Genomic DNA, 144,179 nt, shown 5'->3' with positions numbered 1-144,179 from the left:
AGTTCACACCGACCTCCGAAGAGTATCTTGGGTCAGCAAGGACAAGTTAGAGTGAAGGGTCTGTTCCCATGTGTACATCTCTATGACTAAGAATTTCTTTAAATATATAAGGAAGGATGAGTCCAAAGTGAACACAGGCCCCTTAGCGAATGAGACTGGAGAAATAATAATAAGTAATCAGGAAATGGCAGCAGAATTGAATAAATACATTACAAAATTAATAAATAATCAAGTGACAAAAGATGGGGGGGATATAAAGACAATAACTATAACTATAGAAACTAATGGGATTAGCACCTGTCATTGGTAAATATTAAGTCTGTTTTAAAAGATAAAAGAGAGCATTTAGAAATGCACAATTTAATGATTTGGAGATGCCGGTGTTGGACTGTGGTGTAGAAAGTTAAAAATCATACAACACCAGGTTATAGTCCACCAGGTTTAATTGGAAGCACACTAACTTTCGGAGCGACGCTCCTTCATCAGGTGATTAACAACCACCTGATGAAGGAGCGTCGCTCCGAAAGCTAGTGCTTCCAATTAAGCCTGTTGGACTATAACCTGGTGTTGTGTGATTTTTAACTTAATAATTTAATGAGGCAGAGAGAATATGACTTCATGAAAGTCAAATCATGCCTGACAATTTTAAAATTCTTTAACATGGTAATAAGCAGGATAGATAAAAGTGAAATAGTAGGTGTAATATATTTTGATATACAAAGGTCTTTTGGTGAGATACAACACTTAAAAGTCCACGGTAGTATTTTAGCTTGAGGATTAACTAACTAAAAGAAGATGGAATGGTGGGGGGGGAGGGATGCATTTTCAGGATGGCAAGCTGTAACTAGTGGAGTGCCACAAGGATCAGTGCTGGGGCTACAATTATTTACAATAAATATTAAGAGAAAAGCAAATGTACTGTCGCCAGGTTTTCAGATGACAAAAACATGCAGGAAAGGCAAATGATGAGAAGGACAGAGTGAGTAGGGGGATACAAACCAGTTAAGTGAGTGGGCAAAACCATGACAGAAGCAGTATAAATTGGGGAAATGGGAGATTGAGCACTTTGGCAGGAAGAATAGAGGAGCTGAATAATTGGGGAAAGACTGTGGAAATCTGCAACACAGAGGAATTTGGAGAAGTACATAGATAGATAGATAGATGGATAGATAGATACTTGTGTCTGTGAAATGCAGTAAAATCTGTATAAGACATGACAAGAGCAATGCCATTTAATAACATAAATTTTATATTTTAAGAAAAGACAAGGTTAAGAGAGATGTTGTTTTTTGTTCATTCCACGGCCTCTTGGTTAATTTAAGACAGAGATGAGGAGGAATTTCTTCTCAAAGGATTGTGAATTCATGGAATACTTTACCAGAGAGGACTGTTAAGTTTGGGTCGTTGAGTCATAGAGTCATAGAGACATATAGCACGGAAATAGACTCTTCAGTCCAACTCGTCCATGCCGACCAGATATCCTAAATTAATCTAGTCCTATCTGCCAGCATTTGGCCCATATCCCTCTAAATCCTTCCTATATATGAACCCTATTCAGAAGCCTTTTACATGTTTTAATTGTACCAGCATCCACCACTTCCTCTGACAGCTCATTCCATACACGCTCCACTCTCTGTGTGAAAAAGTTGCCCCTTAGATCCCTTTTAAATCTTTCCCCTCTCACCTTAAACCTATGTCCTCTAGTTCTGGACTCCCCTACTCAAGGAAAAAGACCTTGTCTATTTATACTATCCATGCCCCTAATGATTTTATAAACCTCTCCTCAGCCTCTGATGCTCCAGGGAAGACAGCACGAGCCTATTCAGCCTCTCCCGATAGCTCAAATCCTCCAACCCTGGCAACATCCTTGTAAATCTTTTCTGAACCCTTTCAAGTTTCACGACATCCTTCCTATAGCAGGGAGACCAGAATTACACACAATATTCCAAAAGTGGCCTAACCAATGTCCTGTACAGCCATGACATGACTTCCCAACTCCTATACTCAATGCTCTGTGCAATAAAGGAAGACATTCCAAATACCTTCTTCACTTCCTATCTACAAATTTTGAGCGTGTCTGGCTCTACCACCCCTTCAGGCTTTGAAACTATATCTTGTCTTAAATAGCCTTGTATGTCTCCCTTTTGAAGTTGCTATTTGAAGTTTCCACAGCATTCTACTGGATGTAACATTCCAAGAGTTCATAGACAGAATCTTTCAGCAATCCATGAATTCCAAATAGATCATATCCATTGGCTCTCCTCTATCTAACTTGCTCATTACCTCCTCCAAGAATTCTAACAGATTTGCCAGGTGTGAACTCCCCTTGATATAGTCATGCAGACCCTGCACTATTTCACCATGCACTTCCAAGTATATTGCAAATGCATCCTTAACAATGGACTCTAAAATCTTAACAATGACTAAGTCAGGTAATTGGCCTATAATTTGCTCACTTCTGTCTCCCTCCCTTCTTAAACAGGGGTGTTATATTTGCCATTTTCCAGTCCTCTCCTACCCTCCCTGACTCCAGTGATTCCTGAAAGATCACCATGTACAATCTCCTCAGTAATCTCCTTGAGAATCCTGAGATATGGTCCCTCTGGTCCAAGTCATTTATCCACCTGAATGCTTTTCAGCTTCCCCAGCACCTTCTCCTTAGTGATAGCCACTACACTCACCTCTGCTCCCACTCTCTGAAGTTCTGGTATGCTGCTGGTCTCCTTCACACTGAAAATTGATGCAAAATACCAATTCAGTTCCTTTTTAAAAATTCTTCCATGGGACATGGGCATTCCTGTCTGGCCAGCATTTATTATCTGTCCCCAGTTGCCCTTCAGAAGACGGTGGTGAGCTGCCTTCTTGAACACTGCAGTCCATATGCTGTGGGTTGACCCATATGCCATTAGGAAGAAACTTTCAGGAAATTTATTCAATAACGAAAATTGCCATGTTAAATTACCCACTGTGTTCAGAGATGTGTAAGTTAGATGCATTAACGAGGAGAAATGTAAAGTAATAGGATAGGGGAGTGGGTCTGTGTGGGATACTCTTCGGAGAATCTTTGTGGACTTGTTAGGCCAAATTGCCTGTTTCCACACTGTAGGGATTCTATGATGAATGATGAGCTAGGAAAGAATTGACACCGACTGGGTGTTACAGACTAGCACGTACAAAAGTCCAAGACTATGTGCTGAGGGACGCTCTAAAGCTGCCACTGAGACACAGTGGAGAAAGACCATCGTATAAGGTCATTCTGACAAAGCATAATGGCGGTCCGTCCAGTATTCAAACCCTCCCTGATACCTCAGCTAAATGGCAAGAGTTTAATTGAAATATGAAAAAAGCAGAACCCCAATGTTTGTCTTCTGTAGTCTGTATGTAAAGACAGTCTGGGTCTGGATGGCTTCATTAACTATGTATATACATAAAGATTTCCTTCTATGAATAAATTATATTTTTGCAATAAAATAATTCTGGGAGAAGTCAGCTCAGTCACCACGACTGATCAGTGGAATGAGGAAGAACCCAGTGCCAAGGAATGGTAAGCTCCAAACATTACATGACTGAAGTGTTTCCATCCTACCCCTCACCCCCCTTCTCGAACCAAAAGAAGAGAGAGATTGAGACAAGCTGTTCAGAAGTTTATTGTAGCCTAGAGGGTATTTGATCTGCTTGTAAACATTGCGTTGTAATTTAAGTAACTAGTCTGTGCTGCTAGTTGGTATAATTGCGGGCTTAGGTGAATACTGGGTTTCAGTGAGTAAGGTGAGCAAGGTCAGATTCTTTCATCTTTCAGAGTGTAAAGGGATAGAGATGGTAGCTAGGGCAGTGGTGTGCTCCTCCTGCCAGATGTAGAAGATTGGGGAACAGTCTAGTACCCTTGACAATTATGCCTACAGCAAGTATGGCTGCATTGTTTGATTGGAGAAGCAGTTAGACTCAGAGGGGAATTCAGAGGGGGCAGAGCATGTGATAGACACAAGTTACAGGGAGGTGATCTCACCACAGGTTCAGTAAGGTAGGTGGGTGACCACCGGGAGAAGCAGGCAGGTAGTGCAGGAGTCTGCTATGGCTTATACTCCTCTCTAACAGGCATACTGTTTTTGATACTGTTGGGAGCAGCACCTCTGGGGGAGGTATAACAGCAACAGCCAGGTCTATGCCACCACAACTGGCTCTGCTATTAAGCAGGGTCCAGCAAGATCCAAGTAAGTGATAGTGGTAAAAGTCTCGCTTGTTAGGGACACAGGCAGGTGTTTCTGTAGCCGTGTTCGAGACTCAAGGATTGTGTGATGCCTCCCTGGTGCCAGGGTCAAGGATGCCACTGAGCAATTCACGAAATTCTTAAGGGAGAGGGTGAACAGCCGAAAGTTATGGTGTATATTGGTACCAACGATTTGGTAGAAAGAGGGATGAGCTCCTGCAGAGTGAGCACAGGGAGCTAGGAAAGAGGCTGAAAAAAGCAGGACCTTGGGGGTAATAATCTTACCAGTGTCATGTGATAGTGAGAAAAGGAAAAGAAAGGCAAGGCAGATGACTGTGTGGCTAAGGAGCTGGTGTAGGGGGCAAGGTTTCAGGTTCTTGGATCATAAGAACCTCTTCTGGGGCAGGGGTAACATGTACAAGACAGACAGGTTGCAGCTAAACTGGAGGGGAGCCAATGTCCCCCTTACAAAGGGAACTTGTGGTTGAAGGCAGAGGATGTGGGGAAGATCCTAAATGAGTACTTTGTGACAGTATTCACCCAAGAGCAGGATATGGAAGACTTATCCACTTTAAGGCTCTTCTAGATACCCAACACCACTTCTTTCTTGATCTCAAAATGTCCTAGCATATTAGCATGCTCTACACATTAGCATATTAGCAATCTCACCATCCTCTGTATTCTGCTCTTCACATCCTCTGCCTCCAACCACAAGATTAGATTAGATCACTTACGGTGTGGAAACAGGCCCTTCGGCCCAACAAGTCCACACTGACCCGCATACCACTCAGACCCATATTCCTACATTAACATAATTTGCCCTCCTCCAATGTAATACTTTGCCATAAGGTCCTGACTTATCTCTATTCATAGCTATCTTAAAACTTTAGGGATCACTGTTTCCAAAATGCATTCCCACTGAAAGGTCAGTCATGTGGCCAGGCTCATTAGCCAGTACAAGGTCCCCCTCTCTAGTTGGACTATCCACATACTGTTTCAAGAAACCCTCTTGAATCCACTTGATAAATTCTGCCCTATCTAAGCCTCTTTCTCTAAGGGAGTCCCAGATAATATTGGGGGAAGTTAAAGTCACCCACTATGACAACTCTGTTTTTCTTGCATCTTTCTATAATCTACCTACACATTTGTTCCTCGATGTCTGGTGTGTGTTGGGGGGAGGGGGGGTGGTGTATAGTGTACTCCTATCAGAGTGATTGCACCCATCTTATTTTTGAGTTCCATCCATATTGCTTCAGTGAATGAGCCCTCCAGTATGTCCTCTCTAAGTGCAGATGTGACATTCTCCTTGACTGGTCATGCAACACCTCCACCTCTTTTATCTCTTCTCTATCTCATCTAAAACAATGAAACCCTGGAATATTGAGCAGCCAGTCCTGTATCTCTTTCAACCAAGTCTCTGTAACGGCCACAATATCATAGCCCCATGTTACTGATCCAGGTTCTAAGCTCATCTGCCTTGCTATAATACTCCTTGCATTGAAATAAACACACTTCAGTCCATTAGTGACATTGTGTTCATTTATGTGTCCTATACTAAATGCTTTCTTCACCATCCAAATACTTTCTACCTGCAACCCCACTTTCAAGGAGCTTTAAATCTGCACTCCTAGATCTCTTTGTTCAACAACATTCCCCAGGACTTTACCATTAAGTGTATAAGGCCCAGCCTGATTTACCTTTCCAAAAAGCAGCACCTCACACTTATCTAAATTAAACTCCATCTGCCACTCCTCCTTGGTCCATCTGATCAAGATCCCATTGTATTCTGAGGTAATCTTCTTCTCTGTTCACTATACCTCCAATTTTGGTATCACCTGCAAATTTACTAAGTATACTTCTTATGTTTATATCCAAATCATTTATACAAATGATGAAATGCAATGGACCCAGGGGCACACTGCTGATCACAGGCCTCTAGTCTGAAAAGCAACCCTCCACGACCACCATCAGTGCTCTACCTTCGAGCCAGTTCTGTATCCAAATAGTTACTTCTCCCTCTATTCCATATGACCTAGCCTGGCTAAACAGCCTAGCATGAGGAACCTTGTCGGACGCCTTACTGAAGTTCATACAGATCACATTCACCATTCAGCCTTCATCAGTCTTCTTCATTACTTCTTCAAAAAACTCAATCAAATTTGTGAGACACCATTTCTCATGCACAAAGCCATGTTGACTATCCCTAATCAGTCCTTGCCTTTCAAAATACATGTAAATCCTGTCCTTCAGGATCCCCTACAACTACTTGCCCATCACCGATGTCAAGCTCACCGGTCTACAGTTCTCTGGCTTTTCCTTACCACCTTTCTTAAATAGTAGCACCACATTAGTCAGCCTCCAGTCTTCTGGCACCTCAGTTGTGGCTATCAATGATACAAATATCTCAACAAGGAGCCCAGCAATCACTTCCCTAGATTCCCACAGAGTTCAAAGATAATCCTGATCAGCTCCTGAGGAATTATCCCTCTTAATGCACCTTAAGCCATCCAGCACCTCCTTCTCTGTTAAATGGACTTTGTTTTAAGATGTTGCTACTTATTTCCCCACATTCTCTATCTTCCATATCCTTCTTCACAATAAACACTGATGCAAAATACTTGTGTAGTATCTCCCCCATTTCCTATGGTTCCACACATAGTTGGCCTTGCTGCTCTTTAAGGGGCCCTATTCTCTCCCTAGTTACCCTTTTATCCTTAATGTATTTGTAGAATCCCTTTGGATTCTCCTTAACTCTATTTGCCAACGCTATCTCATTCTCCTTTTTGTCCTCCTGATTTTCCTCTTTAGTATACTCCTGTTGCTTTTATACTCTTCTAGGGGATCACTGCAGTCTACACTGATTTTTGCTTCCTTCTTTTTCTTAACTAAAATCTCAATTTCTCTAATCGTCCCCCATTCCCTAAACCTACAAGCCTTGCCCTTCATTCTGACAGGATTATACTGTCTCTGGACTCTCACTATCTCACTTTTGGAGCCTTCCCCTTTTCCAGCTGTCCCTTTACCTGCAAACACTCTACTTTTGAACGTTCATGTCCGATATGGTCAAAATTGGCCTTTCTCCAAAGTACATTTACCTGTGGATCCAGTCTATCCTTCACAATCACTATTTTAAAACTAATAGAATTACAGTCACTGGTCCCAAAGTGCTCACCATTAACACCTCAGTTAACTGCCCTATCTTATTTCCCAAGAGTAGGTCAGGTTTTGCTCCTCCTCTAGTAGGTACATTGACATACTGATTAAGAAAATTTTCTAGTGCACACTTAACAAATTCTTCTCCATCTAAGCCCTTAACACAATGACAGTTCCAGTCTATGTTTGGAAAGTTAAAATCCCCTACCATAACCACCCTATTATTCTTACAGATAGCTGAGACCTCCTCACAAATTTGTTTCTCAATTTCCATGCTAACTATTTTGGGGTCAATAATACAATCCTAATAACGTGATCATCCCTTTCTTATTTCTCAAATAAGTTCCCTGGATGTATTCCCAGGAATATCCTCCCTAATTACAGCCATAATGTTATCCCAAAACAAAAACACCAACCTCTTCCTCTCTTGCCCTCCTTCCTATAACATCTATACCTTGGGATGGAGAAGAATTTGTTAAGTATACACTAGAAATTTTTCTTAATCAATGTTAATGGGTGAGCACTTTGGGACCAGTGACTGTAATTCTATTAGTTTTAAACAACTATACCAGGCTGTCCATCCTGTCCATCCTTGAGCCAAGTCTATGATACCCCAATCCCATGTTCCCAACTGTGTCCTGAGTTCATCTGCCTTCCCTGTTAGACCTCTTGTATTGAAATAAATGCAGTTTGATTTATCAGTTCTACCTCGTTCTTTGCTTTGTGCCTGACTTTCTGTTTGACTTGCTCCTTTTCCCAACTGTACCAGTCTCAGACTGATCTCTTTCCTCACTATCTCCCTGGATTACTCACCCCTTACTAGTTTAAATCCTCCCCAGCAGTACTAGCAAATCTCCCCTCCAGCATATTTGTCCCCTTTCAATTCAGGTTCAATCTATCCGTCTTATAAGGTCACTTCCACCCCAGAAAAGATTCCAATTATCCAAAAATGTGAATCCTTCTCCCTTGCACCAGCTCCTCAGCCATGCAGTCATCAACAGTATCCCTATTCCAACCGTCCTTGGCTCATGGCACTGGGATTAATCCAAATACTGCTACCTTGAAAGACCTACTTTTTAAATTCCTGCCTAAGTTCCTACGCTCTCTACTCATAGGAAAAGAAATCTTGTCCTTTTCTCTTTCTTTGTCATTAGTTCCAATGTATACAACAACTTCCTGCTGGTTCCTGTCCCCTTTGAGAATATTCTGTATCCTCTCTGAGATACCTTTGAACTGGACATCAGGGAGGTAACACACAATTCTGACGGCTCACTGTCGGCTGTGGATTCATCTGTCTGTGCCTCTGACTAGGCAGTTCCTTATCACAATCAATCGCTTGGAATCTAACATATCCCTCATTACATGTGAGCCAGTCTCAGTACTAGAAACCTGAATCAGTTCATCACCCCCAACATTTTCTGAAACAGCATACTTGTTTGAGGTGGGGATAGCCACAGGAGACTCCTACGCTATCTGCTTCCCTCTTCTATTTTTCCTAGAGGTCACCCATCTATCTGATTGTATGTTCAGTTTATCTTCCTCCCTGCAACTGCCATCCACCACACTCCCTAGCTCCTATAAATTCCTCATTACCTCTAACTGCTGCTCCAACCGATCCATGCAATTCGATGGGATTTGCAACCAAACACACTTCCTGCAGACATAATCATCAGTAACATGGAAACTCTCTATAACCTCTATAACCTCCCACATAAACAGGAAGAGCACATCTACTAAAGGTCATCTTTGCACCTTAACAATCTTCAGACCCAGAAAATAGCACAGTCTTACTGCTCTAACAACAACAGGCTGACTTCACACCTGGGCAGTCAGCACAGCTTCTTCAAGGGAAGGTCATGCCTGACAAATCTGTTAGAATTCTTTGAGGAAGTGACAAGCAAATGAGACAGCCAATGGATATAATCTATTTGAATTTCGAGAAAGTCTTTGACAAGGTGTTGCACAGGAAGCTGCTAAACACGATAAGAAATCATGGTGTGTAGGGAAAGGTTCTGGGATGGATAGAAGTTTGGCTGACTGGTAGAAGGCAGAGGGTATGGATAAAAGTGACTGTTTTAGGATGGCAGCTGGTGACTAGTGGAGTTCTGCAATGGTCTGTGGTGGGACTAAACTATTCATATTATACATTAACAATCTGGACAACGGAACTGAGGGCATTGGTGCTGCGATTGTAGATGACACAAAGATAGATGGAGGAACAGGTAGTGTTGACAAAGAGGGGGGCACTGCAGAGAAAGTTGGCAGGCTAGGAGAATGTACAAAGAAGTGACAGATGGAATGCACTGTGAAAAGTGTGAGGTTATGCATTTTGGTTGGAAGAAAAGGATATGTAGGCTATTTTCTAAATGGGGAAAGGCTTCAGAATCTGAAGCACAAAGAAATTTGGGAGTCCTAGTTCAGGATTCCCTTAGGATTAACTTGCAGGTTCAGTTCATGAATGGAAGGCAAATGTAATGTTAACGTTCACTTCAAGAGGGAAAGAATACAAGAATAGAGATGTACTACTGAGGCTGTGTAAGGCTCTAGTCAGACTGCATTTGGAATATTGTGAGCAGTTTTGGGGTCCGTATCTAAGGAAGGATGAGAATGAGCAGTACGGTGGCTCAGTGGTTAGCACTGCTGCCTCACAGCACCAGGGACTTGGGTTTGATTCCAACTTCAGGTGAGTGTCTGTGTGGAGTTTACATATCTCCCCGTTTCTGCGTGGGTTTCCTTCGGGTGCTCTGGTTTCCTCCCCCAGTCCAAAGATGTGCAGGTTAGGTGAATTGGCCATTGCCTGTCGTGTTCAGGGATGTATGCATTAGGTGCATTAGTCAGAGGTAAATGAAGGGGGATGAGTCTAGGTGGTTACTGTTGGGAGGGTCAGTGTGGGCTTGTTGGGCCAAAGGACCTGTTTTCACACTGTAGGGATTCTATGAACGTAAGAAATAGGAGCAGAGGTAGGCCATCTGGCCCATCGATCCTACTCTGCCATTCAATAAGATCATGGCTGATCTCTTTAGGAACTCAGCTCCACATACCCACCCACTCATCATAACCCTTAATTCCTTTACTGTTCAAAATCTATCTTTGCCCTAAAAACATTCACTGAAGAAGCCTCAACTGCTTCATTGGGCAGGGAATTCCACAGATTCACAACCCTTTGGGTGAAGATGTTCCTCCTTAACTCAGTCCTAAATCTGCTTCCCCTTATTTTGAGGCTCTACCCTTAATTCTGCTTTCATCTGCCAGTGAAAACCACCTCCATGCTTCTACCTTAACTGTTCTAGTCATCATTTTATATGTTTCTATAAGATTCCCCCCCTCATTCTTCTAAATTCCAATGAGTAGAGTCCCAGTCTACACAATCTCTCTGCATAAACTAACCCTCTCAAGTCCAGAATTAACCCGAGTGAACGTCCTCTGCTCCCCTTCCAGTGCCAGTACATCCTTGCTCAACGGATGTGCTGGTATTGGAGGAGATGCAGAGAAGCTTTAAAAGAATAATCCTTGGAATGAAGGGCTTGTCTAATGAGGAGTGGTTGAGAATTGTGGGTCTGTACTCGATGGAGTTCAGATGGATTAGGTGGAATCTTACTGCAAGGAGCTTAAAAATGTTTAAAGTCTGGTTGAAGATTTGTAGCTCGGGTGTCCGTTGTTGTGGTTCTGTTCGACGAGCTGGAAGTTTTTGCTGCAAACGTTTCATTCCCTGGCTTCACAGGAGGCTCCAATAGCACTGATGATGTTCCCTAGCCAGGGAACGAAACGTTTGCAGCAAAAACTTCCAGCTCGGCGAACAGAACCACAACAGCTTAAAAATGTGTTGCTGGAAAAGCGCAGCAGATCAGGCAGCATCAAAGGAGCACGAGAATCGATGTTTCAGGCATGATGCTGCCTGATCTGCTGTGCTTTTCCAGCAACACATTTTTAAGCTCTGATCTCCAGCATCTGCAGTCCTCACTTTCTCATTCTTACTGCAAGGAACAGAATACTCAGAGGCCTGGAGACAGTGGATGTAGGGAAGATGTTTCCACAAGGCAGAGAAGCTAGCACCCAAGGGCACAGTCTCAGAATGAGGGAGCAATCGTTTAAAACTGAGATAAAGAGGAATTTCTTCAGCCAGAGGGTAGGTGAATCTGTAGAATTCATTACCACAGAAAGCTATGGAGGCCAAGTCACAGACTTACACAGCACGGAAACTGACCTTTTGATCCAACTCATCCATGCCAACCAGATATCCTAAATTGATTTAATCCTGTTTGCCTGAATTTGGCATTCTAAACCCCTCCTGCTCATGTACTCATCCAGATGCCTTTTAAATTTTATAATTAGGTTGAAAATTTGCTTGCTCAACTGGTAGATTTGCTTTCAAATGTTTCATCACCATGCTAGGTAACATCATCAGTGAGCCTCCAGTGAAGTGCTGGTGTTCTGTCCTTCTTGCTATTTATCTGTCTCGGTTTGTTGTGGTGGATGATATCATTTCCAATTCTATTTCTGAGAGGTTGGTAAATGGGGTCCAAATCTTTGTATTTGTTAATGGAGTTCCAGTTTAAATGCCAGGCCTCTAGCAATTCCCGTATATGTATTTGTTTAGCCTGTCCCAGGATGGATGTATTGTCTCAGTCGAACTTGTGTCCCTCTTCGCTTGTGTGTATGGATACCAGTGATAGTTGTTCATGTCTTTTGGTGGCTAGTTGGTGCTCATGTATCCTGGGGGCTAGTTTCCTGCCCCATCTGTCCGATGTAATGTTTGTTGCAGTCCTTGCAGAGTATTTTGGATGTGACGTTCACTCTGCTAGCTGTTGGTATGGAGTCCTTTAAATTCATTAGCCGCTGTTTCAGTCTAGTGGTAGGTTTGTGGCCTACCATGATGCCTAGGGGCCAGAGTAGTCTGGTCATCATCTCCGAGATGTCTTTGATGGATGGCAGAGTGGCTAAGAGTCTCTAGGCATGTTGTGTCTTCCTGTTTAGGTCTGTTTTATAGGAATCGATGTCCTGCATTTATCGGATACTCATTGTTCCTGACTACGGTGTATGCGTGTTTTTGCTTAGTTCCTGGGTGCTGCAGTGTGTTGTGGCTCATTTAAATAATATCCTGATGCAGCTCTGTCTGTCAGTGTTGGGATGGTTGCTCCTGTAGTTGAGTATCTGGTCAATGTTCTACAACCTAAACTACAAACCTTCTCCAAAATCTCAAATGTTGTAATTATACCAGCCTTCACCACTCCCTCTGGCAACTTATTCCATATATGCACCACCTTCTGCGTGAAAAAGTTGCCCTTCAGGTCCCTTTTAAATGCTTCCCTTCTCATCTTAAACTTATGCTGTCTCATTTTGGACACTGTATTTAAGACAGAGATTGATAGGTTCGTGATTGGTTGAGGAGAAGACAGGAGAATGGGATTGAGAAATACATCAGTTATGATTGAATGGTGGAACAGAATTGATGTCCTAATTCTGCTCCTATATCTTATGGTCTTAAAACACGAAATCAGTTAAGATTTGCTTCATAATCAAAGCAAAACAGAAATTAGATACATAAGAAAATATTCCAACAATGAGTGATTTCCTGAAATCAGCCTACAGCCTTTAAACTACAGATTCCAGTGAAATTTTATAACCTTAAATTACTGCTTATTTGTTTTACAATTCATCCAAAGTAATCTCTTTGTGTACACCATTAGAGTTTCAGAACATTAAATGTTGTAATTTGAGTTCAGTTACACATGGGGGCAACTGCTGATACATCCTCTCTCTGTGTTGCTGTAAACAGATTAGCAGAAACATGATAACCAGTAATTGAACAAAGTCTAGGCATTTGATATTATTCTAATTCATGAATAAACACCCACATATTCTCCCACCATATAGTAATCTTGGTATTGTCAATTGTTTAATGAATGTTGCTAGAAGTGGAAATGCACTTTCTAGGATATAGCAATGCTCCCTTTCAATTCTTCACTTATTCTGGACGTTGTGGGACATTATAACCAAACTTTTCTACAAATTTCTGAAATTATCCTTTCATTGTACACTAATTTCTGCAACATTGTGATTGTAAATATGATGGGAGAGGATTGTCCCATGAACAGTGCTTGGGTTTTCATATTAATAATTACGCTCCTTCTCTGAGATGCTAATACAGTATTCGCCCCTCTCTGACACATGATCTTTCAGCTAGTTCGAACAGTGCACGGTTTACATGCATTTTATTAAACCCACATGTTGCCCCAGGGTGATCCCTTATCTTACTTGACCACGTCTGTCTGCATGTTGCACCCTTCCTGCTCAGTTCCTAATACTCTCAGGTTTACTACTTCTAGATAGGTGTGGTGATATTGTATATGGCTACTGTCTTGAATCAATCCAAAGTTTCCTACCAGGTTTGCCAGTGTTGAAGAATTGCTTCTCATCCTCTGTGTTGAGGATGAGAAGCAAAAACAGAAGGCGAAAATGATGGTAGCTACGGTTGACAAAGTAGTCAAGAAAAGAATCGAATCAGTGACTAGCAACCAGAGTGTAGGTGGCAGCACATAGAACATAAAGGAAGGGGTAGAAGATGAGGAGGACCTTTCGTAGGGTACAGTCAACAGGGACAAGGACAGAGGTGGAGACCCCAACAAGCAGGGTGTTACATCCAGAAAAAAAAATTCAAAAGATTTTCAGTGGAGTGAGAAACCTCTAGAGTTGTTGTTGCGGGAAGCTCAAAAAGTGCCTGTGCGATATGGTGTGTGTGTGTGTTGTTCCTGCAGCTTCAGATCCGGGACCGTTTTGAATCTGATGTCTATTATGGAAACTTCACATTATTTCTTTTAAGGTTAAGGATTTTACAGTGATTATGAAATAAAATGTTAACTCCTGTTCTTTTTACAGGTCATGACTGCCTTACTATTAGTTTCTAACTAATCTCTTTTATCCTTACATAAAAGTGATTTGAAATCAGCTTAATACGGAGAAAAACAACATGATAACCTTTTTTTGTCTTTCTGACTCATTTGTTTTCACTTAATTTTAAGCCGTAGCTTTATTCAGAAAGCTCCCTCCCTTAGTGACAGTTGAAGTTTCAGTTCAACATTAGATTGTGATAAATCAATCCTATGGTTAAAATCTGTGATCTTGCATTTGGCCATTATTCATGCATTAGAAGTTTTCTTTTAACTTGAATAGACAAATCCTTTGAAGACAGCTCTGGTTATTTCACGACCTATAGCATTGTAATTGAGCAATGACTGGTCAGGACTACTTAAGAAAACTAATTTTGGATTTAAATTAAGGGACTAAAACCGGGTAATAATAGTGGATTTCAAAGTCAGGAACTGTATGCATTTTACATTTTAAATATTAAATACTGAATAAATGAATTTATAATATATAAGTATATATTTACAAGTAAGATTCTAAAATGTATAGTTAGGAACAGGCTTTAAAGTTAGACAAACATAAATTGATAAATTGGTATTTGAAACTATAGGGAGCAAGAAATATTGCAATATTTCTTAAAAAAATCAAGGTCTAAACAAAACATTGGGTGATGAAGAATGGTCATTAGGTGGCCCTAAAGCTGTTCAATTGGTCAAATCAGCTCAGCAATTGATCTGGCAATGTAACATGGGAGCAGGAACCATAAGACCACAAGACATAGGAGTGGAAGTAAGGCCATTCGGCCCATCGAGTCCACTCCGCCATTCAATCATGGCTGATGGGCATTTCAACTCCACTTACCAGCGTTCTCCCCGTAGCCCTTAATTCCTCGAGACAACAAGAATCTATCAATTTTGGCCTTGAAGACACTTAGCGCCCCGGCCTCCACTGCACTCCGTGGCAATGAATTCCACAGGCCTACCACTCTCTGGCTGAAGAAATGTCTCCGCATTTCTTTTCTGAATTGACCCCCTCTAATTCTAAGGCTGTGTTCACGGGTCCTAGTCTCCTCGCCTAACGGAAACAATTTCCTAGTGTCCACCCTTTCCAAGCCATGTATTATCTTGTACGTCTCTATTAAGTCTCCCCTTAATCTTCTAAACTCCAATGAATACAATCCCAGGATCCTCAGCCGTTCCTCATAAGTTTGACCTGCCATTCCAGGGATCATCCGTGTGAATCTCCGCTGGACACGTTCCAGTGCCAGTATGTCCTTCCTGAGGTGTGGGGACCAAAACTGGACACAGTACTCCAAATGGGGCCTAACCAGAGCTTTATAAAGTCTCAGTAGCACATCGCTGCTTTTATATTCCAACCCTCTTGAGATAAGAGACAACATTGCATATTGTCTTTTATATTCCAACCCTCTTGAGACAACATTGCATTTGCTTTCTTAATCACGGACTCAACCTGCATGTTTACCTTTAGAGAATACTCAACTAGCACTCCCAGATCCCTTTGTACTTAGGCTTTACTAATTTTCTCACCATTTAGAAAGTAGTCTATGCTTTTATTCTTTTTGCCAAAGTGCAAGACCTCGCACTTGCTTACGTTAAATTCCATCAGCCATTTCCTGGACCACTCTCCCAACCTGTCTAGATCCTTCTGTAGCCTCCCCACTTCCTCAGTACTACCTGCCTATCCATCTAACTTCGTATCATCGGCAAACTTCGCTAGAATGCCCCCAGTCCCCTCATCTAAATCATTAATATATAATGCGAATAGCTGTGGCCCCAACACTGAACCCTGCGTGACACTGCTCGTCACCGGCTGCCATTCTGAAAAAGAACCTTTTATCCTAACTCTCTGCCTTCTGTTAGACAGCCAATCCTCAATCCATCCCAGCAGCTCACCTCGAACACCATGGGCCCTCACCTTGCTCAGCAGCCTCCCGTGTGGCACCTTATCAAAGGCCTTTTGAAAGTCTAGATAGACCACATCCACTGGGTTTCCCTGGTCTAACCTACTTGTTAGCTCTTCAAAAAATTCCAACAGGTTTGTCAGGCATGACCTCCCCTTACTAAATCCATGTTGACTTGTTCTAATCAGACTCTGCTCTTCCAAGAATTTGAAACCTCATCCTTAATGATCGATTCTAGAATTTTACCAACAACCGTTGTCAAGCTGATTGGCCTATAATTTTCCATCTTTTGTCTTGATCCTTTCTTGAACAAGGGGGTTACAACAGCCATCTTCCAATCATCCGGGACCTTTCCTGACTCCAGTGACTCTTGAAAGATCTCAACCAATGCCTCTGCTATTTCCTCAGCCACCTCTCTCAGAACTCTAGGGTGTATCCCATCGGGGCCAGGAGATTTATCAATTTTAAGACTTTTTACTTTTATAGCACTATCTCTTTCCTAACGGCAACCATACTCAACTCAGCCTCGTGACTCCCTTTAATTTTTGGGATATTACTCATGTCTTCCACTGTGAAAACTGACGCAAAGTACTTGTTAAGTTCTCCTGCTATTTCCTTATCTCCCATCACTAGGCTTCCAGCATCAGTTTGAAGTGGCCCAATGTCTACTTTTGCCTGTCGTTTGTTTCTTATGTATTGAAAGAAACTTTTACTATCATTTCTAATATTTCTGACTAGCCTACCTTCATATTTGATCCTCTCCTTTCTTATTACACTCTTTGTTATCCTCTGTTTGTTTTTGTATCCTTCCCAATCTTCTGATTTCCCACTGTTCTTAGCCACTTTATAGGATCTCTCTTTTTCTTTAATACATTTCCTGACTTCCTTTGTCAGCCATGGTTGTCTAATCCCTCCCCGGATAATCTTTCTTTTCTTGGGGATGAACCTCTATACTGTGTCCTCAATTATACCCACAAACTCCTGCCATTTTTGCTCTACTGTCTTCCCGGTTAGCCTCTACTTCCAGTCTATTTTTGTCAGTTCCTCTCTCATGCCCTCATAATTACCTTTATTTAACTGTAACACCATTACATCCGATTTTGCCTTCTCTCTTTCAAACTCCAGACTGAACTCTACCATATTATGATCGCTACTTCCTAAGGGTTCCCTTACTTTAAGATCTTTTATAGAGTCTGGTTCATTGCAAAGCACTAGGTCCAGAATAGCCTGCTCCCTTTTGGGCTCCATGACAAGCTGTTCCAAAAAGCCATCCTGTAAGCATTCCATGAATTCCCTTTCTTTGGATCCACTAGCAACTTTATTTACCCAGTCCACCTGCATATTGAAGTCTCCCATGATCAATGTGACCTTGCCTTTCTGACATGCCTTCTCTATTTTCCGGTACATGTTGCGTCCCTGGTCCTGACCACTGTTAGGAGGTCTATACACAACTCCAATTATGTTTTCTTTGCCTTTGTGGTTCCTCAATTCTACCCACACAGACTCCACATCATCCGACGCTATGTCATTCAATACCATTGATTTAATTTTGTTCTTAACTAACAAGGCAACCCCACCCCCTCTGCCCACCTCTCTGTCTTTTCGATAAGTTGAAAAACCATGGAGGTTTAACTGCCAGTCCTGACCCCCCCTGTAACCAAGTCTCTGTGATGCCTACCACATCATAATCATTCACTATTATCTGTGCCATTAGTTCATCGGCTTTTTTATGAATGCTACGAGCATTCAGGTAAAGTGCCTTAATGCTAACTTTCTTATCATTAGAGATGTTGGAAGTCATATGATGTCCTAAGTTATCCTTGCTTTTTTCTGCATTCTCAGTCTGCCTCAATTTTAAATCCGCCTGGACACATACTATCCTGCTGTTTATCTTTCCATTTAACGCCATACTCCCTGTTGCTTTCACTTTCCCTTCCCCCCAACTCAGAAGTTTAAAGTCCTATTGACCACCCTATTTATCCTCTTCACTAGAACATTGGTACCTGATCGGTTCAGGTGGAGACCGTCCCAACGGTACAGATCCCCCCTGTTCCAAAACTGATGCCAGTGCCCCATGAAGTGGAATCCCTCTTTCCCACACCAATCCCTTAGCCACGTGTTTACTTGCCTAATTTTCTTAAGAGTTAATTGGACTATGGCGACAGTTTTGTGATGAGATGCACGCAGAATCAGTTTTGCACTCATGGCAAGATACTGCCACCAAATTGGGGATTGAATTAACTGCAAATGGTGCGATGGAATCTGTTGAGGTTTTAAAAATGGATGTGCTCGAGCAAAACAATTACAGAAACAGAACGAGAAGTCACAAGTGATATGGTTAATGTAATTTCTGCAGTTTCATGCATTCACACACACACACACACACACACACACACACCTCACACATAACCCACACACATACACACACCTACACACACACTCACTCACACACATACATACACACACCTACACACACACCTACACACACAACTCACACATAACCCACACACATACACACACCTACACACACACTCACTCACACACATACATACACACACCTACACACACACCTACACACACACACATACACATACACTCACTCACACACACACACACATACACGCACACACACACACACACTCTCACACACATACATACACACACACTCACTCACACACCTACACACACACTCACTGTACTAAAACTGAGGTTTAATGAATAAAAGCTAAATTATGAAACTAATGATCGACTAGGCCATAAAGAAGCATGAACTGTAAGTCACCTCTGTTATGCCAGGAACATGGTAACCTTGGGCAAGAAACCAAGGAATGCTTCAGTTAGACACAGAGGGCAAAACACAATGAAAGCTCTTTTCATGACATCAATAAATGTTATAACTAGTAGCAGAAATTGTAAAATAATATAACATTTTAATTAAAGAAATTGGCAGAGAAAAGCGTGAAATGCTTTAACCAATGGAATTGTCATTAATGATTTTTAATGTAAGAAAAATCCATAGCGTGAGATGTTTAAACCAATGAAATTATCACCAATGTATTTGAATGGAAAAATAATGTATAAGTATTAGTGCTGTAAAATCTCCCGTTGCGACTTCCGAAGTCCTTTTTGGAACTCGCCCAATCTTCGAAGATTGAATAAACATCTGTTGCTCCGTTTGTGTGTGTCTCGCAGTATTTTGATTTGCCACGGGAGAAGTGATAGCCGGTGGGGATAAGGGCTGATACCAGTCAACTTGGAGTTCGCCTTTTTGAACTTAACCTTGCGGACAGTCTCCCTTGATACAAGGGTTAAAGGACAGTCCGTGGTTGGCAGAGTTCGGAGGCAGGACCCGGTTGTTCTGAATCAGATCCCTAGAGTTAGAATAGTTAGCCAAGTGTCAGGAACTATTCTCCGGAGATTCAGAAAGCCTAGACAGAAATCATTTATAACACAAGTGACTGGTAAACAAACAGAACTGCGCAATTACAGTTTCTAAAATGTTTTGGTCACAAATTGCATTTCCACCCTGAATTACAAATAATGATTATTTTATTTATATAATATATAATTAATAATTAATATTTATAATAAATCAATTGTATTAGCCTGACTCAATATTAATTGGCAGGATTCCTTCACACTCTCTCAGTGACCTGTCATATTGATTCATCCCCTCCAGCCAGGAGATTGGGTCCTAATTAAGTCATGGACAGAAACTAAATTGCAACTGGATTGGGAGGGACTACAGAAACGGTGATACACACGGCAGGGAAAGGCTGGACTCACTACACCAGGATTAAAGGACCGGTGGAATCCCCAGTTAAGAAAGAATTCTGGACAGCCGAATCGACGGGAGAACCACTAAAACTCAGACTCAAAAGTAACTGATTTTTATGCGGACGCGGGATAGTTTCTTTTTGATATCTATATATTGTATTGCATGTTAAATCTCTCGGATGTTCAATACTATTGTAGGATGCTGGGGATGCTTAGGGTTACCATATTAGCTTTCCTAATATTGGGATTTTGTCAAACGATGCTGTCATCTCTATTTTGTTATTAACGGTCCCTGAACCTGAATATCTGCAAGGTTGATGCTTGCAGCCTAGAAAAATGCGCAGGTGTAAAGTATCAGAGGGAGTATATATCCTCCGAAATCCTTCTTAAGACCCTACCGGACACAAGGTATGGTTCGCAAAACTCAGACTTGGCATCACTATCCATAGAGCCCCCTTTCTCCCAGCCCTAGACTGTCCTGACAGAAAGTGCTACCCGATATATCTCACCATCAAAAATACCTCCTCTGAAGACTCCTTTCCCAGTAAAAATGGGTCTCGACTCCTTAGTAATGATTTAAAAATAGTAATGGAAGCCACCGGAAAGTGTTTTTTGGGCTGCTGTTTCCGAATAGTCGTAGGAAACGGAAAACGAGCCAAACAATTTGATAGTAAGAAACAACATTTTACCCTCCCAACGACCCAAACGTGGTAAAAATTATAGAGGTGAAGGACTTGAAGCAGACCATTGAAATAGAAACTGGATATGGGGACACAAATGCCTGAGTTGAATGGGTCTAGTACACTGTTAAAATTCTGAATAAAAGTAATTGCCATGCGTGTGCCTCCGGTAGGCCAGTTGCCCACGTAGTCCCCACACCGCTCGGGTGGAACCAAGACAGGAAGGGCATGGAATATATGATAGCCCTGTATCAGGATAAGACTGCATGGAATGATAGGAATTGTATATCCCAACTCTAATGTTCCCTCCCTTGGAGAAGACAGATTTGAAAGCTCCCCCCCCATTTTTGACCACGGTCGGGAATCACACATCGTGTCTAAGCCGACAGGGTAAAAATCAGTCTAGAGACTTCGGGGAGCTGAGGTTATGTACAGAAACTCAAAATGACACCGAAACAGACAAAAGAGGGAACTACTCAGCACTCAGGATTCCCCAGGTGGATCTCTGGTGTTACTGTGGAGGCAGAATATTGCGACCTACCCTACCTCCTGACTGGAGAGGGATATGTGCAATTGTACAATTGGCAATCCCATTCACCTTGGTATTTGAGAAGGAGAAGGTGGTAGTAACAAAGAATGAGAGGAGTAAAAGGTCGTTATTAGATACTTCCTTTGATGATAGGATTTATCTCGACTCTACAGGAGTTCCTAGAGGGGTCCCCGATGAGTTCAAGGCCCGCAACCAGATTGCAGCAGGTTTTGAATCGGCCCTATTTTGGTGGGTAATGGTCAACAAGAATGTGGATTGGATAAACTATATTTTTTACAACCAGCAAATATTAATCAATTACACTAGATATGCAGTGAAGGGTATTTCCGAGTAACTTGATGCAACCAGCAGAATGGCCTGGGAAAACAGACTGGCTCTGGATATGATACTAGCCGAAAAAGGGGTTGTATGTGTGATGTTAGGAGGTAGCTGTTGTACCTTTATTCCAAATAATACAGCACCTGATGGGTCAATCTCTCATGCCTGAAAATGTGTTGCTGGTTAAAGCGCAGCAGGTCAGGCAGCATCCAAGGAACAGGAAATTCGACGTATAAGCCCTTCATCAGGAATCATGCCTTGCAAGGATTGACCACCTTGGCAGAAGAATTGGCTGAGAATTCAGGAGTGGACACATCACTCACGGGATGGCTGGAATCATGGTTTGGGAACAGGAAAGGTGAGTTAGTCTCCATCCTCACCTCCCTGATAGTGGTAGCAAGGGTACTGACAGCAATTGGCTGTTGTATCATACCTTGTGTATGGGCGTTAACCCAGCGGCTAATTGAGACAGCCTTGGCAAAACAACTGCCTCTAAAAGGTAATCAGGCAGAGGGACACAACCTCTTGAACAATGAGGGGATGGGTGACCTTAGGGAATTAGTCACTATAAATGAAGTCTCAGGGATGATGCTAGCGAACTGGAAGGTAACATATGAGACAAATGCAGAAGACAACACTTAGTAGCCAAGAAGAAAAGGGGGGATTGTAATGTATAGGGTTAAAAACATACAGAATAAGGGAACAGGTATTGCTTCTGCAAAAGCTTACATTATAAAATTAGGCTGCACATGCCAATATAAACAGTGAGAAGCAAAAACAGATAGAATTATCTATGAGTAATAGGGCAGAGTGACCGTGTAGCGGGATGAACCAGTAACAGGAGAATAGTGTGCCAGTCGCAGGAGGGATGTGGCCAACGGATGGAATTTAGTTTGGCAGGATGATCGCACGAAGACAGCAAACAATGCCAGGATAGTCACATATAAGGAATGAAATAAATAAGAGTAAGGGGCGACAGGCTTAGAGTAACGGGAGAAGTAAACAGAGGCGGAGAGAAGCTAGACAAAATTGGATGAAGCTATAGCTTGTGATAGGCTACGCGCTTCAGCAAAAGTAACCAATGGGGTGAAAGGGGAGGACTGAGAGATGCAACTGAACAGCATAAATCAGAATGTCACCCTCAGATTGATGTGCTTACTCGTTAGGCACCCGTTCTTGCAAGTACATATCAATAAAATTCACTGCTTCAGAATTTGACTCAGACTGAAATTTATTAATATGTGAGTTTTGTTTCTCATTATTATATCAAATCTTCACCATTGGAATCAGTATAAAACATTTTTTTGGGTCTCTCTATCTTTGTTAGACAATCTGGTTCACTTATCCAAAGAACAACTGAATTGGTGTTAAAGTTCTTTAAGACACACATGGTCACCACTGTAACATGACCCAAGGGCTCCTTGTTCACAACTACAATCACCATCAGGGACACAGGAGACAAGTTTGGTCCAGTCAGAACCTCATTACCTAGATTTTGTTAATGGATGGCGGGATGTACACTTTGTCTCAGCTTCTTGCTCATTCTGGTGGGACATAATTCCCCAAGAAATGTATGATCAGAGTTTTGTCAGGATATAAGTGGCGTGGTCTGTGGTGAGATCTGTGGCAGAATCAGACAAGAAATCCAGCAAGGTCCATTTTGACGACAGAAGCATCTCACTTTTGACAAGTAGTGATTCCTTGCTCGTCAGCAGAGTTATTACCTTATATATACACTTCAGCAATTGTCAAATTTTTTAGACTACTTTTTAAAGTTAAATTTATGGGGTTGCTGATTACATGGATACCAATTTATGAGTGACTGAAATTCGTGCCCATCAAAATTCATATCATTGCATTAGGAGAAGCCCAACTGATCTCTAAGCGAATAAAGAGAAAAGAAACGAATGATAGTCATTCCGAAAACCTGAAGCGGAATAAAACAGCTACTGAACTGGAAGACCGGGAGCGAGCGGAACAACTGGCAGATTGGAAAGCTGGAGCGGGAGGTGAAGGCCGGCACACTGACTCATGAACATTGATCTGTTATCTGTGAAGAGCTAGGGTCAACTTTTACATGAGATAAATGAAAAATTCCAGGTTATATGGCCAAACATATGGGGTCAACGTTGACTTGAGATCGACTATTACTGGAGTATATACGGTAGTGCAGGGATTATTGCTTGTTAAATGCATTGCTAATGTCCAACTACCTCATTAACATTCAGCTTAATTTACTGCTAAGCAACGTCGACATCGAGAAATGGGAGAAAGTGAGGACTGCAGATGCTGGACATCAGAGTCGAGATTGTGGTGCTGGAAAAGCGCAGCAAAGTCAAGCAGCATTCCTGATGAAGGGCTTATGTCCAGAACATCCAATCTCCTGCTGTTCAGATGCTGCCTCACCTGCTGTGCTTTTCCAGCACCACAATCTCGACCAACATTGAGAAATCTCTACATGGAAATCAAACTGGGTATCTGGCAATTTCAGCTCCAAAGGACCTCCATGTGGCTCAGGATCAAATAATCCACAGGCAACTTGTCCATGGACATTAGCATCTGGCATTTGCCAAGCCCCTTTGACTATCAAGGCACCTCTCTGATCCACTTGCAGGGCACTTAGGAGACACTGACTTGCATTGCAGGGTGCACTGGCAACTAGTGTTGAAAGGCTGCTGTAGGGACACTTTGCACACATAGGGCCGGGCACGAAGACTGCATCAGGCTGTTCACTTGCCGTCTTAGCACTTGCTACTGAGCATCTAACTGCATACTCTCAACATCGCTGCCTTTCCTTGCCCACTGTGCTGGTTAGCCTTTGGCAGTACTGCCACATTCATGAGCTTTTCTTTGCATATGTTTGTTTTCTTTGTTATGCTTGTCAAGAGGAATCTCTCTGACATAGAGTCATACAGCACAGGAACAGACCCTTCTGTCCAATCAGTCCATGCCAAACATAATCCCAAACTAAAGTAGTCCTACCTGCCTGCTCCTTGCCCATAGCCCTCCAAACCTTTCCTATTCTTGTACTTATCTAGATGTCTTTTAAACGTTGCCATTGCACCGCATTCACCGCTTCCTCCGGAAGTTTATTTCATACATGAACCATCCCGTGAGTAAAATATTTGCCCCTCATGTCTTTTTTAAACCTCTCTCTCACCTTAAAAATGTGCCCCCTAGTTTTGAAATCCCCCATCCTAGGGAAAAGACAGCTACCATTAACTCCATCTTTGCCCCTCATTATTTTATAAACTTCTATCAGGTCACCTCTCAACCTCCTGTACTCCAGGGAAAAAAGTCCCAACCTATCCAGCCTTTCTTTATAACTCAGACCTTCCATACCCAGCAACATCCTGGTAAATCTCTTCTGTAAGTACCCTCTCCAGCTTAATAATATCCTTCTGATAACTGTGTGACCAAAACTGGACACAGTATTCCAGAAGAGCCTTACTGATGTGGATGGCACGGTGACGCAATGGTTAGCACTGCTGCCTCACAGCGCCAGAGACCCGGGTTCAATTCCTGACTCAGGCGACTGACTGTGTGGAGTTTGCATATTCTCCCTGTGTTTGCTTGGGTTTCCTCCGGGTGCTCTGACAGTCCAAAAATGTGCAGGTTAGGTGAATTGCTAGGGTTGTGGGTTGATGTGGTCTTGTTGGGCTGAAGGGCCTTTTTCCACACTGTAAGTAATCTAAATGTCCTGTACAACCTCAACATAACTTCCCAACTTATACTCTGACTAGATTCAAAATAGCCTGACCCCTTATTAGATCCAGAACATGTTGTTCCAAGAAACTGCCAATATATTACTATAAAACTATCCCAAATATGTTAGATTTAGCCATGTGGCTACCTTTTAGATTAGATTACTTACAGTGTGGAAACAGGCCCTTCGGCCCAACAAGTCCACACTGACCCGCCGAAGCGCAACCCACCCATACCCCTATATATACCCCTTACCTAACACTACGGGCAATTTAGCATAGCCAATTCACCTGACCCGCACATCTTTGGACTGTGGGAGGAAACCGGAGCACCCGGAGGAAACCCACGCAGACACGGGGAGAACGTGCAAACTCCACACAGTCAGTCGCCTGAGGCGGGAATTGAACCCAGGTCCCTGGCGCTGTGAGGCAGCAATGCTAACCATTGCGTCACCGTGCCATCCACATCAGTAAGGCTCTTCTGGAATACTGTGTCTAATACCTCTATTAGTTTCATTTCCCCCCAATCTACATGAAAATTAAATTCATCCATAATTCATTGCCTGACTTTTTAAAAAAATATCGCATGCCTGGGGGGGATTCAAGATGCTTTTGCTCAGCTCTGCCTCAGAACCCAGACTGGAGCACTCCCTTCACTGTTTAATTTGTTAAAAACAATTTTTTTCCTGACTCTTAGACCTATTTTGCACCAGTTTCTGAACAGTTTGGTGTAGTTTAGAAATGTCGAAGGGGAAAGGACCATGGAGCTCACATCAGGCAGGGACACCCTCTTGCAGCAACGGACGCATCCATGGCCACCCCGGAGATCTCAACTGCAGAGCAGAGCTTGATCCCAGAGTATGTAAAGCTCTGAGAGAAGATCGAGGTGTTGGCAGAGGAGACCTGGGCCAGGTGGGAATCTATGTCGGTCATGCTGCAGAAGCTTAACCTGGAGACCCAGCGCCTGGGCAGCATGTTGGGTGGGGAGAGGAGGGGAGCGGAGCAATGGGACACAGCTTCCGAGACCGCCACCGAATCCTCAGCGGGCCGGGTACAGGCCCTGGAACATCAAGTGCCGGCTTGAGAGGAGCAGATCGATGACCTCGAAAATTGAGGTTGTCAGAAGACCACCCGGTTGCTGGGACTTCCCGAACGGGAGGAAGAAGGCCAGCTCTTCACCTTTCTGGAGCAATGCTCCCACAGTTTCTGAGGCTGGAAATCGAAGTAGACTGGCTGTGGGTGGAGCGTGCCCACCAGGTCATAGTGTGCAAGCCCAGATCGGACCAGCGGCCCTGCCCATTCCTAGTGCAACTCCAGCACCATAGAGACAAGCTGGAAGTTTTTGTTGCAAACGTTTCGTCCCCTGGCTAGGAGACATCATCAGTGCTCTGATAGTATTCCACTATAAATTATTTCCACTATAAATACCAGAAGAAACATCAAAGAAGCGCTTCGCAGGAGGCTCCAGAGCACTGATGATGTTTCCTAGCCAGGGAACGAAACGTTTGCAACAAAAACTTCCAGCTCGGCGAACAGAACCACTACAACAAGCACCCGAGCTACAAATCTTCGCACAAACCTTGAACCATAGAGACAACTCCTGCCAGGAGTGCATAGGGGTACAGTATGGAAGGGATGGTTTGGGTACCCACTTTTTACTCTCTTGTCATAAGATGTTGGTGTTTGTTTTTCTAACTTTGTGGTGTCTGGGATGGGGACATGACTCCAGCTAGTAGGAAGCACTTCCTCCTTGGGGCGGGGAGGGGGGGGGATCTTGGACTATTTGTTTGGAAGCCTCTGGAGCACTGGGGAAGGATCTCGAATTATGCTTTTTCAGGACTTCTCCCTGGTCATGATTCGCAAGAGGATGGTCTTTGATGAGGGAAAAAGCGACTGAGGGACCTGAATGTTCAGTATTCCGTGAGATATCTGGCAATACTGGGTTACAGCTGGAGGGTCCAAGTTCAACTTTGATTCACTGGAAAAGGCAAAGGACTGCCTAACTGTCAAAATAGACTGATTGGCCTGAATTATATGGATAATTCTGCCCCTTTCCCCCTTTTTTCTGTCTGTAATTTGCCTGGTTTACCTGGTTGTTGGGAGGGGGTGATCTTGGTTTCCCTTTTAAGATAGGTCAGGATTACAATTTTACATTTTTTTTATGTTGTTGTCCTGCCAGGAGTGCATAGGGGTACAGTATGGAAGGGATGGTTTGGGTACCCACTTTTTACTCTCTTGTCATAAGATGTTGGTGTTTGTTTTTCTTACTTTGTGGTGTCTGGGATGGGGACATGAGTCCAGCTAGAAGGAGGCATGGTGGGATTTATGGGTGGTGTGAGCGCCCCCTGTGGACAAGTGGGAAAGTCTCCTTTCAGTTATGTTTTATGTTGTTATGTTGTAGAAATAGTTGTTAGTAGTTTTGATTTAGTAGTCGTAGAAGTTGCATTTTTAAACCTCTGTGAACTATTTATGGTTCTCACTTGGCGCACTTTGAGTAGGGTTCGTCCTTCCGGGGGGTGGTCTCAGACTATTTTGGATGATCATGGCTAGCCATTCGTTTAAATGGTGTACCTGGAATGTTAAGGGGAGTCACTCACCAATCAAGCGAAAAAAGATACTGTCAAGCCTTAGGAAAGAGAGGGTCGATGTAGCCTAATGACAAGAGACATACTTAATTGATAAGGAGTATTTGAAGTTGTCACAAGGAGGATTCAGCCAGGTGTTTTTCTCATCTTTTAACTCGAAAAGTAGAGGAGTGGCTATTTTCATCCGGAAGAACCTCCCATTTCAAATGCTAGACCAAGTAAAGGATGAGTCCAAGCGGTTCATAATACTTAAAGCTTTAATACATGGAGAGGAGGATGAAATTCTGAATGTATCCTGCCCCCGGCACATCCCTTTAAATTCGTAACAGACGTGCTCTCTCTAAATTGATGGCCCTTGGGGTGCACCATACAATTATAGGGGAAGACTTTAACAACATTATTGACCCCGGGGTGGATAGGATACCTAGGGGTCTTGCAGGAAGGTCTCTGCAATCTAGGCAGTTGTTGGACTTGAATAGGGAGTTGGGGTTGGTGGATGTGTGGAGATGTCTTCACCTCAAAGGTAGCAATTTTACCTTCCATTCTACTCCACATAAGTGCCATACCAGAATTGGCATTTTTTTTGTCCCATCGGCCTTTTTGAACTCAGTGCTGGAGGTTAAGGCCAGAGGTGGTGAGATAGATTCCTGTCACTGGCATATGGACCATTTCCTCTTGAAAGATAGTAAATTTATAGAATATCTTTTGCAGCAGTTTAAAATTTTTTGGGATATCAATTCAGGTACAGCCAGCAACCCAAGGCCTACGCGTGGGGTCTGATTATTTCTTACTCTGTGACCCGGAAACGACAGAGGGGAAGACAGCAACGTCTGCTCGAGGCTCCCCTGAAGGCCAGTTTGATAGGCCATCCACAACTAAATTACAGCGGATTACAGCTCTCAGGGCTACTTTGAATGCTGCACTTACCCAAGCAGCAAAAAGGGCAACCTCTTTTGCGAAGTAGAGATTATTCGAGTACGGTGATAATCTGGGTGGATATTTAGCATACTTGGCCAGAAAGAAGAATGCTCCCCACCCTGTTACATCCATTAGAAAGAGTGCTGGTACTCTGACTTGCAATGCCAAAAAGATCAATGCAGCATTGAGAAAGTTTTATCTTGAGCTGTGTCATTCAGAGGGCTGTGAGGATAGAATGAGGAGGATGGAGGCCTTTTTTAAGAGCTGAAAATGTGTTGCTGGAAAAACGCAGAAGGTCAGGCAGCATCCAAAGAGCAGGAGAATCAATGTTTCGGGCATGAGCCCTTCTTCAGAAATCCTTTCAAAACCCTGGACTTTTCAGGTGTAACCTCAGAGCAGTTGTCCTTTTTGACAATTCAGGAAGTTCAGGAGACAGTGAGGCTGCTCCAAAGGGGTAAATCACCAGGGCCAGATGGATTTCAAAGTGAGTTTCACAAGGAGCTTATAGACAAGCTGGCTGAGCCACTCTTGGATATGTACAATTACTCATTCACTCCCTCTGCGACTCCCTCATCAGGTCCACACCCACCACCAACTCAACCTTCACTCCTGGCACCTTCCCCTGCAACTGCAAGAAATACTAAACTTGCGCCTACACCTCCCCCCTCACTTCCCTCCAAGGCCTCAATGGATCCTTCCATATCCGTCGCAAATTCACTTGCACCTCCACACACATCATTTACTGTATCTGTTGCACCCGATGTGGTCTCCTCTACATTGGGGAGACAGGCCACCTAATTGCGGAATGTTTCAGGGAACACCTCTGGGACACCCGCACCAACCAACCCAAACACCCCATGGCTCAACACTTTAACTCCCTCTCCCACTCCGTCGAGGACATGCAGATCCTTGGCCTCCTACATCACCTGACCCTGACCACACGCCGCCTGGAGGAAGAGCGCCTCATCTTCCGCCTGGGAACCCTCCAATCACACAGGATGAGTATAGATTTCTCCAGCTTCCTCATTTCCCTTCCCCCCACCTTATTTCAGTCCCAACCCCCGGATTCAGCACCGCCCCCTTGACCTGCAATCTTCTTCCCGACCTCTCCGCCCCCATCCCCTCTCCGGCCTATCACCCTCACCCTCACCTCCTTCCACCTATCGCATTCCCAGTGCCCCTCCCCCAAATTCCTTCCTCCCTACCCTTTATCTCAGCCCGCCTGGCACACCAGCCTCATTCCTGAAGAGGGGCTTATGCTTGAAACTCCTGCTCCTCGGATGCTGCCTGGCCTGCTGTGTTTTTCCAGCACCACACTCTTCAACTCTGGTCTCCAGCATCTGCAGTCCTCACTTTCTCCTAATTACTCATTCAGTCAGGGCTGCCTCCCATCTTCTCTGAGAGAAGCAAATATCTCTCTTAACCTTAAGAAAGGAAAAGCCCCAGAAGATTGCACTTCGTACCGGCCTATATCGTTACTGAACGTGGATTTTAAAATCCTGTTGAAAATGATGACGTTAAGGCTGGAGAGGGTATTGCAAAGGAGGACCAGACAGGTTATATTAAGCGTTGTAGATCTACCAACAATATTAGAAGAGTATTAAATATGGTCCAAATATATCAACAAGGGGCAATACAGCTTTGGTAGTCTCCCCAAACACAGAGCAAGTGTTTGATCAGGTGGAGTGGCTGTACCTCTTTTACGTCAGGGAACAGTTTGGTCTTGGAGAGGTTTCTACCAAATGGGTGGTAGTGCTTTATAGTGACCTGAAAGCAGCGGTGCTCACTAATGGTATAAGGTCAGATAGTTTTAGTGTCAGCAGAGGCTGCCATCAAGCCCTCTTTCGCCACAACTCATTTACATTGGCGATCGAGCTGCTGGTGGAAGCCATTCGGATGGATCCCAATGGTCACAGGAAGGTTTTCTGTATTTAGGCTTTTTTATTACCCTGGTTTTCGATCAATTATATAGAGACAATTACGTGCAGCTGCTAGAGAAAATTAGGCAGGACCTTCGGAACAGGGAAGATCTTTCAATAACTTGTTTGGGCAGAATAGCTTTGGTTAAGGTGAATGTTCTTCCTCGCCTATTATATCCCATGAGAATGCTCCCCTTGATGTTGCCATGGCAAACACTACACAGGCTTTATAGCTGGCTTGGATCTTTTATTTGGCATCATCGAGAGCCTCTTATTAAGCTGAATAAATTGCAGCTTTCACAAGAAAGGGGGAGGTCTAGATTTTCCAGACTTAGGAAGTACCAGCTGAGTTCCTTGTTATCTTATGTGGCTGAATGGGACTTTCGGGATCTGCAATCAATTTAGTTAGGCATTGAGGCCTCCCAGACAAAATTCCCCCTCATTAATTTGTTGTTTATGGACAAGATGGATCATTGTAAAAACCCAATTGACCTGAACACAGTTAAAACTTGGAGGATGATGCGGCAGAGCGAGGGCAATTTTCAAAAAAACCTCCCCCTGCACTCCTATAGTGAGAATGTTGGGATTTCAGCTGGGTTTGATGGAGTCTGGCTTTAAGCTTTGGGAGTGCAGAGCTATCTCCTGTTTGATGGGGAGGGCATGATGTCCTTCGAACAGCTGAGTCGGAAGCTCAAGCTACTAGGAAGGAACTCTTTTGTTACTTCCAAGTTAGAGACTTCAAACAAAAAAGATCACGTTAATGGTCAAATCGGACATGGAGAGGAGAGTGCTCTGGTCAGCGGGCTCCCCCTCGGTTAGCACTCACTATCACACACTAGGTAGCAATGTGTCAAAGGACATGAAGTGACTACATAAAACATGGACACAAGAATTAGGGGTGAAAATCTCTTTAGAGATGGGGGAGAACATCTGGGAAAATGTTAGGAAGATTTCAATTTGTAACAGGACTCAGGCTATTCAACTAAAGGTGCTTCATAGGGCCCACTTGACACCAGAATGGCTTGTGAAGTTCAAGACTGGAGTGTGCCCCAAGTGCAAAATGGAGGTTGGTACTCTTACTTATTGCTTGTGGTCTTGCCAAAGGATTCACAGGTATTAGGATGACATAGCGAGTGCTTGGCAAAGGTTTTGGGAACTGAGATTGGGTTGGATCCATTATCCCTCCTTCTGGGTCTTCCAAATCTTCCCTTCCTGTATGCACATGGGGAGAAATTGTTTAATATTCTTTCATTCTGTACAAGGAAGAATATTGTAATGAGTTGGGTATTGGAAAGTCCCCCAGGACTCTCAAGTTGGCATAGGATAGTTATGGAACAAATCCCCCTGGACTTCCTTACATATATGGTGCACCTGAAAACAGAATTGTTTCATAGAACATGGTGGGCCTTTTTGAATTATATCGATGTGGACATATTTGGCTATATTATCCAGGGCCTTTGTCCAGCCATGAGGACTGTGCCCTGTCAGTTTGGGGGCCCCTGAGTGGAAGAATCCTGTACAAATACAGGTCCACTCACTACTACTCCCACTGGGACTGCCATAGTGTTAAGGGTTTAGATGAGGAAGAATTTGTTAAGTGTATGCAAGAAAAAATTCTGATTCAGTATGTGGAGCTACCTACTCAAGAAACTGCAAAAAGTGACCTACTCTTGGGAAATAAGGCTGGGCAGGTGACTGAGGTGTCAGTGGGGGAGCCCTTTGGGGCTAGTGACCATAATTCCATTAGTTTTAAAATAGTGATGGAAAAGGATAATCCAGGTCTAAAAGTTGAAGTTCTAAATTGGAGGAAGGGCTACTTTGACGGTATTAGGCAAGAACTTTCAGAAGTTGATTGGGCGCAGATGTTCACAGGTAAAGGGACAGCTGGAAGTTGGGAAGCCTTCGGAAATGAGAAAACGAGAGTCCAGAGACAGTATATTCCTGCTGGAGTGAAAGGCAAAGCTGGTAGGTGCAGGGAATGCTGGATGACTAAAGAAATCGAGGGTTTGGTTAAGAAAAAGGAGGCATACATCAGGTATAGACAGGAGAGATCGAGTGAATCCTTAGAAAAGTACAAAAGCAGTCGGAGTATACTTAAGAGGGAAATCAGGAGGACAAAAAGGGGACATGGGATAGCCTTGGCAAATAGGACTAAGGAGAATCCATGAGGATTTTGTAAATACATTCAAGACAAAAGGGTAACTAGAGAGAGAATATGGCCCCTCAAAGATCAGTAAAGCAGCCTATGTGTGGAACCACAGGAAATGGGGGAGATACTAAATGAATATTTTGCACCAGTGTTTATTGTGGAGAAGGACATGGAAGATTTAGAATGTGGGGAAATAGATGGTGACATCTTGAAAAATGTCCATATTATAAAGGAGGTAGTGCTGGATTTCTTAAAATGCATTAAAGTAGATAAATCCCCAGGACCTGATCAGGTGTATCCTAAAACTCTGTGGGAAATGATTGCTGGGCCCCTTGCTGAGATATTTGTATCATTGATAGTCACAGGTGAGGTGCCAGAAGACTGGAGGTTGGCTAACGTGGTGCCACTATTTAAGAAAGGGGGTCAGGAAAAGCCAGGGAACTAGAGACTGGTCAAACTGACCTCAGTGGTGGGCAAATTGTTCGAAGAATCCGGAGGGACATGATTTACACGTAGTTGTAAAGGCAAGGACTAATTAGGAATAGTCAACATGGCTTTGCACATGGGAAATCATATCTCACAAGCTCGATTGAGTTTTTTGAAGAAGTAGCGAAGAGGATTGATGAGGGCAGAGTGGTGGACATGAGCTATATGGACTTCAAGGCATTCGACATGGTTCGTCATGGTAGATTGGTTAGCAAGGTTAGATCTCATGGAATCTTCATTTGCAGCAGCAATAGGAGCGATGAGAGCGAGGATCTGAGTGAGAGCAGTCGAATTGCACTCTGGGAAGGTGAGTGAACTGATATATTTGGGCAGCAGCTGAACCTGAGACACGTGTAGTATCTCCCACCCGTCCTCCTCATCTAACCAAAAACAAAACTCTATGGTGTGTTGATAAGGTTTTTCAATTTTATTTAATTGCGTGATTGGTAAAACTTTTCCTTTCTTTCCTTTTTTATTTATCTAAGTTAAGATTAAGTTAAGCTTAAGATTAAAAATGGCAGGAGATCTCAGACCTGTGTTATGCTCCTCTTGCTCACTGTGAGAGCTTAGGGACACGGCTGATGTCCCTGACTCCTTCATGTGCAGGAAGTGTGTCCAGCCGCAGCTCTTGTTAGACCGCACGACGCCTCTGGAGTGGAAGGGTTACAGTCAGAGGGGATTCAATTGTAGGGCGAGTAGATAGATCTGTGGTTGAAAACAAGACTCTTGAATGGTATGTTGCCTCCCAGGTCAGTTGCAGAACATTCTAAAGGGGGAGGGTGAACAGCCAGTTGTCGTTCTGCATAAAGGCACCAATGATATCGGTACAAAACGGGATGAGATCCTACAGGCATAAATTAGGGAGTTAGGAACCAAGTTAAAACATAGGACCCCAGAGGTAGTAATCACAAGATTGCTACCAGTGCCAAATGCCATTCAGAGTATAAATGAAAAAATAGGCAGGATGAATGTGGGGCTTGAGAGATGGTGCAGGAGGGAGGGGTTCAAGTTTTTGGACATTGGGACTGGTTTTGGGGGAGGTGGGACTATTATAAATTGGACAGTGTACACCTGCACTGGACTGCATTCAATGTCCTTGGGGGTGCTTTTGTTAACACTGCTGGGGAGGGTTTAAACTAATGTGGCAGGGGGATGGGAACCAAACGAGGAGGTTAGTGGACGATAGGGAAGTCGTAGCTAAAGCCTGTAAGAAACTAGATAATGAAGTCAGCATGAGGAAGGGTAAGAGTAGACAGGGAGCAGACCATGAATGCAAAGGGACTTGGTTGAGAGAAGGGCAAGATTGGCAACTAGATATCCCAGGATATAGATACTTCAGGCTGGATAGAGAGGGAGGTAAAAGGAGTGGAGGGGTTGCATTACTGGTCAGAGAGGATATCACAGCTGTGCTGAAGGAGGGTACTACAGAGGGCTCAAACAGTGAGGCAACATGGGCAGAGCTCAGAAATGGGAAGGGTGCAGTAACAATGTTACTACAGGCCTCCCAACAGCAAGTCTGAGATAGAGGTACAAATATGTAAACAGATTATGGAAAGATGTAGGAAAAACAGGGTGGTGGCGATAGGAGATTTTAATTTTCCCAACATTGACTGGGATTCGCTTACTGTTAGAGGTTGAGATGGAGCAGAATTTGTAAGGAGCATCCAGGAGGGTTTTATAGAGCAGTATGTAAATTGTCCAACCTGGGAAGGGGCCATATTGGACCTGGTGTTGGGGAATCAGCCAGGGCAGGTGGTTGAAGTTTCAGTAGGGGATTACTTTGAGAATAGTGATCATAGTTCCATATGGTTTAGAATACTCATGGACAAAGATGAGAGTGCTAAACTGGGGAAAGGCCAACTATACCAAAATTGGGCAGGAGCTGGGGAATGTAGATTAGGAGCAGCTGTTTGAAGGTAAATCCACATTTGATGTGTGGGTGGCTTTTAAAGAGAGGTTGATTAGAGTGCAGGACAGACATGTTCCTGCGAAATGGATAGAAATGGCAAGATTAGGGAACCATGGATGACAGGTAAAATTTTGAGACTAGCTAAGAGGAAAAAGGAAGCATATATAAGTTCTTGGAAACTGAAGACAGATGAAGCTTTGGAAGAATATCGGGAATGTGGGAACAATCTGAAACAAGGAATTAAGAGGGCTAAAAGGGGTCATGAATAACTTTAGAAAACAGGATTAAGGAAAATCCCAAAGCCTTTTATTATAAAAAAAGGAACAAGAGGGTAACTGGAGAAAGTGTTGGCCTACTCAAGGACAAAGGAAGAAAGTTATGCGTGGAGTCAGAGAAAATGGGTGACATTCTTAATGAGTACTTTGCATTGGTTTGTACTGAGGAGAGGGACACGATGGATGTTAAGGTAAGGGAGAGATGTTGATTACTCCTAATGTTGACATTAGGAGGGAGGAAGCATTAGGTATTCTAAAAGGCACTAAGGTGGACAAAAGGCACTAAGGAGGTCTGGATGGTTCCTATCCCAGGTTACTGAGGGAAGTGAGAGAGGAAATAACCAGGGCCTTAACAGATATCTTTGCAGCATCCTTGAACATGGGGAATGTCTCAGAGGACTGAAGAATTGCTAATGTAGTCCCCTTGTTTAAGAATGATAGCAGGGATAATCCAGGTAATTGTAGACCAGTGAGCCTGACATCAGTGATAGGGAAGCTGCTGGAGAAGAAACTGAGGAATAGAAGGTATTCTCATTTGGAAGAAAATGGGCTTATCAGTGATAAGCAACATGGTTTTGTGCAGGGAAGGTCATGGCTTACCAACTTATTAGAATTCTTTGAAGAGGTGACAAAGTTAATTGATGAGGGAACGGGCTGTAGATGTCATATACATGGACTTCATGGACTTTAGTAAGGCTTTTGATAAGGTTCCCCATGGTAGACTGATGGAAAAAGTGAAGTTGTATGGGGTCCAGGGTGTACTAACTAGATGGATAGAAAACTGGTTGGACAACAGGAGACAGAGAGTAGTAGTGGAAGGGAGTTTCTCAAAATAGAGAACTATGACCAATGGTATTCCACAGGGATCTGTGCTGGGACCACTGTTGTTTGTAATATACATAAATTATCTGGAGGAAGGTATAATTAGCAAGTTTACAGATGACATTAAGATTGGTGGTGTGCAGATAGTGAAGGGAACTGTCAGAGAATATAGCAGAATATAGATAGATTGGAGAGTTGGACAGAGAAAGGACAGATGGAGTTTAATCTGGCCAAAAGCGAGGTGATGCATTTTGGAAGATCCAATTCAAGAGCGAACTATACAGGAAATGGAAAGGTCCTGGGCAAAATTGACGTACAGAGAGATCCGGGTATTCGGGTCCACAGTATCTTGAAGGTGGCAACGCAGCCCGAGACATATAAACTGATGAGGGTTAGATAGGTTGGATAGCGACAGCCTTTTTCCTCAGATGGTGATGGCTAGCATGAGGGGACACAGCTTTAAATTGAGAGGCGATAGAAATAGGACAGATGTCAGAGGTCATTTCTTTACTCAGAGAGTAGGGGAGTGGAATGCACTGCCTGCAACAGTAGTAGACATTCCAACTTTAAGGGCATTTAAATGGTCATTGGATAGGCATATGGGCGAGAATGGAATAGTGTAGGTTACATGGGATTCAGATTGGTTTCACAGGTCAGTGCAGCATTGAGGGCCAAAGGGTCTGTACAGCACTGAAATGTTCTATGTTCTATGTACTTTGATACAGTGGTCAAGAAGGCATAAGGCATGTTTTCCTTCATCGGACAGGGTATTGAGTACAAGTACAAGGCAGGTCATGTTACAGTTCAGCTGCATTCGGAACACTGCGTACAGTTCTGATTGCCACATTACCAAAAGAACATGGATGCTTTGGAGAGGGTGCTGAGGAGGTTGACCAGGAGTTGTCTGGTATGGAGGGCGCTAGCTATGAAGCGATGTTGAGTAGATTAGGTCTATTTTCATGAGAAATACAGAGGTTGAGGTGAGACCTGATTGATGTCTACAAAATCACAAGAGGTGTAGACAGGGTGGATAGCAAGAAGCTTTTTCCCAGAGTCGGCGTCTCAATTATTAGGGGTCACGATTTCAAAGTGAGAGGGGAAATGTTTAAGGGAGATATGCATGGAAAGCTCTTTATGCAGAGGGTGGTGAGTGCCTGGAACGCATTGCCAGCGGAGGTAGTAGAGGTGGGCACGATAGCATCATTTAAGGTATATCTGGACAGATACATGAATGGGCAGGGAGCAGTGGGATACAGATCCTTAGAAAATAAGTGACAGGTTTAGACAGAGGTTCTGAATTGGTGCAGGCGTGGAGGGCCAAAGGGCCTGTTCCTGTGCTGTAATTTTCTTTGTTCTTTGAATATAGGGTGAACTCGCTATTTGGACACAGAACTGGTTTGAAGGTAGAAGACAGGGGTGGTGGTGGGGGGGGTTGCTTTTCAGACTGGAGGCTTGTGACCAGTGGTGTGCCACAAGGATCAGTGCTGGTCAACTGTTTTTTGCATTTATATAAATGATTTGGATATGAATAAATGTGGTATAGTTCGTATGTTTGCAGATGACACCAAAATTGGAGGTGACAGCAAATAAGGTTACCTCAGCGTCCAATGAGATCTTGATTAGATGAGCCAATGGGCTGTGGAATGGCAGATAGACTTCAATTAAAATAAATGTGAAATGCTGCATCTTGGAAAAGCAAATCAAAGCAAGACTTAATGGTAAGGTCCTGGAACGTTGCTGAATGAAGAGACCTTGGAATGCAGGTTCATATTTCCTTGAAATTAGAGCCACAGCTAGATAGGATAGTGAAGAAGGAGCTTGATATGCTTTCCTTTAGAGCATTGAGTGTAGGAGGTGGGAAGTCATATTGTGGCTGTTCTGGACATTGGTTAGGCCATTTTTGGAATACTGTGTGCAGTTTTGGTCTCCGTCCTATCGGAAGGATTTTGTGAAACTTGAAAGGGTTCAGAAAATATTTACAAGGATTTACAGGGTTGGAGGATTTGAGCTATAGAGAGGGGCTGAATTGGCTGGGGCTGTTTTCCCTGGAGCGCGGAGGCTAAGGGGTGACCTAATAGAGGTTTATGCATTTTTGAGATTTATAGCTTAGGTTGAGGTTCGGGTTGTAAGTTTGTTCACTGAGCTAGCAGGTTTCTTTTTAGACATCTCGTCACCATGCTAGGTAACATCTTCAGTGAAGCGCTGGTGTTCTGTCCTGCTTTCTGCTTACGTGTCTTTGTCTGCTAAGGTGGGTGATATCATTTCTGGTTTTTTTTCTCTGAGGTTGGTAAATGGGGTCCAAGTCGATTTATTTGTTTATTGTTGGAGTTCTGGTTTGAATGCCAGGCCCTTAGGAATTCCTATGCGTGTTTCTGTTTAGCCTAAGATTGATGTGTTGTCCCAGTCGAACTGGTGTCCTTCATTTGTATGTAAGGATACTAGTGAGAGGTGGTCATGTCTTTTGTGGCTGGCTGGTGTTTGTGTATCCTGCCTGTCTGTCTGATATAGCATTTGTTGCAGTCCTTGCAGGGTATTTTGTAAATGACATTTGTCTTGCTGGTTGTTAGTTGTTGGAGTGGGTTCCTTTTAGGTTCATAAGGAACTGTTTCAATGTGTTGATAGGTTTGTAGGTTACCATGATGCCAAGGGGCCGGAGTAGTCTGTAGTCATCTCTGAGACGCATAGTAGTGTGGCTCGAGTTTCTGGGCATGTTGTGTTGACTTGTTTGGATTTGTTGCTTAAGAATTTGTGGAATGTGTTTATCAGGTAACTGTTCTTGAATATGCTGCAAAGGTTTTTTTCCTGCTGCTCATAGTTCCTAGGTGCTGCAGTATGTTGTGGCACGTTTAAATAATGTCCTGATACAGCTACATTTGTGGGCGTTGAGATGATTACTCCTGTAGTTGAGTATCCAGTCTGTGTGTGTTGTCTCTCATGTAGATGCTGGTCTGCTGTTCTCCAATAATTGTTCATTCAATTGTGACATCTAGGAAGGGGAGTCTGTTGTTGTTCTTCTTCTCTTTTGTGAAACTTATGGCAGTAAGGATGTTGGTGATGATGTTGTAGGTTTCCTCTAATTTGTTCCATTTGGTGATGACAAAGGTGTCAGCCACGTGGTGGACCCAAATTTTGGGTTGGATCTTGGGAAAGGTTGATCGTTCGAGTCTCTGAATTACCGCTTCTGCTAAGAAGCCTGATATTGGTGATCCCATGAGTATTCCATTGATTTGTTTGTAGGTCTTGTCAGTGAAGGTGAAGTGGGTAGTGAGGCAAGGTCTTTTCCCTGGCTTGTGAACTCGAAGGCATAGGTTTAGGGTAAAAGGGGAAAATTTAAAAGGGACCTAAGGAGCAACCTTTTCAGGCAGAGTGTAGTGCGTGTATGGAATGAGCTGCCAAAGCAATTGGTGGAAGCTGGTACAATTACAACATTGAAATGGCATCTTGATGGGTATATGAATAGGAAGCGTTTGGAGGTATATGGGCCAAGTGCTGGCAAATGGGACTAGATTAGGTTTGAATATCTGATCAGCATGGACAAGTTGGACTGACAGGTCTATTTCTGTGTTGTACACCTCTATGACTCTATGACTCTATTCCATCCCATACCCACTCCTTCCTGCCTGCCCTTTTGAAATGGCCAATACTCCTGAATATTTAGTTCTTGGCTTTGATCTCCATGACGATCATTAGTACGTATGCAGTAACTTGTATGCATCCTTATGAATGGCACACCGTATCAGTTTAATACCTACAGCGTGTGCCAGTTGCCTGTACAGCAAACACACACGTGTCAATGAAATGGCCATGTCAGAAAGTGCTTTCCTTTTTATTCATTTGTGAGATGTGGGCATTGCTGCCTGGGCCAGCATTTATTGCCAATCCCAAGTTGCCCTTCAGAGGGCGGTGGTGAGCTGCCCTATCAACCGCTGCAGTCCACTTGCTGCAGGTTGACCCACAATGCCCTTAGGGAGAGAATTCCAGGATTTTCACCCAGTGAAGAAATGGCAATATTTCCAAATCAGGATGGTGAGTAACTTGTGGGGGGAATCTTGGAGGAGGTGGTGTTCCGATGTATCTGTTGCTCTTGTCCTTCCTTGTTTGTGAGTTTGGAAGGTGCTGTCTGAGGAGCTTTGGTGAATTTCTTCAGTGCGTCTTGTAAATAGTACACAGTGCTGCTACTGAACATCGGTGGTGGAGGGAGTGGACACTCCTGGATGTGGTGTCAATCAAGTGGGCCACCTGGATAGTGTTGTTGAAGCTGACAAGGAGACTCTGCACGGGTACCTGATGATCAGGCAGGGCATGTGCTAATGGTGCATACTGCGAGCTGCCTTCCCTGCCACCGCTCATTGTGTTCTAGATGTGAAGGGCTATTAGAAAATGCCTGGGAAAATGCCCAGTGTGGGCGGAGTCAGTGTCAGTTTGACTGGTGAAAGCTCGGGTTCTATGTCTGCTGGACATTGGAGGGGCAAATACGTGATCAGCCATTCACAAACCTGAACTACATTTAATTTGTAATCTTTCATTTGCTTAGATCAAATGTTGGATAAAGGTGATTTACACCACTGCTCATTGCAAACTGAATATTGGCATTGCAATGACGCTGAACTTAGCAACAATGAGTTAAAAAGTGGCCAATGCCGGCCAAAGGTGAGCCATAATGTATATCACCTGCAAGAGAGCTGTGGGAGGTAGAGAAAATTGCTTCATAGAATCCCTATGTGACTTGAGATCCACAACGATGTTGTTGACTCTCAACTGCTCCTGGGGCAAGTCATATAATTGAGCAACACAGCATGGAAACAGACCCTTCTGCACAACTCATCCATGCTGATCAGATATCTCAAATTAACCAAGTCCCATTCACCAGCATTTGGCCCATGTCCCTCCTAATCTTTCCTATTCAAATACTAATCCAGATGCCTTTTGATTTTGTCATCGTACCTGTCTCCACCACTTGGTAGCTCATTCCATACACGCACCACCATCTGCATGAAACAGTTGCCCCTTTGTCCCCTTTTAAATCTTTCTCCTTTCACCTTAAATCTATGACATCTAGGTTTGGACTCCCCTACCACGGGGAAAAGACCTTGTCTATTCACCCTATCCATATCTCTCATGATTTTATAAACCTCTATTAGGTCACCCCTCAGCCTCCAATGCTCCAGGGAAAACAGCCCCAGCTCATTCCGCTTCTCCCCATAGCTCAGACCCTCCAATCCTGACAGCATCCTTGTGAATCTTCTCTGGACCCGTTTAAGTTTCACAGCATCCTTCCTGTAACAGGGACACCAGAACTGAATGCAGTATTTCAAAAATGGCCTAGCCAATGTTTTGTACAGCCTCAACATGACCTTCCAACTTCTACACTCAATACACTGACCAATAAAGGCAAGCAAGCCTCCTTCACTATCCTGTCAACCTGTGACTCCATGTTCAGGGAACTATGAAGCTGCACTCCAAAGTCTGTCTTCAGCCACATTCCATTAAGTGTATGAGTCCTGCCCTTATTTGACTTTCCAAACTGCAGGACCTCACATCTATCCAAATTAATCTCCATCTGCCACTCCTCAGCCCATTGGCCCATCTGATCAAGAACCCTTTGTACACTGAAGTAATCTTCTTCCCTGTCTACCACACCAATTTCGGTGTCATCTATAGGCTCTCTAACCATGCCTCCTATGTTCACATCCACATCATTCATATAATTGACAAAAGCAGTGGATCCAGCGCCAAGTCTTGCTGCATACTGCTGGTCACAGTCCTCCAGCCTGAAAAGCAACCTTCCACCACCACTCTGTCTCCTACCTTTGAGCAGGTTCTGTATCCAAATGGCTAGTTCTGTCTATATTCCATGTGATCAAATCTTATTAACCAGTCTCCAATCAGGAGCCTTGTCAAATGTCTTACTGAAGTCTAGATAGATCACATCCACTGATCTGCCTTCAATCCTCTTTGTCATTTCTTCAAAAATACTCAGTCAAGTTAGTGAGACATGATTTCCCACATTCATTATCCCTAATCAGTCCTTGCCTTTCCAAATACATGTAAATCCTGCTCCTTAGGATTCCCTCCAATACCTTGCCCATCACTGATGTCAGGCTCACTGGTCTGTAGTTCCCTGGCTTTTCCTTACCAACTTTCTTAAATAGTGGCAACCTTCCGACATGTCTCCCTTGGCTATCGACGATACACATATCTCAGCAAGGGGCCCAGCAATCACTTCCCTAGCTTCCCACAAAGTTCTAGCGTACACCTGATCAGAACTCGGGGATTTATTCACCTTTATACCTTTTAAACCATCCAACACTGCCTCTGATAGATGGAAATTTTTCAAAGTTTTTAAAAATTAATTTCACAACATTCTCTTATTTTCCTTTTATTTCTCCACAGTAAGCACTGATGCAAAACATTTGTTTAATATCTCCCCCATCTCCTGGGGTTCCATACACAGGTGGCCTTGTTGATCATATTCTCTCTCTTGTACTCTTTTGTTCTTCATGTATTTGTAGAATCCATTTGGATTCTCCTATACCCTGGTAAAAACAATGACTGCATATGCTGGAAACCAGATTCTGGATTAGTGGTGCTGGAAGAGCACAGCAGTTCAGGCAGCATCCAAAGTGCAGCGAAATCGACGTTTCGGGCAAAAGCCCTTCAGAAAACAAGCCTAACTCTATATGTATATAACAACAAAAGAGAGAAAAGAAACAAAACACAATACCAATGTGCAAAATTGGCAAATCAGTAAAGGTAATTAATAAATGAATAAATAAAACAGCTCAACACAACAAAACAAAACATTAGCTCCTAACGTCTGAGAGCACTAAGTATTACAAACAAATTTATCTGTGATTCTTCCTTCCAGGACATCAAGTATACTCGATCGGAGGGTCATGGCTACACAAAAGCCCTAGTTAAAATGGCAGAATCTACATCTACATCCAAATAGTCCAGAGAGGGCTGCCATGTTGTATAAAAATTTTCAGTTTTCCAGTGTACCATATTCGTAACAAAGTCCAGAGGGATATGTTCTGTGATAAGCCTATGCCAGCCTAACAGACCCAGGATAGTTTCAGAAACCCAATATTGTTTATTAGAGTATGTTTCCTTCCACAAAAAGTGAGAATATTAGAAGTGTTTTCCCCATGAGCATCCAGAGAAAGTAGGCCCAGGAGAAGAGAAATAGGGTCCATCTTAATCTCAGCCCCCAAGACTCTTTCTATAACCCTGGCCACAGAATTCCAGTACATACAGACCCTGTAGCAGGACCATAAACAATGAGTGAGAGTACCGATGCCTATTTTACAGTTAGGACATGAGGAAGATACTCCCATCTTAAATTCTGAGAGACGGTCTGGGGCCAGATGGACCCTATACAAAATCTTTAGCTGCATGGCATGAATCCTATTACGAATCGAGATCTTCCTCGCGTTATCGCAAAGTCCCCCCCATGTCTCCATAGAGATCTCAACCCCTAATTCCTTCTCCCAGACCCTGCAAAGCTGCTCAGCATCTTCTGAAAGATCATCCTCTAACATACAATAAAGCGTACTCACAGAAAGAGTACTTCTAGCTCTTCTCTGTCACAGATCTGCTGGGGTCAGTCAAAAGTGTGGTCCCTTTCTGAATAAAGTCCCTGACTGAAAAAAGTGAAAAAGGTCTTTGCTAACTAGATCATATTTATGGATTATTTGATCAAGGACATTATTATTTCATCTTTGAACAAATCGCCCAAACAGGAGATTTCCCCTAGCTGCCCAGAACTTAAATCCAGGGTCTGTTGTCCCCAGCTGAAAATCTGGCATATTTACTATGGGTGTAAGAAAGGACGTTTTGGACATATTACCCTCCCTCTGTTGCATTACCCTCCATGTCTTAACAGTATTAATAATTATCGGATTCCAGCAATATTCCATGACTGTCTTCATTTTATCTAGGAATAGTAGACTAATGAGGGGACATTTTGTCTGGGAGGTCTCAATATCTAACCACATTGATGCTGGGTCCAAACACTAACAAATGACAGAAGGGAACTTCATTGGTATCTTTTAATATTTGGGAAATCCACTCCCCCAAACTGTAATTTAGACAACGTGGTAAGAAGCGACCTGCGGCGCCAAATAAAGAAATGTTGCCTTGGGAAAATCAAAGGGAGCATCTGTATATGATAGAGCAAACAGAGGAGAACATTCATTTTGACAAGAGACACCCAGGATTTTGGAAGAGCCTCCCATCGCTAAAGATCTTGCTTGATCCTGTCGAGCAAATGGGCAAAATTTGCTTTAAACAACTGATCAAAGACAGGAGTGACAAAGATGCCTCAATAAAGAAAACCCTCCTGTGGCAATTTGAAGGGAAACCGTAACTCACTCTCCACTTCAGATATTCTCCTAGGATCCCACCCCCCTCCCCCCCCCATAGGCATTGCCTCTGATTTTAAGAAATTAATCTTAAAACCTGAAAATGAGCCAAATGAGTTAATGTATTGTATAAGATAGAGTACAGAGACCTGTGGATTCGAGAAACCAGAACATAATGAGATCTTATGTTATTTAGATCCTACTTTCAGGACGGCTATATTAGGATCCCTGCAGATCACCTCTGCCAGCTGCTCAATCACCAACATGAAAAGAAATGGTGAAAGGGGACAGCCTTGCCGACTACCCCCATAAATATCAAAATTACTAGACCTCACACCATCATAAAGGACGTTACAACACGGGGTAAACCCTCTCCCCACCCCTGCTGATTTAAACCAGTAACACTGAAAAGATTTACACCCTGCGGTAATATGTGAAAATTCGAGAGCCGAGAACTATCCTAACAGGTCACTATTTAAAGTAAAAATTAACAACTTTATTTCTTATAGTATGGCTAATAATAATTACCTAATCAACTATTTACAAGTCCTTGCTCTAAACTATCTTTTACTTTCCCTTCTACAACACCTGGCCAACAAAACTTCCAATTAAGATTCACAGAAAAATGCACATTTCAAAACCAGCCAGCGGTCAAATCTTCTCTTTGTAGCTTCCTCTGTCTTCTTTTATTCCTCTGAGGGATTTCTGTTTCGCAGGTCGCTGATCGATAAAATTACCTTTAAGAGAGCTATTCTCTGGGCAGTCTGTATATGTAGGTGGCTTGGCAATTCTCCCCCAAGTGTTCAATTTTTCCAGGTCTTACACTCCAAAGCATCAGATCATTTCGTTGATTTTAATATTGTCAAAATACTCGATTCAAACCTGATTCTAGATTAGTATCTTGAGGCATGATTTAAACTGATTGGCCGAATCCGAATTTGAATTTGTTTTTGTCTCATAGCAACTCAGGTACTGCTAGCTGGTGGGCTAAATGTTACATTGTTAATTCCCCAGTACTCTGTGTGCTTGCTAAGACCTATGGCCTTTTTTAAAACCAGTCTGATCATCCCCAATAATGGAAGGCAGCACAATCTTAACGTGAGAGCATTGGAGAGAACTTTGAAATCAGAGTTCAGAACTGATATGGGCCTATAAGAGGCACATTCCTCTGGAGTCTTCCCCTTCTTAAGAATGAAAGAAGTGTTAGCCCCTCTCAGGGATGGTGAGAGATGATCATGGCTGAACAAGTCATTATACATGTCCAACAACGGTCCTGACAATGTACTTACAAATTCCTTATAGAACTCACTGGAGAGACCGTCAGGGCCAGGCACTTTCCACTGTGCATCTGTCTCACAGCCTCCTGTACCGTTAAAGGGGTGTTAGGAAATGTTAGGAGAAAGTGAGGCCTGCACATGCTGGAGATCAGAGTCGAGAGTGTGTTGCTGATGAAGGACTCCAGCCTGAAACATCGATTCTCCTGCTCTTTGGATGCTGCCTGACCTGCTGTGCTTTTCCTGCAACGCATCTCGATGTTAATAAAAGATACTTGTTCAGGAGTGACTCTTGGAAGATCCAAGTTCTTAAAGAAAGACTCCATCTTAGCCCAAGCATCCTCACAATGCTCAGACCGGTACAGCTCAAAACAGAATTTCTAAAATGCTGCAGTGATATTAGAGTCATAGGTGACTATCCCATTCCCATTTCTGATTGAGGTATGGGATTGAGGTGCATTCCTGCTCCTAGGAAGATATGTTAGATACCTGCCCAGCTTCTCACCTTGTTCAAACAGTCACTGTTTAGCAAAGGAGAGTTCATTCCTTGCTGTCTGTGTAAGCACAGAGTTCGAGGTGGACCGAAGAGCCATAACCCACTACAGCTTAACCAATGATGGCTTATCAAAATACACCTTCTCAACAGTCTTTATCTGCACCTCAATCAGGCGTTGTTGGTCTCACCTCTGTCCTTTCTGACTAGCAGAGTAAGAAATGATTATCCCCCTGGCATAGGCCTTAGCGTCTCCCAAAGAATGGACGGGTTACTAGCCATGTCCAAATTAATGAATAAAAATACCTTGAATTCGTTAACAAAATATTCAGTGAACTTACTATCCATAAGAATAAAGGGATCCATTCGCCAACGTTGACATCTTACCACACTGCCCTTAACCTCAGTCTCTAAATAGACTGCCACATGATCCAAAATAGTGAAATTTCCAATTACACAGGATGTTCCCAAATCCAAGGATCCAAGGGTTAGAAAAAGATCAATCCTGGTATGACATTTATGTGGATTAGAAAAGAACGTAAAGTCCCTACCCGTGGGGTGGAGATGCCTCCAAACATCCATCAATCTGAATTCCGCACATTAACTCCATCACCTGTTTAGACTGTGGAGAACGTGTAGAGGGGCCTCTAGGCATTCTTTCCACCGTGGGGTCCATAAGGCAATTAAAGTCTCCCCCTATAATAAACTGCCGCAGTGTAAGAGCCATCATGTTAGAGAATGTGTCTAACAGAAATCTAACAGGGTGCGACAGGGGGGGGACAATACACATTCAAGATGCCATACTCTTCTCCATGTATTGAGATCTTAAGAATGACAAATCACCCATACTCATCTTTAATCTGTTCTAGCAACTTAGATGGAAGATTCTTCCTGAGGAGTATGGCCACTCTCCTGCTCCTAGTATTAAAGGAAGAAAAATATCCCCAATCAAACCCATTCTGCTGCAATTTCAAATGTTCATTATTGAGATGAGTCTCCTGCAGAAAGGCAATGTCCACCTTCTCCTTTCGGAGACTGAAAAACACCTTTCTCCTTTTAATTGGTAAAGGAATCCCTCTAACATTCCAGATACACCATTTAAAGGTCAGAATTAGCCATGGCCCCTTGTAACAAAATTCAATCTCCAAAAAGGAAGAATTCAGCTTATCAACTGCTGAGCATAGACAAAAAAAATTCGCAAAATCTAAAAAATACATAAACTAAAACTACTACATCTAACATTCTGGAGTAGAGTGGTGCTGGAAAAGCACAGCAGTTCAGGCAGCATCAGAGGAGCCGTAAAATCGACATTTCGGGCAAAAGCCCTTCAACATTCTAATAGTTACATTTAGAAAAAACTAAAAATTTAAACCAAATACAAAACACCCAACAACAGGCTCTACCCCCTGCCCACAGGGATACTTCCAGATCTCAAAAACACCTTTGTACTTCCTTCCAGCTTGAGCTGCATCCCAGACTCAGGCCAGGAAAAAGGAGAGAGAGATAATTATCTTAACAAGGAAATTAAAACTAAACACTCTACCCATCCCCGTATATACATTATCACTCATTAATATCAGAAAAAAAAGTTCAGCGACATCTTCGTAAACAAACTAGGGAGAGAGAAAATTCTTAAAGAAACACTATTGGCCGCACCCTTTCACTTACTGGATCTATTTTAAAGTGTTCAAAAAGTTTTTCACTTTTTCCAAAGAGTCAAAAGAATGTGCAGACTCAGCACCATAAAGCAAAGCACTGCCGGGTACCTTAGGGAGTACTGGATGCCAAAGTCCCTCAGCTTCTCTTGGTTTCATCAGAGGTTTTCCTTTTATGAATTACAGCTGCTGAACAGTCCTGAAAGAACATAATCTTAGAACCTTGGTAAGTTGAGGCCAGTTGGTCTTTTACCTTTAATCTAGAGGCTTCTGTTACTTTAACTTTATCCCTATAGTTGTGGAGATACACTAGACCATGTGGGGGCGCTGGACTGAGTCGAGCCTACACACGGCAACACAATGGGTCCTTTCAACTTTTACCTGGTCAGACACTGCCTTCAGGCCCAGAAGTCGGGGCAGCCAACTTTTGAAGAAGCTCACTGGTTGGTCACCTTCTTCCCCCTCTGGCAGCCCCACAACGCGGGTGTTCTTCCTCCTGTCTCTGTTGTTGAGGTCATCATCCTGCTCCTTTAAGGTAAGAACCTGTTTCTCCAGTGTTCAAATTCTTTCTTTTGAAGAATTGATCTTGGTCTCCGAAGCCGTGGTCCTCCTTTCAACTTCCTTTGTTCTGCATCCTTGGACTTCCAGGTGCTCGTCGTGTTTCAGAAGCATGGTCATGATCGGGTCCAGTCTGGTGCGGAACTCCTCTTTGATCGACATCCCGATCATCTCTCGCAACTTTGCAAACTCCTCAGCCGGGGCCTGGTGAGTGAACAACTCCAATAGATTAGTGAAGGGAACTGCAGCTGCAGCTGCGGCCATGAAGGTGTCCAACTTCTCAGGTGAGTGTCCCGTGTGTTGGGACTTGCTGAAGCTTTTGCCTTTGGTCATGTTTCTTTGATAAAGCAGACTTTGTTGAAGAATTTATATCAGGTCGTTAAGTTCAAAAACTCTTTAAAGACCAAATTGTTATAGAAATTATTTAAGTGGGGAGGTGAAAGTGCCATTTGGATGCAGAACTCAGCAATGCAGACCTCTCAGATCACCACCATTTTGGATCCCCCTTTATTATTCTTGACCAAGTCATCAATTTCTATAGTCAGCCAGTCATCAAGCATTCGCTAAACCTATCAACCTTCCCCTTCACCCTAACAGGAACACACTGTCTCTGGACTCTCATTGCTTCATTTTTGAAAGCCCCCCACTCTCCAGCCGTCCCTTTATCTGAGAATATCAGCTCTCTTATCAACTCTTGAAAGTTCTTACCTAATGTCATCAAAATTGGTCTTCCTCCAATTTGGAACTCTGACTTTTAGATTCAGCCTATCTTTCTCTCTAACGATTTTAAAACTGGAATTATGCTCGCTGACCCCAAAATGCTTCCCCACTGGCACCTCAGTCACTTGCCCTGCCTTAGTTCCCAAGAATAGGTCAGGTTTTGCCTCTTCTCTAGCAGGTCATTCTACACACAGAATCAGAAAATTTTCTTGTACACACTTAACAAATTCCTTTCCAACCAAGCCCTTAGCATTATGGCAGTCCCAGTCTATGTTTGGAAAGTTAAAATCCCCTACCATTACCACCTTATTTTTCTTACATAAAACTGAGATCTCCTCACAAATTTGTTTCTCAATTTCCTACTAACCACTAGGGAGTTTACAATACAATCCTACTAAGGTGATCATCACTTTCTTATTTCTCAGTTCCACCCAAGTAACTTCCCTGGATGTATTCCAGGAATATCCTCCCTAAGTACAGCTAGGGAGAATAATGTAATGTAATTTTACTTTATAGGATTGTAATTTAATTTAATACTATTTCATTTAATTTGAATTTATTTTAATTTGGGTTAAGTTAAGTAAATATGAGGTGATTGTATCTTGAAGAGTAGCAGGCAGTTTATTGTTAACATTACTGTAATATAATAATGTGATATTATTTCCAATTTTCTGTACTTCTGTAGAGTCATAGAGTCATAGATATGTACAGCATGGAAACAGACTCTTTGGTCCAACCCATCCAGCTGACTAGATATCCCAACCCAATCTAGTCCCACCTGTTCGCACCTGGCCCATATCCCTCCAAACCCTTTCTATTCATATACCCATCCAAATGCCTCTTAAATGTTGCAATTGTACCAGCCGCCACCACATCCTCTGGCAGCTCATTCCATACACGTACCACCCTCTGCGTGAAAAAGTTTCCCCTTAGGTCTCTTTTATACCTTTCCCCTCTCACCCTAAACCTATGCCCTCTAGTTCTGTACTCCCTGACCCCAGGGAAAAGACTTTGCCTATTTACCATGCCCCTCATAATTTTGTAAACCTCTATAAGGTCACCCCTCAGCCTCCAATGCTCCAGGATAAACAGCCCCAGCCTAATTAGCCTCTCCCTGTAACTCAAATCCTCCAACCCTGGCAACATCCTTGTAAATCTTTTCTGAACCCTTTCAAATTTCACAACATCTTTCTGATAGGAAGGAGACCAGAATTGCACGCAATATTCCAATAGTGGCCTAACCAATGTCCTGTATAACCACAACATGACCTCCCAACTCCTGTACTCAATACTCTGACCAATAAAGGAAAGCATACCAAACGCCTTCTTCACTATCCTATCTACCTGCGACTCCACTTTCAAGGAGCTATGAACCTGCACTCCAAGGTCTTTTTGTTACTTCTCTAATTTTTCATTTTTTGTTTGTAGAAGTGTAAATGTTTTTCAGTAAAATGCTGTATATATATTTTAACAAAAGGACCAGAGTGGTAATCAATACAGGATTGCCACTGACCAGAAAAATCAGACCCAATAACGTGTAGCCTGAGTGTTGGAAGGTTCTATACTTGCTGAAAACACATTGCAATACCTGGTACAGCCACTGACTGGCAGCAAGTGCACTGAACTTCCTTTGCCCTTAGGATGGTGCTGTGATGGTATTTTAGGATCATTAAACAGGCAGAATTTGTCCACAACACGGGCAGGAAATCAAAGGAAGCCAATTGGAGAGCGATGGTGGAGCAAGATGATTTTAAAGATTTGTCAGAAAGTACAGGCACTGGAGAATGGAACGCTGCAAAGGAACGAATGCAACAGGGAAGGCAGTGAGTTTGAAGGAGATGGGAAGAACAGGAAAGAGGAGAGGCAAAAGAGTGATCATATTGTAAAGGAAAATGAAATTAAACAGTCTCGCCATATCCATTTATCCTAGGATTCTCTGGGAAGCAAGGGAGGAGATTGCAGAGCCATTGACCTTGATTTTTATGTCCTCGTTGTCTACAGGAATAGTGCCAGAAGACTAGAGGATAGCAAATGTGGTTCCTTTGTTCAAGGAGGGGAGTAGGGATAACCCTAGTAACTATAGGCCGGTGAGTCTCACTTCTGTTGTGGGCAAAGTCTTGGAGAAAGAGAGAGAGAGCCAAGCAGGCTGAGATAAAAGGTAGGGAGGAGGGACTAGGGGGAGGGGCGATGGAGGTGGGATAGGTGGAAGGAGGTCAAGGTGAGGGTGATAGGCCGGAGTGGGGTGGGGGCGGAGAGGTCAGGAAGAGGATTGCAGGTTAGGAGGGCGGTGCTGAGTTGAGGGAACCGACTGAGACAAGGTGGGGGGAGGGGAAATGAGGAAGCTGGAGAAATCTGAATTCATACCTTGTGGTTGGAGGGTTCCCAGGCGGAAGATGAGGCGCTCCTCCTCCAGCCGTCGTGTAGTTGTGTTCTGCCGGTGGAGGAGTCCAAGGACCTGCATGTCCTCGGTGGAGTGGGAGGGGGAGTTAAAGTGTTGAGCCACGGGGTGATTGGGTTGGTTGGTTCGGGCGGCCCAGAGGTGTTCTCTGAAGCGTTCCGCAAGTAAGCGGCCTGTCTCACCAATATAGAGGAGGCCACATCGGGTGCAGCGGATGCAATAGATGATGTGTGTGGAGGTACAGGTGAACTTGTGGCGGAAGAGAATTGTAAGGGATAGGATTAATGAACATCTGGATAGGAATAATGTGATCAAGGATAGTCAGCATGGTTTTGTGAAGGGCAGGTCGTGCCTCACAACCCTTATTGAATTCTTTGAGAAGGTGACTAAGGAGGTGGACGAGGGTAAAGCGGTAGATGTGGTGTATATGGATTTTAGTAAGACGTTTGATAAGGTTCCCCATGATAGGCTACTGCAAAAAATATAGAGGTATGGCATTGAGGGTGCGTTAGAGGTTTGGATTAGGAATTGGCTGGCTGGAAGGAGACAGAGGGTAGTAGTTGATGGTAAAGTGGAGTGCAGTTACTAGCGGTGTTCCGCAAGGATCTGTTTTGGGACCATTGCTGTTTGTCATTTTTATAAATGACCTGAAGGAGGGGCTAGAAGGTTGGGTGAGCAAGTTTGCGGATGATACAAAAATCGGTGGAGTTGTTGACAGTGAGGAAGGGTGTGGTAGGTTACAGCGGGATATAGATAAGCTGCAGAGCTGGGTAGAAATGTGGCAAATGGAGTTCAATGTAGGTAAGTGTGAAGTGATTCACTTTGGTAAGAGTAACAAGAAGATGGGGTACTGGGCTAATGGTCGGATACTTGGTAGTGTGGATGAGCAGAGGGATCTTGGTGTCCATGTACACAGATCTCTGAAAGTTGACACCCAGGTAGTTAGTGCTGTGAAGAAGGCATATGGTGTACTGGCTTTTATTGGTAGAGGAATTGAGTTCCGGAGTCCTGAGGTCATGTTGCAGTTGTATAAGACTCTGGTGCGGCTGCATCTGGAGTATTGCGTGCAGTTTTGGTCATCATAGGAAGGATGTGGAGGCACTGGAATGGGTGCAGAGGAGGTTTACCAGGATGTTGCCTGGTATGTTAGGAAGATTGTATGAGGAAAGGCTGAGGCACTTGGGACTGTTTTCATTGGAGAAAAGAAGGTTTAGGGGTGACTTGATAGAGGTGTACAAGATGATTAGGGGTTTAGATAAGATTGACCATGAGAACCTTTTTCCACGTATGGAGTCAGATATTACGAGGGGGCATAGCTTTAAATTAAGGGGTGGTAGGTGTAGGACAGATGTTAGGGGTAGATCCTTTACTCAGCGAGTCGTGAGTTCATGGAATGCCCTGCCAGTAGCAGTGGTGGACTCTCCCTCTTTATGGGCATTTAACCAGGCATTGGATAAGCATATGGAGGATAGTGAGGGTAAAAAATGAGGTCTGCAGATGCTGGAGATCACAGCTGAAAATGTGTTGCTGGTTAAAGCACAGCAGGTTAGGCAGCATCCAAGGAATAGGAAATTCGACGTTTCGGGCATAAGCTCATTCCTGATGAAGGGCTTATGCCCGAAACGTTGAATTTCCTATTCCTTGGATGCTGCCTAACCTGCTGTGCTTTAACCAGCAACACATTTTCAGATATGGAGGATAGTGGGCTAGTGTAGGTTAGGTGGGCTTGGATCGGCGCAACATCGAGGGCCAAAGCACCTGTACTGCGCTGTATTTTTCTATGTTCTATATTCTATGTTCATATCTAATTTCCTCAATATTTTAACTGATAGCACCACTTCACCTTGAAAAGGACACACACTGCTGTACACCATCTCCAACTGCTTTAAAATATACCAACCACCAGCTTTTGGGAAACAGTGTCTGTGCATAGTATTTAACAGGGCCTTCATTTTATTAAACCTCGTAGTATCATATGATGGTGGCAGCTCTGAAGGTAGCCATTTGGTCAGTGTATGCTTTCTCTTGCTGTTCATCCCACTGCCCTGCAGCTGTGAAGCTTGTTTCCCATTGAGTGCTTTTCCAATTACCTTTTTGAAATTCCCACACTACCTCAGTCTGTGCTTTCCAAACCATAATAATTCACTGCCTGAAAAGAAACCTTTCTTCATGTCACCATTGGATATTATGTCAATACCAATATTGGATATTACGTCAATACTCCTTCCCACTTATGGGAACAGTTCCTCCCAATCTACAGGGTAGATGCTTTGTGATTATGAACATCACTCTCACATCCCCTCTCAACTTTTCTTTTTCCTTTTTTTTGCGTAATTGGTCATGTGACATAGGCATCATTGGCAAGATCAGCATTTGTTGCCCATCCAAAATTGCTGAGAGGCTTGCTAGGGTCATTTCAAAGGACAGTTAATGGTCAAACACACTGAGAATCACATGTGAACCTGGCCAGGTGAGAATGGCTGATTTCCTTCCCTAAAAACCATTAGTGAAGCAGATATGTTTTTTACAATAATTGACTGTCGCTTCAATGTCACCATCACCAAGAGTAGCTTTCTATTCCAGATTTAATTCATCAAAATTAAAATCTAACAACTGCTATGGGGAGGTGATTTGATCCCAAGACTCCAGTGACTTTATCACAGTGCCATAGCTTCCCAAAAAACCAGCTCTGTGATCAATACTTCTCATCCTGGAACTTCCTCATGAGTCTTTTCTTTACAATCTCTCTCAAGTGCTTACGCCCTTCTTGAAGACTGTTGTACAGAACTGGGTATGATAGTCCTGTTGAGATCAAACTAGTTCTTTTTACAGGTTCACTATACCCTGTGCACTTCACCAAACGTTATTCTGGAAGTGCTTCATATTTGGCTCCTGTCCTTTCTCTCACTGAGGGACTGCAATGTATTCAGAAGCATCAATGTATTCAGCTGCAGACTGAAGGTTCGCACATGACTTGCAATCAAAGTGACAGATAGCTTTATGATTTGGCACTCTGATAGATCATATAGGCTATATGATGATGAGAAAGAAAAACAATAAATCAGTACAGGCCGACAGCAAACTCAAACTTCAAGCTAGTTACCCAATATCCTCCCCAGGATCTCCATTGTTTTGCTTAATGGATGGGGCAGAGTGACAGTCTTTAATCTCTCTCACTGTGTGGGTTGCGCTCCCTGTGGTGAAAGAGTGCACAGAGTGAGCAGCAGGCTCTGGATTGCCACAAAACTCCAAGTGACAACCAGGAGGTTAAGTGGTGACAGTTACTAACAGTGAGCAGCTCTGTTCTGTGTCGGATGGCGAGTTCTGCACATATCTCGCTGTTCTGGATCTATACAATCGTCACACTGAAAATTGTGTTTGACCTTGTCATAATTTTCAGCATTCTGTTTTCTTTCCTCCTTGTCCTCCTAATTCAACATCTTCAGGATCACAAACGTGGGAATACTGAAAGTGGAAAACCAAGGTACCTGTGGATCTGAGTGAAGATTGTAAATCTACATTTCCTTTCCTTGACTTTATGCTGACTCTTCACTATTTCCTTGCTTTAACTGTTGCCTCATGTCAGCAGTGACCCTTTCCATTCCTTATCCAATCTTTTATATTGTTTCCATCAATTCCCCCCAGATGCTGCAGTGTCCCCAACGTCTAAGATGCTCCTGGTTGGGTTTTGATCTCCTTCATTCTTTGGAGCAAGATGGATCTGGCTGCTGGTTCTTCAAGCACATAAGGGAGAGTCCAGATGCATAGCTCCCGTTCGGTTGGGCACTCTTAATGGCATTAGGATTCCATACTTGGTATCAGTAGTATGTGTGAGCACTGACAGGATGTATTGAAACAGACATATTGGTTAGGGCACTCTTGCTTATGCAGTAAACGTTGCAGCAAACATTTTGGTAAAGGTATTTAATGCTTGTGTGGCATTGGAAGCGTGTTGCAAATATACATATCATATAAATGTGTACCTCTGAACTGACCATCCTAGATACCACCATCTTCAACTTGCACCACTGAACAGACTTCAGCTGCAGGAAAGCTCCCCCAGTGTTATTTAAAGACATCAACTAATATTTAACAACAATTCATTTTGAATGGGTGACAGGTTGTAATGTCTTTAGCTGTTCAGTACTTCCTGGAATTCTTTAAAGTTAATAAAGTCTAAAGTGGGCAGTGCAGCACATGCTCAATGGATTTGAGCTACTTTCAAAAAGGTTTTACATGAAGCACTCAGACATGAGTGCACTGAAATATTCCCCTAATGACCAGGAAAAGCTGTTAGACATTGGGGGACAAAGCTGAAGAGGGGCTCTCAGTGGGAGGTCATAGTTCACCAAGAAATTCACTAGAGCTCCTTAAACAGCATCTTCCAACTGTGCAATCTCTATCACAGGAAAAGACAGTGACAAAAGACACAAGGGCTATCCCCTCCATCTAGAAGATCCACTTGCAAATGGCAAATATATGAGGGGATATTCCAGAGAGTGCAGAATAGATTTTTCCAAGAAAAAAGAAAAGTTCTGAGGAATGGAATCACTAAAAAAGATAGTATCAAACTCAGAGGAAATACATAATTGTACAAAGATAGATGGCAGATCAGAAGATTAGATAGAATACAAATAAAACAGCAAAGAATTATGAAAGAATTAATAAAGAGGGGTTGGAAAGAAATGGGGTCTGAGAGAAGGTTAGCCAAAAACATAGGAAGATCAATAAAGTTTCTTTAGATATATTAAAAAAAGATGAAAATAGATAACAAACTAAGTGTTGGTCCAATAGAAAATGGGTCTGGGGAATTAGGAATGAAGGATAAAGAGATAGTAGTCGAACTGAACAGATGATTGCCTTTGGTCTTCATTATAGAGGATCCATGTAGCACCCAGAAATTGCTATAAACCAGGAATTGAAAGGGAGGGAGGAACTCAAGAAAATTACCAGGGAAGTATTATAAAGTAAATTATTGGACAAATCCTGATGGACTTCATTAAAAATAAATAGCTAGTGCGGTAGTTCATGAGTTGGTTTTACTTTTCCATAACTCATTAAATTCAGGAAAGATTCTTTTAGGTTTGAAATAGATAACAGGAACAGAGGAACAGGAATAGGCAATTCAGCCCTTTGAACCTGTTCCACCATTCAATGAGATCATGGCTGATCTGTTGCTTAACTTCATATTGCTGCCCTTTGGCCCATATCCCTGAATACATTTGCTTAACAAAGCATTATCTAACTCAGAACTAAAATTAACAACTGATTTCAGCATCTACTGCTGTTTGTGGAAGAGTGCTCCAAACATCTACCAGCCCTTGTGTGGAGAGGTATACCTAATATCTTTTCTGAATGGGCTATTCTCGGACTACGTCCCCTCGTTCTAGAATTCCCAAACAATGAATATAGTTTATGTTCATCTAACCAGTGTTTCTCTGTTAAAATATTGAAAGCTTTGATCAGATCACCCCTGAACCTTTTAAATTCTCAAGAAACAGCCTAATTTGTATAATCTTTACTCATAACTATACCCCTGAATTCAAGATAGCATTGTTGTGAATTTATCTTGTACTACCTCCGAGGCGTATACTTCCTAAGGTGTGGTGACCAGATCTGCTCACAGTACTCAAAGTTGGGTCTAACTAGGGTTTTATATAATTTCAGCATAATTTCTACATCCTTGTACTCCAATCCTCTAGATATGAAGGGCAGCATTCTATTAGCTTTCTCCATTGTATTCCTGCACTTGTTTGTGACATTTTGAAGATCAATGCACTTGAACTCCCAAATCTTTTTGGACATCTGCTATATTTAACTTCAAGCTAATCAGACAGAATCCGATATAAAATAGGTAACCTCACACTTTTTTTACACTGAACTCCATCTGCCATAGTTTTGCTAATTCACTTAATCTATCAATATCCCTTTGTGATTTTAGGCTGTCTGCAATGCTGCCTAACTTTGTCTCATCAGCAAATTTGGATATATGACATTGCTATTTTCCGATTGTTAATAAATAGTCTGAATAATTGAGGACCGAACACAGATGCTTGTTGGTCACCACTGGTCACACCTGCAGATTTAAGTACCTACTCATTACCTCCACTTTGTCATCTGCCACTCAACCAATTTCACAGCCTTGTCAGTAATTTGCCCTCAGTTCTGTGGGCTACCACCTTTGCCAACAGTCTCTTATGAAACTTCTTCAAATTGCTCTTGGAAGTCCATATAAACATGACCTACTTGTCATGGATCCATGCTGTCTCTCCCTGATTGAAAATTGAGTTAATGTGCTCAGTTAACCCATCCTTGATTATAGGCTCTAACCATCTCCCCCTACAGATGTTTGGCTAACTGGTTTGTAATTCCTACATTTTCCTCTTTCATGCTTAAAAAGATGCACAATTTCCAATCTATTGGGATAACTGCTCTATCTACAGATCTCTACAATGTGCTCCTTTATTTCCTTTAATGCACTTGTGTGAAAACCATCAGATCCTGGGGATTTGTTACTTCAATTCTGTTAATTTCATCATAACTGATGTTTTACTTATTCAGTCCCTGTTCCTGATCCACTATTAATTTTAACTTCTGGCAAGTTTCAAAGCCTTTTGCTTCAGTATTTATTGTAGAAAAGTAATTATTCATCATGTCTTGGACAATATCCCCATGTTCAGTCTCTAGTGGACCAACTTTCTTCCTGACCACTCACTTTCCGTTTATGTAACTGGAACATTTTATCTTCTTTATTCCGATGTCACATGCAAGTTTCCTTTCATAATCCCGTTTAGAAGCTCTTTTAAGCTTCTTGATGGCCTTTTGGTGGCCTTTGTATCTTTCCCATTCAGCAGAATCTGTACTTTTATTGCATATTTGTAAGCCCTTTGTTTTAGTTTTATGTTGTCATTTATCTCTTTAATTGTCTTTCGCTGCCTTTTCTGAAGTAGAGCTTTTCACTCTTGGGTACAAACTGGTTTTGCATTGGGCTAAACATCCTCCACTGTTCTGTGGGCGGCACGGTGGCATAGTGGTTAGCACTGCTGTCTCACAGCGCCAGAGACCCGGGTTCAATTCCCGACTCAGGCGACTGTGTGGAGTTTGCACGTTCTCCCCGTGTCTGCGTGGGTTTCCTCCGGATGCTCCGGTTTCCTCCCACAGTCCAAAGATGTGCAGGTAAGGTGAATTGGCCATGCTAAATTGCCCGTAGTGTTAGGTAAGAGGTGAATGTAGGGGTATGGGTGGGTTGCGCTTCGGCAGGTTGGTGTGGACTTGTTGGGCCGAAGGGCCTGTTTCCACACTGTAAGTAATCTAATCTGATCTAAATAGAAAAGTGCTTATCCATGAGCACACTTTCCCAGTTTACTGTGAACAATTTGTATCATCTTGTTAATGTAAGTTTTACCTTAATCTAAAACTCTAGTTACTGATTCATACTTTGCTTTCAAACATTACATTGAGCTCGATCATGATATAATCACTATTTGACATTTATAAAATGCTTCCTAATCAACCTGTTCAGAAAGATTATTATTCATCTCTGGAGCAGATGAGATTTGAACCCAAGCCTCCTGGTTTGGAGTAGGGAGTCTACCTCTGCACCACAAGAGGACCTTGATCACCATTTGATAAAATGCTAATGCACAATTGGGATACTAATTAAATCCAATATTGCTTGTCCCTTCAGTTAAAATACCTCATTAATACTATACTGGTTTTACTACATACTTGCTTATACAATCTTGCACTTCAGAATTGTTCCCAGAGGTCTGTACACAACACCTATTACAGTTTCATATCCTTTACTGTTCCTCAGTTCCATTGTTACAGTCTCCTCATTACATCCTCCTTCACCACTGAAGTAATTTTGTTTTTTAATTAGTAAGGCTACTCCATCTCCTATGCCATTTTCCCTGCTTGTCCAGTGAATCTTATCACTTGGTATCATAGTAGAAATTCATCCCGAGGAAAAGAAAAGTATTCTAACAGGAGAATGGGGCAACCATGGCTGACCAGGGAAGTTAGGGACAGCATAAAAGCAAAGAGAAAGCATAACATGTGGCAAGGGGCAGTGGGAAGCCAGAGGATTGGGAAGCCTACAAAGATCAACAGAGGACAATGAAGAAATAAATAAGGAAGGAGAAGATTAACGATGAGGGTAAGCTAGCCGGTAATATTAGGAAAGATTACAAGAGTTTCTTGAGATATATAAAGGGCAGAAGTGGGCATTGGGCCACTGGAAAGTGATGCTGGAGATGTATAATGGGGAACAAAGAAATGGCTGAGGAATTGAATAAGTACTTTGCGTCAGTCTTTACAGTGCAAGATATGAGTAATATCCCAAAATTTCAAGAGAGTCGGGGGGCAGAGATGTGTATGGTGGCAGAGAAGATGCTAGAAAAACTGAAAAGTCTGAAAGTGGATAAATCACCTAGAATTCTGAAAGAGATAACTGAAGAGATACTGGAGGCTTTAGTAGTGATCTTTCAGGTACCAATAAAGTCAGAGAAGGTCCCAGAGGACTGGATCATCACTAATATAACCCCTGTTTAAGAAGGGGGCAAGCAAAAGATGGGAAATTATAAGTCAGTCAGCCTGACCTCAGTCACTGGTAAGAACTTGGAGTCCATTGTGAAGGATGAGATTTCAGAATACTTGGAAGAGCATTATAAAATAGGGCAAAGTCAGCATGGTTTCATCAAGGGGAGGTCATGCCTGATAAATCTGTTAGAGAGTAGGAAGGACATGGAACTTTAAGGGCTAACTTTAAGGGCATTTAAATGGTCATTGGATAAATATATGGATGATAATGGAATAGTGTAGGTTACATGGGCTTCAGATTGGTTTCACAGGTTGGCGCAACATCTAGGGCTGAAGGGCCTGTACTGCACCGTAATGTTCTATATTCAATGTAATTCTTTGAGGAAGTAATGAGCAGGTTAGACCAAGGAGAACCAATGGTCGTTATCTATCTGCTCTTCCAGAAGGCTGGTGATAAGGTGCAGCACAGGAGGCTGAGTAAGAAAAAGGCCCAGTTGTGTCAGAGGCAAGGTGTTAGCATAGATAGAAGATCGGCTGTCCGGCAGAAGTCACAGAGCTCCAGTTCCCTGTGTGTGAGAGTGCGAGGCCAGTCACAGAGCTCCAATTCCCTGTGCATGAGAGTGTGAGGCCAGTCACAGAGCTCTAGTTCCCTGTGTGTGAGAGTGCGAGGCCAGTCACAGAGCTCCAATTCCCTGTGCATGAGAGTGTAGGCCAGTCACAGAGCTCCAGTTCCCCGTATGTGAGAGTGTGAGGCCAGTCACAGAGCTCCAGTTCCCTGTGTGTGAGAGTGTGAGGCCAGTCACAGCGCTCCAGTCCCCTGTGTGTGAGAGTGTGAGGCCAGTCACAGAGCTCCAGATCCCTGTGTGGGAGTGTAGGGACAATCATGGAGCTCCATCCCAGTCTGTGAGAGTGTAGGGACAATTGTGGAGCTCCAGATTCCTGTGTGTGGGAGTGTAGGGACAATTGTGGAGCTCCATCCCAGTCTGTGAGAGTGTAGGGACAATTGTGGAGCTCTAGATTCCTGTGTGTGGGAGTGTAGGGACAATTGTGGAGCTAGGGACAATTGTGGAGCTCCTGATCCCTGTGTGCGGGAGTGTAGAGACAATCGTGGAGCTCCAGCTCCATGTGTATGAGAGTGTAAGGCCAGTCACAGAGTTCCAGCTCCCTGTATGTACGAGTGTAGCAACAATTAGAGTCATAGAGATGTACACCATGGAAACAGACCCTTCGGTCCAACCCGTCCATGCCGATCAGATATCCCAACCCAATCTAGTTCCACCTGCCAGCACCCAGCCCATATCCCTCCAAACCCTTTCTATTCATATACCCATCCAAATGCCTCTTAAATGTTGCAATTGTACTAGCCTCCACCACATCCTCTGGCAGCTCATTCCATACACGTACCAACCTCTGCATGAAAAAGTTGCCCCTTAGGTCTCTTTTATATCTTTCCCCTCTCACCCTAAACCTAAGCCCTCTAGTTCTGGACTCCCCGACCCCAGGGAAAAGACTTTGTCTATTTATCCTATCCATGCCCCTCATAATTTTGTAAACCTCTATAAGGTCACCCCTCAGCCTCCGACGCTCCAGGAAAACAGCCCCAGCCTGTTCAGCCTCTCCCCGTAGCTCAGATCCTCCAACCCTGGCAACATCCTTGTAAATCTTTTCTGAATCCTTTCAAGTTTCACAACATCTTTCTGATAGGAAGGAGACCAGAATTGCATGCAATATTCCAACATTGGCCTAACCAATGTCCTGTACAGCCGCAACATGACTTCCCAACTCCTGTACTCAATACTCTGACCAATAAAGGAAAGCATACCAAACACCTTCTTCACTATCCTACCTCCCTGCGACTCCACTTTCAAGGAGCTATGAACCTGCACTCCAAGGTCTCTTTGTTCAGTAACACCCCCTAGAACCTTACCATTGAGTGTATAAGTCCTGCTAAGATTTGCTTTCCCAAAATGCAGCACCTTGCATTTATCTGAATTAAACTCCATCTGCCACTTCTCAGCCCAGTTGTGGAGCTCCAGTTCCTTGTGGGTGAGAATGTCATAGAACATAGAACAATACAGCACAGAACAGGCCCTTCGGCCCACGATGTTGTGCCGAACATCTATCCTAGATTAAGCACCCATCCATGTACCTATCCAATTGCCGCTTAAAGGTCGCCAATGATTCTGACTCTACCACTCCCATGGGCAGCGCATTCCATGCTCCCACCACTCTCTGGGTAAAGAACCCACCCCTGACATCTCCCCAATACCTTCCACCCTTCACCTTAAATTTATGTCCCCTTGTAACACTCTGTTGTACCCGGGGAAAAAGTTTCTGACTGTCTACTCTATCTATTCCTCTGATCATCTTATAAACCTCTATCAAGTCACCCCTCATCCTTTGTCGTTCCAACGAGAAAAGGCCGAGAACTCTCAACCTATCCTCGTACGACCTATTCTCCATTCCAGGCAACATCCTGGTAAATCTTCTCTGCACCCTCTCCAAAGCTTCCACATCTTTCCTAAAGTGAGGCGACCAGAACTGCACACAGTACTCCAAATGTGGCCTAACCAAAGTCCTGTACAGCTGCAACATCACCTCACGACTCTTGAATTCAATCCCTCTGCTAATGAACGCTAATACACCATAGGCCTTCTTACAAGCTCTATCCACCTGAGTGGCAACTTTCAAAGTCGGGACAATCCTGGAGCTGCAGATCTTTCCTGACCTGTCAGTCTCAATACCTACTTATAATACTACAGTTTGAAGGTTTCGATGTTACCTCACCGACCTCCATCATTCATAAGGTCCCTCTCTATCTAGGCGAATGTGCCCTGCAGAAAGAGAAGAAATGAGAATGTAGTATCAGAAGCAAAGGTATGGCTGCATAAAAGCTGATCCTGCAGCTTGTTGTATGTGTAAATGATATATAGCTGGGAATGCTTTCAATGGATGAGGTTCTATTGAGATTTCAATAGTCTCAATGTTAAATTACAGTGGGACAGTTTGACACTGGTGTTCAATGACATTCAGGAGCAGCACTTAAATGTCATTCTGAGTTATCTGGAGGTCTGCACAGCGGAACAATCTCAGCTCCCCTTTGTCACAAAGAAGTTTTCCCATTATTTTCTGATTACTGCTGTGGGAATAGATAGGGCGAATGCACTGGACTTGTTGTTTTCCTCTTATCAAACCGGGCGGATGATTGAATTCCTAGCAAATGCCAGACAGTGCAAATACTTAAAGATTGTGTCAGATTCCCTGAAGGTTAGTCCTCCTATCGGAACATGTCAGATAAAGACAAACCTTCGAATGAATAAACGTGGATCAGAAACTTGTTATTCTGAAGCAAAATACGATAAAAATGATTAAAAAAAAAGGCTTGGCGTTACAATTGTTTCAAGTTTTGCTCAGTTGAAATAACCTGGGCTGCCAAGAGGTCAGGAGTCAAGTCCTTGGTGTGCACAGGCTATAAATCAGCAATGTTTGTAGATAAGCTGCCCGGTGATACGTGTTAACAGGATTCTGTCAGCACTATGTATCTCCTGAATATTCATTACACAGCTGAACCTCTGCTCCCCCCTTTAAATCTCTCTATCTCTCTTTCGTCCTTTTAGTTATGGTTGATAGTGGAGGGCATTTCAACTTCCCCAACATTAATGGGGTAGCATGATAGGCTTAGATGGAGCAGAATTCTTAAATTGCAGTAAATTGCAGTAAATAAAGGCAGGCAAGAGAGGATGGGGCACCCTGGAGTTCGCTTGAGGTAACAAAGCCATCCAAATGATTGAAGCATTTGTAGACAGCGATCATAACTTGATTAGATTCAAAATTGATTAGAAAAAGAACAAGAATGGGCCTGAAATCAGAACTCCTCAATTGGGGGAAGGATGATTTTAAAAAGACTGGATATAATTTGGTTGGATTGGGTTGGGAGCAGGTACTTCTAGATAAATGAGTGCGACTGCATTGGAACGTTTTCAACAAGGTTGGGGGGGGTGGGGAGCAGCAGGGAAGCGGCACGGTGGCTCAATGCCAGAGACCCGGGTTCAATTCCCATCTTGGGCAACTGTCTGTGTTGAGTTTGCACATTGTCCCCATGTCTGTGGGGGTTTCCTCCAGGTGCTCTGGCTTTGTCCCACAGTCCGAAGTTGTGCAGGTTCGGTAATTTGGCCATGCTGACTTGCCCAAAGTGTTCAGGGCTGTGTAAGTTAGATGCATTAATTGGGGTAAATGTAGGATAATAGAGTAGAGGAATGGGTCTGGATGGGTTACTCCTTGGAGGGTCGGTGTGGACTTGTTGGGCCAAATGGCCTGTTTCCACACTGTAGGGATTCTATGAAGGGAGTGCATAGGACCAACATGTTTCAATAAATAAAATGGTGAGACCATCAAATCCTGTGAACACTGGTTATCGAGAGATATGCAGTATTGGATTAAGAGAAAAAAGGAGGCTTATGGCAGATACCGATCAGAAGCCCTACAGGAGTATCACATCTGCAAAGGGAAACAAAAAAGAGAAAGTAGGAAAGCAAAAATGATAGCTAGTGGCAAGCAAAATAAAGGAAAATCCTAAGTTATTTTACAAGTACATTAAGGGTAAAAGAATAACTAGGAAAAGAGTAGGGCCCATTAAGGACCTCAATGGTAAGTTGTGCTTGATGTTCTAAATAAATATTGTATGAAGGTGTTCTGTAGTGAGAGGGACAATATGGGTATAGAAACCATGGAGCAGATCTGTGATACAGTTAAAGAAATTACTACAGACAGAGAGGAGGTTTGAATGGTCTGGCTAGCTGTAAAGTCGATAAACCTCCAGGACAGAATGAAATGTAACCCAGGTTACTGAGTGAGACAAGAGGGAAAAAAGCAGCTGCATTGGCAATAATTTTCAATTCCTCTCTGGGCAGAGGAGAAATGCTGCAGGATTGGGGCCAGTGTGGTACTGCTGTTCAAGAAGGGAGCAAAGAATAAGCCAGGAAATTATAGACCAATCATCTACTCTCAGTGGTGTGGAAACTATTGGAAGCAATTCTGAGAGACAGAATTAATCTGCATTTAGAGTTGTGGAGTCATGGAGATGTACAGCTCAGAAACAGACCCTTCAGTCCAACTCGTCCACACCAACCAGATATCTAGTCCCATTTGCCAGCAATTGGCCCATATCCCTCTCAACCCTTCCTATTCATTTACCCACCCAGATGCCTTTTGAATGCTATAATTGTACCAGCCTCCACCATTTCCTGTGGCAGCACATTCCATATGTACACCACAGAGGCAGGGATTAATCAAGAACAGAGCGAAAGTGAAGACTTCAGATGCTGGAGATTAATGTTGAGAGAGTGGTGCTGGAAACGCACAGCAGGTCAGGCAGCATCCGAGGAGCAGGAAAATCAATATTTCAGGCAAAAGCCTTCCTGATGAAGGGCTTTTGCCCGAAAAGTTGATTTTCCTGCTCCTCAGATGCTGCCTGACTTGCTGTGCTTTTCCAGCACCACTCTCTCAACATTAATCAAGAACAGTCAACATGATTTTGTTAAGGAGAGGTCATGTCTAAACAACCTGATTGAATGTTTCAAAGAGGTGACCAGGTGTTTAGATGAGGATAATGCTTTTGGTGTATATTTGCATTTCAGCAAGGCTTTTGATAAGGTCCTGCATGCGAGACTGATAGCAAAGGTAACTCTCGCAGAGCACTTTAGGGAGCATCTCTGGGACACCCGCACCAATCAACCCCACCGCGCCATAGTCCAACATTTCAACTTCCCCTCTGATTCTGCCGAGGACATGCAGATCCTGGGCCTCCTCCACAATCACTCCCTCACCACCCGACGCCTATTGGAAGAACGCCTCATCTTCTACTTTGAAACACTTGAACCCCAAGGCATCACGGTGGCTCAGTGGTTAGCACTGCTGCCTCACAGCACCAGGGACCCAGTTCGATTCCTGCCCTGGGTAACTGACTGTGTGGAGTTTGCACATTCTCCCCGTATCTGCATGGGTTTCCTCCGGGTGCTGCGGTTTCCTCCCACAATCCAAAGATGTGCAGGTCAGGTGGATTGGCCATGCTAAATTGCCCTAGCATGCCCTAGGTGTTGGGTACATTAGTCAGGGGTAAATATAGAGTAGGGAAATGGGTCTGGGTGAGTTACTCTTCGGGAGGGGGGTGCGGACTAATTGGGCCGAGGGGCCTATTTCCATACTGTAGGGGTTCTAATCTAATCTAATCTAATCAATGTGGACTTCACCAGTTTTCTCATTTCCCCTCCCCCCACCTTACCCAAGTTCCAACCTTCCAGCTCAGCACCATCCTCATGACTTGTCCTACCTGTCAATCTTCCTTCCCACTTATCTGCTCCACCCTCCTCTCTGACCTATCACCTTCATCCCCATTTCCATCCACCTATTGTACTCTTGGCTATCTTCTCCCCAGCCTCATCCCCCTCCCATTTATCTCTCCACCCTGGGGGGTCCCTGCCTTCATTCCTGATGAAGGGCTTTTGCCCAAAATGCCGATTTTCCTGCTCCTCGGATGCTGCCTGACCTGCTGTGCTTTTCCAGCACCATTCTAATCCAGACTCTGATCTCCAGCGTCTGCAGTCCTCACTTTTGCCTAACAAAGATAACAGCCCATCCTAAGATGGCACTGTTGATGGTAACTTGTAAACTTTTTACTGTATTCATTTTGAGTACATGTGGCAATAAAGCTGATACTAATTCTATTTCTTAAAAGAGCAGAAGAGAATGATACACATCCTGTCCTTCACTTTTTTATATTTGTACATTGATGTGGGTGTAGCTGGCTGGCCCAGCATTTCTTGCCTTTCCCTAATTACCCAGAGGGCAGTTAAGGAGTCAGCCATACTCTGTGGATCTAGAGTCATGTGTAGGCCAGACCAGGTAAGGACAGCAGAACCCATCTGATTACCTTTATCTTTATGCGACAATGGTATGATGTACATGGGTAGACTAGTGCACCCTGAATTTGTAGTTTGAGGACAATCATTAAAGGTCTGACACGGCAAGTAAAGAAAGGAAAAAATACAATCTCTCATTCGGAGGGCTGCCAGCCAGCTGCTGCTGAAAGGAGCCGAGTCAAAGGAATTCCAACCTGCAAAGCCAAGAATTTCAAAATTGACAGCTTAACAACACGACTGGGCCAATAGCAGCCACAGTGTACTACTGTCTACTCTTCACAGTGACTAATCAGTACTTTTTAGAAAACGTTTATCTAGTATCCACAGGGATCAATGATCTTGTGATTAGTGGGTAATTAAAGAAGGAGAGGCAGTTCATCCCTGCTCACCCGGGCATCATAGAGTCACAGCTTGAAACAGACCTCTCAATCCAATTCATCCATGCTTGTAAGGTTCCCCCAACAAACCTAATCCCACTTGTCTGAGTTTGGTCCATATCCCTCTAAAATTTTCCTTTTCATGTAACACCCTACTATTTCCTCTGGCAGCCATTCCATGTATGCACCTCTTCTGCATGAAAACGTTGCCCCTCAGGTCCCTTTTAACTCTTTCCCCTTTCACTTTTAACCTTTGCCCTCTAGCTTTGAACTTTCCTACTCTAGGGAAAAGACCTTGGCTGTTTACCTTAACTATGCCCCTCATGAATGTATAAACCTCTGTTAGTTCACTCCTCAACTACCTACTTGCTAGAGGAAAACAAAGTCCCAGCTATCCAGCTTCTCCTTATGACTTAAGCTGTTTTAGAATCCCCGCAGTGTGGAAACAGGCCATTTGGCTCAACAAGTCCACACCAACCCTCTGAAGAGTAATCGACCCAGACCTATCCCCTACGCTATTACTCCACGTTTCCCCTGAATAATGCACCTGACCTACGCGTCCCTGAACACTACTGGGCAATTTAACATGGCTAATTCATGTAACCTGCACACCTTCAGACTTATGGGAAAAAGCAGAGCACCCAGAGGAAACCCACATCGTCACAGGGAGAATGTACAAATTCCACACAGACAGCCACCCAAGGCTGGAATTGAACCCAGGACCCTGGCAACATCCTTGTAAATCTTTCTGCACCTTTTCCAATTTAATAACATCCTTCCTGAAACAGGGTGTCTAGAACTGCATGCAGTACTCCAAAAGTACAGAACTACAACATGATATTCCAACTCCTTTACTCAATGCTCTGATCAATGAAGGCGAGCGTGCCAAATGCCTTCTTCATTACCCTATCTACCTGAGTAAGGAACTATGAACCTGCAGCCCTACATATCTATTCAACAATACTTTCCAGGGCCTTACCATTAACTGTGTAAGTCCTGCTCTGATTTGCCTTTCCAAAATGCAGGATCTCACATTTAACTAAATTAAATCCATTTGCCATTCCTCAGCCCATTTGCCCAGCTGATCAAGATCCGGTTGTAATCTTAGATAACCTCTTCACTGCCCATTGTACTATAAATTTGGTGTCGTCCACAAACTTATTGACCATGCCTCCTATATTATCATCCCAATTGTTTATATAAATGGTAAGCAACAGTGGACCCAGCAGCAATCCCTGCAGAACATCGCTGGTCGCACACTTCCAATTCAAATTCAAACTCTCCCACCACCTTCTGTTTCCTACCATCAAGACAGTTTGTATCCAATTGGATAGCTCCGTATAAATCTAACGTGATTTAACTTTACTGATGAGTCTACCAAGCAGATTTCAGAAACTCCATGTAGACAACATGTTCCAACTATCCTCTTGGTCATTCCCTCAAATAACTCCGTTGAGTTTGTGAGACACATGCTCCCATGCACAAAGCTATGCTAACTATCCCTAATCATTCTTTACCTTTTCAACTGTCTCTCAGAGTCCCATCCAACAACGATGTACCATTGATGCAAGGCTCATTGGTGTGTAGTTCCTGGCTTTTCCTTGCACCTTTTCTTAAATAATGGCACAACTTTAGCCACTTTCCAGTCTCCCTGCACCTTACCAGTGGCTGTCAATGATACAAATGTCTCTTCTCGGGGCCCTGCAATTTATTCCTTAGCTTCCCACAGGGGTGTCCTATCTGGAACTGTACCAAATTGGGAAACCTCATCTGGGGACTGGTCTTAACAAAGGCAGTAAAAGAAAGGGAGAAGTTTTTGGAGTGACTTTCAGAGCTCGGGGCCCAGGAAGCTGCTGATGATGGAGCGATGGTGAACAGCTTGGCAAGGAGGGAATTGGTCTTGCTTGTCCTCTTGGACTTCTAGTGCAATGTACAAGAAACACAAGGTGCTCTGAAGTATCTGTTTGCACAACCAACTCCTACGATGTTGTCCAGATGTTAGTGGCCAAAGTGCACCTCCTCTTTAAGAGAAACAAAGTGTCTTTAACTAGCAGCAGGAATATTGGATGTTCCAGCCTCCAAGCAACAGCAGGGCCCTGCTTTTCTGATCTATGTAATCATTTTTCTCAGTGACATGAAGAGATAAATTTCTAGTTTGTGGGGATAAATTATCAGAATGAATAAGAAATCAATTTAGTGGTAGAAAAGACATGAACAATGGTAGAGTCCTGAGGAGTGCTGCAGAATAAAGAGGCCTAGGGGTATAGGTATGTAGTTCCTTGAAACTGGAATCACAGGTAGACACAGTGCTGAAGAGGCATTTGGCATGCCTTACCTTCATAGGTCAGAGCATTGAATATAGGAACTAGAATGTCATGTTGCAACTGTACAGGACATTGGTTAGGCCACTTTTAGAATACTGAATACGATTCTGGTTTCCCTGATATAGGAGAGATGATGTTAAACTTGAGAGGGTGCAGAAACGATTTACAAGGATATTGCTGGTTTGGAGGTTTTGACCTATAGAGAGAGGCTGAATAGGCTGTGGCTTTCTTTCCCTGGAGTGTTGGAAGCTGAGGAGTGACTAAATAGAGGTTTATAAAATCATGAGGGGCATGGATAGGGTGAATAGCCAAAGCCTTTTTCCTAGGATGGGGGAGTCCAAAACCAGAGGGCATAGGTTGATGAGCTGCCAGAAGGAAATGGTGGAGGTGGGTACAATTACAACATGCAAAAGGCATTTGGATGGGTGTATGAATAGGAAAGGTTTGGAGGGATATGGACCAAATGCTGGCAAATGGGACTAGGTCAGATTGGGATGTTTGATTGGTGTGGAAGAGTTGGACCAAAGAATCTGTTCCCGTGCTGTATAACTGTATGACTCTATAACATGACGATGGGGTTTAAGGACTGATTTGATATTCCTAGGAATGATATTAATTTCATTTCTGTCTTTCCTGTTCCTACAATACTTAAGAGTATTTAATTGATTATAAAGCAATTTGGTATGTCCACAGATCAGGAGAGCTGCTACAATAATGCAAATCTTTCCTTAATCTTCATCCCTGATACAAATTCGGATACTCCATACAAATGTAACAGATTTGAAAATGTTATCAATCTCAGGGTTGAAATCAAACTCAAAAGGACTGCCCAAAAATATATCAATGTCTTCAAGCACTGAAAGATACAATTTCTTACAGATAGGATGATGTGCTCGAGAAATGAAAGAAAGATAACCACTATTGAAATGGCCTTGAACAATGTTTGCAGTTCATCAGAGCCGCAGTTAGCGAAAGATAAGCTTGTAAGTGAGTATGGAAGGCAGAGAAATGGATACCAAATAAGTTGTTAGTGCTGATGATTTGTATTCAATTTAAGGACTCCAGTGAATTAAACAGACCATTTGAAGGCACAGATAGCCACTGGAGGTATGAGGCATTACTATTACTGAAACGTGTCTGGTGGTGTACATGTTGAAGTGAATTGCCCAAAACACCACATGCATTTTATTTTAGTCTTTATTCTAAAACTGCCACTGCCCTGTCAGAGAGCTAATGCACCTTTTTGATTATGGCTACCTCTTTTCCTCATTTCCCCTCCCCCAACTTGTCTCAGTCGATTCCCTCGAACTCAGCACCACCCTCCTAACCTGCAATCTTCTTCCTGAGCTATCCACCCCCACCCAATGCTTGTTTTTTAAGAGATGAAAGGTGATGAACAAGTTTCATCATTGAGAGTGTGGTTCTGAGGTCTGTCCATGGTAGATTTGGCTTGGTTGTTGTAAGGGAAAATAGTGATAGTTGTGGGCATAGGTTGCATTGAGTTTGCATGAAGTTGGCATAGCAGCTAAGAAGAAAAATGGGCAGTGGTTGGAGCGGCAGAGATTCAAATGGACCAAGGAGAGCCAATGGGTATTATCTACCTGGACTTCAAGGAGGCCTTTGACAAGGTGCCATACAGGAGGCTACTGAGTAAGATATGGGCACATTGTGTTAGCGGTAAAGTGCTAGCGTGGATAGAAGCCTGATTATTTAGCAGAAAGCAGAGAGTGGGGATAAAAGGGTCTCTCTCAGGATGGCAGCTGGTGACAAGTGGTAATCCACAAGGGCCAGTATTGGGACCACAACTTTTCACTTTATACATTAATGATCTAGATGGAGGAACTGAGAGCATTTTGGCTAAGTTTGCAGAAGATACAAAGATCGGGAGATGGTCAGGTAGCATTGAGGAGGCAGAAGGATTAGGACAGGTTAGGAGAATGGGCAAAGTGGCAGACGGAGTACAGTATTGGAAAGTGTGAGTTGATACACTTTGTTAGGAGGAATAGAGGCATGGACTATTTTCTAAATGGGGAGAAAAATTCAGAAATCTGAAGTGCAAAGAAATTTGAGAGTTCTAGTCCAGGATTCTCTCAAAGTAAACATGCAGATTGAGTCTGTAGTTAGGAAAGCAAACCCAATGATGGCATTTATTTTGAGAGGACTTGAATATAAAAGCAGGGATGTATTTCTGAGGCTCTATAAGACTGTGGAGTACCATGCACAGTTTTGGGCCCCATACCGCAGGAAAGATGTAATGGCATTGGAGTGTGTTCAGAGGATGTTCACACATCCTCTGATTAACACATGAGGAATATTTGAGGACTCTAGGTCTATACTTGATGGAATTTAGAAAGATGACGGGGGTTCGAATAGAAACATACAGAATACTGAATGGCCTGGACAGAGTGTTTGTTGGGAAGATGTTTCCATTAGTAGGAGAGACTAGGACCTGAGGGCACAGTAAAGGAGATAATGGAGGGTGGAGATAAGGAGAAACTTCTTCAGCCAGAGAGTGGTGAATCTATGGAATTCATTGTCACAGAAAGATGTGGAGAAAGCCAGTGAGTATATTTAAGAGTGAGTTAGATAGGTTCTAGATTGTCAAGGGGATTAAGAGTTACAGGGAGAAAGCAGGAGAATGGAATTGAGAAACCTATCAGCCATGATTGAATGGCAGAGCCGACTCAATGGGCTGAATGGCCTAATTTCTGTTGCTATCTTTAATGGTCTCTTATGGTATGAGTGTCCATAGGGATAGATGGAGCCCTGAGATGCCATTGGTTGGCATGTATGGAACATGGAATTACATAGGAATGAGGGTTTGTGCACAGAGGCAACCTAGCTAACAGTCTCCTCGCTATCTCTGGCGTCATCCATCATGAATTGCATGAACCCCTCCCTTCCCAGATCGAAACTGCCAACTCAGTCACATTTGTAAAACCAGGAGCCATCCTAACTCTGTCCTGGGGGTGAAATTTCAGTTCTCTGCTATTAATAATAAAGGAATATAGAGCCAGGGTTGAACATATTGTCTTGACTGATATGTGAAGAACAGTCAGTGTGATAATGTAGGTCTATATCCATGGAAGTGTATCACAATAGGACTGCGTTCATTTGAGAAGAAAGGATTGGAAATTATAGGAGAAAGTTGTAAGGGTCTGAAGGGGTTAATGCTGAGGAGAGTGCCTTAAAAATCACTCCTTATGATATTGTCATATGGACCTGGTGGTAGAACAGCTTAGAATCTCAAAGGAGTAAAGATCTAACATTCAGGTCATCCTCACATTCTCTGTAATAATGTCTATAATTTTGATGCTAGCGGGAAAAGGACAGCAAAATAAAACAGTCACATTTGAAAATGAATATACTGTATTCCTGGAGCTCCATTTTGAAGTATACAAGGCGAGTCAGATGAGTACAGCTCATTCACCAGTTTTACTGGTTTTCCTTCTGGCATTACATAGTGTAACTTATACATTGCTGCTACCTTGCAAAAAAACTACATCTTGTTTAAGACAAGAGTCTCTTTTCATTATAGCGGTTTTCCTTCAATATCCTGTCAATCCCTATTTGGAAAGAGGATGTGATAGCAAATCCTCTCGATCTTACACCATAATGATTCATTCTACAACAGATTTCCAGACTGGAACACAATGCTCATCTACATGAGCCCTGTTTAGATTTCTCAACAGAGAAAACACACAAGGTCATTCACAGCTAGCTAGCAAGAACTAAGCTTACAGTTCTGTTTTTTAGTTTGTGGAGATCTTATTCTGGGAGTGATGTAGCATCCAGGGTACCCTGCAAATGGAAGGTGCTGATGTCACACTGCAGATACCCGATTCAGTGACCTTCAAAACCCCAGACTGGATGGAAGAACTGTGCTGGTATTTCTACTCTTTGAACACAATCCACCCAGGATGACAAAGAAACAAACATTATACTGTATCAGAAAAAGCATCAATCCTCCAAAGATTAACAATGTAGACTTTGAAATATATCTAGTGCAGCCTTTCCCCTGTCATAACCACATCAGCATTATTTGAAGAGATGTGATATAATTTTACACACCCACTTGGTTCACAGTTACTTATGCACACTAGAATGCCCCTCGCCACCACAACAATTGCCTCAGAAACTGAGGCTGGGGAATTTGTATTGAGCTCTATTTTGTCTATTGTATATTAAATATGGTGGACAGAAGAAATGCCAATTCTTTTGGAAGATTGTGGAAGCTGTAGGCGTACAGTAATATAATAGTTACAGTACCAGAGCAGCAAGGTCTAGGCTGGTACAATGTTAAGAGACGTGAGTTCAAATTCCACCACAGCATCTGGGAAATACGTGTTCCATTAATGAAAAACAAACCAGAAACAAAATCAGTTCTGGCAATCACGCAACCATTAGATTGTTGCAACAACCCATCTGGTTCATTGATGGTCCTTAGAAACTTTTGTCCCTAAGCATGTATATGACTCCAGACTCACTGTACTGCACTTTCTAATGTCATCTTAATCATAGTCAAGAAGGGAATTCACCATTAGCTTCTCAAGGGAAATTAGGGATGGCAATGACTGACAGCAACACTCTATCACTGTAAATTAATTAGCAAGGACATCTGGATTGTACACTGTGTGAGTGAACAAGACAGTAGGATATTTCAATGTGTAAATGATAAGGGATCTAATGTGTTAAATTTGTCTGAGTCATCAGCAAAACTTCATGCTGCCTCGGTAATGCAATCAAATGTTCCAGAATGACTCTCATCGGAGGGTCTAGTGCTGGGCAGTGAGAGAAGCTGTGATTGGGGGTGAGGACTAATGCTTTGGTAGGGGTTAGGGAGTGTTTGAGTGTTCATAAGGACAACCTTGGTCTTATTTTCACACTGATATATTTTTCTGAAGTGTTTTCCTTTCTATAGTGGGAACAACCTTGGTGATTGTGTTTCCCTCACTTGATCTTATAAGAACACAAGCTATTTGACCATCTCCACGCCTTGAAATTCCTCAGCTTCCTTCCTGTTTTGCTGGCTCTCCAATCTGTTCAAACTCTCATAATGCACATTACTAACAAGCTGCTTGAAACTGTGATAGCTCTGTCGGGGAAGTATAGAGAAGCAGAGATTATCTGGGTTCCGTTCTGGAAAACATTAAATCTTTTCCAAAGTAAAACCCAGGATTTCCTTGTTCCTGTCATTCACCAAACATTACACTTGCCCACTAATCTTGTTGTTTCTCAAAAGCTGGCTGAAAATGTACAAATTTGATATTCTTGTGATTGGAATTCCCCAACTATTTCTGCACCATGCTTTTTGATTGGGGCAATAATAATCGGGAACTAAGAAATGGCAGAGGAGTTGAATAAGCACTTTACATCAGTCTTCACAGTAGAAGTCACTATGAGCAGTCCAAAAATATTAAATATTAAATAAAGGACAAAGGGAGGAGAGGAAATAAATACCAGAGAAAAAATACTAGGGAAACTAATGGAGCTGAAGAATGGTCAGCCCCTCCGGAATTGACAAGATGCATCGTTGGATATTAATTGAAATTGTTACAAAGAAGATGAAAACACTAAGAAGAGTCTTCCAAGAATGGTTAAAATTCCTAAGGATTGGACAACTGCCAGTGCAGCACCTTTATTTAAAAAGAAGAAGGAGACAAAAAAAATCAGAAACTATAGACCAGTTAGCTGCATGTCTCTTATTGGAAAAATGTAATAGCAGAGCATTTGCAGACAATATAAAAATAGAGAAGCTAGTGGTAAGGATTACACAAAGAATCTGCAGAAGAACATAGACAGATTAAGCAAATAAGCAAAAATTTGGAAATGCGTGAAGTTATGCATTCAGGCAGGAAGAATACCGGAGCTGAATATTATTTAAATAGGAAAAGAGTGCAGAAAGGGACACGTGCAGACATTTGGGAGGCCTCGTGCACAGTCACAAAGACTTAGCATCCAAGTTCAGCAAGTAATAAAGAATGCAAATTGAATGTTGACTTTTATTTCAAAGGGTATTGTGTATAAAACTTGTTAAAACTATACAAGGCACTATTTAGACCAAGCCTGTAATAGTAAACAGTTTTTGCCCCCTTACTGAAGGAAAGATATACTGGCACTGGAGGCAGTCCAGAGAAGGTTCACTCAGCTAACCCCAGGCCTGTTCCTATGAGGAGAGGTTGAGTAAATTGAGCCTGTACCCATTGGAGTTTAGAAGAAAGAAAGATGAGTCTAATAAACGCATATGTATCTTAGGGAACTTGATAGGGTCGATGCAGAGAGTTTGTTTCACTTTGTGGGAGAACATAAAACACAGAACATTACAGCACAGTACAGGCCCTTCGGCCCTTGATGTTGTGTCGACCTGTGAAACCAATCTGAAGCCTATCTATCCTACACTATTCCATTTTCATCCATGTGTTTACCTAATGACCATTTAAATGCCCCGAAAGTTGGAGTGTCTACTACCGTTGCAGGCAGTGCGTTCCACGCCCCTACTACTCTGAGTAAAGAAATTACCTCTGACATCTGTCCTATACCTATCACCTCTTAATTTAAACCTATGTCCCCTCATGCTAGCCATCACCATCTGAGGAAAAAGGCTCTCACTGTTCACCTCTGACTATCCTATATGCCTCAATAAGTCACCTCTCAACTTTCTTCTCTCTAACGAAAACAGCCTCAAGTCCCTCAGCCTTTCCTCGTAAGGCCTTTCCTCCATATCAGACAACATCCTAGCAAATCATCTCTAAACCCTTTCCAAAGCTTCCCCAGCCTCCCTATAATGCGATGACCAGAACTGTACGCAATACACCAACTGCAGCCACATCAGAGTTTTGTACCGCTCCAGCATGACCTCATGGCTCCGAAACTCAATCCCTCTACTAATAAAAGCGAACACACTCTATGCCTTCTTAATAACCCTATCAACCTGTGTGGCAACTTTCAAGGATCTAAGTACATGGACACTGAGATACCTCTGTTCATATACACTACCAAGAATCTTACCATTAGCCCAGTACCCTTTATTCCTATTGCTCCTTCCAAAGTTAATCACCTCACACTTTTCCACATTAAATGTCATTTGCAACCTCTCAACCCACTTATGCAGCTTATCTAGGTCCCTCTGTACCCTGCAACATCCACAACTATCACTATCAGGAATAACTGTCACTATGGAAAAAGTGAGGACTGCAAATGCTGGAGATCAGAGCTGAAAAATGTGTTGCTGGAGAAGCGCAGCAGGTCAGGCAGCATCAAAGGAGCAGGAGAGTCGACGTTTCGGGCATAAACCCTTCATCAGGAATGAGGATGGGTGTGCCAAGCAGGCTAAGATAAAAGGTAGAGAGGAGGGACTTGGGGGAGGGATGTTGGGAATGCGATAGGTGGAAGGAGGTTAAGGTGAGGGTGATAGGCCGGAGTGGGGCTGGGGGCGGAGAGGTCGAGAAGAAGATTGCAGGTCAAGGAGGCGGTGCTGAGTTCGAGGGTTGGGACTGACATAAGGTGGGGGGAGGGGAAATGAGAAAGCTGGAGAAATCTGCATCCATCCCTTGTGGTTAGAGGGTTCCTAGGCGGAAAATGAGGCGCTCTTCCTCCAGGCGTCGTGTTGCCATGTCTGGCGATGGACAAGGCCAAGGACCTGCATGTCCTTGGCAGAGTGGGAGGAGGAGTTAAAGTGTTCAGCCTCAACTTTGGGTTGGTTTGTGTGGGTGTCCCAGAGGTGTTCTCTGAAATGTTGCGCAAGTAGGCGGCCTGTCTCCCCAATATAGAGGAGGTCACATCGGGTGCAGCGGATGCAGTAAATGATGTGTGTGGAGGTGCAGGTGAATTTGTGATGGATATGGAAGGATTCCTTGGGGCCTTGGAGGGAAGTAAGGGGGGAGGTGTGGGCGCAAGTTTTGCATTTCTTGCGGTTGCAGGGGAAGGTGCTGGGAGTGGAGGTTGGGTTGGTGGGGGATGTGGACCTGACGAGGGAGTGGTCTTTCTGAAACGCTGATGGGGGAGGGGAGGGAAATATATCCTTGGTGGTGGGGTCTGTTTGGAGGGATGGATGCAAATTTTTCCAGCTTTCTCATTTCCCCTCCCCCCACCTTTTCTCATTCCCAACCCTCGGACTCAGCACTGCCTCCTTGACCTGCAATCTTCTTCCCGACTTCTCCGCCCCCACCCCCTCTCTGGCCTATCACCCTCACCTTAACCTCCTTCCACCTATCGCATTCCCAACGCCCGTCCCCCAAGTCCCTCCTCCCTACCTTTTATCTTAGCCTGCTTGGCACACCCTCCTCATTCCTGAAGAAGGGCTTAGGCCCGAAACATCAATTCTCCTGCTCCTTTGATGCTGCCTGACCTGCTGCACTTTTCCAGCAACACATTTTTCAGTAACTATCACTATCACTACCAGCACTATCCACAGCTCCACCATTTTAGTGTCATCTGCAAATTTATTAACCCGTCCATCTACGCCCTCATCCAGGTCATTTATAAAAATGACAAACAGCAATGGCTCCAAAACAAATCTTTGCAGTACACCACTAGTAACTGAACTCCAGGATGAACATTTTTCATAAATCACCACCCTCTGTCTTTTTTCAGCTAGCCAATTGCTGATCTAAATCGCGAAATCATCCTCAATCCCATGCCTCTGTATTTTGTGCCTTAGCCTACTGTGGGGAACCTTATCAAATGCCTTACTGAAATCCATCTACATCACATTAACCACTTTACCCTCATCAACCTGTTTGGTCACCTTCTCAAAGAATTCAGTAAGGTTTGTGAGGCACAACCTACCCTTCACAAAACCATGTTGACAATCCTTAATCAACTTATTCCTTTCGAGATGATTATAAATCCTATCTCTTATAACCTTTTCCAACACTTTAACCACAACCGAAGTAAGGCTCACTAATCCATAATTATCAAGGTTGTCTCTATTCACCTTCTTGAAAAAGGGAAAAACATTTGCTCATCTCCAGTCTTCTGGCACTATTCCTGTAGACAACGACAACATAAAGATCAAAGCCAAAGGTTCTACAATCTCCTCCATGGTTTCCCAGAGAATCCTGGGATAAATCCCATCTAGCCCAGGGGACTTACCTAGTGAGTTTTGAGACGATTTGTAGCTCAGGTTGAGGTTTTGGTTTAGGTTTGCTCACTGAGCTGAAAGGTTCATTTCCAGATACTTTGTTACCTTACGTTGACCTTGGTGAGGTCACCAACCCAAAGAAACCCAAACATATAAATATAAAGCCGGAATTTTCAGCATTGCTTCCCATGAGGTCCACTGAAGATGTTACCTAGTAAGGTTACAAGCCATCTGGAAATGAACCTTTCATCTCAGTGAGCAAGCCTACATTCAAAACCTCAACCTGATCTACTTGTCTTCTCAAAACTCGCTTGGACTTACCTATTTTCACACTTTCCAAAATTGCTAATACGTCCTCCTTGTGAACCTCAATTCCATCTAGTCTAGTAGCCTGTATCTCTGTATTTGCCTCAACAACATTGTCTTTTTCCAGTGTGAATACCGACAAGCTCTTCCTCCATCTCCTTGGACTCCACGCACAACTTCCCACTACTGTCCTTGACTGGCCCTAATCTTACTCCAGTCATTCTTTTGTTCCTGATAGAAAGCTTTATGGTTTTCCTTGATCCTATCTGCCAATTACTCCTCATGTCCACTCCTGGCTCTTCCCTAGTTCTCTCTTTAGGTCTTTCCTGGCTAACTTGTAACTCTGAAGTGCCCGAACAGAGTCTTCAGGTCTCATCCTAACAGCAGCCTTCTTTTTCCTCTTGGCAAGAGATTCAATTTCTTTAGAAAACCATGGCTCCCTCACTTGACCATTTCCTCCCTGCCTGACAGGTACATACTAATCAAGGACATGCAGTAGCTGTTCCTTGAATAATCTCCACATTTCATTCGTGCCCAACCCCTGCAGTTTTCTTCCCCATCCTATGCATCCTAAATCCTGCCTAATCACATCATAATTGCCTTTCCTCCAGCTATAACTCTTGTCCTGCGGTATATACCAATCTCTTTCCATTGCTAAAGTACATATAACCAAATTGAGGTCACTATCACCAAAGTGCTCACCTACCTCCAAATCTAACACCTGATTCATTACCCAGTATCAAATCCAATGTGGCCTCACCCCTTCTGTCTACATACTGTGTCAGGAAATCTCCTGCACATATTGGACAAAACCTGACCCATCTAAAGTACTTGAACTATAGTATTTCCAGTCAATATTTGGAAAGTTAAAGCTCCCCCATAACAATTACCCTGTTACTCTCGACCCTATTGAGAATCATCTTTGCTATCCTTTCTTCTACATCTCTGGAACTATTCGGAGGCTTATAGAAATTTCCCAACAGGATGACCTCTCCTTTCCTGTTTCTAACCTCAGCCCATGCTACCTCAATGGACGAGTTCTCAAACGTCCTTTCTGCCACCGTAATACTGTCCTATACTAACAATGTCACACCTCCCAGTCTTTTACCATCTTCTCTGTTCTTACTGAAACATTTGTATCCTGGAACCATTCCTGTCCCTGCTGTATCCATGTCTCCAAAATGGCCACAACATCAAATTTCCAGGTACCAACCCGTGCTGCAAGTTCACCCACCTTATTCCAGATGTTTCTGGTGTTGAAATAGACACACTTCAAATCACCTTCCTGCTTGCCAGTGCATTCTTGCGACCTTGAAACCTCATTTCTGACCTCATTACTCTCAGCCTCCAGGACACTGGAACTACAGTTTAGCTTCCCATCCCCCTGCTGAATTAGTTTAAACCCTCCCAAAGAGCATTAGCAGATTCCCCCCCAAGATACTGGTACCCCTCTGGTTCAGGTGTAGACCATTCTGTTTGTGAGGTCCTACCAACCCCAGAATGAGCCCAATTATCCAGGTATCTGAAATCCTCCCTCCTGCATCATCCCTGTAGCTATGTGTTCAACACCTCTCTCTCCCTATTCCTTGCCTTGCTAGCACATGGCACAGGCAACAAACCAGAGATAACAACTCTGTTTGTTCTAGCTCTAAGCTTCCACCCTAGCTCCCTGAATGTCTGCCTTAAATCCCCATTCTTTTTCCTACCTATGTCATTAGTGCCTAGGTGGATCATGACTTGGGGCTGCTTCCCCTCCCCCTCAAGGATCCCAAAAACACAATGAGAGACCTCATGAACCCTGGCACCTGGGAGGCACACACCAACTGTGAGTCTCTCTCATTCCCATAGAACCTCCTATCTGTCCCCCTAACTATAAAGTCCCCAATCACTAATGCTCTGCTCATCTCCCCCCTTCCCTTCTGAGCAACAGGTACAGACTCTATGCCAGAGACCTGGCTTACCCCTGGTAAGTCCCCTCCCTCCCAACAGTATCCAAAATGGTATACTTGTTATTGAGGGGAAACAGCAACAGGGGTTCCCTGTATTGCTTGCCTGTTCCCTTTCCATCCCCTGACAGTAACCCATCTGCCTTTTTCTTACACCTGAGGTGTGACTACCTCCCTGCACCTCCTCTCAATAACACCTCCCCACCTCCCGAATGATCCAAAGTTTATCCAGCTCCAGCTCCCTAACACAGTTCTCGAGAAGCTAGAGTTGGGTGCACTTCTTGCAGATGTAGTCAGCAGGGACACTAGTGGTGACCTTTACCTCCCACATTCTGCAGGAGGAACATTCAACTGTCCTAACTTCCATTCCCAGGATTCTAAACTCCCATAGAAAATTTCCCATAGAAAAATACCAATCCGTCACGTAGAGCCTTTTTTTTGGTTAGAGGAGGAGGATGTGTGGGAGTGTTCCAGGTAACACAACCACCCAAGTACTTCACATACTCAGCAGTCCCATGTCCGCTCCTGCTAAACGAGCGATCCACCTATTCACAAGGTAAGTTTTTAAAGCAGTAATTTACCTTCCCTATCTCCTCGCTGCTCCTGAAAAGTGGAGGCCTGACTCTCGCGATAAGTTCCTTTTAAGTGGGAAACTTACTTCCAGGCAGACCCTGCTCCTTTCTCCCTCTCTCCTCTCTGCTCCCAAAAACTGGAGAGTCAAGGAGCAGAGGGCATAATCACAGAATAAGAGGTCACAGAGATCAGGAGCAGTTCCTTTCTTCAGAGGGAAGTGAATGTGTGAAATTCTTTACCATCGAGGGCTGTTGAGGATCGGTTGTGAAGTATATTTAAGGCTGAGCTAGTATGACAGAATTGAGCATTACAGGGAAAAAGCAGAAAAGCAGAATCAGATCAGTGATGATCTTATTGAATGGCAGAGCAGAATCCACCGATTGAATAGCTTGTTCTGCTCCTGTGTCTTAATCTCTATACCCTCACAGTATAAAGGCAGTGTGAGGAATCATTGTCAGGCCCAGTAAACAGGATAACAATATAATCAGCCAGATCAACAATCAAAGCTGATTTTTGCCGGAAATCTGTTTGAAAGAGCTGACTTCACAATCCTTGCCTTGTACAAGGCTGTCAGGAACACATTTGAGGAAATATTTAACTAACATCATGTACCAGCTGCCTCAGCCTGATAGGAGCACATTCCTGCCCAACTCTCTCAGCACTTGCACTGTACTCACTGCAAACAGTGTGATGATTGTGAAGTTACTCATTATCTGAAGTATTAAAAGGTACTGCAGGAATCCTTTCATGAATTGCCAAGAAACCAGGGAATCTGTCCCGGGTTGTGCTAATTCTATGGCTGCTTTTCAAAGCAACTGTTAATGGCAAAGAGGTTAAAAACAAGAGTACAGAAGGAGTCACATTATTTCCAAAGAGAGCAGCTTGGAACCTCCTCCTTAGCATTCGGAGATTGCTATGAGGAAAAAGAGAAAGGTTTTGATTTATTTCAGAATTCATTAAGTGATCACAAATCTTCCCCTCCCCTTAAGGCAGGGCTGTGAGTGGCTGCTTGAGACTGGCCCGTCCAGTTTTCAGGTTGTGGGATGTGCTGATTAGCTGGTATCCTCCTCCTCCCAACCCTCTCGCATTATCGAGCAGGGAGCTATGCCTCCCTGACTGCGGTTGCTGGACGGCTGCTTTGAGCTGTGGAAGCTGCAGCTCGTGTTCGAGTTCTGCTCACACCCAGCTTCCTTCCTTCGTAGCAAATCTCATCCAGCCAAGGCACGGCATTGGAATGCCTCCAGTTTAAACATCCGAGGATATTGTCAGCAGACGTGGTTGTATTGTGAGGGGAGGACTGGAAGCTGAAGCAGCGAGCCATCGAAGTCTTTTGGAGCTGCTGCCTGAGAGATGATGTTTGGGAGAAATGGCATCTTCGGAGCTGGGGGTTCCTGGAAAAAAGGTAGGGAGCGGAAGAGCTTCCCATGTAGTCGTGCTTAATGTGGGATTTACTGTAGTGGAGCCAGTCTGCCAATTAAAGCTAGGCTGTGCTGACTGCCTTTCAAACCTACCCAAGGAAGGTGACCTGTCCTCCCCACTATCCTATGAAACTTTGCTGGTTTGTGAGCGGGACAGACCCCTCTGATTGAATCCTGTTTGTAAACCAGTCCACCAGCCCTCCCTTGACTGATGATCACTGTCCTTTCCCCTGTTGAATGTACCATGGTTTCAAAGGGAACAACTTTACACCTGCTAGATTTTAAGCACTCACTCAACATACATCACATTTGTATCTGTATTTTTTAAACAGCATTTTTCACAGGAATATGGGCTTCATTGGCTGGGCCAGTATTTTTTAACTGATCTTCAAATGCTTTGGAGAAGGTGGTGGTGAGCTGACTTCTTGAACCATTGTCATCCCTGGAGTGTAGGGACACTGACAGTGTGAAGTTGAAGTGTGTTTTGTTGTAATTATTAGTTGTTTTTAAGAGTGAGATTTTCCCCTCAGCTTTCAGAACCTGTCCATGTGGAAAAGTATCATGATTTTTGATGCTGATGATATTTGATCAGATGACAGATCAAAGCTTACATTCTAGCACTGCTAACAGTACACTTGGGTGTACTGTGTTCTGATCGAGCCCTCCACTATCACCTGATGAAGGAGTGTCGCTCCGAAAGCTAGTGTGCTTCCAATTAAACCTGTTGGACTATAACCTGGTATTGTGTGATTTTTAACTTGGTACACTTGGGTGTTAAGATCCATCTTCAAGCATGATATCACCCTCAATTCTCTCTCTTTCTCCCTCCCCACCCCCCCCCCCCCCCGCCCCCCCCTCCACACAACCCACCCCCCTGTAGAAATGCCAGATTCGTAGATGCAGTCAAAATTTTAAAATTGATACGCTGTGCTGCCATCTCTATCAGACAGAGCCATGTTGAATTGGTGGTGCAGCCAATCACAGGCTTCATTGATCCCCAAGTCCTAACAGAAGAGCAGACAGCTTGGGATGGGAGTTACAGACTGACCAAATATTTTCTTGCTGAGTGAGCCAAGGACTGATTATCTGGGATATTTCTAAAATGACTCTGTCGAAAGTTGGTTTCAGAGGTGAACTTATGAAAAGTTGATTTGATACAATAATACTCCCTTCTCTTGCCCCTGAGCTTTTTAGACCAAATAACAGCAATATAACCTAACTGAGTCTGTCCTTAAATGTGTAAAAATTCTATAAGGTTTCGCATAAGTGTTGTTCCCAGGTGAAATCTGAATTTGAAATAGATCCAGGGGAAGGAGACAGAGGGGACAGACTGGGGATGAGTTCTCAGGATGTGATGAATGGGGGAGTGTGTATTCATTGTCAGCTTTTATTTGAGCAAGTTTAAGTGAATGGAGCTCTGTATCATGTTGGTGACCCTGGTGTTATGGGAATCATGGATGAGGAAGAATACAATGTTGGGATATTCCCAGCACAGCCCTCATTACCCATCATAGAGTCATACAGCACAGAAACAGACCTTTCCGTCCAACCCCGTTCATGTCAACCAGATATCCTAACCTAATCTAGTCCTATTTGCCAGCACTTGGTCCATATCTCTCTAAAACATTTCAAATGTTGTAATTGTACCAGCCTTCACCACTTCCTCTGACAATTCATTCCAAATACACACCACTCTATGCATGAAAAAATTGCCCTTTAAGTCCCTTTTAAATATTTCTCCTCTCACCCTAAATCTATGCCCCGTTGTTCTGAACTCCCCACCCCAGGGAAATTTACCCTATTTACCCTATCTATACCCCTTAGGTCTGGCACTGCCCCCACACCCCTGCACTGGAATCCGGCAGAGGAGAGTCTAAGGAACGAGAGTAACCCATCCAGCCAATCAAGCCAATTAAATCCTTCAATACGATCATGGCCGATTATCCACTTCAATGCCTTTTCCCCCACACTGTCTCCATGTCTCTTGGTATCATTAGTGACTAGAAATCTGTCACTCTCTGCTTTAAACATACTCAACAACTCTCCTTCCACAGCACTCTGGGTTTGAGAATTCCAAAGGTTCACAACCCTCAAATAACAAAATCTTCTCCTCATGCACATTGTACCCCTGGTTCTAGACTTCCCAACCAGGAGAAACACCTTACCTGCATAAATCCTATCCATCTCTTTTGATATTTTATAAGTTCCTTTGAGATCGCCTCTCATTCCTCAAAACTTGGAGAATACAGGTTCATTTTACCCAATCTCTCTTCATAGGACAGTCCTGTCAATCTGGGAAAATCTTGGGAACCTTTGCTGCACTCTCAATGGCAATAAAATCTTTTCTGAGATAAAGGAGACCAAAGCTGTACACAATATTCCAGATGTGGTCTAACCAGGCTCCTATATAATTGAAGCAAGATTTTGCTACTCCTGTAGTCAAATCCTCTTCAGTAAAGGCTAACATTCTATCTTCCTTTTAAAGATTGCAGCAGCTCCATGTTAGTCTTTAGTGACTTGACAACAAGCACACCCAGGTCTCTTTGTACATTAACATTTCTGATTTCTTACCATTTAAGAAATACTTTGCATGTCTGCTTTTCCTGCCAAAGTGACTAATCTCATATTATTCTTCATTATATTTTATCTGCCATGTTTCTGCCATTCATTAAGTCTATCTGAATCTTCCTGACACAGTTTTATATCTTTCTCACAACACACATTCTTCAAATTTGCAAATATTACATATGGTCCCCACACGTAAATATCCATTGTGAACAGTTGGAGCCCAAGTACTGATCCTTGCAGTATCCCAATTGTCACGGAATGCCAATGTGAGAAAGACCAATTTATTTTTGTTCTTTGTTCACTCTCTGTTAGCCCATATTTAATCCATGCCAGAACATCCCATGTTTTTCTAACCAGCCTCCTGAGGATAAGGGGATAGGCCATTTAAGACTGAGTTGAGGAGAATATTCTTCACTGAGGGGGTGAGGAATTTTTGTAATTCTCATTCCCAGATTTCACATTCACAAATCCATGCTGACTATCCCCAGTCAGACCATCTAAGTGTCTATTTATCACATCCTTTTCCTACCATTTTTGAATAAGTCTATAGTTCTTGGTTTCTCTCTTGCTCCCTTCATAAATAATGGGATGACATTTGTTGCCTTCCAAATAACAGGAATCATTCCAGAATCTTTCAAAGTTTGGAATATTTATCACTAATGCATCTATTATCTCCATAGTTACCTTCTTCAGCACTCTGGGATGTAGCAATTGAGCGAATTTATAAATCTTCTGATCCTTCAGATTCTCCAACACAACCTTCTTACTCATAGTAACTTTCTTTGATTCCTCCATCTCCCCAATTATATGTAGCCTACAGGGGCAAGGGGTGGCACTGCCTATCAAGGACAGAATTGTTTGTAGCCAAAGGAGATTGGGAGGGATGTGGGTTGATGTTGTATTGTCTGTAGCCAGGAATTATGGCACTGTCTATAGAGGAGAGCACTGCCTGTACATAAGGAGGACAGCATTGCCTTTAGCCAGGGGAGGGTGGCAATGCCTGTAGCTGAGGAGGACAATGCTATATGTAGCTTAGAGGATGGTACTGCCTGTATTCAAGGGAGGACAGTAATGCCTATAGCCCAGGGAGAGTGGCATTGCCTGTGGCTGAGAAGAACAGCGCCGCCTCTTGCCAAGAGATTGGTACTCCCGTAACTGAGGAGGACAGCACTGCCTGTAGCCAAGGGAGGTTTACAGCACCTGTAGTCAGGGTAGAGGGCACTGCCTGTGTCTGTCAAAGAGACTATAGATTTTTCTAAACTAGAACAAATACCAACATGTTTCAGTTCATTGTTTATTGGTGTATCTGGGAGATCCACCAGAAGCACCAAGCACCAGGACAGGTACAGGAATGAAAAGCATGACCTTGACCTTTCCCATCCCTGAAGTAGACCTGGGTGGGGGGGGGGTCTGCACCTGTCTGCTTCCTAGCCATCATCATAGAGGGCACAAAGTTCACCAAGGGATCCCAGAAAGCAACAAGAAAAAGTGGGAAAGGGCTGGTGATCATATTTCAACTTCAGATACCATTTTCACCAGCAGCTGGAAAACTGGCAGCATTTCCTCCTGTCCATCAGTTACATAAGTTCCCAATTATAGTCCATTTCTGTGAATGCTGACATTAATGTAATGTTGTCCCCTTGAAGGGTAGCAGCGATAATCCAGGTATTAATAGACTGGTGAACCCAACGTCAGTGGTAGGGAAGCTGCTGGAGAAGATACTGAGGGATAGGATCTGTTCCCATTTGGAAGAAAATGGGCTTATCAGTGATAGGCAACATGGTTTTGTGCAGGGCAGGTCATGTCTTACCAACTTAATAGAATTTTTTGAGGAAGTGATAAAGTTGATTGATGAGGGAAGGGCTGCAGATGTCATGTACATGGACTTCAGTAAGGCTTTGATAAGGTTCCCCATGGTAGGCTGATGGAAAGAGTGAAGTTGTATGGGGTCCAAGGTGTACTAGCTAGATGGACAGAGAACTGGCCGGGCAACAGGAGACAGAGAAGAGTAGTGGAAGGGAGTTTCTCAAAATGGAGAACTGTGACAAGTGATGTTCCACAGGGATCTGTGCTGGGACCACTGTTGTTTGTGATATACATAAAAGATCTGGAGGAAGGTATAGGTGGTCCGATTAGCAAGTTTGCAGATGACACTAAGATTGGTGGAATAGCAGATAGTGAAGGGGACTGTCAGAGAATATAGCAGAATATAGATAAATTAGAGATTGGATGGAGAAACGACAGATGGAGTTCAATCCGGGCAAATGCAAGGTGATGCATTTTGGAAGATCCAATTCAAGAGCAAACTATACAGTAAATGGAAAAGCCCTCGGTAAAATTGATGTACAGAGAGATCTGTGAGTTCAGGTCCATTGTATCCTGAAGGTGGCAATGCAGGTTGATAGATTAGATTACTTACAGTGTGGAAACAGGCCCTTCGGCCCAACAAGTCCACACCGACCCACCGAAGCACAACCCACCAGATCCATTCCCCAACTACGGGCAATTTAGCATGGCCAATTCACCTAACCTGCACATTTTTGGATTGTGGGAGGAAACCGGAGCACCCGGAGGAAACCCACGCAGACACGGGGAGAACGTGCAAACTCCACACAGTCAGTCGCCTGAGGCGGGAATTGAACCTGGGTCTCTGGCACTGTGAGGCAGCAGTGCTAACCACTGTGCCACTGTGGTCAAGAAGGCATATTGCATGTTTTCCTTCATTGCACGGGTTATTGAGTACAAAAGTCGACAGGTCATGTTACAGTTGTATAGGAATTTGGTTTGGCCACATTTGGAATACTGTGCACACTCTTGGTTGCCACATTACCAAAAGGATGTGGATGCTGTGGAGAGGAGGTTCACCAGGATGTTGCCTGCTATGGAGGGTGCTAGCTATGAAGAGAGGTTGTATAGATTAGGATTATTTTCATTAGAAAGACGAAGGTTGAGGGGGGTCCTGATTGAACTCTACAAAAGCATGAGAGGTATAGACAGGGTGGATAGCAAGAAGCTTTTTCCCAGAGTGGGGGACTCAATTACTAGGGGTCACGAGTTCAAGGTGAGTGGGGAAAAGTTTAAGGGAGATACGTGTGGAAAGTTCTTTATGCAGAAGGTGGTGGGTGCCTGGAATGTGTTGCCAGTGGAGATGGTTAGAGGTGGGCAATACAGCATAATTTAAGATGTATCTAGACAGGTACAAGAATGGCCACAGAGCAGATGGATACAGATCTCTTGGAAATAGGTGACAGATTGAGATAGAGGATCTGGATCACTACAGGCTTGAAGGGCTGAAGGGCCTGTTCCTGTGCTTTTTCTTTGTTATTTATCCTATTACTGCTGGCAGAGGGAAGACCACCTGGAGAACACTGGCAGCCCCATCACCTCCATCAGACCTGGCAAAGAAGCCGGCTCAACTGAGCACTCTGTAGCAGGCAATTAACCCTCCCTCACCAAGGCCTGTCTGACTGACCCCATCATCCCCCCACCCCTGACACCATATCTGGTGCATTGCGAGCAGTGTTTCCATGGTAACCACTCTTCTAGATGCAGTCCCTGCTCCAGATGGTGCTCCTGAGATTGCCCTCCAATTGGCCATGGGGAGGGGGATGAATGTTGTTAATCAGACTGGCAGCTCTTATGGCAACTCACAGAATCAGAGATGGCACAGAAAGAGGCTATTCAGCCCATTGTGCCTGCACTGGTTCTATTATCTAGTGCTAGTATGATTTGTTTATCCACTCATGGGATGCTGGCTGACCAGCTTTTATTGCCAACCCCTAGTTGCCTTTGAACTGAGTGGCTTGCCAAGTCACTTGAGAGGATAGTAGAGAGTCAACCACATTCCTGTGGGTCTGGAGTCACAAATAGGCCAGACCAGGTATGGGTGGCAGATTCCCTTCCCTGAAGGACATGAGCAAACCAGATGGGTTTTTCTGACAATCGGCAATGGTTTCATGTTTATCAGTAGATTCTTATTTCCAGCTAATGATTGAATTTAAACTCTACTTTTGGAATACTGTGTGCAATTCTGGTCTTTCTGCTATAGAAAAGATGTTGTTAAACTTGAAAGGGGTCAGAAAAGATTTATAAGGATGTTGCTGGGATTGGTGGGTTTGAGCTATGGGAAGAGACTGAATAGGCTGGGGAAATTTTTTCCTTTGAGTGTCTGAGGCTGAGGGGTGAGCTTAAAAGAGGATTATAAAATCATGAGGGGCATGAAAAAGGTCTTTTTCTCAGGGTAGGAACTTCAAATCTAGAGGCACAGATTTAAGGTGAAAGGGGAAAGATATAAAAGGGACCTAAGGGGCAAACTTTTCACACAGAGGCTGGTGCATGTATGGAATGAGCTGCCAGAGGATGTGGTGGAGGCTGGTACAATTACAACATTTAAAAGGCACCTGAATGTGTAGATGAATAAGGGAGGTGTAGAGGGATATAGGTCAAATGGAGGCAAATCAGACTACATCAGTTTAGGATATCTGGTCGGCATAGAAGCGCTGGGCCGAAGCGTCTGTTCCCATGCTGTATAAGTCTCTGACTCTACAAATGGCTGGCAATGGCTTTGAGTTTGGGAGCAGTGTGTGCCGAGTACGTTTTGAAGTTGATGACCTGTGGCTTTTGTATTTCTAGTGGTGAGACAGGACTCGTGCAAGAAGAAGGTGGTTCTGACCAAAGTGACCCTCCTCCAGAATGGCTCGCCGACTGAGGACACCCTGTCACATCCAGTCTCAGGCAAGACAGGAAATCCTGAAGCCAGCCCAGCGGAGCAGCCACATAAACACGCAGAACGAGTGAAGACTGGATTCGAGAGCTCCTTCTTGGAGTATGCTGCAGCCAGCGAGCCTTCCAATTGCTCCATCCTGAAATTCTATAAATCAGAGTCTGAGGACTCAGGGGTCGAACTGCCCAGTGGTACTAATTCTCCATCTACTCCCTCAGGGTCTGAACAGAGCTTTGTCGTACATCGAAGGGAATCCTCTTGCGACTCTGGGATGGCTTTGAGCATTGTGTCCTCGTCCCCGGGAGTTCAGCATTGTCCATTTATAGCTGACTGTCACAACCCCGACCAGTGTTTAAAAGAAGACACAGGGCCCAGGGAGGCTCCAGTGAAGGTCAAGAAATTACCCACGGCCACTGCAAATTGGAAAAAAACCACTAAACCCAGCAGAGACATGACTCAGAGTCCAACTGTTATAAATGAGGAAGTGACCCAGCCCAGGCATGTCTCCCTTGTTGAAATCGTCATTGCAGACACAAATTCAACAGCAACACTGAACAGAGCAGAAAAACATGCAACTGAAACCCCACTCAATCAAGAGGCATTGAAAAGACGACCATCAAGTGACAGTCTGAACGACTACATGGAGGAATGCTGCAGGCTAAGTCAGGTGAGACTTGACAGCATAGTCATAGTCATAGAACCATGCCGACCAGATGCCCCAACCCAGTCCCACTTGCCAGCACTCAGCCCATATCCCACTATCTTGGATCTTTGTCATTCAGATGTTTCCTCAAGGTTCATAATGTTTGCTTTCAGGAGGAACTGAACCGGACTGTAGGAAGTTTTACAAGATTTTCAAAGTGAATTGTATTCATCGCTGAAAAGCACCAAGAAAGGGAAGGAACCAAGAGGCAGTGATATTATGGAGTCAAACTTTAGAAGTAGTGAAACAAAAAGACATTTTGGTGGGTGGGGAATGGATGCAGAACAGGTGAAGGATGACGCAGACAAGGTGGGGTTATAACAAGAAATGGTATTTCAGTTGAGAGCTGTAACAGATGGATATTACAGGTCAGGAATATTACAGTCAGGCATTTTGAGAGCAAAGGCAGTGCATCAGGCACTCGGTGATATAGCAGGCAGGGAGTGTAACAGGCAGGCTGTGTATGGAGCAAAGGGCAAAATAGATAAGGACTATAACAGCTGAAGTAGTAAGACAAGTGAGGTGTGTGACAAGTGAGGACTATAACATTACTGATAAGGAGCATAGCAGGTGAGGGATATAACAAGCAAGAGATTTAGCAGCCAAAAGATATCACAGAAAATTGGGGTTCAACAGGCAGTGATTGTAAAGGTGTGTTTGATGACAAGGAGTTACAACAGAAGGGGAATATCATAACAGGGGAGAATAGGTAAGGGAACAGGCAAGAATTTAAAAGATGGGTTATGTTACTGGAAAGGGCCATAGCATGGGAATATGGGTCATAATGGAGGCTTCAACAGACACGGGTGGTATAACAGATGAGATATTTAACAGGTGGGATTTGTAACACGCAGATATCATTATCTTCCATATAACATTGATCATAAGTATGTTGTGGCACAGTACCAAATGCCATCTGTACATCACATTAATATCATTACTCGAAGCAACTCCCTTCTGTTGGCTCTTCAAACATTCTACCAAGTTAGATCAACAGGATTCCCCTTAGAAATCCATGCTGGCTTTTTTTATTTAACTTGTGTCTGCTTGTTAAATAATTTTGTCCTAAATTACTATTTGAAGGAGTTTGGTAACATGGATATTAAACTGGCAGACCTGTAGTTGCTGAGCTTATTTTTACACTCCTTTTTTGAAAAAGGATGCAACAGACACATTTTCCCCCCTCTCCTTTGTCAGCATTCTGCAGGAACCATTCCTCTTGGACACCCCAGTCCACTTTTCCTTCACTCCCAACACCTCCCAGCGGCACCTTCACATGCAATCACAGATGGTGTAATATCTGCCCATTTACCTCCTCCCTTCTCACTATCTAAGGCCCCATCCACAATTTCCAAGTGAAGCAGCAATTTATCTGCACTTCACTTAATCTAGTCTACTCTATTCACTGCTCATAATGTGGACCGCTGTACACTGGGGAGACAAAACGCAGACTGGTGATCACTTTGAACAACACACGTATGTTCTCTCCACAAAATTGACCCTGAGCTCCCTGTTGCCTGTCACTTCAATACACCCCTGTGTTCCCTTGACAACATTGCTGCCTTAGGCTCGCTATGGTACTCCAGGGAAGCTCAGTGCAAGCTGGAGGAACAGCATCTCATTTTCCACTTGAGGATTTTGCAGCCTTCAAGACTCAATATCACATTCAATAGTTTTCAGGCCTGAACACCTTCCTCTGTGTCCTTTACCCACCCCTAAATCCCAGGCCCTGTCATTACACAGCCTGCTTTCAGCTTGGCTACACCATTTCCATCTACTAACAATGCCTGTTATCAGCTTTTCTTTCTCCCGGGCTCACCCTTTGTCTGCCAAACGTTCTCCCTTTGGGCTCCATCTCCATCTAACGCTTACTCCTTTATATCTCGCTCTCTCCCACCCTGTGTTTTTTGTAAAATTTACCAGCTTTTCCTAGCTAACATCAGTTCTGAAGAAGCTGGACTCAAAATGTTAACGCTGTTTTCTCTCTGCAAATGCTGCCAGATCTGCCACATTTCTCCAGTAATTTTTGCTTCAGACTTCAGGATGCGCAATTCTTTATTTTATTGTATCAGTTACCATTCTCTAATCTACTGGCACCACTCTAAGTAAAATGTAAACATTACAGTCAGTGCATCTGCAATTTTCACTCCGGCTTCTCTCAGTAGCCCCTGGATGGATCTCTTTTGGTGCAAGTACCTTATTGGAACCCTCTGAATGCCCTCCTCTTTCCCTATGGCCTGGCTAGTATCTTCTTCCTTCGAAAAGATAAATGCATATTATGTGTTTAAATGTCTTAGCTATGCCCCATCCCACATCTCTTTTTGGTTCCTCTATGGCCCTTCTCCACCCTTTTACTGGTTAGATGCCTATGTTAGGATTCCTTTTTATGTTAGCTGCCAATATCTTTTCATATTTTCTCTTTGCTTGTGTTATTTATTTTTGTCCACTTTCCTCTAAATTTTGTATATTCAGTATGGTTCTTAATTCAATTTTCAACCTTTTTTTTCATTTAATTTCTACCTCTTTTGAAATTCAGGGAGCTCTATATTTATTTTACCTTTTGAGAGAATACTCTGTCCAAACTATCGCCTCTTTGAGGGTAGTTCATTTGTTAGCCACCACTTATCATGTCAACCTTTAACTCCAACGTATTGGACTCAAATCCATTTTTGGCTTATTGAAGTTGTTTTGTTCCCCAGTTTCTGATTCTCTGGATCATTCATTATCCCTTTCTGTTGTCATCTTACATCGTATGATACAATTATCGCTGTCCCCTAATTGTTCCCCCATAGTTACTTGATCCATTTGGCCCATCTCATTCCCATGAATCAGATCTAGCAGTGCCTGTTTTCTTGTTTGACTGAAAATGTAATGCTGTCCAAAGATTCTCTTGAACACATGTTTAGAAATCTTGCCCCTCTTTACCCCTTACACTACTACTTTCCTAGTTTATATTCAGGCAATTAGAGCACCATTATAATTACTGCATTTCTGTTTATGCATTTCTCTGCAATTTTCTTGTAAATTTGTTCTTGTACATCCTTCCCATTTGTTCCTGGATCATGTTCTAACCAGTTCCTGAGCAAGGAACCCAATTTGTTACAATTCAGATCATATATGCCCCTACAAATGGTATTCTTCTGATTGAGGAGGGAGGAATTGGCTCCCCTTCTTAATCCACACTTCTCTTGATTGGTCACAACATGCTTAACTTAGAAGAGAATCCCTTCCCTTGTGAACACCATTTCCCAGTCAAAATGTATTTATATTTTGAAAGGAGCCAATTTAACCAGACTTACCTCATTAATAGAAAGGTTTATGAAAAGGAGAATGAAATGCAAACTGCATACACACAGCTAAGAAATGTGAATTGAGTAAAGAGGTAACAGTTAAAAAGATTTACAAATCAGTCTTTTGGCTTTACGAAGATGGTCGAACATTGAGGCCGGTAAGTTCTGGTGGTACTGGTAATGCTCACATTGGTAGTGAAAAGCAGTTGATTTTGGGAATCTTGGCTCAGCAGTTAACTGACAGTCTTTTGTCTTGTTTCCTTTCTAATGGGGACTTCACTGGTTGACATGGCTGCTCGTACTCAGAGCTAAAGCAAGTCCTTTACCTGCAATGCTGGGGTATCTCATGGCTGTCCTCAAGCTGTGACCTTCATAGCATACTAGTCCACACTAGTACATTAGCTCACTAACAGAAACAGCCCACGGTTTGTGTTTTGTTTATAACCCGTTTTACTCATGGAAGGATGAAACATAAACATGTCTGGAGTTTGGGGACATAATCAACAGAAGATGATTTTTCTGCTGAGATGTGTTAAAGTGAATCTCTCCATTTGAAGCATCTTGAAATGAGGTTCAGTTGGAACCTTTTCAGATGTGGCTCTCCATGTTTCTTCTCTAGACTTCACCAGACAGTCAAAGACACAATTGTGTTTCTCCCCCTCCCCCCACCCCCATTTTCAACAGTACACGGGACAGGGGTTAAACTTAAGCTTCAGCCCTGGTCTCTGTGTGATGTCCTAATGTGTGGAATGATGTACTTCGGGATTCACAGTTTTGAGCCATTAAACACCCCTGCACCACAGGTAAATGGGTGCCACCAGCCAACCACTAATGAAAGGAACTGGCACTTGACTGTTCAAATACCAATGCCAAGGCTATGGGTAGCATTCACTCTAAGAGCTATGATATTCTACAATCATGAGTGACACACAGACCTAGACATAATTTTCAAACTTTTTTTAATTTCCCATTTCCGCATTGTGTGTTTGTGTTGCTTAAATGTTTCTAATGGCATTTATTAATTAATAAATCATTCTTTGTTAATTCTAGAAAGCTTGGTTAAATTGGCTCCTCCCAAAACATTTGGTTTAGGAAAATGGTATCTACAAAGAAGGGGATGCTTTTTAACTTAACCAATCAAGAGGGCAGGGCAATAAAGAAGAGGAGCTAGTTCATCCCTCTTCCTAGTATTCCAGCAGCTTGAGTCTAATGCCCTGAGGACAAGGGTTCAAATCTCACCATGGCAAATTGGTGGAATTTCAATCTGATTAATAAATGTGAGGTCTTAAACTAGTCTGAAAGATAGTAAGCTTGAAACTATTCTCTCTCATTGTAAAATCCCATTTGGTTCCTTAGTGTCCTCACCCACTCATATAAATTCCAGCAATGTAGTGACTCTCAACTGCCTCTGAAATGGCATCACAAACCATTCAGTTCAATGGCAATTAGAAGTGGGCAACAAATGGTGGCTTTGCCAGCAACATCCACACCCCAAAACTGAAGAAACAAAACAAAAATTACCTCCCAGAGGTAACATTCCCTACGCCATGGAATGGAAGCCTTTTCAATGATTTGGTCGTGAACTTGGTTATTAGTTATTTTGACAATTTTACAAGTAGAAATGAATTGCTGAGACATGTTAAATGAGTTCACCTGCCCTGGCCTGTCCAATGGAATTTATAGCACTCGATCATCACAGTTTCATTTGGCTTGAAGGAATTGGAACACTACCACAGTATCGGATGTAGACATGGCTTCAGTGAGCTGCTGGACTATTTATCAGTCTCCTACATGTGTAACAGGTTTTATTGTGTTTGAAAATGTCTATTACATATTGACAGTAGTTTGCAGCCTTTTCTACATTGACCTACTCCTGCTCCTAAATTCATTAATCTCTTTAAGCCTGCTCTACAGAATGGCAGCTAATCCAATTGCAATCTTCCCTGTATTCACGAGGTCAATTCCTGGAATTGCGGGACTACCTTTCACTGAAAGACTGGAGCGACTGGGCTTGTATAGCCTTGAGTTTAGAAGACTGAGAGGGGATCTGATTGAGACATATAAGATTATTAAAGGATTGGACATTCTGGAGGCAGGAAACATGTTTCAGCTGATGGGTGAGTGCCGAACCAGAGGACACAGCTTAAAAATACGGGGTAGACCATTTAGGACAGAGATGAGGAGAAACTTCTTCACTCAGAGAATGGTGGCTGTGTGGAATGCTCTGCCCCAGAGGGCAATGGAGGCCCAGTCTCTGGATTCATTTAAGACAGAGTTGGATAGAGCTCTCAAGGATAGTGGAATCAAGGGTTATGGAGATAAGGCAGGAATAGGATACTGATTAAGGATGGTCAGCTATGATCATGTTCCCCTCCCACTCTGCCGAGGACATGGAGGTCCTGGGCCTCCTTTACCGCCGCTCCCTCACCACCAGATGCCTGGAGGAAGAACGCCTCATCTTCTGCCTCGGAACACTTCAACCCCAGGGCATCAATGTGGACTTCAACAGTTTCCTCATTTCCCCTTCCCCCACCTCATCCTAGTTTCAAACTTCCAGCTCAGCACTGTCACCATGACTTGTCCGGATTTGTCCGACCTGCCTAGCTCCTTTTCCACCTATCCACTCCACCCTCTCCTCCCTGACCTATCACCTTCATCTCCTCCCCCACTCACCCATTGTACTCTATGCTACTCTCTCCACCCCCAACCTCCCCAAACTTATCTCTCCACGCTTCAGTCTCTCTGCCTTTATTCCTGATGAAGGGCTTTTGCCCGAAATGTCGATTTCGCTGCTCGTTGGATGCTGCCTGAACTGCTGTGCTCTTCCAGCACTACTGATCCAGAGCCATGATCATATTGAATGGTGGTGCAGGCTCGAAGGGCAGAATGGCCTACTCCTGCACCTATTGTCTATTGTGTTACCCATGCCTCCCTTAACTCCCATTTGTTTACTTTGCTGAGTCCACACCCAAACATAACCAATCAAACACCATGACCATCGCTAGTAAAATCAAGCACAGAACAACTGAACTCGACAGTCAGTGGCCAGGAGTGGACAGATGTCAGAGATGACAGTGAGTCCAGAGATTGTGATCAAGTGGGCGAGACAGGGGAATCAACAGAAAGGATCAAGATCGAGGGGGACAGGGTAGCATTTGGATAATGGTGAGTTGCATTGGGGTGTCGAAGTTGTTAGCAGAATGTGGTTTCAATGGGGGAAGATGCATCGTTGCTTCTCCTAGCTCAACAATTAGGATAGTTGTTTAGACCTGCTTCCTTAGGATCTCCCATTAGACCACAAGATTTAGGAGCAGAAATAGCTCATTCAGCCCATTGAGTCTGCTCCACTATACAATGAGATCATGGTCGATCTCATTATCTTCAACTCCATATTCCTGCTTTTTCCCTGTAATTCTTGATTCCCTTACTGATACAAGATCTCTCTATCTCAGCCTTGAATATATTTTTCATGATCGAGCCTCAATAACTCTTTGCACCCATTCATTACTCTCTGACAAAAGAAATTCCCCCTCATCTCTGATTTAAATGGGTGACTCCTTAATCTGAGATTATGCCTTCTGGTTCTAGACTCTCTTTCTGCTTCTACTCTGTCAAGTGCCATAAGAATCATGTTTCAATCAGATTGCCTCTCAATCTTCTATATCCAGCAAATACAAACCCAATCTACTCAACCTTTTAGCATAAGACAGTCACTCTGAGTGAACCTTCTCTGGACTCACGACAATATACTTTTCCTTTGAAAAGGGGATCCAAATTGTTCACAGTATTCCAGCTGTGGTCTGACTTGTGCCTTATATAGTTTTAGAAATACCTTATTTTTATGCCCCATTCCATTTTAAATAAAGACCAATATTCCATTTTCCTTCTGTATTATCCATTAAACTGAGTTGCTAAATTTTTGTGATTCAGCCACTAGGACTGCCAAATTCCTCCATGCTGTAGCATTCTGCATTGTCTCTCCATTTTGTCTCACTGGACTGCAGGGTAGGTGGTTTTTTTCCTAAAGCCAGCTATTCAATGTTACATAGGAGCCTTGAACCTGTTTAAGAGCCTGACAGACATGGGCCCTGCCACTGAATTGCTTGGCACAGACCAAATATGACAGCTTTCCTGATTAATGGGCATGTGCTTCTTGAAGCTGTTTGAGGTTTGAAAGCCATTTAATGTTCAAATTATGGGCTAGCTTGGCACACTCCAATTCATATCCTACAAATTGGAGAATTCAGCATTTCAAAGCACGGGAGGACTGGTGAAAGCACATTTGCAAAATGCCCAAGGCTGGGTTTTGAAGATTCAGAAATTAAAGCCAAAAGCAGCAAGATGAAAGAATGTGCAAGATAAGATAGTGTCTTATGTTAGAGCTTAGCATTTCAAAGCCTGTAGGTGTGGGAGGAGGACGAGGAGATGAAGTTTTTCCATTACAGGAGAGGATGACTCAGACACCGCGGATCCTTCCAGTTTTGACATTCAGGCACAGGAAAAATATGCAGGATTGCTGATATATAAATTCTGTAGAAATAAGAGGAGAGGGGTACTTTATTTAAGTCCAGAAAATAAGGTTCCCAATAATCTGCAGTTTGTAAACAATTACTGAGTAAGAAAGAGTGAACTTAAGTCGCAGCCATACTTAACCTTCAGTCATTAACACCGTCTTTAATCTCTTGTTTTATTATAAAAATCTGTAGCCAGCCATCATGTAACAGAAAATAAGTGAAACATTTGAAGGAAATGCAGTTCCCATCATCAGTAGAACATTAAATAACTGACATTCCTGACATTTTTACACTAAAGGGCGGTGGGGTGGGGGGTGTCCTTTGTTGAGGATGTTGGCATTGTTTCCATTACCACCTCCAACTCTAGGGTTTATTCTGGATTGAGAATGACCTGGTCAGATGTATAACCACAGATAAACTTGTTTGGTATAAGTCGTTTGGGCAGGTCTATTCAAACAGCCTTACTATTATTGAGAAGATTAAAATGAAATACACTTGGTTTGCATAAAGATTTGTAGAGCGGGTGGCTGTGGCAGTTGCTGTGGGTATGTTCACTGAGCTGTGAATTTGGAGTGCAGACATTTAGTCCCCTTCCTAGGTGATATCCTCAGTGCTGTGGAGCCTCATGTGAAGTGCTGCTGTACTGTGTCTGTTGGAATTTATGTGGTTTTGTTCCCTTTGCTTCCAGTTGCTGGTTTCGGTTGTTCATTGCAGTGGTCAGTATGTTGGGTCTAGGTTGCCAAGTACTTCATCCACAGATACCTGGTAGACAAACAACGTGACAAGGACATGCTATGACCCAATACAATAACCACTCTAACTTATATATTAAATCTCAGAACTGACAGCCAGACTCCGCTGACCACTCACATTTATGACAGCAAATAAACTGACAGCCATGCTCAGCCAACAACTCATCAGAACAAAAGACCCAATACCCATCATGAGCAGGACAAATATGGTGTACAAGATTCCATGCAGAGACTGTACAAAACAATATTGGATTATCCAAAGGAGACTTTGAAGTCCCGATACACACATTACATCAAAGACGTGATCGCATTTTTTGTTTACAGTGATTAAAAGTGAACTCAGCTCCTACAATGCTGCCGAGAACATTCCTAGGCACCGTTTCCAAATGACAGACCTCCTGCCCTCTCTCTATCTCTCCCCACACACTTTCCCTGGAGCTCTACACAGGTGTGTCCCCTAAACTCCCTTCCCCAGATAATCTCTTCAACATTGTCCTGTACAGTGCAAAGCTGGAACCTGTCAAACAGTCGCAGAAAAAAGTTTTGTGTGTGTGTGTGTGTGTGTGTGTGTGTGTGTTTGTGTGTGTGAGTGTGTGTGTTTGTGTGTGTGTGTGATATTTAGTGACTAACCCTCCATCCCCAAAGGGCAGCAGCAGTAGTCCTGTTGTTGGTCTCCAGTCCGGCTTCCCTGGAGAGGGGGCAGGGGTGGACCGGGTGGGGGTCAGGTGGTGGACAATGTTGGATGGGATTGTGAGGCGGGTGGGGGGTGGTTTGGGGCAGACAGGGGGATAGTGTTGGATGGAGTAGGGGGCCGGCGGGTCGCGGACGGGGGTGGTGTTGGACTAGTTGAGGGGTGGGCAGGGGCAGATGGGGGCGATGTGGGATGGATGGGGGGGAATGGCAAGCAGTGTTGGATGGGATTGGGGGGGCGGATGGGGGTGGTGTTGGATGCAGTTGAAGGGTGGGCAGGGAGCGGATGGAGGCGATGTTGGGCAGAGTTGGGGGGGCGGGTGGGGGGAATGGGGATGGTGTTGGATGGGATTGGGGCGTGGGAGGGGGGTGGATGGGGTTTGGTGTTGGACAGGGTTGGAAGGCAGACAGGGGTGGGGCTCGCACGCAGTGTGCTGCTGCCTAGTTTCCTGAATGGGGTACGGACCTAGCAGAAAACACTGAGTCCCAGAGGAAAGGCATTGAATCAATTAACCAAATAATCAGTTATCTGAACGAAATACTGCCTGCGCATCTCGTTCGGATAATCAAGGTTCCTCTGTATATGATAAACAGGCAGACAACTACCGATCCGCATTCATGAACATCAACAAACCACGAAACACAAGACTAGCTGTCCCTACTATCCATACAGACAGACGACAAGGACCACAAATTCAACTGGGACAACATAACAATAATAGGACAAGCCAAACAGAGGACAGCCAGAGAATTCCTAGACGCATGGCACTCATCCACAGACTCCATCAATAAACACATTGTCCCTACCTAATATGCTGACCACTGCAAAGAACAACCGGAAGCAATGGGAATGAAACCACATAAATTCCAACTGACACAGTAGAGCAGCGCATCACAGGAGACTCCACAGCACTGAGGATGTCACCTAGAAAGGGGACGAAATGTCTGCAATTCAAATTCCCAGCTCGGCAAACATACCCACAACAACTGCAACACTTCAAACCTAAAATGAATCTCGAGGATGAAATTTCCAATTCCATTGAGATAAAGCTGATTAACGATACTGAGTGTTTAGAACATGTTGTTTGGACCTGAGTAATACGTCCAAAGTAGATGTTTTGTTTTTCTCCTCCAGCTTAATTTTGCTTCACATTCCGTTTACATTTATCTCAGAGAGTGACTGCAGTGCCACAAAAATCAGATAACTGATTACCATTTGCTCATGACCAAGCCCTGGGCAAGGTTCTGACATTGTGGAGTCCTGGGTGGGGAGGGTTAAACTGGCTTCCCATCTCTACTGACCAACCCCTCCCTCAGGGGATGCAGCAAGGTTCATTTAAAAAGGATCAGTTCCTTCATCCAAGATCAAATGAAATGTGATTTAAAAGGAGATAATTTAAACAGGGGTGACATAACAAAAAAGTTAATTTATTAGTTACTAAACATCAGAAAAAATAATAACAGGCACGCATACAAACAAATTGGAAATTAAACTTTAGTCCAAAAAAATGTAAAAGATAAGTTAAATAGTCTCTCAGATTGTTTGTGCAAAGTAAATACACCTGTAGTGGGATGTTGATAGATGGAAAAACTGATTTTGAGATTCCTGGCTTTGCGTCTTAGCAGAAATTCATTTGCCCTGTTTCCCTTTGACTGGCTTGTTACTTGGCCTCCAGCAGTTTAAGAAATAGATACCTTTACCTGCAACACAGGGATGATGGGTGGGGATGGTTAATCAATGTAACTTTCAGAACACACAAGAGCTAAAACCCAGGCTAGTTCAAATGAGTACCTCAACTCACTAGCACATACAATCAAGGTTGAGACTGCTTCTTAACCCTCTCCTTGCGTATTCTTGGAAGGGGAAACTGCAAACATGTCTCTCATACCTCATGTCCACAGTCGGAGAAACTCATAGGAGAATGCAGTTCAGTTTGTAGCATTTTGTTTCCTTCCTTGATATGTCAGGAGTGCCATTCCAGGGTTCACCTCCTGACAGATATTGAATTTACATCTGCAGTCACCTTTTGGCTCCTTTCTTCAAAAATATGTTCCAGTTGAAAGTTTATCATGTCTATAGATGATCCAGAATTGCAAGCCATGCTCTTGGCATGATAATGTGTATGCAAAGGTTTTCTCTCCTAACAAAAAATGCAATTCAAATCAGTGATTTTAAATTCACAGCATTAGGTGCCTCAGTATTTATTGTAGTTTTATTGTATACTCACAGTTCATGTCCAACATCCTCTGGTGGTTACAGACTGAGAGTTTTATCTGGTGTCCCTCTGTGTACTGTGCCAGGAATGCCTGAAACTGTGACCTTTGCCCATTATGCCCCAAGCTTTAGCATATCGCTAAGCACATAGTCCTGGACGTTGCATCATGTCAGTCTGCAAAATTTGATTGTCAACAGCTCTTTGTCCTGAAGGACCATCAGGTTTCGGGCAGATCAAGGAGTATCTTTCAGTGAGTTGATGTTCCTCCAGCAGCAGCTGATATTTATCTTGGCATGTTTCTCTGGGAAAGGCCTGTACCAGAGGAAAGGTACAAACTGAGGAGTGACGCCAGTTTTCAGTGTCCTTCCTCCAGTTTGCCTTTATTTTGCTGGGTTTAACTATATTCCATATAGCCCTTTACAGCTCATGGGGCCCAGGCCAATGGAAAGGGTTCACTCACCCGCTGTGTCAATGAAGCATCTTACAGGCTGGCCAGACACATGTAGACACAACGTAGTTCCTCAAGAGTTCTCCTGATATTTCCCTGAGCAGCAGAAACCCTCTTTACCTATCTATTCACATTTTTTGCCAAGTATGTGCAGTAATACTCCCTCCCTCTCTTTCCATCTTTCTTTCTTTCTTGATTTGTATCTCTCTTTGTCTTTCTTCCTTTCTCTCATCTTGCTTTCTCCCACACTCTCTGACACTTTTTTTAAAATTTGCTTACTCATTCTCTCACTCTATTTCTCACATTCTTCCTGGCTATCTCTGTATCATATGTTTCTGTCTCTGCGTTTGCATTTCTTTCTTTATTATCCTTCTCTGTCGCTGTCCCTTTCTCTCTTTTCTCTCTCACTTGCTCAGCCTCCTCGCGTGTCTTCTCTGTACCTTCTTCCTCCCTTTCTCTATGCCCACTCTAGAAAGACAGTAACAAAACAATGTGACTATCTGCTTCTACCATCATACAATCCCTACAGTATCGAAGCAGGCCTTTCGGCCCATTAAGTCCACACCGATCCTCCAATTAGCATTCCACCCAGACCCACTCCCGAATCTATCCCTGTAACCTTGCATTTCCCATGGCTAACCCACCTAGCCTGCACATTCCTGGACAATATGGTCAATTTAGCATGGCCAGTCAATCTAACCTGCACATCTTTGGACTGTGGGAGGAAACCGGAGCACCCGGAGGAAACCCACGCAGACACTGAGAATGTGCAGATGCCACACAGACAGTCGCCCATGGCTGGGATCAACCACTGAGCCCTAGATTAAGTAATTTTCTCCCTTATGAATGCAGATGAGAAATATTCCATTGTTGCTTTTCACCAAACAGGCTTTTCACCACCTCCAATATATTTATATTTAATAAACAATGATAATCAATAATTTTTTTTTAAAAACTCTTAATTTTTGTTAATACTTCTGTGCCTTGCTCACTGCAGTCTCCAGGGGTTAATGTTCAATTCCATAAAAACATCAGAATTTTGCCTGTCTAGTCAGGAATGACAACTGATGGTGTTCTTCCTCAATACACAGAGATTCCGGCATTCCACAAGAATTGTCCTATATGGTGTCTGTCCTACACCAACCTACAAGGGTCTAGACAGAATATCTAGGGAGAAACTGTTCCCATTGCTGGAAGTTTTGAGAAGAGAGTACAGTTTCTGTTTAAGTGCTCTGTATAGACTCCTGTCTGTGTAGGACAGACACCATAGTTAGTGACAGGAGGTGAAACTTTTCATACTGCGAGTGGCTAGAGTCTAAATGCTGCTCAAGAGGCAGAGTGGAGGAGGCAGAGTCATTCAGGGTTCTCAAAAGGGAATTGGATCTTTATCTGAAGAGGAAGGATGTGTAGGATTGTGAGGAAAAGGCAGGACAGTGGCACTGAGTGAAATTCTCTTGCTGAAAAATGTGTTGCTGGAAAAGCGCAGCAGGTCAGGCTGCCTGTTGTTTTTCCAGCAACACATTTTTCAGCTCTGATCTCCAGCATCTGCAGTCCTCACTTTCTCCTAGTTGAAATTCTCTTGCACAGAGCTATACTAAACCTTGGAGTTTTAAAAAAAGGTTCTTGCTGGGCAATACCTAATTGGCAAAAAGGACAATCACTGCTTTAAAATGAAAACTAATAAGATTCATTGGACAACAAAGGTTAACACTGGGTTAGTTGGGGGATGTGGGTACAATGACTCAATGTGTTTTGGTTTATCTTTCATGTGGCTCCCAAGACTTTTGAGTTTTTCTCAGTCTATCAGCCTACAATATTCTGTGGGACGTCAGCTTAGCCAATTCTCCTATCATCACAAGACCAATCCAGGACTTCAACTCTAATTTAGCAGTCTACCTTAATTGCTGTAGCTGCACATTTCACAACCACTTGTTGAGTGCTTTGCTTCCTATGTGTGTTTTTCTTAAGCTATCCAGTTCAGAGTGCTGTCTGCTGAAAGCAGCTTCCTGACAAACCTATTCACGGTCGTTAAAGCCTTTAGCCTTAATGCTGGATTTGGATTTCTTCTGGCAAACCTCAAACCTATGACAAATTCACATTGACTGACAATGTCCTGGTAAGAGCTAACTTCCTAGCAAATGCTCTACTACTAACTCCTAACCTTGTCACCTAACAAGAGCCCCTTAGCAAGTTCCCTTTTGACAAACATTTATCCCAGAAATAAGTAGCTACCCTTTCTAGTGGCAACACTTAGCCCATGTCTGACATGTGTCAGCACAAATAGTAGCTTCTACCCAATTGTTAACCAAAGGGTACAGTGCTCATGGCCTCCCTCCAATAACCTAACCTTAACCCTGTGTTCGCAATTGACAACTGACTTCAGATCATTCTTAATGCCAGACTCCAGTGTAAAATCTGCAACTTGTGCTTTTTGCTTCTCAAAATTGCATTACTTGACATCTGGGGAAACACCAGCTTAAGAACCTTTTATTAACATCCTAATACTACATCTCAGTTAAGGTCTTCCATCATTAAAGTTTGTAAAATACAATTTAATAACTTTAGCCATATTAATTACACAAATTCAGCAAGGATGGGAAGCATAAAAGCTGGAACAGATGCAATAGCAAGACAGAGGAAAACTGCATAGAGTAACTCCACCTCCTGACTCTCCAAAATCTGTCCACCATTGATGAGACACAAGTCAAGAGTGTCTCACTTGCCTGGATGAGTGCAGCTCCATTAACACTCAAGAAGGTTGACATCATCCAGAAAAAATTAGCCCACTTGATTGGTACCACATCCACAAGCATCCACTCCCTCTCCCGCTGATGCTTAGTAGCAGCAGTGTGTACTGTCTACAAGATGCACTGCAGTAATTCACCAAAGCTCCTTAGACAGAATGTTCTAGATTTATGACCCTTCCATCTAGAAAAACAAGGGCAGCAAATACATGGGAACAGCACCATCTGCAAAATCCCCACTGAGCCACTCACCATCCTGATTTGGAAATACATCACTGTTCCTCAAGTATCACTAGATCAAAGACCTGGAATTCTCTCCCAATCAGCATTGTAAGTCTACCTACAGTACATGGGCTACAGCAGTTCAAGAAAGCAGCTCACCACCACCTTCTCAAGGGCAATGAGGGATGAGCAACAAACACAAGCCCAGCCAGTGATGCCCACATCCCATGAATGAATAGAAGCTGTTCTATAATGGATGACAATTGGCAGAGAGAAAAGGTCAAGTCAGCAGAACTGCATTGGCTTTCAGGGCCAATGAATTCAATATCATATCCCACTTGGGATCACTGAGGCATTAATCAGCTCCTTGTTCTGAAAGTATAGATGAGCGCTTTAATCTCAGGACTCCAAAATTTACCAACACATGAACAGCCTTTAATGTTTGGAATTTTGACACATGAACAGCCTTTAATGTTTGGAATTTTGAACGTGCTCGTGCTCAATCAGCATTTTCTTTTGCTGCTTTACCATTATAAACATACAGCAACCAAGCCAGCTTTAAACTGTAAGGTGCCATATTCCAATACATGTGTTACATGCCCTGCTCTACGGTTAAATGTCGACATTAAACCCTACATTGTCTCTATTCTTCAAAGGTATATTTTCATTTATTGCACAAACAAAATGCCAATCATTCAGCTTCATTGGATCCCCAATGCTTACACCTTACTCCCTGCCCCATCATTGGAAGATCAGATTCTCTGGATCGTACCCATTTTAACACAGCCTGTTGGGATGAAGATGAAAGGATGATTGGAGAGAAGGTGCACTACGTAGGGGACTGAGCGAGAACATGGGACTGAAAGCCAGGGATGAGTGTGGGGAGGCGAGCAAGCAATGTCGGGGATTTGAAGGATGGGTGATGGGGAGGGGTAGATGACAGGAGTCTGCAGCTGGGAGCAGGCGTTGGAGCTGTGTGTAGAAGCACTGGAGCCTGGTGATACTTGCTGGAAACTTTGGATGGATATTAGAAAGGACTGGAAGCAAATACTTTCCCCCTTTATTCTGTCCTAGGATATGGCTGTCATTGGTGAGGCTATCATTTGTTACTTTTCCCAAATTGTCCTTGAACTGACTGGCTTGCTCAGTGTGGTATCTTGAAGAAAGTAAGGACTGCAGATGCTGGAGATTAGAGTCAAGAAGTATGGTGCTGGAAAAACACAGCTGGTCAGGCAGCATCCGAAAAGCAGGAGAGTTGACATTTCGAGCATAAGTTCTTCATCAGGAATGGGGTATCTATAGGGAGAAAGATGCTGTGACCATTCCTCTTTCCTTGACAGGCTCTGGAGCTTAATGCAGTCTCCAACATGAAGCCTTCAAATCCATTGTACAATTCTAGACCACTTCTAAGGGCAGTTAAGTTTCAACCACATTGCTGTGGGTCTGGAGTCACAGAGAGGGTAAACTGGGTTGGAACAACAGATTCCCTTCCCTAAGGGACATTAGTGAACCAGATGGAGCTTCTCCATCAGTCTATGATTGTTAAAATATAAAGGTCACCTCAGATTTGACACAAAGGACAGGAAGTTAGTAACAGTTGCAGAAACACCCAGACTATCTAAAGCAACTAGTCAGCCCTTCAGGCATGGAGCTAGAGCTGTAGCACTTTGAGAAAATACGAGTTTTTGCTAATTTCCCTGCCAAGTGAAAGAATCTAACCTTTGGTCTGGCTGACTCTGGGGCACTCAATCTCACTGTGCAGTTCTGGTTGCCTCATTATATGAAGGATGTAAATGCTTTAGAGAGAGTACAGAGGAGATTTAACAGGATGCTGCCTGGATTGGAGGGTTTGTCTTATGAAGAAAGATTGAGTTCCGCAGCTCTAGGGCAGATCAGTGATGATCTGGAACTGAGTTAAAAATCACACAACACCAGGTTATAGTCCAACAGGTTTAATTGGAAGCACACTAGCTTTCGGAGCGTCGAAAGCTAGTGTGCTTCCAATTAAACCTGTTGGACTATAACCTGGTGTTGCGTGATTTTTAACTTTGTACACCCCAGTCCAACATTGGCATCTCCAAATCAGAACTGGAACTGCTTCACCCCTTTTGGCACAAGATTGACTGCTCTCATTGTGTAAGCATAGTGTTGTTCAATCCCTAATCAGAACTGTGCTCATTCCAAGGGAAACAGCAGAACTGGTGAAGTACAAAACTGTTGATACAAAAGTGAAACACTGTGGACTCTGGAAATTTGAAATAAAAATGAAAAAAAAAGCTAGGTCAGGTAACATCCGTGGCAAGAAACAGAGAACGTTTCGGATTAGTGACCTCTCATCAGAACTGGAGAGAACTAAAAATGGAAGATTTTAAACTAGGAGGAGTAGGGATGGTGGAAAGGGTCAGGAGAATCTCTGTGATAGGGTGGAGGCCAGGGGAAGATTAAATCAGAAAAAAAATGTTTCAAACAAGATGAAGACAGACTGAGGAAACCAAACCCAAAAGGAAAAAAAGGTAAAGGTGATTAATGAGAGATCCTGTCTGAGCTGTCTTGCATACTTCTAACTGTACCTTCATTTCCAGATATTTCAGGTGTTTTTGTTTCCTGGTTCTGTGATCACCAGGGCAGTAAGGTGGAGATTACAAATTGTAAAGTAATTCAACGCTCAGTGTGCAGCCTAAGTGGAGGTATCTGCAGAGTGGTCATGCGGTCTGTGTTTTTGTTGCCCAGTGTAGAGGACAGCACACCACAAACTGTGAAGACAATCAGCTCAAATGGAAGAGCTTCCTGTGGACCCTGTCCAATGCCTATTGCCATGTCCCAGAGAAACTTAACACAAGGTTTAGGAACAATACTCAGCTCAGCACGTACCAGCATTCTGGACTTTTAACATTCAATTCAATAACACTATATCAAAGCCTCTGCCTCCATCTTAATAGAACATAGAACTCAGAATAGTACAGCATGTACAGGCCCTTCGGCCCAGGATGTTGTGCCAGGCATTTATCTAAGATCAACTTAACCTACACCCCCCTCAATTTACTGCTGTCTATTTGTTTGTCCAGCAGTTGCTTTAATGTCCCTAATATCTATGACTCTAGTACCACTGTTGGCAGTGCATTTCACACACCCACCACTCTCTGTGTAAAGGACCTACCTCTGACATCTCCCCAAACCTTCCTCTAATTACCTTAAAATTATGACCCCTTGTGACAGCCACTTCTGCCCTGGGGAAAAGTCTCTGGCTACCTACTCTATCTATATCTCTCATTACCTTGTACACCTCGATCAAGTCATCTCTCTTCCTTCTCTCCAGTGTGAGAAGCCCGAGCTCACTCAATCTTTCTTCATAAGACACACCCTCCAATCCAGGCAGCATCCTGTTAAATCTCCTCTGTACTCTCTCTAAAGCATTTACATCCTTCATATAATGAGGCAACTAAAACGGGACACAATATTCCAAGTGTGGTCTAACCAGGGTTTTATAGAGCCACAGCAAAACCTAGCAGCTCTTAAACTCAATTCCCCTGTTAATGAAAGCTAAAACACCATACGCCTTCTTAACAACCTTATCAACTTGGGTGGCAACTTTGAGGGATCTATGTATGTGGACCCCAAGATCCTGCTGTTCCTCCGCACTGCCAAGAATCCTGTCTTTAAACCTGTATGTAGTATTCAAATTCAACCTTCCAAAATGAATCACTTTGCATTTATCCAGGTTGAAATCCATCTGCCACTTCTCAGCCCAGCTCTGTATCCTGTCAATGTCTTGTTGTAGCCTGCAACAGCTCTCGACACTATCTACAACACCCACCGACCTTTGTGTCATCGGCAAACTTACTGACCCACCCTTCCACTTCTTCATCCAAGTCATTTATAAAAACTACAAAGAACAGAGGCCCAAGAGCAGATCCCTGGGGGACACCACTGGTCACCCATCCTCCAGGGAGAATACTTTCCATCCACCACCACTCGCTGTCTGCTTTTGGCCAGCCAATTCTGAATCCAGAGAGCCAAATTTCCCTGTGTCCCATGCCTCCTAACTTTCTGAATGAGCCTACAATGGAGAACCTTATCAAATGCCTTACTGAAATCTATATACAGCACATCTACTGCTTGACCACCATCATCTTGTTTCATCACATTCTCAAAGAACTCAATAAGGTTTGTGAGGCATGACCTGCCCCTCATAAAGCCATGCTATCTTTAATCAAGCTGTTTTTCCAAATAGTCATAAATCCTATCTCTCAGAATCCTTTGCAGTACCTTGCTTAAGATGTAAGACTGACTGGTCTGTAATTCTCAGAGATTTCCCTGTTCCCTTTCTTGAACAGAGGAACAATATTTGCCTCCCTTGAATATCCGGTACTACTCCCATGGAGAGCGAGGATGCAAAATTCATTGCCAGAGGTGTAGCAATCTCATTCCTTGCTTCTGGTCCTTGGATATATCTGGTTCGACCCTGGGGACTTATCTATCTTAATGCTTTCCAGAATTTCCAGCGCATCCACTTTCTTAATAACAATCTGTTCAAACCTGGTCCACGGTGTTCTCACTATCAACAAGGTCCCCCCTCTAGTAAATACTGAAGTAAAAACCTCATTTAGGGCCTCCCCTATCTCTTCAGACTCCAGGCACAAGTTCCCTCCACAATCCCTGATCGACCCTACCCTCGCTCTCTGACCACTCTCTTATTCCTCACATAAGTATGGAACACCTTTGAGTTTTCCCAACAAGGCTTTTTCAAGCTCCCTCCCAACTCTCCTCAGTGCATTTTTGAGTTATTCCTAGCTACCCTATAATCCTGTGCCAGATCCTTGCTTCCTCAACCTTAAGTAAGCTTCCTTCTTCCATTTCATGAGAAGCTCCTCTTTTCTTGTCATCCAAGGCTCCTTCACCTTACCATTCCTTGCCTGTCTCAGTGGGACAAAGTTATCTTACACTTGGAACAAGTGCTCCTTAAACAGCTTTCACATTTCTGTTGTGCATTTCCCGTAGAACAATTGTTCCCAATTTATACTCCACAACTCCTGTCTAATAGCAGTATAATTTCCCATCCCCCAATTAAATACCTTTCTGTATTGTCTGCTCCAATTCCTCTCCATGGCTATGGTAAAGGTGTGGTAATTGTGGTCACTGTCACTGAAATGCTCTCCCTCCAAGGGATCTGACACCTGGCCTGGCTTGTTGCCTGGCGCCAAATTCAATATGGCCTCCTCCCTAGTTGGCCTATCATTATATTAAGTCAGGAATCCTTCCTGGACACACCTGACAAAATTAATGCCATCCAGACCATCTGCACTCAGGAGGTTCTAATCAATATTGGGGAAGTGGAAGTCACCCATAATAACAACTCTGTTAGATCTGCACCTTTCCAAGATCTACTGTCCAATCTATTCTTCCATCTCTCTGCTGCTATTGGGGTGTCTATAGAAAACACCCAATAAAGTGACTGCTCCTTTCCTGTTACTGACTTCCACCCAAACTGACTCAGTAGACAAATCCTCCTCAACAACAACCGCCTTTTCTGCAGCTGTAATGCACTCTCTAACAATGCTACTCCCCTCCTCTTTTACCCCCCTCCCTGTTCTTTTTTAAAAGATCTAAATCCTGGAACATTTAGCAACCATTCCTGGCCCTGTGAAATCCATGTCTCCATTATTGCCACAACATCGTAGTTCTAAGTACTGATCCATGCTCTAAGTTCATCTCCCTTCTTCTTGACACGCCTTGCATTGAAACAGATACACTTTAACCCATCCTTTTTCCCTATCAACTGTGTATCCTTCCTGACAGACTCTCTGCATTCTATTTACAGTCACCGATTTCTGCCTGTTCAACAACTACCCTCTCCTCTGATCTGTAGCTCTGGTTCCCATCCACCTGCCAAACTAGTTTAAACCCTCCTGAAGTGCTGCAGCAAATCTCCCACCCAGGATGTTGGTGCCCCTCCAGTTTAAGTGCAACCCATCCTCCATACTTATTCTGTGTGATTTTTGCTTGTTTATTTCATTGTTTGCTCTTTGACTTTTTTTTTACTTTATCCCTTCATGTTGCATTCCATTGGTTCATGCCTCATTTGGACAATACCTTCATTTCTTCATTATATCCAGACCACTCTTCTCAGCATTACATCATGAAATCATTTATTTAATGTTTGCTTGGTCTCCACTCTATCACAGACCTCCTCTTTTCTTCTTCCTGCTCTCTCCTCCCACTTACCCTGGCTCAAAACTCTCAAATGAAGTTACAAGTAGGATAAAATGAAGGTGAAGCAGTGGAGGGAATATATTTGTACTTGCAGAAGGTATTTCAATAGGTAGCACATTTTAGGCTACTTTAAGATGAATCAGGCAACAGCTGGAATACTATGAAATGTTTTGGGCACTTTACCGAAGGAAAGTTGAGTGACAGTGTGAAGTTTGCACATTTTCCCCATGTCTGCGTGGGTTTCCTTCAATTGCTCTGGTTTCCTCCCACAGTCCAAAGAGGTAATTTTCCTCCTAGACTCCATTTTACAACCTCTTCACATTATTCCTTGATTACTCAAGGTATCAACAATCTATCACAGCCTTGAAAGTACCATTAAATATTGAGTATTAAGGAAAGCAAAATACTGTGGATCTAAGTCCCTTTCAGCAAAACCATTCTATTTTTATACTCCATTTCCTTTGAAATAAACCGCAACATTCCATTGCCTTTTCTAATAACTGCTAAACTTGGATACTAGCTTTTTATGATTCTTGGATGAGGACTCCCAAATCCCTTTGTTTTATGGCTTTCTAAAATTGTTCTCCATCTAAATAATATTCAGCTCGTCTATTCCTTCTGCCAAAGTTAATAATCTCATGTTTTTCCATGTTATATCCCATCCCCCAAATCCCCCAAATTTTTGCCCATTGATTGTGTCTATCCCTCTGCTGATTCTGTGTCATCCTCACCACTTACCTTCCCACCTATTTTTGATTCATCCACAAACGTGGTGATAGTACATTCACTTTCCTCATCATTACGACATATTCTAAAGGCCCCAGCACTGATTTCTGTGGTACTCCTCTAGCTACAGTTTGCCAACCTGAAAATGGCCCAATTCTCTGTCTTCTGTTGGTTAGTCAATCCTCTATCCATGCTGTTACAATACCCCCAATACCATGAAAGTTTCTCACTTAGTTCTCAACTGCTGAGCAGTGTGTCATCTTTTGCCTAACAAACCTCTCCCTTGCCCTGATTTAAACAGGAAATCCCTCAGGGTTCAGGGAACAGTCACATGTTATATCCTACTAACATTGTGAGAGCAGAGACCCCATCATTTCAAATTTTTATAAATTCAACAAAAAATTCTTCATGCCCTGTGCCCCCTCTTACATTATTTATATAGGAGGCACCATCTTTGGTTCATGTGTTTTGCACTGCACTGACATCTTAGTGAACTAAGTGGCTGAATAGCAATCGACGGGTGCATTTTATCATCTGTTGAAAGAAACTATTTGCTCAACGTTTTTTTTGGCTGGAATTATTTCCCACCTTTGTAAATAACCTGTGTCTTGTTTTTGTGGTTGGTGTGTGTATCTGCTCCAAATTCCATTCCCACCCCAGCCCAAGGCTGCTGAGGTCATGGTTTAAGAGATTCTTGGCTGTGATTGCTCTGTCATTTGTTTCTTAATTTGTGGAATCACAGCTGAGGAAACAAGCAACTCCCTGAGAAACAGGGAGACATCAGTGACAGGATGAGGAATAGGATGATGTCAGAGTGTTGCTTAGAATGTCTTGTGTGGAATGTTCGAGTTTCTTGATACAATGAGCCCTCGTTCCCACTGGTGCTGGAACTGTGCAGCCTGTGTGGGAAAGTCCAGGAAGAGGGGAAATTGTCTGCAATCCTCCTGTTCTTATTGAACAATGTGACAGGATAGGAAGGAAAGTGGCTGTCTGACGACATTGTGTAAGCATGCGGTTGTAGACTCAAATATAGAACAAAGAGAAAGAACAAAAAAAAACTGACAGCCCAGGAACAGGCCCTTTGGCCCTCTAATCCTGAGCCAATCCAAATCCACTGTCTAAACCTGGCGCCCAATTCCTAAGCATCTGTATCCCTCTGCTCCCCACCTACTCATACATCTGTCCAGGTGCATCTTAAATGAATCTACCGTGCCTGCCTCTACCACCTCTGCTGGCAATGCGTTCCAAACGCCCACCACCCGCTGTGTGAAGTACTTGCCGCATGTATCCCCCTTAAACTTTCCACCTCTCACCTTGAAAGCGTGACCTCTCGTTATTGAATCCTTCACCCTGGGAAAAAGCTTGTCTCTATCCACCCTGTCTATACCCTTCATGATTTTGTAAACCTCAATCAGGTCCCCCCTCAATCTCCTTTTTTCTAATGAAAATAAACCTAACCTACTCAACCTCTCTTCATAGCCAGCACCTTCCATACCTCGTACCCTCTCTGCACCCTCTCCAAAGCATCCACAGCCTTTTGGTAATGTGGTGACCAGAACTGTACGCAGTATTCTAAATGCGGCCGAACCAATATCTTGTACAATTTTGACATGACTTGCCAGCTCATATACCCAATACTCCATCCAATGAAGGCAAGCATACCAGACAGCCACTTTCTTTACTCAGCGGGTTATGAGTTCAAGGAATGCCCTGCCAGGAGCAGTGGTGGATTCTCCCTCTTTATGGTCATTTAAGCGGGCATTGGATAAACATATGGAGGTTATTGGGCTAGTGTAGGTTAGGTAGGCTTTGGTCGGCGCAACATCGAGGGCCGAAGGGCCTGTACTGTGCTGTATTTTTCTATGTTCTATGTTCTATGTTCATATGCCTTCTGGACCACTCTATCCACCTGTGCAGCAACCTTCAGGGTACAACGGACCTGCATTCCTAGATCTCTCTGCCCATCAACTTTTCCCAAGGCTCTTCCGTTCATTGTATAATTCGCTCTAGAAATAGTCTTGCCGAAATGCATCATCTCACATTTGTCTGGATTGAAATCTATCTGCCACTTTTCCGCCCAACTCTCCAGTCTATCTATATCCTCCTGAATTCTCTGACAGTCCCTTATGCTTTCTGCTACTCCACCAATCCTCATGTCATCTGTAAACTTGCTGATCATACCAACAGTGCCCCTTCCAGATCATTTATGTATATCACAAACAACAGTGGCCCCAACACTGACCCCTGTGGAACATCACTGGTCACCTTTCTCCATTTCGAGAAACTCCCTTCAACTACTACTCTCTGTCTCCTGTTGCTCAACCAGTTCTTTATCCACCTAGCTAGAACACCCTGCACACCATGTGACTTCACTTTCTCCATTAGTCTACCTTGGGGAACCTTATCAAACACCTTACTAAAGTCCATGTATATGACATCAATAGCCCTTCCTTCATCTATCAACTTGGTCATTTCCTCGAAGAACTCTATTAGGTTGGTAAGGTACAATTTCCTCCACACAGTGGTGTTCCACGGGGTCAGTGTTGGGGCCGCTGTTGTTTGTAATATACATAAATGATCTGGAAGAGGGCATGTTGCCTATCACTGATAAGCCCATTCTTTTCTAAATATAAATAGATCCCATTCCTCAGTACACTATCCAGCAACATTCCCACCACCAACATCAGGCTCACTGGTCTGTAGTTACCCGGAATATCCCTACTACCCTTCTTGTACAGGGGAACAACATGAGCAACCTTCCAGTCCTCCGACACCTCACCTGTATTAAAGGATTCCGCAAAGATATCTGTCAGGGCCCCAGCTATTTCCTCTTTCACCCCCTCAGCAACCTGGGATAGATCCCATCCGGTCCTAGGGATTTGTCCACCTTAATAACCTCTGGCCTACCCAACACACCTTCCCTACTTATGCCAACATGATCCTACTTCTATCTCTAGTCTCAAGATTCATCATGTTCCTCTCCTCAGTGAACACTGATGCAAAGTAATCATTCAGAATCTCACCCATTCTCTCAGGTTCAACACACAGCATTCCTTCATTATCCTTTAGTGGACCAATCCTTTCTCTAGTTACCCGCTTGCTTCTTATATAAGAATAAAATGCTTTGGGATTCTCCTTAATTCTGCTCGCTAAAGCTATTTCATGACCTCCTTTAGCGCGCTGGATTCCTCGTTTAACACTTGCCCTTCTCTTCCGATATTCTTCCAGGGCCCGTTCTGTTCTTAGCTGCCTAGACTTTATGTATGCTTCCCTTTTCCTCTTGGCTAGTGGTACAATTTCTCCTGTCATCCACAGTTCACGAATCTTGCCCTTCCTATCCTTTGCCTTCAACGGGACATGCTTTTCCTGCACTATCTTTAACCTATCTTTGAAGGCCTCCCACATCTCAAATGTGAACTTCCCTTCAAATAGCTGTGTCCAATCCACATTTCTGAGCTCATGTCTAATTTTGATATAATTGGCCTTGGCCCAGTTTAGTACTCTTCCCTTAGGACCACTCTCTTCTTTATCTACGAGTATTCTAAACTTACAGAATTGTGGTCACTGTTCCCAAAGAAATCTCCCACCACAACTTCTATCACCTGGCCTGGCTCGTTCCCCAGTACCAGGTCCAATATGACCCCTTCCCTTGTTGGACTATTGACATACTGCTCTAGAAAACTCTCCTGGGACGCTTCTTACAAATTCTGCCCCATCCAGACCTCTGACGCTAAGTGTATCCCAGTCAATGTTGGGAAAATTAAGATCTCCCATCACCACTACCCACTATCCAATCCAAGCACCAATCCAAGCCCATCTGCTATGTTCATTTGCCTTACACACTGTACTCCTTGCATTAGATGCATTTCAGGCCACCAGTGTTTTTGCGCTCATCCTGCCTACCCTTCCCTTTATTAATGCTATCTTCATAATTCTTAAAGACCCCAGTCTCCACCTCATTGCCTACTTGTTTTCTCTTCTGGTTCCCAGCCCCCTGCCACATCAGTTTAAAACCTCCCCAATAGCAGTAGCAAAAACTCCCCTAAGGACATTGGTTCCGGTCTGGTTCAGAAGTAGACCGTCCAATTTGTAATAGTCCCACCTTCCCCAGAACTGATCCCTTTGTCCAATACATCTGAACCCCTCCCTCCTACACCATCTCTCAAGCCACGTGTTCATCCTGCCTATTTTTTCATTTCTACGCTGGCTAGCACGTGGCACTGGTAGTAATCCCGAAATCATGACCTTTGAGGTCCTCCTCTTTAACTTCTCTCCTAGCTCCATGAATTCTTCTTTCAGGACCTCGTCTCGTTTTCTACTTATATCGTTGATGCCTATATGCACAAAGACAACTGGCTGTTCACCCTCCCCTTTTAGAATGCTCTTCAGCCAATTGGTGACATCCCTGACCTGAACACCTGGGAGGCAACATACCATCTGGGAGTCCCGTTTTCAGCCACAGAACTGCCTATCTACTCCCCTCACAATAGACTTCCCTATGACTATGGCCCTACATGTCTTTTTACCGCCCTTCTGAACACTGTGCCATGATCTTGACAACTACTGCCCTCTCCTGGTGAGCCATCTCCCCCAACAGTATCCAAAACGGTATACCTGTTTTGGAGGGAGATGACCGCAGGGGACACCTACACTGCCTTCTTACTCTTTTTCTGTCTTTAGGTCATCCATTCACTGTCTCCCTCAGCAACTCTAACCTGCGGTGTGTTCACTAAATGTGTTATCCACAACCTCCTCAGCATCACGGAGTCCATCTGCAGCTCCAGAGTCGTCATGTGGTCAAAAAAGAGCTGCAGCTGGACACACTTCTTGCAAGTGTAAGAGTCAGGGACATCAGACACATTCCTAGCTCCCACATCATGCAAGAGGCACATGCCACGGGTCTGAGTTCCCCTGCCACTGTAAGCTTAGCTTTATATGAACTAAAACCAAACAATGCACTTAAATATATGAAAAAGAAAGATAAGAAAAAAAACTTACCTTACAGAGTCTTTTTCTTCCGGTTAGAGGAGGGGGGCGGGGGGGGAGATACTACATGTGTAGTATCGCGCGTTTAACCACTGTCCAATATAAATTAAGCCCTTACCTTCCCGGCAGCCCTCACCTCACCTCACCTTCTCTCCTCACCGCTCTGTCAAAATGGAGACCTGACTCCTGAGGTAAGTCCCTTTTTAAGCAGGAAAACTTACCTTTCCTGGCAGCCCTCGCTTCAACTTACCTTCTCTCCTCGCTGCTCTGGCAAAATGGAGCCTGAGAGTTTAATTACTATTATAACATTGAGCTGTGCAGAATCTTCACTCCAGTGCAGGCTTGTTGTAATGATGGATGTAATGATCAAAAGACATGTTGGGCAGTAAACCTGGCAGTGTTTCTCTGACCCCAGCGCTAGCAACACTGTTTCTCATTGTAATTGACTGAGATCAACAAATTTGACAAAGTTAATTGATCAAACCTCACCCAGCTCCGCAGTGTGTCCCAGTCTCTCTCATCTCACACACACACACGGTTTAAAAATTTATTTTACCCCTCTTCAATTAACAACAAAGTGACAAAGGTCCTTTGAATGTCTAACTACATTTATATTGCAAGAAGAGTTTGGAGATGTGAGCATTGTTGGATGGGTCAGCATTTATTGCCTGTCTCCAGTTGCCCTGAAGAAAGTGGTGCGGAGCTGTCTTTTTGAACCACTGCAGACCATGTACTAAAGGATTCAAAGCTTGCAGGTAGGGGTGGTGTAGAACCTGCAGTCATAGGGTCACTCCCAGAGACACAGGATCATTGTCACTCTCACAGACACATGGTCAGTGTCACTCCCACAGTCATAGGATCGTGTCACTCCTACAAACACAGGGTTAATGTCACTCCCAGTCACATTATATATGTCACTCCCACAGTAACAGGGTCAGTGTCACTGCCAGTCACGCTGTACCTGTCACTCTCACAGTCACAGGATCAGTGTCACTTCCACAGGCATATTAGTCTCAATCCATCAGACAAAGCTCAGTGTCACTCCCACAGACACAGAGTCAGTGTCACTCCCACAGCAACACTGTCGGTGTCACTCCTGCAGATACATTGTCAATGTCACACCCACAGAAACACAATCAATGTCTGTCACTCACACAGACACACTGTCACTGTAATACCTACAGTCACACAGTCTGTGTCACTCCCACAGACACAAAGTCAGTGTCACTCCCACAGACACATTGTTGTCAGTGCTATTCCCACAGAAACAGAGTTAGTGTATCAGTTTGGCCTGAAGGGTATTAAGAAATATTCTCCAGTGCTAACTGTGACTTGTTAATGATGTTCCATTGTGTTTTATAATAAAGACCATGAACTCTGCTTCCAGGTAAACCAGGAGAAGGTGGGTGATCGGGGCTCAGGTCTGGGCTACCTGGAGCACATCTGCCAGCTCATTGAGACCATAGGCCAATTGCAGGACCAGAACAAGCAGTTGCAGAAGCAAGCATTGATCACAGAGAGAGCCCTCAAAGTGAACAGGATGAAGGAGGTAAGAGGCTCCATCTGTTGTACAAAGTCTATATACATGTAAAAGCACAGGATGAGCCTCGCTCTGGTGGGGGTCCAGTCTTGTGAGTAAACCCAGTGTCCAGAAGGCTCAAGCTGGGGAACAGGAGCTGAGGTGGGCCATGCGTGGTGAGCAGTTAGTTTTCAGATGTCTGTATGAGAGAAATGTCAGAGGTGTGGGCACATCAAGAGCTACAGATAATCAGGATGCCTAAGGTCTCATCACTGCTCATGAAAACGAGACGTGTGACCTCTCTTCCCCTGGCGCCAGGTCCCGGAACCACTTTGTGACAATGGCAACTAACCAAGTGGCAGTGCCCAGGGCTAATGTCCCATTCAGTACAGTGCCCCATGAGCTGCAAATTCAATTGGACGCCTACACAGCAGCAGTGCCAGAAGGAGTACTGGTCATTTCTGAGATTGCAGCTGAGACCATAGGGAAATGCCAAAGCAGAGACACAGCCTCCATCCCTTCAGAGAGACATAGAGAGTGCAATGGGTTTGGGGAAATCAAGTAAACAAACTTTTTACATCAGTCTGAGAACAAGTTGGGGTTTGGAGGGGATCATCTTGGTGGATGGCTGATGCGAAGGATGTCCAAAAGGAGTACCATTCCCACCCCCTCAATATCTCCCTGCTGCCCCACTCACTGTGCCCAAGGGACCATTGAAACACTAGGAGGTTTACTCAGAGGTGCCCACTGACAAAATGCCTGTGATAGTGGGAGGAGGTCCTTTCTAGATACTGGCTCACTTGGATTCCTGGTGGGTGTGCCAGCTGCCACCTCACCCAGTACTGGCGATGGAACCTCCCATCTAGTGAGTGGCGTCCCACTTAATGTTTCCCACAAAGATTTTACCTACCATCCCATCTCCCAGATTGTCACCAAAGAACTGCTAAAATTCAGTTCATTGAACTCAGTCACTTGTGTATATCTCCTAGGAGCTGGGTTAAAGTACTGGGATAGTCAATTAGAGAAAAGCTAATGCTGTTTCTTCAGCTATATGTTAAAGGACAGGTGAGGGACTGGGTCATTTTGGATTTAGTGTCGTGTCATTAGAAATAACTCATTTACCTCATTGTAAAGAAGTGTTTGGGAAATAATGACCATAATTTCAAATTAGGTTTCAATGTGATATACTTTGAAACTAGAGTGTTAAATCTGAGCAAAATAAACTATGAGGATATAAGAAGCAAGTTGGCTGTGGTGATTTGGGAAAAACTGGAAAGATTTGACAGTATACAGGCAGCAGCTAGTATATAAAGAATGGGTTGAACATCTGGTTTGAGTTGCAGAGTAACACCAACAGATTCAAATCCTGTATTGGCTGAAGTCACCATGAAAACCCTGCCTTCAACTTCATCATCATCTGAGCTGTAGTGATGCTCAGTTTAAACCACCCCCAATCATCTCACGCTGTCTTTCTCTAATGGGAGGGCAGCCCCATGGTTCTCTGGGACTACAGCGACTTTATCTTTCACCTTTACCTCATATTTAAAGCAATACTACTCAGTCTGCAATAGACATTCATTCCCTCAAGGCACAAACACCCAAAGGGATTAGCCATGACCAACAGAAGAAATTAAATATCGTAGTAGATAAAGGAATGTGGATGTCAGGAAATGGGGCAAATCTGTGATTGGGAGCAAAATAGAACCCAGCAAAGGAGGCAACTTATAAGGAAAGTGAAAAAATGATGTGAATGTGAGTATGAAACTTAAACACAGACTGTAAAAGCCTTCTTTAGGTGTGTGCAAAGTGAAAGATTAGCTCGGACAAATGTGGGTTCATTACAGGTGGAGACAGAATGTATAGTGCAGGACAGGGAAATGGGAGAAAAAAATGAACAATCAATTTGTGTCTGTCTTCACAAAACATGATCTAGACCATCTCCCAGAAGTCTTAGGCAATCAAATGGCTTGTGAAATTGAGGGACTAAAAGAAGTTCATGAAGAGGTCTTGTTTTAAAGGTTGATAAATCCCCTGTACTAGATGAGCTTTATTCCAGTTTGACATTAGTGGAGAAATTCTAAAATCCACTATAAAACACTAGGCACTTAGAAATTGATAATGGAAAAGAATTTCCTTTATGATTGACAAACATGCTGGAGTTTTTGAAGACATAACTCAGGGCATTGGTGAATGGATATAGTGTATTTGGAATTTCAGAAGGCTTTTGATTAGGGCCCACACAGTAGGTTAATAAATATTGATATAGCGCATGGGGTTGTTGGAGGGTATTTTTGCATGGATTGAGAATTGGTTAATAGATTACATTACAGTGTGGAAACAGGCCCTTCGGCCCAACAAGTCCACACCGACCCGCAACCCACCCATACCCCTAACCTAACACTACGGGCAATTTAGCATAGCCAGTTCACCTGACCCGCACATCTTTGGACTGTGGGAGGAAACCGGAGAAAACCCACGCAGACACGGGGAGAACGTACAAACTCCACACAGTCAGTTCGCCTGAGGTTGGAATTGAATCCGGGTCTCAGGCGCTGTGAGGCAGCAGTGCTAACCACTGCGCCACCATGCCGCCCACAGAGAGTAGGAATAAACAGACCGATCTCAGAATGGCTGGCTGTTACAAGTGGGTTACCGTGAGGATCACTGCTGAGTCTGTAGCTGTGCACAGTCGATAGAAATAATTTGGATGGTGGGATCAGTTGTAATATTTCGACATTTGCTGATTGGGAAACTGGTGGGAATGCAATTTGTCAGTAGGATGCAAGGAGGCTAGAAGAGAACTTGCACAGACTAAGTGAATGTGCTGGAATATGGGTGATGGAATATAGTGTGGATAAGCTAGAAGTTATTCACTTTAGTGGAATAAAACAGAAAGGCAAAGTAATTCTTAAATATTCAGAGATTGGGAAGTGTGGGTGTTTTTGTTCATGAGTCATTAAAAAGTATCTGGGAGGTGGAACACTTCACCCTGGCTTGGAAATACATCGCTGTTCCTTCACCGTCACCAGGTCAAAATTCTGGAATTTGTTCCCTAACAGCATTGTGGGTGTCCTTACAATCCAGAGATTGAGCTGTTCTCAATTAGAGAGGGACAATAAATGTGCCCACATTTCAAGGATAAATGGAAAATCAATCAGGTAGCGAGGACAAACTGTATTTGGTCTTCATCAGAAGGGGACGTGATACAGGAGTAAAGATGTCTTGTTAAAGTTGTATACAGCCACATTAAGACCTCTCCTAGACTACTCAACAATTCTGGTCTCTTTATCTAAGGAAGGACAAGTTAGGTTAATTGGCCATGCTAAATTGCCCCTAGAGTTCAGGGATGTGTAGGTTAGGTGCATTAGTTAGGAGTAAATGTAGGGTCGGGGAATGGGTCTGGGTGGGTTACTCTTCAGAGGGTCGGTGTGGAATTGTTGGGCCAAATGGCCTGTTTCTACACTGTTGGGATTCTACGAATGGAGATTTACCAGATTACCTTAAAAGTATTCCCCGCCCGGTCATTGATCTCACCACCAAAGGGAACTGCTTCTTCCTGTCTATCCTATCTATGCCCCTCGTAACTTTATACATCTCAATCAAGTCCCCTCTCAATCTCCTCTGCTTTGGAGAAAACAACCCCAATTTGTCCAATCTCTCTTCATTAACTGAAACTCTCCAAGTCAGTCAACATCCTGGTAAGTCTCCTCTGCACTGTCTCCAGTGCTAACACAGCCCTCCTTTGAAGGGACTGTGATAGTAAGGATCTGTGAGTGACGGTCTGTGGGAATAAGGGGATCACTGAATATAGAAATCACAAATGTTTGAGAGGTATTGGGAGGTTGGACGATTGAAGCAGGCAGTGTTGATTGAAGTTACTCAGGAAGTTACTTAGCCCTGTGTAACTGTACATCCAGGCTGATCCAGGCTGATCCAGGCTGATCCAGACATCCCTCGGATGTAAACTGTGAGATTAACTGAACTTGATGTGACCCCAGAACAACTGCCCTGTAACCAAATCTAATGACAGCCTGTTTTAAAGGGGAGTAAATGACAGGGATCCACGGAGACAGAGAACAGATGAAAAACGGCTGAGATAAAGTCTGCCCTGTTAACACTGAGAGCAGTAACAGCTTTGTGCAATGAACACTGTCTGATGGAGAAAGGTTCACACTCCCTCTTCACCACTACCCCGTGGGGTAGAGACAACATAAGGATCTCTTCTCTCTGGGTCAACCTCTCTCTCTCACTCACTTTTTACATATGTGTGAGTTTTTCTCTCTTTCTCTCAATCTGTATCTTTCTGTCTCACATGTGTGGATGTGCATGTGTGTATGTCTCTCACTGAACAATTGCTCTTTCAATCTGCGTGAACAATAGGGTTTTGTTTCATTCTGCCAATCTTCTTGACTATCTCTTTTCTTTCTCAAAATGTGTCTATGTTTATCTGTATGTGTATGTGGGTCTGATCATGTGTGCCTGAATATGTGCATGCCTGTTTGTACATCTGCCTGATTGTTCAGGAGAATGGGTTGAAATACATTTCATCCATGATCGAATGGTGGAGCAGAATGGCCTGATTCTGTTCCTATATCATATGGTCTTGTGAATTGTGTGTGCATGTGTGTGTGTGCCAGCCCAATTCTGAATGTGTATATCTATGTATCTGCTTGATTATATGCTTGTCTGTATGTCTGCCTAAATTGTGTGAACATGCATCTGTACGACTGCCTGATTGTGTGTATATTTAAGTTTGCCTTTTTGGGCGGATGGGTGTGTGTGTGTGTGTGTGTGTGAGAGAGTGAGTGTGCACACGTGTGTTATCTGATGCATTTTCTGCTGAATGGTGTTCCACTGGTTTTCAAAGCTGAGAACTTGCAGGAAAACAGGATATCCGTTTGGAGGCTGGTTGTTACAGAATATGCAGCTGCTCACACACAGCACTGCCTTTTGGTCTGTGTTAGATTCCCTTCACCATCAAAGTGCTGGCCAGCAGGACATCAAGGTGCACTTCCAACTCAGAAATATTTAAAAATCGAATGACAACTTATCACTCCCTCAATCAGTTGCTCCCTGATTCCCTAACTCCAAGAGTTCATTCCCTTGCTCTTTCATTCCCTCAGTTCCTTGTGATCTTCATTTCTCACTCCTTCAGTCTCTCGGCCTCAGTTCCTCAGTCACAGAATTATTGAATCATACAGTACAGAAGAGACCCTATGTCCTATTATGTCTGTACCACTAAAACATTTAGTCCTTCACTCCCTCACTATTTCTCTGATTCTCAGCCTCAAACAAGGATTGGGGAAGTGGGGACAAGTGGGGAGCTTGGGAGGGTTGAGGAAGTGGGTGTTCAGAGCTTGGGTTTTAAGGAGGATTGAGGGAATAGAAGGGAGACGGAGGGGGAGTGTCGGTCAGTGCCCTATCCTTTAAAGTCCTTCACGATGACTCTCTAACAATAAACCTTTCTTTTTTCCCCATCCAGGAGTTTTTCCTGAATCACTGCTCGTGTGGAGCTGTTGGGATCTATCAGAGTCTGGCAAACCTCCCTGATCTCCAGATAGGATCTTGCAGCAGCTCTCCAAGCCATGGGATCTCCTTCAAGGGGGAGGACACAGCTCAGATCACAGGGAGGACAGAGAACAACAGTCAACAAGGTCTGTCACTGACTTCAGCTCCTGGTCTAGCACCAACTACACTCAGTTTACACAGAACCCAGAACATAGAACATTACAGTGCAGTACAGGCCCTTCGGCCCTCAATGTTGCACTGACCTGTGGAACCAATCTGAAGCCTACTTATAATACACTATTCCATTTTCATCCATATGTTTATCCAATGACTGTCTAAATGCCCTTAAAGTTGGCGTGTCTACTACCATTGCAGACAGTGCGTTCCATGCCCCTACTACTCTCGAAGTAAAGAAACTACCTCTGACATCTGTCCTATATCTATCACCCCTCAATATAAAGATATGTCTCCTCATGCTAGCCATCACAATCCAATGAAAAAGGCTCTCACTGTCCAACCTGTTTAACCCTCTGATTATCTTACATGTCTTAACTTATAAGTTACCTCTCAACCTTCTCTCTAATGCAAACAGCCTCAAGTCCCCCAGCCTTTCCTCATAAGGCCTTCCTTCCACACCAGGCAACATCCTAGTAAGTCTCCTCTGCACCCTTTCCAAAGCTTCCAAATCCTTCCTATAATGCGGTGATCAGAATTGTATGCAATACTCCAAGTGCGGTAGCACCAGAGTTTTGTACAGCTGCAGCATGGCCTCCTGACTCTGAAACTCAATCCCTCTATCAGTAAAACTAACACACTATATGCCTTCTTAACAACCCTATCAACCTGGGTGGCAACTTTCATGGATCTATGTACATGGACACTGAGATCTCTCTGCTCATCTGCACTACCAAGAATCTTACCATTAGCCCAGTACTCTATTCCTGTTGCTCTTTCCAAAGTGAATCTTCTCACACTTTTCCGCATTAAACTCCATTTGCCACCTCTCAGCCCAGCTCTGCAACTTATCTATGTCCCTCTGTAACCTGCAACATCCTTCAGCAATTATCCACAATTCCACTAACCTTATTGTCATCCACGAATTTACTAACCCATCCTTCTTCACCCTCACCTAGGTCATTTATAAAAATGATAAACAGTAGTGGCTCCAAAACAGATCCTTGTGGCACACCATTAGTAACTGAACTCCAGGATGAACATTTCTGATTAACCATCACCCTCTGTCTTCTTTCAGCGAGCCAATTTCTAATCCAAACAGCTAAATCACCCTCAGTCACATGCCTCTGTATTTTGTGCAATAGCCTATCGTGGGGAACCTTATCAAATGCCTTACTGAAATCCATGTTAACTGCTTCACCTTCATCCACCTGTTTGGTCACTCAAAGAACTCAATAAGGTTTGTGAGGCAAGACTACTCTTCACAAAACCATGTTGACTATTCCTAACCAACCTATTCCTCTCTAGATGATTATAAATCATACCTCTTATACCTTTTTCTAACACTTCACCCCACAATTGAAGTGAGTGGTATGTCTACAAACATACCATTCAGTTTAATCTCTGAACATGGGATCTCGCAACTACAGGAGTTAGTGAGTGAATGATGATTGAGAGAGTGAGTAAGAGATGAGTGGGGACGAGGGGTGAGTGAGTGAGAGATGAGTAAAAGTGAGGGGTGAGAAAGTGAGGGGTGAGAGAGTGAGGGAAGAACTCAGTGAGTGAGGGGTGAAAGTGAGTGAGGAGTGAGTGAGTGAGGGCTCAGTTAATGTGGAGTGCAATTGAATGAGGGGCTCAGTGAGTGAAGGCTCAGTTAGTGGGGAGTGATTGAGTGAGAGGCTCAGTGACTGAGGGGCTCAGTAAGTGAAGGTTTAGTCAGTGAGGGGTACAAATGTCTGAGGGGTGAGTGAGTGAGGGCTCCGTGAATGAACAGCTTAGGCTATTGTAGAGCAGTGTTCTCTGCTTTATACATTGCTGATACTCTTTGAGCAGTGAGTGAGTGAATCAGGGTATGCTGCTGAATGCAAGCTGTACTCAACCATGATTGGAGCTTTGACCCTGTCTGCTTTACATGAAATAGGGTTAAGGTAATTGTGTGAACAAAGCCCCCATCAGTATTTGGGAGCTGTTAAATGTAGTACTTCCACAGCAGTTTGGATGTCCCTTACCCATAGATCTCAGCTGGATTGGGGTGGGCTGCTGTGTCCTGGTTCAAGAATGTGACAACAGTGAGCTTGCTATGATGGAAGCAATTGGGTCACACCTGCTAAATAAAGGTGCCTCTGTTACAGCTGAGGATACACAGGCAAACGGCAGAGAACACAGCAGAAAGTACATGTGCAGAAAAATGTTAAGTCAGCAAGACCTGGTGCTTGGCCATGAAGAACTGAGTGAGCTCAACTCTCACTGCCAGGATCACCAAGATGTGAGTAACTTCAATTGTTAACATCACACTTTGAAGGGCAGTCAGATCATTTTTAAAAACATTGGCAACTGATTTGAGAAAATGTTATGAGAAAGTGCACTGAATCCACTTGGTGTGATAGAGTGGAGTGACATTTTTGAAAATAGAAGATTCTGAAACTCTCCTTGGGTCATCAGCTGGTTCAACATTACAACCGTGACCTTGCTGCTGGCAGTGGAAAGTGTCCTGCTTTTGTGTTTCCTGTCTTTACTCTCCTGTAGATGCCTTTGATCTTCCATTTGCTGATTTTTCCTGTACTCACCCGAGTGTTGACTCTCTACAATATCCACAGGGACTTTTTGTAACTATCCGTGCATCCTGTTTTGTGGCCAGTTTCCCTGTTAATTAGTTAAAGCTGATGTTTTGAAGTTCAGTTCAGTCATTTAGCATGGTGCCTCTGTCAGGAAATCCTGAGCAGGGTCACAGACTGAGACTGCAGAGCCTACAGCTGGTTGCAGATACTCCATGGGGTGCAGTGGTCTTTTCTTGGTCCCTGTTCTTTTTTTGGTCTAAGGAAGCTTTCTTTTTATTCTACCATGGCACATGAGCATTCTTGTTTACTGCCCATCCCTAGTTGTCCCTGAGAAGGTGGTGGTGAGCTGCCTTCTTGAACAGCTGCAGTCCATGTGCTGTAGGTAAATCCACAATGCTGTTAGGGAGGGAATTCCAGGATTTTAAACCAGTGGCAATGAAGGAATGATGATAAATTTCCAAATGATGAGTTGACTTGGAGGGGAACTTTCTGGTAGTGGTATTCCCATATATCTGCTGCGCTTGTCCTTCTAAATGGAAGTAGTCATGTGTTTGGAAGGTGCTGTCTAAGGATATTCTGAAGTGCATTGTATAGATAGTATACACTGCTGCTACTGTGCTTCAGTGATGGATGCTTGTGAATATGGTGCCAATCAAGTGGGCTGTTGTTTCCTGTTTGGTGTCAAGCTTCTTGTGTCTTGTTGGAGCTGCACCCATCCAGGCAAGTGCCTCACACTCTGACTTGTGGAACTTGGCTACAAGAGAGAATATTAAAGTGAGCAAACAGATCAGCGACTGAGTTATGGAAATCGTTGCTGAGTTATATAGACCATAAAAGTACAAAGACAATGCCAACTCACTCTTCACTAATACTGCAGTGTAAGGAGCTGTGGCTATTTCATAAGTGAAGAATGGACGCAGTTCCTCTAGTTAGTGGAGACTGGCCAGCACATTCCCATTTAACAGAGAATTGATCCCTACTTTATTCCTCAATCACAGACTTAATCCTGACAACTGACTGACACTAAACCAGACTGTTTACACCTTTTATGTCATATTCCCACCAACAAAACAGCACTTGAATGCAATGTTTTCCCAGCCAGTCCATAGCCCTTATTTATGGTTTTGTAACCATTCCATTCAAATGTTGGTCACCCATATCTTGCTCATCATAACCTGAGGTCATCTAAAACTTTGATGCCTGTGTCTTAACCCACTGCAAAGCTCTGTGCCCATTCTCCCTCTCTCTCTTTCTCTCTCTCTCTCACACACACACACAGGATTGTAACATTCTCATTCTTCTTTTCAAATCTCTCCAAGGCCTGGCCCCTTCAGCTCTCTGGAATCTCCTCCAGTCCCACAACCCTCTAAGAGTTCTGCATTCCTGTAATTCTATCTGCTGGTGTACCTTCATTTGCTGGACCTGCTGGATTCCCTCCCTACCCACCCTGCCTTGTGTCCTCACCTTCCCCCACAAAACCTATTTCTTTGACAAAAGCTTTTGGTCACCTTTCCTAAAAGCTCATCCTGTGGCTCAGCTTTAATTTTTATTTGTTGATGCTGCTGTGAAGCACCTTGGGATGTTTCACTGCAATCAAAATGCTATGTGAATGTAGGCTGTTGCTGCTCTTAAAGTCTCTGATCATAACAAGGCAGCAGCAAGCAATATTTGGCCTCAGCACCACTGTGACCTTCACTTCTCCATCCCTGCCAGAACCTCTTCAGGGCAAGATTAGAATGGGGGCAGGTTTGGTAGTGATGCTTCCACAGTGGAATAACTGGCTGTAAATTCGTTTCACCGCAGAGAGTCCACTCAGCCCACTTTGGGGTACCGACTGTGTGGAAGTGTTACTCAACTAGCCCCACTCCGCCTTCCTTTCCCTGTTACTCTACAAATCTCTCCTCTTTGGCTGATTATTCAATTGCCTTTCCAACGCCTCAATTGACTCAGCCTCGATGAAATGCATTTCAGATCTAAACTGGTGACTGCTAAATAGAACTTTTTGCTCATGTCATCATTGTTGCTTTTGCCAATTACCTTAAACCCCCATCTCCCTCATTCGCAATCCTTTCCCAAGTGGAAACAGTTTTCCTGATCGACTCTGTCTGGAACCCTCCTGGTTTTAAAACCTTACTCAATCTCTCTTCAACCTTCTGTGCAAGAACAACAGCCTTTCCATACGATTGAAATTCCTCACCCTGGAGGCATTCTTGTATCCTTAAACCCTCTTTCTGTTACTCTTACTGAAATGCCTATAACTGGATACAAAATATTCCGAGGCTGAATCATTGCCCACTATCTGGAACACTGGAGACCACACCTACATCCAGAGATGTGAGTTAGGACCCCTTGGACATCCTGGCTTCCTCCCTCCCCAGGAACTATCCAGGGAGTTTGAACTTGTTACATGGAATTTTCTGGCTCTCAGAGAACCTGCAAGGCAGAATCCGAGACTTCAGGAAGGTCCTTGGTACTTATCTCAATTGTTACTTAGGAAATCTCAGGCAGAGAAAATCTCATCTAGCTCCAGGATAAACATACAACTGACCCTTTAATTTCCTCTTGACCTTTCACCAGATCCCCAATCACCCCCCAACCTGACCTGACTAGACCCCATCATCAACCTCCCCCAGCCTCACCTCAATCTGCCAATTGTCCCAACCTTTGATCTGGATAACTCCTACAATCTGACTCTGTCCTCCATCTGATTCCCTCAACCTTCAAACTCCCACTGAAACTCCAACATTCTTGGACCATCTGTGTGCCATCACAACCCTCCCACCCCTCTGCCCACAACACTCCGGCTGCCCCATCTCACCCTATCGACCCTCCAACTGCCTTAATGACACAATCCCAAACTGACAATTCCTTCTGATCTGACCACCCACCCCTTTACACACCTACCTCCATCCCATCTCATTCACTTAACCATTCCATCTCCCTCAGCTCACTTGCCTAACCCACCCTGGCATTATTCATAATAGTTTGTGGAAAGAAACCAATCATTATCATTGGAGTTCAATTTGATTCATAGCTTAAAAAGGTTATTAGACATGACTTTAACATGAGGTAATGAATACAAATATTTTCAAAGGGATGAAGTACTCAAGCTGTTTTAACGTACTGAATGGACTTTTATCAATAGATGTGTTTTTATTTTATTACAATGAACTCTGTAATTGGTATTTAGAACTTTATTTTATCTGAGAGTGGTCTATCTATGAGTCTGAGGTCCACCTATGGGCCAGTTAGCATGCAGGAGTTTAGGGTAAAGGTGAGCAACAGGAGGCCAAGGTTAGCATGTGTTGTCAGTTAGCATATGGGGGACATTGGGTTTGCCAAGGAAGCGATCATGAGCTGGCCTAGAAACTCCAAACGCATCATAGAGGTGGCCTCATGGATAGGCATGAGATAGAGTGAACACCCTGGGTGAGGGCCTGATGTTTGACAAATGCGACCAGAATGGGGTCCCTTACTTTAGCTGGCACCCAGTCTGGCCTACCCCCAGAATGAAACCAGTACAGCTCTTGTTTGGATGCGGGCAAACCAGGCTGGGAAATGTCCTGACTCGAGCTACCCACCTTGATGGTGAAAATGCAGCTTATTAACTCAGTTCCTCTCTCCACAGACACTGCTTGACCCATTGAGCTCCTTGACCTTCTGTTTGTATTTCAACTTCACCGGGAACATTGCTCAATCTTTTCTGTTGTGCATTTCAGGCGGAAGGCCAATCCAGTGGGAAGATCAAGCTCCTGCTTCGTGATTCCAAGTTAAAAACTCGCCCAGTCAGAGATTCATTTACCATGTTAAAGCAGTCCTGCCCTCAGCTTTATAGGTAATTATTGGCTCTTGCCCTGCATTACGCCTAATGCATGTATTTTTCTCCTACACTGACATCTTTTGCAGGTCTGCACCACATGCACAAGCTGAGGGGATTGAGCTTTGCTCTGTCTCTTTCTCTAGAATTGGTGGGGTTAGTGGTGGGGGGGGGGGTTGTAGTATAGATGTCCAGTGATATTAGTGGGTGGGGAGAGAGAGTACCATGTGTCTCCAGATAGTGTTAGGAGATGCACTCAAGTGTTGGGGTCAGGGCAGGGAGAAAGGGAAATGATCAATGCACTGTGTATGAAGTGGGATGGTAAAGAGATAGGTTTGTGTCTGTCATGAAAGTTTCTACAGTTCTCTAAGCACATAGACATATTTCTGACTCCTCCCTCTCTGCATACCGCTGTTTATTAAATTTCCCTACAGTGTGGAAACAGCCCTACAGGCCAGCAAGTCTACACCGACCCTCCAAAGAGTAACCCACCCAGACCCATTTCCCTCTGACTAATGCACCTAACACTAAGGACAATTTAGCATGGCCAATTCACCTAACCTGCACATCTTTGGACTGTGGGAGGAAATCAGAGCACCTGGAGATATGAGGAGAACGTGCAACTCCACACAGACAGTCACCCAAGGCTGGAATCGAACCTGGGTCCCTGGCGCTGTGAGGCAGCAGTGCTAACCACTGAGCCACCGTGCCACCCTGTTGGGTAGGGAATTACCCAACTTTACATGCTGGTGTAAAAAGAAAGGTGTTGTATACCTGTGATCTCCATGGTTGACCACACCAAGGGTGACATCCTACTATCTGATCAGGCCTCCCACAGCAGGTGCCAGAAATGCTCCAGGGAATCTTTGTATTCAGTTTCAGACTTTAGGATATGACACAGGGGCACAGGACAGGCAGAGTGATGGTTCAAGGTGGAGAACAGACAGAGAGATGAATTGACAGTGTGATGTTCCAAGCATGATGAAAGGCAGATTGATGGTTCTGCTGGCAGAGAATAGGCAGCCATAGTTCCACGGCTACAGAACAGGTAGAGCAACAAGTAAGTAACAAGCAAAGAGATTATCCAACATTCACAGACAGACCAGTCGTGGTTCTAGCCCACACTTGCCAATGCCTGAGCTAAACAGCATATCTGGGTCATGCAGGTGGTTCAGAACTACTTAAAGATCATTGTTAATTAATCTGTTTCAATCTTTAGGCCGGAAGATGGAAGAAGCAGTCCTCTGATTAAGGAGACAAATTCTGCCAGTGTCTGGGGCCTCAACAGGAACAGTGACTGGGAGTACACTCCCTGATTGTTTGGGCAAATTTAGTGAAGTGAGTCTCATCTTTCAGCTGCCATTAATATCACAGATTTTTAGAGTCAGTTACACCAGACAGAGTCCATTAAATCTATGCCAGCTCCTGACAGAGCTATCCAGTCAGCCCCACTCCCACATTCATTCCCTATAGCCCTGCGAGTTTCACTCACTTGCTGTTGGCAAAGGTTTTTCTCCACATTCCCCATCACCCCTGGTACCATTCCCCATGCCCCCAGCACCACCCTCTGCCCCCAGCACCACCCCCTACCCCCAGTACCATTCCCCATGCCCCCAGCACCACCCCCTGCCCCCAGCACCACCCCCTACCCCCCAGCACATTCTCCACCACTCCAGCACCATTCTCATGTCCCTTGTACAGTCTTCATCTATCAATAGCACTAATCCCCATTCCCAGCAGATTCCTCATTGACACCCAGCACCATTCACTATGCCTCCCTCGCACTGTAATATCTGTACCCTCTTGTCCTTGTGGCCTCAGCTGGAGGGGTGAGTTGTTCCTTGCCTGCCTTCTCTCATTCATAAGTATTCTTCAGAGATAAACACATCTGGTATGAATCTTGCCCCTCTCCCAGTCCTGTTCTGCCCCTACACAGGAATCCTGCTTCCAGTGCGTTTTCTCCTCCATTTCCCTCATGCATTTTCTGCCAAACCACCTTTCAACCACTGTCTGACTGAAGTATTGATCTCTCTCACTCTCCTTCATTCTCTTTCTTTCACTCTTGGGTATTATTCATTAATTTCCTCTCTTTTTCAGCCATTTCCAGCACTTCTTCATTAATCCTTCAATACATGTGGTATATATGCACACAAAACGTTCTCCTGTGCACAACTCAAATGCATTGAGCTCACACAATAGTTTCTTTGCCTATTGACCATATCTCCGAGCTGCGTAACATTATAAACAGAATGTGGCAGCTCAGCATTCTTTATCTAAGATTCAGGTTCCGTTTGTATGATGCTAACACAGCCTTGATTCGGACAAAGCTGAATATCTCCATTCTATTTAGTATCTCACAATTGTATCTCCCATTGCCTGTGGTCAGCTGCCCCCAAGGAATAGGAATTTTTTCAAAGACTGAGAAGCAGACTTTTGACCAAAACAAGAACCATCTGAGCAGATTCCTTGACTACTGAACTGCTTTCCCAGTTTTTTGCCTTCATCCATAACACCCATGTTATTTTCCTGTCTGTGTATGTGAGGGGGAAGTTTATTGGGAGGTTAGAGTTTTTACTAGTAGAGTTATTTGATGATAATTAAATATCATTATTAGTGATTATTTGCCTATAGTTACAGCCTATTTATTTGTAGAAAATAGAAAATGTTAATAAAATGTTAAGTGAAGAAAGTCTTTAAAGGACCGTCAATCTACAGGGAGTGCAATGGGTGGGAGATATACAAGGGAATTGCAGTTTATGTAGTTAAATTATAAGTTGCCCACAGAAATTATGATGAGCTGAAAATGTGTTGCTGGAAAAGCGCAGCAGGTCAGGCAGCATCCAAGGAGCAGGAGAAACGACGTTTTGGACATGGGCTCTTAAGGGCTCATGCCTGAAACGTCGATTTTCCTGCTCCTTGGATGCTGCCTGACCTGCTGCGCTTTTCCAGCAACACATTTTCATCTCTGATCTCCAGCATCTGCAGTCCTCACTTTCTCCACAGAAATTATGATGAAGAGCCACCAGACTTGAAACATTAACACTGCTTTCTCTCCACAGATGCTGTCAGACCTGCTGAGTTATACCAGCAATTTTGGTTTCTTTTGTTGAAAAGAAATAGTCTTTGGTCAATCATGTATTTTTTGTCAATTGCTACAGAAAACATTTTAAAGCATTAAATCCTGCTGAGTCCTTCTTACAGCTAATAATCTCTTTTTTAAAGTCAACAGTTTTCACATAATCATAACACAGGGTAGATTTGAATTCAAGGTCCAGAATTACAGGAAATGTCTCTAAATTGAGTACATAAATCCAAACTAATACTATTTTATACATTGGGACTGAAAGTACATAAGATAATGCAGTTGGGCAGGATAAACAAGGTAAGGAAATTCATGATGAATAGTGGGACACTGGGAAGCACCAAAAAATAGAAGGACCTTGATGTGCATGCTCACTTAAGGTATCAGGACAGGTGGATAAAGTGGTTAAGAAGGCACATGGGATATTTGCCTGCATTAGCCACAATACAGAATTTAAGGGCAGAGAGATTATGCTGGAACTATAGTACAGTTCTGGAATCCACATTACAGAAGGGATGTGATTGCACTGGAAAGGGTGCAGAGGAGATTTACTTGGATGTCGCCAGAGCTAGGCAGTTTCAGTTATGAAGAGAGATTAGACAGACTGAGTTGTTTTGCTTGCAGAGGAGGAGATTGAGAGGGGACATGATTGAGATGTAAAACATTTATGAAGGGCATAGAGAGGGCAGACAGGGAAAAGCTTTTCCTCTTGATGGAGGAATTAATGACTGAGGGCATAGAACTAAGGTAAGGGGAAGGAAGATTAGAGGGGATGTGAGGAAAAATGTTTTCACTCAGAGGGTGGTGGGAATCTGGAACTCACTGCTTATAAGGATGGTAGAGACAAATTCTCATAACAGGAATGAACTTCCTGAGAAAGTGGTAGATATGGGTACAGTTACAATGTTTAAAAGACATTTGGATGGATATTCCAATAGGAAAGATCTGAAGATGTATGGGCCAGGAGCAGGCAGGTGGGACTAGTTAGGTTTGGGATTACGTTCGGCATGGACTGGTTGGACCAAAGGGTCTGTTTCTGTGCTGTATGACTGTATGACTTACTCAAGGAATTTTTACTTCAGTTTTCACTTCTGGGGTTAAGTTTCTGCTTAGCACCAAGTCTCTTTGTCTTCTTCATCTTCATTCTTAATCCATGTTCCTTATCTAAAGATATCCTAATCTAGTGCGCTACTGTCAACAGTTCTCTGAACTTTTGCTTGAAAGAAAACATCCCAGCTTTGCTGACCCTAATCTTGTAATGAGTCAGCACCCCCACCCCATCCGTAAAAATAATTTGGTAGATCTCCTGCACCTTCTTGAGAACCTCATACAATTCCTAAAATATAGTGACTAGATGGAGTCAACCAGAGATTTATGAAGGTTCAGCATAACTTTCCCTGTTTTGTATTCATTGCCTGTTTTTGCAAAGACCAAGATCCCATTTACTTTACAATCACTCTCTCAATATGCCTATCACCTCCACAGATTAAAACTGCATGTTGTGTCTCCCTTACTCATCTGTCAAAATACATCACCGCACAATTTCTTGTATTAACTGCATCTGCCACTTATCTGCCATTCTGCTAGCCTGTCAATGTCCTGTTACACTCAATTGGCACCATCCTCACTGTGTGCAACTCCACTGAGTTGATACTTTGAAATTTTGTTCTGTATTCTGATATTCTTTTACATACAGCAAACAAAATAGTGGCCGTAGCACTGACCCTTGAGGAACACCACTCTCAACCAGCCACATCTGATAAACAAACGTTTCCCAAAGTCAAAAAATGTAGCACTGGAAAAGCACAGCCAGTCTGGCAGCATCCAAGGAGCAGGAGAGTCGACGTTTTGAGCATAAGCTCTTCATCAGGAATTCTCTTTTTAAACGATCTTTGGATCCTGTTCGACACTAACCCTCCTATCCCATCAGCCTCAACTTTGTTTACCAGTCTTTTATTTATTACTTTGTCAAAGGCATTCTTAAAATCCATAAAGATAACATCCACATTTTTTTTAATCAGCCTGCTGTAATACTTCGGCAAAAACGTCAATTTGATTAGTCACAATTTGCAAATTTGTGCTGGTTCTCCTTAACTAACTCAAACCTTTCCAAATGTCTTGTGTTTCTCTCCCCAAATTATGTGTTCCAAACCTTCATCAATTTTTTGATGTTAGACCAACTGGCCTGTAGGGATGTCTTTTACAGCCCCTTTTGAATAAAGGTGTCACATTTCCCATTTTCCAGTCCTGTTGCACCATCCCTGTAGCTCGGGTACATTCAAAGGTTTTGACAAGCCCTTCCATTACTTCCATGACCACTTGCCTGGGATTCATCCTATTCAAACTTACATATCCCAAGCTTTTCCAGTATTTCCTCTTTTCACCCTATCCAATGTCACTACCATCTACTGGAGATTCCTCTCCATTAATAAACACAGTACAAAGAGCGCATCAAATATTCTTGCCTTGCACTCCTCAAAACACATCACCTTCATTATCCCTGATAGGCATCACCCTGCTTCACTAACAGTTTATCATTTCCATGCCAGTAGATGATGTTTCGGTTCCCTTTCATGTTGATCACTATTCTGTTCTCATATTCTCACTTATTCAGTCTTTGTCCCTGTTCACTTCCCCTATCCTACTTTCCACTTGAAGAATACACCCTCTTTCTATTTTATCATAATCTCAATCTCCTCATTATCCAAACAGCCCTGATTTTGGCTGCTCTACCTTTTGTCCTTGTAGGAATGTACCTAGTCTACACCTGAAGCATCTCTTCCTTAAAGATCAGCCATGGTTCCTTTATAGATTTCCCTGCAAAACATAAATTCCACTTTATGCTGACTAGGTCTATTCTGGTCCCATTGATTTTTTTTTTCTCTCTGATTTATACGTTCTAGTCTCAGTTGTTCCCAGCTCTTCTCCATTACTAATCTATTCACTACACAATGATCAGTCTTAACGAAATGTTACCCCAGCTACTCGGTCCACTTGGCCCACTTCATTTCTGAAAACCATATGGGAACATACTGAACAAGAGCTGAAAATGTGTTGCTGGAAAAGCGCAGCAGGTCAGGCAGCATCTCCTAACATACTGAACAAGGATGTTACCTTGAACTCAATTCAGAAATCCCTCCACTCCTTTCTCCTTAGTCTAATATTACCCAAATCAACATTTTGGTAATTAAATTCCACCAGAATCATTACCTTATAGTTCTCTGTAATCTCCCTGTAAATCTGGATTTCTATTTCTCTCACTATTTGGAAGTCTATAGAATGACCTCAGTAGTGCAATCATACATAGATTTCTTGCTTCTCAGATCTCAATAAATGGATTTTGTCATTACACCCTTTTTCTAGCTCCTCCCAAATCATTGCTGCCACACAACTTTCTTTCATCCTATTGCTATCTTTATTCTAAATATTCCACATCCTTGTGCATTGAGAATCCAGTCCTCACTATTCTAAGCCACATTTTCATCATTGCCAATTCGTCAAAGTTCCAGAGAGAAATTTTATGCTTGTAACTCATCGTCCTTATTCATCATACTATATGCATTTACATGTAGGCAACCTGCCTTTGTAGGTTCCCTTGTTCTTATTCTTCATTTCTATTATAGAAATCAACCTGTTCAGAAATGTTATTACACACCTCTGGAACAGGCGAGACTTGAACTGGGCTTCCTATAGATAGTTTCTAACAAATTTGTTCAGAGATGTTAATAAACACCTCCCGAACAGGTAGGATTTGAACACAGATTATTTGGCTCTGAGATAGGGACACTACCACTGCACCACAAAATCTCCCACCAGACTCTTTGTAATCTTTTGACAAACATTTAAATCAGATTAAGCCAAATTAGAAGAGAACCAGCCCTTTATAAAGTTAAATGTTTAGAGCAAATTTAAAACTAAATTGAAATAATTTGTTTGGATGGAAGTAATATATCCCACTCCTGTGGTGCCCATTGGTCACGAAGGGTCTGAAATTAGGATGAGGATTAGGGTTAGGTCACCACGCAGCATGCATCTGAGCACACCCTCATCTGCAAATAAACACAGAGGGAGGTTGTCAGGTTTAACAATTCCCTCCACTGCGCACTGTCTATACATCGTTATGGCCTCCTTGGCCAGGCCCATGAGGAGATCCTCAGATCTTCCCTTTATTCTATGCCCTGTGTGACCAAAGCTCAGAAACAAGTGTCTAAAGCACAAAGAATTTAAGAAGCAGACCCCTTAAAAAGTGAAACAGGAGCTGCAACCTCATGTAATCTCTGTACCTGTGGAACACAGACTCAAGACTGCAGAAGCCTGGGAGCCTCTGAACCATCTCCTGACTCTTTATTCTATTTTAAGTGGACCAGTTCGAATAGAATCAATCCAAATTAAAATGCAGTAGCTCCTTAAATGGGAACTGTAACAAAGATCAAATCACAACTGAAACTTAGAAAGTTTAAATTAAAACTTGGTCATGGGGAGTGATGATAGTCTGACTGTGCCCATTGGTTACAGTCTGGACAACTTTGTGCTCCCTTGCCAAGGATGCCCAGGTAGAGATGTAACCATGGAAGAAGGACAGGCAGCAAAAACAAAAGCTTAACAGGTCTGGCATTATCTGTGGAGAGAAATCAGGATTAACTCAAATTCTGAGGAAGGGTCACCGGACCCCTCTGAAACATTAACTCTGATTTCTCTGCACAGATGCTGCCAGACCTGCTGAGCTTTTCCAGTAACTTTGGTTTTTGTTTCTGATTTCCAGCATCTGCAGTTCTTTTGCTTTTCATTAAGAAGTGCAGGCAGCTTGGTTTAACAGTCCTCCTCACTCTATAGCCTGTAGTTGTTTGCACTGTTTTGGGCTATATTCCTTAAGAATATGGTCAGACCAACGTGCTCCAATACAAAGCACTTGCTTCAGAAATCACCATAAAATCTTCCTGTACACCCTGCCTCTTCCTAATTTTCTGGACAGTCTCCCACCTCCCATCCTAAACAATCAGTGCACATAGTGTGGGCACCTGAACAAATGATCCAGGGAAAGTTGATCCACTGGCTACTCCACAAAGACTCCAGCTTCTCCAGAAGTTAGAAACCCTGAGCACAAGCTGAACCAGCTGGGTACACACTCTGAACCACAGGGGAGCCTCAAGACTATCATGCCAAGGCTCAGCCACTGTCCTCTCTTATCCCAGTCAGTACACTGTCTAACTCCTCAATACATCTTTATACAATTCTTTAATTACCCAGTGTAATACTGAGTGTTTATCATTTCCCAGCTTTCTGTTTAAATCAATACATGAGGCAGAGAGAAAAAGGACAAAATACTCATCAACCAGTCACCTATCTTCTTTCCAGTTCTGTTACAGTTTGGTTTTCTTTAGAAAGCACTTGGTCAACACTCATCCCTCACATCACGTATCTCCCACACTGCCCAACCCCCTCCAGGACTGACTCACCCCTTCCCACACTGACCCACTCTCTCCCAGTCTACCTCAACCCCTCCTGGGACTGTCTCTCCCCCTCCCCCAACCCTGTCCACCCCTCCCTGACGGTCCCAAATCATCCCAGACTGTCCCACCCCATCCCACACTACCCCACCCTTCTCTCAGATTGTCTTGACCTGTTTTGGACTATCTCACCCCCTCCCAGCCTATTTCACCCTTTCCCACACTGTTGACCCTCTCACAGACAATCCCACCTAATCTCAAATAGTCTCTCCCCTCTTCCACATTGTCCCACACACACACACCCCTCCCAGAATGTCCCATTCCCCTCATTGACTGTTACATCCTGTCCTGGATTATCTTACCCCTCTCAGAGTGCCCCAGCCCCTTCCACACTGTCCTAAATCCTCCCAGACTGCCCGCACCCTCCCACACTGTCCCACCACCTCCTGGACTGGCTCATCCCCTCACACACTGTTCCATCAATCCTTTGAACTGTCTCACCCCTTCCCAGACTGTCCCGCACCCTCCTGAACTCTCTCTCAGACTATACCACTCCCTCCTGGATTGTAACAAATTAATGGCTAAAATCCATGTAAAGGAGAAAGTGAGGACTGCAGATGCTGGAGATCAGAAGGGCTCATGCCCGAAACGTCGATTCGCCTGCTAAACATTCCTGAAGAAGGGCTTATACCCGAACTGTCGATTCTCCTGCTCTTTGGATGCTGCCTGACCTGCTGCGCTTTTCCAGCAACACATTTTCAGCTAAAATCCATGTAAGGCAAACAGCCCATGAGCAAATTATTTCAAATTGCAAGATATAAATTAGGGTCAATTGCATGTGTTTCTGTTCCATTCTGGGGATCATACTTATAGATTTTAGTGAAGGTCATGTTCATATAGAGCTAGTTACTAGATTGCTGGTTTTGTGCAGTTGTTTCTGCAGTTGAAATATAAGGGTTCGATGTTACTGAATTTCAAAATCACTGTTAAATAACCCAGTGGATTTGATAGCTAATGTAATGGGAGCTGTTTCTGTTGACCTGACATTTTCTCCATATTCTTGCAGATAAGAACACTGTCCAGAGAAATTCTAATAACGTGTGACAATCTATCTGATCCAGTAGAGAGGGAGTCTCTGGGGCAGCACTATGGACATAGCACAGTTGGCACTACTGAGTGGCTGCTTTGATCTGTCATCCAGGAATTTCTGGAAACTTATTTTAAATACAAAGCAGACCAGTTTGTTAGAAGCCAGGTCCGCTATGTTGAAGATTGTGTTTATCCATCTTTTCTGTAATGCGTGAGGTTCTGTGACCTTCTTTATGTTTGTACTATTCACTAATTGACAAAGTTCTGACTTCAAGTAATGTCAACTGGATTGTCAAAATGATTAAAAACCAAAATAGCTGCACATGGTGTAAATGAGAAACAAAAACAGAAATTCATGGAAAGGTTCAGCAGGTCTGGCAGCATCTGTGGAGAGATATCAGAGTTAACATTTCGGGTCGCATGACCCTCCTTCAGAACTTGAGTTAACTTTGAGTTCTCTCCACAAATGCTGCTAGACCTGCTGAAGTTTTCCAGGAATTTCTGTCTTTGTCAAAATGATTGTTTTATCTTATATTGTTTTCAGTTTCTTGGTTTGGTTTCTGGCTGAACTGCAACTATGATTATAGACCTCGGACATATTTAAGATATTTCCGATAAACTACAGTTCCACGAAAGAAAATGTCCGAACAAATTACTGAAGATGCTGGAATCTGTACTGAGGACAACAAATGCTGGAGATCATAGTGGGTCAGGCAGCATCCATGGAGAGTCTAGATGACTCTTCATCAGAGAATCCATTTGAATGATGCCATTTTCCAAAATAGCGCTGCTGACATTGGTTGCTTCATCCATGACCATGGTTTCCCACCCACTGTGGTTGACAGGGCCTTCAATCGCATTCCACCTATCAACCATGTTTCTGCCCTTGCCCCTTCCCATCACTCACAACAGTGTGGTTGGGTTGCCCTTGTGCTCACTTTTCATTCCACCAGCCTCTGCATTCAAAGGATCATTCTCCATCATTTCAGATAATTCCAGCAGAATGCCGCCACCAAACATACTTTCTCCTCACCCCCACATCACCATTTCTCAAGGATTATTCCATCTGGGACACTCCAGTCCATTCCACAACCACCAACACCACTCCCTTTCTCTTCAGCTCCTTCCCATGTAACCACAGAAGGTGCAACACCTGCCCTTTCACCTCCTCCCTGCTCACTATCTGGGGGCCTAAACAGTCTTTCCAGATGAAGCAGCATTTCACTTGTACCTCCTTCAATCTTGTGTATTGTATCCACTGCACCCAATGTGGCCTACTCTACATTGGAGAAACCAAATGCAGACTGGGTGACTGCTTCGCGGAACACCTCCAGTCTGTGCACAAGCAGGACCCTGACATTCCTGTTGCTGATGATTTTAACATAGCGTGCTGCTCATATGCCTACATGCCTGTCCTTGGCATGCTGCAGTAAATCATGGTACAAATTGGAGGAACAACATCTCATCTTCAGACTAGGCACTTTACAGCCTTCTGGACTTACTATGGAGTTCAATATGTTTAAATTATGAATATTTCTTCCCTTTCTTTTAGATTGTCCTCTCCTCCCCCCATCCCACTTACAATCCTTTCAAGTCTGGCAGGAGACGTACCATTGTTCTGCCATTCTCACATTCCAATCAGTTAAACTGAACTAACAATATCTTTTCTTCACCAGCACCCTACATGTACTACCCCCAGGATGCTCCCCCACCCAACTATAGCATAAATGCTGTCCTATCCACACTTTACTTCAGTTCTGATGAAGTGTTATCTAGACTCGAAACGATAGCTTGCTGTCTTCCATGGATGCTGTCTGACCCGTTGCAATCGCCAGCATTTTGTTTTAGAATTAGAATCCCTATAGTGCAGAAACAGGCCCTTCGGACCAATCAGTCTACACCAACCCTTCGAAGAGTAACCCACCCAGACCCATTCCCCTACCCTGATACCAATTGGCATCAATGAACACATTTTTACAGATTATCAAGCATTAAGCTTTACTCAGGGGTTCAAGGTCTGCATATGTTACTATTATTTCAATTATCACCAACTCCTGCACTGTTCATTTCAAAATCCAAAGCCCAGGAGCAGTGGTATTCACTGGTGAACCGCTCCAAAAATCTAAACTCCCCACTTCAGGATGTTTGAATTAAGGGGTGTTACTCAAGAGGGGCCAGTGTCTGACACTCCCCTGATGACATGTGGTTGGGGGGGGGAGGTCTGTTGCCCAAACTGAGGCACTTTCCCAATGGGTTTGACTCTGAACACATTGACTTGAATACGAGGAATTTCTTTCCAAAGCTGGCAGTGAAGAGATCACCAGATCTCCAGAGAAATACTGTAAATAGCCATACTGGGCCAATATACAGGATCTTACACTGATCTCCCAAAAAGGTTAAGACAGCAACACCACAGAAACAAAAATCTGACCAGTGAAATTGACGAGGGCAGCAAAAATTAATACTGTGCCTGAGCAGAAAGGTTTTAATTAATATGATTCAACAAACCTTCTTCTTAGGAAGCTGTTTTGTTTTTAAACAATGTGAATACTACATAAAGATTTATCATACATTATCTTTCATATACAGATATATTTATCAGATTGTTCTAACTGTGAAGCTTGATCTGTGTAATATTACAAATAGTAACAGATTTCTATATATTGTAACTCAACAAAATGTTCTCAGATGGCTGTGGGTACTAATAAAAGGCAAATATTCAAGAAGTTGAACGTTCAAAAATCATTGCATATGTCAAGTTATTGAAGAATATTGAGACCCAGCTCCAGAGTGAATTGAATTTTGAAATGTACTGGTGCAATCTTCACTTGCTGTGTACCTTAATCTCTACCCTCATTCAGAGACAGACCACAGAGCATTGGGTCTGTGTACGGGGCAAATACCACACTAATGCAGCAGATGACATTCATCCAGTCTTGAATCCAAGGCAACAAGAAGTTAGAATTAAGCTAGAACAGGTTTAGAATAGCAGGGTTACAGAAAGGGTGGTA

General features: G+C 43.5%; 1 protein-coding gene across 2 annotated transcripts; it reads left to right on the top strand.

Moving 5' to 3' along the window:
- Window positions 1-82,867: 82,867 nt before the first annotated feature.
- On the top strand, window positions 82,868-143,894 carry si:ch211-250c4.3 (uncharacterized protein LOC100535981 homolog). 2 transcript variants are annotated; one of them, XM_060841835.1, is made up of 8 exons: window positions 82,868-83,166; window positions 90,383-91,140; window positions 119,362-119,523; window positions 124,976-125,147; window positions 127,308-127,441; window positions 131,453-131,568; window positions 132,770-132,888; window positions 141,146-143,894. In XM_060841835.1, the coding sequence occupies exons 1-7, from the start codon at window positions 83,115-83,117 to the stop codon at window positions 132,864-132,866; spliced, it is 1,491 nt and encodes a 496-aa protein (XP_060697818.1). In that variant the 5' UTR covers window positions 82,868-83,114; the 3' UTR covers window positions 132,867-132,888; window positions 141,146-143,894. The 2 variants fall into 2 exon arrangements, with proteins under 2 accessions (XP_060697818.1, XP_060697819.1); XM_060841836.1 differs by lacking the exon at window positions 132,770-132,888.
- Window positions 143,895-144,179: the final 285 nt, after the last annotated feature.

This window comes from Hemiscyllium ocellatum, chromosome 22 (assembly GCF_020745735.1).
Source record: "Hemiscyllium ocellatum isolate sHemOce1 chromosome 22, sHemOce1.pat.X.cur, whole genome shotgun sequence".
Taxonomy (NCBI): domain Eukaryota; kingdom Metazoa; phylum Chordata; class Chondrichthyes; order Orectolobiformes; family Hemiscylliidae; genus Hemiscyllium; species Hemiscyllium ocellatum.
This window is presented reverse-complemented; position numbering and strand designations above follow the sequence as displayed.

Excerpts from the sequence above, each read along its gene's own strand:
- si:ch211-250c4.3 (XM_060841835.1), top strand. The coding sequence starts at position 83,115 with ATGATGTTTGGGAGAAATGGCATCTTCGGAGCTGGGGGTTCCTGGAAA. Across the intron at positions 119,524-124,975 it reads AAGTGAACAGGATGAAGGAG|GAGTTTTTCCTGAATCACTG; the intron begins GTAAGAGGCTCC and ends TTCCCCATCCAG. Across the intron at positions 131,569-132,769 it reads TCCTGCCCTCAGCTTTATAG|GCCGGAAGATGGAAGAAGCA; the intron begins GTAATTATTGGC and ends TTCAATCTTTAG.